General features: G+C 38.9%; 10 protein-coding genes and 1 pseudogene across 16 annotated transcripts; 6 read left to right on the forward strand and 5 right to left on the reverse strand.

Annotated features, from left to right (window-relative positions):
* The first annotated feature begins 3238 nt into the window (after window positions 1-3238).
* Window positions 3239-3855, forward strand: LOC143887336 (histone H3.2-like). The gene has a single exon (XM_077391435.1). The coding sequence runs from the start codon at window positions 3331-3333 to the stop codon at window positions 3739-3741; it is 411 nt and encodes a 136-aa protein (XP_077247550.1). The 5' UTR covers window positions 3239-3330; the 3' UTR covers window positions 3742-3855.
* Window positions 3856-5324: 1469 nt separating this feature from the next.
* Window positions 5325-31886, reverse strand: LOC143888188 (ubiquitin interaction motif-containing protein). Of its 2 annotated transcripts, XM_077392531.1 has the most exons (8): window positions 31653-31886; window positions 31123-31510; window positions 22946-23024; window positions 19737-19891; window positions 8294-8420; window positions 7816-8001; window positions 6970-7041; window positions 5325-6542 (listed from the first exon to the last, which is right to left on the reverse strand). In XM_077392531.1, exons 2-8 carry the CDS (start codon window positions 31494-31496, stop codon window positions 5724-5726), a joined length of 1812 nt encoding a protein of 603 aa, XP_077248646.1. In that variant the 5' UTR covers window positions 31497-31510; window positions 31653-31886; the 3' UTR covers window positions 5325-5723. The 2 variants fall into 2 exon arrangements, with proteins under 2 accessions (XP_077248646.1, XP_077248645.1); XM_077392530.1 differs by having other exon boundaries at window positions 31123-31886.
* Window positions 31887-33903: 2017 nt separating this feature from the next.
* On the reverse strand, window positions 33904-48138 carry LOC143887337 (putative jasmonic acid carboxyl methyltransferase 2). The gene is made up of 3 exons (XM_077391436.1): window positions 47713-48138; window positions 46661-46924; window positions 33904-34490 (listed from the first exon to the last, which is right to left on the reverse strand). Exons 1-3 carry the CDS (start codon window positions 48100-48102, stop codon window positions 34128-34130), a joined length of 1017 nt encoding a protein of 338 aa, XP_077247551.1. The 5' UTR covers window positions 48103-48138; the 3' UTR covers window positions 33904-34127.
* Window positions 48139-62091: 13953 nt separating this feature from the next.
* On the forward strand, window positions 62092-88329 carry ICS2 (isochorismate synthase 2). 4 transcript variants are annotated; one of them, XM_077392532.1, is made up of 16 exons: window positions 62096-62321; window positions 62428-62616; window positions 63671-63909; window positions 64465-64582; window positions 64737-64853; window positions 65043-65189; window positions 67644-67718; window positions 67814-67882; window positions 78755-78873; window positions 79566-79623; window positions 79821-79931; window positions 80204-80288; window positions 84567-84664; window positions 85439-85531; window positions 87766-87942; window positions 88041-88329. In XM_077392532.1, the coding sequence occupies exons 1-15, from the start codon at window positions 62211-62213 to the stop codon at window positions 87838-87840; spliced, it is 1704 nt and encodes a 567-aa protein (XP_077248647.1). In that variant the 5' UTR covers window positions 62096-62210; the 3' UTR covers window positions 87841-87942; window positions 88041-88329. The 4 variants fall into 4 exon arrangements, with proteins under 4 accessions (XP_077248651.1, XP_077248650.1, XP_077248648.1 ...); XM_077392533.1 differs by lacking the exon at window positions 88041-88329 and having other exon boundaries at window positions 62094-62321; window positions 85464-85531; window positions 87766-87922; XM_077392536.1 differs by lacking the exons at window positions 80204-80288; window positions 88041-88329 and having other exon boundaries at window positions 62092-62321; window positions 85464-85531; window positions 87766-87834.
* Window positions 88330-88843: 514 nt separating this feature from the next.
* LOC143888191 (fructose-1,6-bisphosphatase, cytosolic-like) lies at window positions 88844-96926 on the forward strand (annotated as a pseudogene). Its single transcript, XR_013254501.1, has 12 exons — window positions 88844-89782; window positions 91680-91727; window positions 92149-92225; window positions 92322-92383; window positions 92463-92529; window positions 92801-92914; window positions 93174-93260; window positions 93724-93794; window positions 94272-94337; window positions 95705-95791; window positions 95949-96024; window positions 96813-96926. The product of XR_013254501.1 is annotated as a fructose-1,6-bisphosphatase, cytosolic-like (transcript).
* A 1041-nt stretch (window positions 96927-97967) lies between these two features.
* On the reverse strand, window positions 97968-99743 carry LOC143888190 (3-O-acetylpapaveroxine carboxylesterase CXE2-like). The gene is made up of 2 exons (XM_077392537.1): window positions 99181-99743; window positions 97968-98673 (listed from the first exon to the last, which is right to left on the reverse strand). The coding sequence occupies exons 1-2, from the start codon at window positions 99682-99684 to the stop codon at window positions 98158-98160; spliced, it is 1020 nt and encodes a 339-aa protein (XP_077248652.1). The 5' UTR covers window positions 99685-99743; the 3' UTR covers window positions 97968-98157.
* A 234-nt stretch (window positions 99744-99977) lies between these two features.
* LOC143888796 (uncharacterized) lies at window positions 99978-107925 on the forward strand. Its single transcript, XM_077393198.1, has 3 exons — window positions 99978-100779; window positions 100947-101026; window positions 107824-107925. Exons 1-3 carry the CDS (start codon window positions 99978-99980, stop codon window positions 107923-107925), a joined length of 984 nt encoding a protein of 327 aa, XP_077249313.1.
* A 4380-nt stretch (window positions 107926-112305) lies between these two features.
* Window positions 112306-114356, reverse strand: LOC143887338 (3-O-acetylpapaveroxine carboxylesterase CXE2-like). Its single transcript, XM_077391437.1, has 2 exons — window positions 113787-114356; window positions 112306-112972 (listed from the first exon to the last, which is right to left on the reverse strand). The coding sequence occupies exons 1-2, from the start codon at window positions 114285-114287 to the stop codon at window positions 112457-112459; spliced, it is 1017 nt and encodes a 338-aa protein (XP_077247552.1). The 5' UTR covers window positions 114288-114356; the 3' UTR covers window positions 112306-112456.
* Window positions 114357-115414: 1058 nt separating this feature from the next.
* Window positions 115415-118002, forward strand: LOC143887495 (fructose-1,6-bisphosphatase, cytosolic-like). Its single transcript, XM_077391565.1, has 3 exons — window positions 115415-115517; window positions 115588-115663; window positions 117738-118002. Exons 1-3 carry the CDS (start codon window positions 115471-115473, stop codon window positions 117837-117839), a joined length of 225 nt encoding a protein of 74 aa, XP_077247680.1. The 5' UTR covers window positions 115415-115470; the 3' UTR covers window positions 117840-118002.
* A 2698-nt stretch (window positions 118003-120700) lies between these two features.
* Window positions 120701-122833, reverse strand: LOC143887340 (3-O-acetylpapaveroxine carboxylesterase CXE2-like). The gene is made up of 2 exons (XM_077391438.1): window positions 122229-122833; window positions 120701-121387 (listed from the first exon to the last, which is right to left on the reverse strand). Exons 1-2 carry the CDS (start codon window positions 122727-122729, stop codon window positions 120872-120874), a joined length of 1017 nt encoding a protein of 338 aa, XP_077247553.1. The 5' UTR covers window positions 122730-122833; the 3' UTR covers window positions 120701-120871.
* A 5548-nt stretch (window positions 122834-128381) lies between these two features.
* On the forward strand, window positions 128382-129894 carry LOC143887341 (pre-mRNA-splicing factor ISY1-like protein). Of its 2 annotated transcripts, none has more exons than XM_077391439.1 (2): window positions 128382-128569; window positions 128696-129894. In XM_077391439.1, exon 2 carries the CDS (start codon window positions 128781-128783, stop codon window positions 129669-129671), a length of 891 nt encoding a protein of 296 aa, XP_077247554.1. In that variant the 5' UTR covers window positions 128382-128569; window positions 128696-128780; the 3' UTR covers window positions 129672-129894. The 2 variants fall into 2 exon arrangements, with proteins under 2 accessions (XP_077247554.1, XP_077247555.1); XM_077391440.1 differs by having other exon boundaries at window positions 128713-129894.
* The last annotated feature ends 5379 nt before the right edge of the window (window positions 129895-135273 follow it).

A 135273-nucleotide genomic window follows, 5' to 3' on the forward strand; every position in this document is an offset into this window, starting at 1 on the left:
GTGACCCGGTTTTACATGAAGAAAAGTTCATGTAAAAAAAACACACACACACGAGCCATTGGTTTTTCCATTAACTTCTAAATAGTTTTTATTCTCGAAACATTTTATTAATTGCGCACATTAATATTTCCTACCGTTGTAAAATATTTCATCTTCGCCAACAATAATATTTTTTTTCTTTATAAAGGACCAGGGGGAGCCTCTCTTAAGCACTTAAACATGCGGTTGAGAAAAGTTTTTACAGAGTTCTCTCCTTAAGTTTTTCTTCCTCCATTTTGTTCCATGTTTGAGCACAGTTTCAAGGTGATTCGAAGTGGACCAATTAGCGAGTGCATGTGGATTGGACCCTTTTTGGCTTGTTTTTATCTTGGAGCATCGATTTGAGATCCCGGTTGCACTGTAGGGGGATACGATTCTTAAGGAGAGTGACCACGTGGCACAACTCAACCTAGGAAACCATCATTTATATATGCCAAGAGCTGAATTGTTCATATGGCTTGGATGGGACCATAGCCCAAAGGATGCTAATTGCATTTAAAACAAGGAAATGGTCAAAGGGGATAACGTCTCCTACAATAGTTCAGAAAATTCTTCTTCCAAAGGATACAACTCTTTCAAACATAGTTTTAGCTCCCACTCCCTACAATTACTCAACAAAAACAACTAAAAACATGTCACCTAATCAACATGTTAACTAATGATGGATCTCCTAAACCATGTAAACAACTTAGCCCCCGGTAATATTTGATTCTACTTGCTGGGTACATCGTGTAGGACATCTTGCTTGCTATTGGTAAAATTTATCACTTAAAAATGAAATCGCAAGCTTGGAACTGCTGTTTGTGCTCGGCTTTTCAGTTTCTTCATCGGATTTTCTGCCGAATGGAAGTTTTCCTTGAGCAATTGCAGAACAGTAATCTGCACACAAACCTGATCAGCATTCATCATCCCATGATTATAAGAATCGAATATAGGACTATATCTCAAATGGGTAACGTGGGTTAATGAATATGCTGCGGTGCTGTTCCACCACTCAGTACAAGGAAGCCAAAGAAGCCCCCATTTAGGTTGTTGACTAGCAAAATAATGGAGATATGTTTCTAGGCATTTGTTCATCACTTCAAATTGACTGTCGGTTTGTGGATGGTAGGATGAATTCATCTCTAACTCTATTCCCTTCAACTTAAACAATTCATGCCAAAATCGATTAGTAAAAACAATGTCATGATCGATGCCCGCCTAGAGTTTGTTGATATTTTCCACAAATAGTTGAGCCACAACAATATTGTATAAGGGGGTGTGAGAGAGACAAGATGTGCATACTTAGTTTACTGGCAAATACTATTAGTTGCCATTTTTGGCAATCATGGATTTTTTTACCCATGGAATATTAGTTTACCCATTGGTAAGGAAGGGAGGGTGAGTGTTGCGGCTAAATTCTGTTGGGTATATAGTATAACCCTAATTATGTTCTAATATAAGCCCAATAAGATAATGGACCGGTGTAGTGGGCCTACATGGGCTAGAGTCCATTAACCAGTCAATACCTAGCGTGTAGCTTCAAGCAATCCTTGCTTGACTTAATAGATTCCGCTCGAGCATGAGTGGGTCTCTCCTTTGCCTGATTCAGTGGGCCTATGGGTATGGGAAAAGTGATGGGAACGGGGATCTGGCCTGCGCCCAACAGAAAAAAGGTTAAGGTCACCTGGAGTTGTTGGACTCCAGGGAAACCTGAGACACTCAAGTCAGTTTCAAGGCAACAGATGGAGCAAAATACAGATAAGGGGAAACACTAATTGGGGGTCATAGGGAAGTACTCGTGGATAGATCTCCGTAACTTGAGGTTGAAGTGGAGGGTTACCCTTTATAGTCGTAGGTCCCATGATTAGAGAAGGGATGACGATCGTGTGCCATAGCATCAATATGCTAGTATTAGAGAGGATTTCGGTGGAACACAGGGTTCAGGAGCCTTGTAACATCTAGTGACGGGATGTCTCAAGGTGGCGTTATGATTGTCAATGGGAGTCATATGGGTCGTTAAGGAGGTGCGCAGCCTGCATCAGGTGGACCTGGCGTGAAGTGCGGACCAAGCTCACTGCATGTTGGATCGCTCCAGTTGCGACACGCGAGTGTCGCAAGGCGATGCATGCTCCAGATCCCATGCCATGGATCCGGACGTCGTGGGGATCCGATTTTATCCCCAACAGTGAAGAGGGTGATCTAGATAGAGGGTGAGGAAAGGCAAGTAAAAAGAGAACTAGGTTCAGTGACCAAGGAATAAGACGATTAGCCATTTTACATTTTGTTGTTTTGGGGGACAAGAATGGTAAGTAGTGTTTGGTAGTGCGACAACCATGAGAATGAGAAGATCAGTGGAAGATGTAGGTGTGTCATTACTAAAATAGAGGGTGGAAGAGAGAGAAAAGAGAATAAGACAAGAAATTTCTCCTCTTCTTCCAACTAAATTCCACCAAAATGATGAAAGATGGGGAGAAGATCAGAGAAGGGAATATTACCACCATGCAGGCCTCACTTAGGAAAAAGATTATGATGTCCGGAAGATGTTTAGGAGTCAAAGGAAGTTTCAATGCAAAATGGCAACCAAAAATGCGTTGGACAGATTAGTGGAAGATCAAACGCCGATGATCTCCTTGCTTTAAGCAACCAAACAGACTAGCAAATCCAAGAGCACTTTACGTTTTAGCAAAATACGTACAAATTGAAGTCCTGGTGCTCAAACAATCCTAGCCCTTCATCGAATCAAGATTAAGACAAAAGAAAATGGGTACATCTGTCACACTAACGGATCCGATCATGTCCACGTTGAAGTTATGGGGTCCAAAATTAGTTATTAGGAAAGAGCGTAAAAGCGGCCTTCTCAGCATTTTTCTTTATAATAAAACGCACAAGGGGAGATGATTGTTTTCGCTCCCCCTGTAGGATAATACCCACCAGTTTTAACGTTATTTGACTAAAAAAGGGTGTATTATCCTATAGTAGTGGCGAAAAAATCCTCTCCCAACGCACAAAGCTACAAAAACTGAATAACGACAGAAAAGAGGGCAAAGAAAAGCCAAAAAGGATATACAACAAAAAAAAACCCACGGATCGCGATCCGTGTGCAACGCTAACATATAATCCTACCCGTTCAATTTCATTTAAATCGGACGTTCCAAATTAACCCGCCAATCCAAAAAATTCAAATTTGCTCCCCCCTTCCTTTACAAATACCGCCCATCCCTCCCTCCAACTCTCTCACACCCACCTAAAAATCTTCTCCAAACCCTAATCTATCTCCTCTCCCCTCAAAACCGTAAACTTTTTTCTTCAATGGCGAGAACCAAACAAACCGCCCGAAAATCCACCGGCGGCAAGGCTCCGAGAAAACAACTGGCAACAAAAGCTGCCCGGAAATCTGCTCCGGCGACCGGAGGAGTGAAAAAACCTCATAGATTCCGACCAGGAACGGTGGCTTTAAGAGAAATAAGGAAATATCAGAAGAGTACGGAGCTTTTGATCAGGAAACTTCCTTTCCAGCGTTTGGTTCGTGAGATTGCGCAGGATTTTAAGACTGATTTGAGGTTTCAGAGCAGTGCTGTGGCTGCTTTACAGGAAGCTTCTGAGGCTTATTTGGTTGGACTATTTGAGGATACGAATCTGTGTGCGATTCATGCTAAGAGGGTTACGATTATGCCTAAGGATATTCAACTTGCTCGTCGTATTAGAGGAGAAAGGGCTTAAATCTGAAATTGGGGAGATGTTATTTCTTTTGGGTTCTGTTGATTTCTTCTCCTGAATATCTATGTACTATTTTGGGTTACTTTTTGGTGAAATGAATGGGATTATGCTAGAAAATGGGTTTCACTAGTTGTGATTTCTTATCAATTTCTGACTCTCTTCTCTTGAAATTTTTTGCGTGTATGGTTTAAGTCCCTTTAAAAAGTGGGTTTTTTTGCCATGTTTAGTAACTATGAATATTTTTTCATGATAGTTTTAGTTTGTCAAGTGGGGAGAGGAGTTAGGATTTGTGGGAGGAGCTATACGAATGAATATAGAGTGTGAAAGGCCTTGGATTCAAAGAAATGGGAATGTGATTACAAATTTAGGGTCTTTTTAATGTCTCTAGTCTTAAATTTGAGAACATTTTTAATGGATCCATTTTCTTTCAAATATGATTAGGGTTGTCAATGGATTCAATTCGGATTGAATCAACCCTTGTTTGTATTACGGTTCAGTTGAATCCTAACAGTGCTGGGTCTCCCTCGGTTTCTGATTATGTTTTGTGATTATCTTATGCAGTAGAAATTTTGTATAAAGTTAATTTTCTGTGTTTCTTGTTTGTTCAAACAGAATATATTGTGTAGTTTTATTGTTATTGTCATTGTCGTGGTCGCAATCACATATGGGTATGGCCAAATGGAGATGAAGTGCAGTCACTGCAACAGAGAATTCATTCATCGTCATCAATTTATTTTAACAAGATTTTTTTCAGTTTTGTTAGGTTAGATGTTAATTTGAGCCGGGTAGATCCTTGCACCTTCTTCATGAAAATTTTCTATTGGATTCATTAGCCGACCTTAGCTAGTTTGGGACAAAGGCTTATTTGATTTGAGTTGAGTTGTAGGTTTGATGTTATATTCTTAAATGTATATCTTGATGACTTTAATTTAGAGATTTTTGCTGTGAAGTTTTTTAATTTCTTTAAATTTTGAAATTACCCACCTTCCTAGGCTAAAAATTAAAAACCCAAGCAGAGTTGAGAATCTATTTCGAGTTGGGTTGGGCTATGAGTATCAGGTTTTCCCCGGAGAATCTATTCAGATTTGGGTTGGTTTATGAATCTCAGGTTTTCCATAAGAATCTCCACCTTAATTTTATAAGGACATACATTAGAATTGGGACAATGGAATTTTTTATGGGTCTCCTATCTAATTAATTAAGGATTATATCTATGTCCAACACAAGAAATTCTTAGACCCACTCCATTTGTACATGTTTCACCCATTTAGGGTCGGATCCAAATGATCCATAAAACCGTCTAGGTCAGTTGACAGGCCTAAATATGAGATTGATTTTGTTAACATTCACAAAACAGAAGTAATTCACGAATATTGAGCTGCCACATCATTTAAATAACGAAAATTGAAATTCAGAAACCAGTAATTTTTGCAAACATGGACACGACTACTCTGTGTGTGCAAAAACGTCTAAGATTGTTTTGTTCTCATTCCATCTTTTAACAACAAATTACAGAAGTGGAAATTAACAACTAATTACAGTAAATAAAGGAGTGCCATTATTAAAACAAGGGACTGGCAAAATCATTTCAGGGAATGCTACAACAGAAGCACATTTTAATGTTATTCACCTTAAAGTTTCAGCTCTAAGAGCTGTAGAGCCCTGAAAATGTCAAAGTACATGATTTATAGAATGAGATACAACAAATCCGGCTTCAAGCCAAAATTAAATAATAATCATACACTGTCCATTCTCCCTTTCAGTATTAACTTCAGAAATCAATCCGCGGCAGTTATAATAATACACATTACAAATGACAACATTTAAAACTTGATCACCAACAAGGTGAAATAAATTCTCTTACCAGTTGATGGTGCAACTTCAAACTCATGGGCTACTCTTTATCCTTGATTCTGATCAATGTCTAGAACAGAATTTCATAAATTGAACTCTGGGGGGTCCTTTTAATTTATTGGGAATTAATCTCAGACTATACTGGGCGGATCACCGACCCAGCTACAAATGGCTCGAGTCCAACGGGTTCTAATGCAGTCCACTAATGGTGCATGCTGAGAAGGCTCTGGCTTATTCACCTCAACAGCTCCATCTTTCCCAGACGGTTCACTACTTGGGCCGGGCCCTACATCTGCCATGAACTCCTCTGGGGTCCACTTTGGTGGAACCAAAACCCTTAATTTCGAAAGCCTTGGTCTCTGCACTGGACTTTCTCCTCCTGTCACTTGGTTGCTATTTGGTATTGACTTAGCAATCCCATTAAAATGGAAGAGATCGAACTGCTTTTTTCCCATCAGTCCAGTGGAATCCTTCATACCGCCAAAGCTTTTATCCAACTCTAGTAAGATCTGCCAAAACTCACTCCATACTATGAACCCTGTGCTACAGAGATGGTCGAGCTTTTCGGAAGGCAAATTGATGTTTGTTTCTCGGAGGACTTGTTGGATGCCTTCCACGCTTATAAAACCACCTCCTCCACTTTGGTCTTGGGCATCGAATGCTCTCCTGATTAGTGACTCGCGCTCTTCCAGTTCATTTTCATCTTGGACGCTGGTATCAAGAGCGAAAAGGACTGTATAATGGGACTCACTCCCAACCACCCATATTGGCCACTTTGGACATTTCAAATACTGGCCAACCTTGCAGAAATTGAGGGATTCCAGAAGAGTGAGGAATCCTATGTCAACTTCTGTGGGTACACCCTTGAGGAACATCCCACCGCCTAGATCCATCCTCTCGTCAAATACATTTGGGACGGCCTGCCCGCAAAGCAGCAGGTTCACAATTTCCTGTCAAATAACACGGTCACCTTCGTGATAAAACACTTCAATGGAATTATGTCATCAAATGGAATGAACCATTTTTTTTGTTTTTTTGAATGGTCAAATGCAATGAACCAGTTATGGCTGCTGGTACAGCATAAAATGCAAATTAAAGAAGTGATATTACTATAATGCCCTGAGCGGGAGCACTGCCAGGGCCATGTGCCTTAGGTGCCACACATGCCAATGATGTGCAGGTGGTATGACCGTGTCTGTAGGACAGGGTATCAGAAGTGGCCTTCCACCCCACTTATTACTGGGTCACTTGTACATGGCCCTAGCAATCATTCCAGACGGCATCAAACTCGAATACAGGATTTCATAAGATCTCCCAACCCTAACAGACTCCAGAAGAAAAAATCTAGACATAAATATTATTGCTATCTATGTGTACCTGTGACGCATGGCCAAATGGAGCAGTGACTAATGGTAGGCTAGGATCGTCCCTGTCTGCTTGGACAGATTCCTACATCATGACAAGATTTTAAATGTTTTAGCAACATGCAGCCTCGAGGAACAGATTATAAAAAAAACATTAATGTGTCATTGGAAGCTCAACTTTAACTAAAAGTAACTGATAACACATGCTCCTTATTGAGACAATTGTATATTGACGTAAGTTCATAAACGAGCCCATAATTCAGCAAAGATGATTGATTGACATATATCTAAAAGTATGTCCCAAGGACACTGAAAAATCATGCTAATTTAAAAATTTTCCAAGTTGAGAAAATGGTTTTGGTCAATTGAATCTTTCTAATTTGAAAAGTTCCCAAGTTGACAAAAGTGTGTTTTTGGTATGGGATTAGAACCTTGTAAAAGGAAAAAAAGGGAAAGGAGGACTTAATTGAACATAGCAAGTAGGGAATTTAATTTCAGAATTTTGATTGTTTTATAAGTTGACTTTCTAAGTTTTCGGTAACCATAGGTATTAAGCTTCTGTTTGGTTAGGTTGACCTACGGGCTGAGATTGATTATATAACCAGTGTTTAAAAACACGGATGTGACGCGGAACGCGGCCAAGAAAAATCCTTGTTGACTAGGCGCGAACATTGCTTTGGATAAGGAGTTTTTAAACACTGCATATAACAATGCTTAGGATAAACGGAGAAAAAGAAAAATTGTCAGCATGAATCAAAGAGGTAACAATATTACAATATTATTGCCAACAGAAAACAGGAAACAAAATTAGTAAGTTCATAGTGTGAAATGGAAAACTGTTACTAACTAGCGAGCATACCAGTCCTCGAGAAAGTAGAGCAGAAATGAGGAAAAGCATTGCCCCCATACGACTTTGGAAAACAGGAAGCATTGCTTTAAGCCGATGAAAAGCAGCTGTCTGCGAAGTATAGACGTTGACTCTTAAAACTTTCTGCAAGTGGGAATCCGATTCAATTGAAAGACCTTCCAATGCTCTCGCAATCATCTGTAGATGAACATTCCAAGACAAACATTATCAAACTTGAACACAACTGAGGCAATTTTTACCAAAGAACATTAAATAAAGGAAAATGATATCAGCACAACCATGTTTTGATATTTTCACTAATACATCTTGTCTTTTAGTACTTAAAGAGCTGTTAAAAAGGTTATTACAGTTCCCAAAAGTTCTCACAAGCCAATTAAAAAAGAAAAGACAAGCTTGGTCCGTGTAATTATTAAAACATAGTTGTGCTGATATCATTTCCCTAAATTAATTAGCAAAAAAAGATATTCACCTCGTCCTTTTGACCATCTTCAGAGCCATCCTCAGGGCGATGGCTAAGAACACTTAGTGTCGCAATCACAGCCCTTTTCTTGTTTCCACATAAAAATAAAATTTCTAACATACTGAGAACCAATGCTCTGAAAAGGAAAGAGATGAAAAAAATAAGATAAAGATTCAACATGCTTTTCTGACGAGGCAAAAGATTTAGGAAAACCAACTACAAAAAATGCCTTCCAAAGCCTCTAAAATGAATGAAAAAGAAGCCAGAGTAATAATAAAAGACAGAAGCGAATCAAGCTATTTGTAGACAATAGTCTCACTTCACACTAAGTAATAACAATGCTTTGTTAGTAAAGCAGATTATAAATATTACAGCATCATAATCAAAATCAAACGATTCCAACATAACATTTTAATTAGGAGGACCCACACCTGAATGTTACGAAAACTCCTCACTGCTGAATGTTCGACATAATTTCACATTGTCACCCAGACACTTAAAGATGGGTGTCATACTCATCTTGGATGACATTTTGGATAACGGTGTTTCTAGCACAGACCCTGCCTCATCCATAATACAAAGGCTTTATATAATTTACCTTAGCCATCACATTTTATTAAAAAAAAAAAACTGTTATTTTATGTATCGTTTGTGACTTTACAATCAAAATATGAAGTGGTCCAATTTGGATCACAATCCACTGATTCTAAAAATTTTTATACAGTGGTCTACTGGAATTCAGAAGGGAACTCCTTGACTCTTTGCTACTAATTTTGTAAGGCAATAGAAAAATTCCATTGCATGGCATATTGCTAAATTGTTCTCCGTCGCTTCACTTCTACCATAAAACCCTCCACATATCAATCACCTGTCAACAATTAGGAAGGTATTAAAACCTTGAAGAGAAATGAAAAGAAAAAACTTACTAGTATGCACGAAAAGTCAACTCTTCTCAACATTGGTCGCAACTTCTTTTACCTGCTTTTTAGTTCCTAACACTACATGAGCTAAATGTTTGCATCACGTTAATGTAGTTCCAACACTACACAAAAACAACATGAAAGCAACAAACACACCCTTCGTAGATGAAGTGGGTTCCTCTTGCTCCCACAACACAAGTACATTTAATATTCAATTAAACCCCAAAACCGAGGGTTCTCCTTTATTTCACTTGAACACAAACTGAGGGTTGTTCTTTTTGGTTGATAATAAGTTCTGTTCTTTCTACAATGAAAAGTTTGTTGATCAAGAGTCGGAGAGTCTCAAAGCCATGAGAGAAGATATCTCTCTCCTCACAAGGAAGTTCAAGAAGTTCACAAGAAATAAAAGAAGAGACTTCCAAAAGGAGAAGAGTTCTAGAAGAGAAAAGGAAGAAGAAAAAGAGGATGATGATGAACTAAGATGCTTTAGATGTCACAAACTCGGACACGTAAGATCCGATTGCCCACTCAAGAAGCTTGATGAGAAGTTCAACAAACGAAGAGGGAAAGACAAGAAGAAGAGCTTCAATGCAACCTATGATGGGCTTAGTTGCTCATCTGGAAGTGAAGAAAGTGATGGTGAAGTCTTCCACATATGTCTCATGGGAATTCAAGAAGATCATTCACCTAAAGAGGTAAATTCTCTATCTGCCCTTAATGTGGAAATTAATGATGAAGATGAAAACATTTCATTCACGTATGATGATTTGTATGACACTTGTGAGAAATTTCAAGAAGCACTCATTCTTGAGGCATCCAAAAACATCAAACTTACAAATTTAAAAAGGAATGCAATGCCCTTACGTGCAAAGTTAATGAAAATAAAACCTTGACAGATAAAGTAAAAAATCTTGAGTTGTTGAACCAAGAGTTTCTAAAAGAAAATCAAGAAATATATCTAAATATTTAAAGATTGTATTTGAAAAACAAAGAATTGAAATGGGAATATGAAAAACTTTCATTAAAGTTTAAGTATGGGAAGACTAAACTAGATGAGATACTTGATATGAAGATCTCTTATGAGAAGAGTGGTCTTGGTTACCTTCTCAAAAGAAACCCCCATACAAGAAAGATACCCACAAGTCATACATTTCATTTGTAAAAGCTAGCACATCACATTCCCATTCAAACTATCATGCTAGCTCAAGAGTTATTCCCATGTGTTATTATTGTGGGAAAATTGGGCATGTCATGTTTTTTGCAAAATTAGAACATCAAACAAATATATGTGGGTAGTAAAAGGTAACTCTTATGGAAGTAATCCTAAAGAAACCACAGAAATTTGGGTACCTAAGCCCAAGACTTGACTCTCTATTTTGTAGGTATGCTTGAGTAGCAATTCCACATTGGACAAATGGTACCTCAATAGTGGATGCTCAAGGCATATGACCTTTGACACCTCCAAATTTTCTACACTCAACATGGAAGATCAAGGAAATGTTACATTTGGGGACAATGCCAAAGGGAAGATAATCAGAGTAGGTAAAATTAAGTTTAAAGTTATTACCATTAAAAATATACTACTTGTTGATGGACTTAGACACAATTTATACTTAGTATAAGTCAATTATGTGATAATGGTAATAAAGTTTTATTCAAAAATGACAAATGCATTGTTAGGACTTCAAGTGATAATAAAACTGAATTTGTAGCCACTAGAGATGGAAATGTGTATACTTTTATGCTTGAAGAACTTACATGTCAAAATGTGACTTGTCTTGCATTCTTTGAAAACAATACATAGACTTGGCATAGAAGACTAGGACATTCTAACATGGAAATCATTGCTAGAATCTCTAGAAAGAACATTGTAGATGGTCTACCAAAAATCATATGTGTAGAGCATGTAAACTTGGTAAACAAGTAAAAGACTCATTTTGACCCAAGAACATCATCTCTACATCTAGACCATTGCAACTTCTTCACATGGGCCTACTTGGTCTCGTGAAAACATGTAGCTTTGGTGGAAAAAAGGTATGTATTTGTAGTAGTAGATGATTATTCTAGGTTCACCTGGGTTCTATTCCTTGCTTCCAAGGATGAAACATTTAGAGAATTCTACAAATTATGTAACAGGCTACAAAGAGATAGAGGATATCACATTAAGCAAATTAGAAGTGATCATGGAACAGAATTTGAAAATCATCAATTTGAAGAATATTACATTGAACTAGGTATAGAACACAATTTCTCAACCCCTAGGACTCCTCAACAAAATAGTGTAGTAGAAAGAAAGACCTTCTTACAAGAAATGGCAAGAACACTACTTCATAATAATAACATATCTAGACATTTTTGGGCAGAAGCTGTGAACACAGCTTGCCATGTGATAAATAGAGTATGATAATCCAGGAGCCTATGTCTGAAACCCAAAGCAAAAACATAAAAGATTGTATACAAACTCCAACATCTGACAAAACTTCAACATCTAAACTTTCTTGCTTATCAAGTTTTCCTGCAACCTTCAACTATGCCTTCGAAAAACGTCCAATCAGCAAAAAGAAACAAACCCAGATCTCTTTAGAAGTAACCATCAATTTAATTGCCCCTGCTTTCTTTTAGCTACCTATTGTATTACAAGAAATCGTTCGGCTGACCTTCTAAACATACTAAAAAACTGTGGTTCGTCGGAACCAATCTTCCCCCCAAAAACTTTAAGTCGCACACTTCTCAAGATTGTCCAAGACGTGCTGAATCATAAAATCCGGCATTTCTACAAGAAGTTCTTCTGGAACTTGCTCCAGACGACTGGGGAATGTCCTATCCGCGATTCTTCCTTTCACTTCCCGAATGCCAATAATCTTATTGGCTTCCCAGTTAAGCCTCATATCTTTTCTTCTGCTAGAAGAAATTTGAAGAACAGATGTGCAAAGGGAGGAGATTGGGTTTCCCTAATCTCCGTTGACCTTGTGAGCCGGTTTAGGGTGAATGGGCATTCCTGGGCCTCCTGTCTGAAAATATCCCATTGCTTTCGGAGTAGGTCATCAGCTACCTCCTTGGGTCAAGGATCCATTAAGGCAGCCTTTTCTTGATCATAAACTGCCTCCATCCTCCTTATGTGATAAATAGAGTATTAATAAGACCTCACACTAACAAAACACCATATGAGCTTTGGAAAGGTAGAAAACCAAATATTAGCTACTTTAGGATTTTTGGATGTAAATGCTATATTTTAAACATTAAAGATAATCTTTATAAATTTGATCCTAAAGCAGATGCAGAAACATTTTTAGGGTATTCAACTAGAAGTAAATCATATAGGGTGTTCAATCAAAGAACCTTAACAGTAGAAAAAGCTATACATGTCAAGTTTGATGAACAAAGTGAAGATAAGAGGGTGTCAGTAGATCTAGATGAGGAAGATGAAGTCCATCCTAACATAGTTTGTGAAAAGAACACCTCTACCTTGATTAATCTTTTGGAAAACTTTGATATTGAAGTTGGATAATTGAAGAGAGGGAATGATGAAGAAGATCCAAATGGAAAAAGAATCATTGCAAGCCACTCCTCTACTTAAATCATTGGTAAAGTGTCACAAGGAGTCAAGACTAGGTCTCATTTTAAAACTGTATGTGGTTATTTAGCTTTCATCTCACAAATTGTAAGTCCATCGTAGAAGCCGAGAAGGATGAATTTTGGATGATTGACATGCAATAGGAGTTAAATCAATTTGAAAGAAATAAGGTATGGTAATTAGTCCCTAGGCTAAAGGATCATTTTGTGATTGGAACTAGATGGGTCTACAGAAACAAGTTGGATAAAAATTGTGATATTCAAAGAAATAAGGCTCGTTTAGTTGCCCAAGGTTACAACCAGGAAGAGGGGCTTGACTATGATGAGACTTTTGCCCCAGTAGCCCGGTTGGAATCCATTAGAATGCTTCTTGCATATGCATATTATGGAGGTTTCAAGTTATACCAAATCGATGTCAAGAGTGCATTTCTAAATGGATATATTTTTTAGGAAGACTTCAAGCACCCGGATCATGTCTTTAGATTGGGCAAAGCCCTATATGGATTGAAGGAAGTTCCTAGAGCTTGGTATGAAAGGCTTAGTAGACAAAGAATTTGAGATGGGAAAAGTTATTTATCAAAAAAAAGGGTGAAGACATACTCATTGTCTAAAACTATGTAGATGACACCATCTTTGGGTCAACTAATGTGAGTATGTGAAGAATTCTCCAAATACATGCAAAATAAATTTGAAATGAGCATGATGGGAGAACTCAAATATTTTCTTGGTCTACAAATCCACCAATTAGAAAATGGAATCTTCATAAACCAAGAAAAGTATACAAAAAAACTGCTAAAGAAATTTGGAATGGAAAGCTCTCCTCCAAAGTCCACTTTTATTAGCACATCTTCAAAATTAACAGTAGATGTCATTGAACCAAAGGTTGATCAGAAATGTATACGGGAATGATAGGAGGTCTTCTCTATCTGACTGCTAGCAGACCGGATATCATGTTTAGTGTTTGCCTATATGCTAGATTTCAGTCAGATCCTACGGAATCTCATTTACTATCTGTAAAATGGATATTCAAATACCTGAGAGGGACCCCTAGTCTAGGTATATGGTATGGAAAGTCAAATTCTTTTGACCTAATATGATACTTAGATGCTGACTTTGCCGGATGTAGAATTGATAGAAAAAGTACTAGCGGCACTTGTCAGTTTCTAGGGAGATCCTTGGTGTCTTGGTTTAACAAGAAACAAAACTATGTTGCTTTATCTACCACGGAAGCAGAGTATATTATTGCAGGAGCATGTTGTGCACAAATTTTGTGGATGAAGAACACCTTATAAGATTATGACTTGAAGTTCAAATGTGTTCCAATCCATTGTGATAACACAAGTGCATTCAATCTAACCAAGAACCAAATTCAACATTCCCGAACTAAACAAGTAAACATATTGATATAAGACATCATTTCTTGAGAGATCACTCACAAAAAGAAGACATTACTATCTCATATACCAATACCAATGATCAACGTGCGGATATATTCACCAAACCACTGAGTGAAGAAAGATTTTGTGATATTAGAAGTGGTTTGAATATGTTGACAAAAGATCAAGTGAAAGAATGTTAATGAAATCTTATTTATCTATGTCTATTATGTACTTGATTGTGTGTTTGCGATTGGATCCATGACTAGATGTCAAAATTTAACTTAAAACTCACTCAATTGGTACTCATGCCCTTTTTGGGAACGGTACTATCATCTTTAACTTAAAACTCACTCAATTGGTACTCATGAACACGCCTATTTGAATGCTAATTGGATATATATATATATATATATATATATATATATATATATATATATATATATATATATATATATATATAGGCACATATGTAGTTAACTAGGGGGAGTTAAAAGTTGACTCCTAAAACAAACAAAAAATAAATTTTGAAGGAATTTTATGCTTTCTATGGCAATTTCTTTCCCAACTCTTTTTGATGTAACAAAAGGAGGAGAAATAGGATATATTGATTATGTGTTCATTACTAATCATTACTTTGATTATGATTCATAAACCATTTATGCAATTCCTCAAAATTTTGTGTATTGCACTACCTATGCTTATCTTGTGCTAAAACAAAGATACACGCAAATATAGTAAAATTTACTTTGAATCAAAGAATATGATAAGCATATAATAAGGGGGAGGCATAAAGCTACATATTTATCATATTTAGGGGGAGCCTCCACCCCATAATCAATTTGAGTTTGTCATCATAAAAAAGGGGGAGAATGTAAGCCAAAGGGTGCAACCCATTCAAGTTTTGATGATTAACAAACCCAAATTGATGGTAGAATGCTAATGGTTGCTTTAGTGTTATGATTTAGACAGGAGATATCAAAGTCAACACTTGAAGCAAAGAGAAGAAGGGCACAACTTGGAGAAAGTCAAGCCTTGGTGGTCACCCTACATCATTGAAGAATCAAGAAAACCACAAGCACAAGAGCAAGATAGAAGACTCTTCCAAGTCAAGAACGTTCCATGCAAGTACCCACAAGTTGAAGACTCAAGAAGACTCAAGGTCAGTTACACTCTAGATTGTATTAGAGTCCTCTTGACATTAAGTTATTTCTAATGAATTCATGTTTTCAAAACCTTTTCAAATGTATTTCAACCAACTCAAAAAGGTATTTGAAAACTTAGGACAAAAGCCCAAAGCCCATAGCCCTAAAGCCTTAATGTATAAAAACCAAATTTCAAAACAGGGCAGGTTAACCGGGGTCTCAAGGGTGACCGTGGGATGGATGCTCGAACGCCAGCATCTGCCCGTCAAAAGTGGGCCAGTCGACCGAGGCAACCCCGGTCGACACGCGGATGTGTTCTTGGAAATTTAGGAGTCATCTAGAAAGGTCTCGGCGGTCGACCGCCAATGGTTCGGCCGACCGCGGATAGGTTTTGGACAAAAAATATAAATGTCCAGAAGGCCCTCGGCGGGCAACCGCAACGGTTCAAAATTTCAAAATAAAAAAGGAGCGCCCAATGAGGGCGGGCGACAGCGCGACCCCGGTCGACCGCCCCCGTCTGGCAAAGTAGCCATTGGGGCTTGCACGACTTGATTTTTCTTGACCAATTAATTACCATATTGCCCCAAACGGTCATATTTTCACTTGGGCTATATATACCCTATCCAAGACCTTCTCAAGAACTCTTTGAACTATCATTTAAGAAACCCTTGAGCTTTACTCTTGAAAATCAAAAGGATCCATCTTCTACCTCTTGAGCATTTATTCTTGTCAAGAGGCACTCCATAGAAGATTGATTTTTAATCATTAGGAGTTTGTGTGAGCTTTGAGTGTATTGTATTTGCCTTTAAGAGGCTTGAGAGTTTTCTTCTTTTTATTCTTCATTGTATTTGCGAAGAGAGGTTGTTCCCTTTGAGGCGGCATGCGAAGAGGGTTGACTTCTTGGAGGCGGTTCTTGCAAATAGGGTTTGTTACCTTGGAGGCGGAGTTCGTTGTAAAGCTCGGAGATTCGGCGTGTGGAATCTCACAATAGTGAAGCAAAACCCCAAGGAAAGACTAAGTACTTGGGTAGTGGAGTAGGTCCATTTGTGACCGAACCACTATAAATCGTTGTGTGGTCTCCTCACTCTTCATCCCTCTCCTTGTGGTGTTTGGTAATCTCTTTCTTTTATTTGGAATATTAATTGAACAATGGTTAGTATAATCTAGAATTAATCTCACACTCCCTAGTTGCTTAAGAAAAATTTAAATTACCCAATTCAACCCCCTCTTAGGTTGCCCTTTGGGATTTCACAAAGGAAGCGAAGGGACAAGAAAGGTGACTATTCCTACCTTTGTGAATTTGGGTTACCACCTCACTGACCAAGGACCACTAGTCCTACCTTTGTGAATTTAGGTTACCGCCTCACTAGTCCAAACTCACACTCATTATTGCGTACAAAGATCTCATCCTGCAATAAACGGACATTTATGGCACCGTAGTACTCATTGCCATCCAACCCAAATCGAGGAGACCTCTTCGACTTCCCATGATACAAAAGACCGCAAAAATTGAGTACTTTAATCAAAAAATTTTAAGCTATATTAGGTCCTTGTCCCAAAACGGATCTCAATTCTTCCTTTCTTTAAATGAAAGTAATCATTTCTCCGGGTAGCACCATCTCTACAATACCACTGTCAGACTCATTAAATAATAGATGCAACCTTCCTCAATACTATCCCTAATCCTACACACCATCTAATTTCTCCCTAACTAGAGGCTTGGGAGACCCCAAATAACCTTCATCCGAAAGCGGCACATGCCTTGCGTAGCCGGGAGGGCCAACCAAAACTCATAGGGGTCCTGGCAGTATTACCCTTCTGAAGAAAACGTTTTGGATGTATCCAGCTTTTTCTAGAGTAATTTTCCACGCGAGTACCCCCTATGATGGTCGGACAGGTCCGCTTCAGATCTTTGCTCCCATGCTACGCCAGGATTAAGCTTTCGAGATCTAGGCTTTAATCCTGAAAATGATCCAGAAAAATAAAGGCTAGGAGTCCCAGGTTTAATGACTCCCAACACTTTCCTTGGCCTCGCAAACTTACCCTTCCGGGTCAAAATACGTGCAGATTTAGCACGCCTAGATAATTGTTTAGAGTAGAGACCCTCCATCCTGAAACCTTCTTTAGCGTGGCCAAATCCAATAGGTAAAGGGCATTCTTGTCCAGGTTGTTTGTTTGATGATCCCAAGGCCCGTCCGTCACTCAGAGAGCGAGACAGAGAGAGGGGGGGGGGGGGGGGGGGGACAGATCATCCTGCAGATTGACTGCCGCATCAGCTGAACAGTGAAATTTGAATTCAAAGAAGCGGGCCCCAAAGGATCAACAGGCCTCCTGCCCTGGATTTCCAAAATTGGATTACGATCCCTCACAGCTTCTTCCTCCGGGGAGAGGAGTAGCCCCGTACAGAGGGAGGGCTCACAATGGGCCGCAATGGAGCCCAACTGAGGTCCAATATTCTGGACTTCGATTTCGACTCTGTAACAATGACCTGAGATCCAAATCTGAACAAAGGAGGGGGATAACTTCCACCGAGGAGCGAGGATTTTAGCGGACACAAAGTCCATACACTGGTTATGGCTCGATTCCATTTTCACCTCCAGAACCAGGCCAAACATGTTTCATAAGGCTTCAACCGTTGAAGTAGCCCACACATGTAGTGGGATGCCATAGAAGTTAACCCAAAGTACTTCTGTAACTTGAACATATTCTCGGCTCTAGGTACACGGAGAATTCAAATGATTACCCCAGACCTCATTTCCCTTGCTAGGATCTCGGCAGCCTCCTCCTCCGATTCAAACATAAACAGGACTTCATCCTTTGACAGAGTACAAGGGCAAGGAAGGGAGGGGATATCCCAGGTTTCTTTTGCCCACATCTAAAGTTCTTTTAGGGTCCCAAATGTGTCCTTCCTCCTGCCTATCAAGCAAGCTTTTAGGGTATCCAACCTCGTTTCCACCTCCTTACCTGAAATAAATAGAGACGAGATCCCTCCCTCGAATGATGAAGAGATCACCCCAGAGTCAGGCCATCGGTCAACCTCCTTACCAGCATAAGCCGATGGGGCTTCCGGAGTGGTGGGATTCACACCAAAATGTGAAGCACCTTCTTTACTGTCTAAAATGGCACCACCGGCATCTACCCCGTCGTTTGAAATTAAGGTAGTCGCAAGATGGGCTGAGCCAGTCCCCAAGCCTCCAGTTCGACTCCTCCTTACTTCTTCCTTTCCAAATACTCCCCCGGGATGAGGTTATGACTCCAGTTGGGTGATCCCGTTTCTTCTGCTTGCACCATCGACAACGACTCCGCCATTTGAAATTACAATAACAATAAGCACAAGCTAGGCAAAACCAATCCCCCAAACGTCTTAGCATCCCTCCTCCTTCCTCCCTCCAAATCCTGCTGTAATTGAATCTCATGGGATGTTTAATCTGATTCCGTACCATGGGATTTTTAACGGGGTAAGGGCAATCGGCAGGAATTAGGACCTCCTCACCAAGGTTTTGAGTGAGACTTTATGGTACATTTGGTGCAGGGGGTGATGAAATCAGAGATGGTGATGGCGGTCGTAAGGATGCCATACTTCTTTTTTGCTTGGAGAAAGACTACCACGCGCAATTCAAAAAAAGGCTAGCAATGTGGGTAACATATAAGAAAGAAAAGTCATTACAAATTGTATTCACAGCCAAATTGTACTCAAAATCTTGCAAATTGTATTCAAAATCTTAAAAGAAATAAATCGCCTGCAAAAAATGGATAAAAGAGGCATGTAGTAACTTCAACTCAACTCAACTCAACTCAATTAAGCCTTTCTCCCAAACTAGTTGGGGTCGGCTAATGAATCCTTTAAAAAAATTTCATGAAGAAGGTGAAAAATTCTACCCGGCTCAAATTGACTAAGTCTAATCCTAAAACTAGTTGGGTTCGTCTACCATTTCATAGAAGAGTGGTAACTTGTAACTTATAAGAAAAAATTTCAAATCTAGCGTGGTAACTTATAAGAAAGAATATATCAAATCTGGTGTGGTCTGGCTGTTTTAGTTTCCTGCAATAGATCATTGTCAATCAGACCTTGCAAACACATCATTATATGTTAGAGGACATTCTTTTCAAAAGTAAAACACAGAAAATTAGATAGAAGCACAACAGAATGGGACAGGGCAACACAAAATATTAATTTTGGAGGCACACAAAAGGAACTGCTACTTTACAACAACCAGGTTTCAATATTTTTCAAGGCTTTGTAAGCTCACCCACTCAATATCATAGCAATGAAGATATAGAATATCAAGTGTAACACATTAAAACTGACAATTTATAATCGATGGATGTCAGAGTTTCTATCAAGATGGTAGAATCAAGAAATTATAATTTTTTTAAGATCAATCTTGTGCAGAATATGTTTTTTTTTTTGGAAAACAATCGTGGGCAGAATAATCACCTTGTCTTTCTATCTTCTGTTAGAGAAGTAAAATCACCACATGTAACATGTGCACTTTGAGAAGGTTTCTTTAAAACCAAATTTTGTGACAGCGTGTTGGGTGCATTTTTACCTAATTCATCTGGGAAAAACAGAAGGTATTTGAGGACAAATGCCTGCATAATAAAACAGGAAAATATTATAAGTTCATTTAGAGCAAATCAAGGCAAGGTGCTGCAATGGCGGAAGCCATAAATGTAAAGATGATATCAAACAATACTAACAAATCAGCACACAAAGATCAAGCTGTTATTAATACAAGTTTAAATAGCACCGATGAATAGGGCAATAATTTTATTATTCAACAGAACGAAAAAAAAACATTATATGTGGGAAACTTACGGTAATGGGCTCTGAAGTTTTTCTCATTCGAATGTTACAAAATAGCAGTTTCACAATCAAATTACAATTAGCAGAAAAATTAGGATGAAATAAAGTAAGGATCCGAAGAGGAATAAGAAAGCAAGAAGTGTGTATGGGCAGCAAAAATAGAATAATAATCACAAGTTTCAAACATGACACCCCCACGCTACGCCTGCCAACTAAAAAAAAAGAGGCATGTAGATGCCTCAATAAATGAAAAGGTGAGTAAGATATGTTGTTGCCTATGAGAAAAAAGGCAAAACTACTAGCATAAATTTCAATTTTCCATCTGTGACAGTTTGACCAAGGTCAAAACTTGTGAAAATCACAATTTTACCCAATATATATTCTCGGGTGTCCTAGTAGGTGTTTTGGGGACTTGTGGCCCCGCTTGACCATCATCCTTTCTGGAATGATTTCCTTGTTTTCATGGCTTCGTGGATGGTCCCCCATCCCCCATAAAATGTCTACTCTAAGCACTTCTTCAGCTACATCCATCATTAAGTTTTTTATTCAAATGGTAGGGTTAGTTGTATTGAGCTGATGGTGTGGGATAAGATGCTTGATCTGTAGCGTGTGCCTGTTCTTGTTTCTTTTTGCTGGGTTGTCCAGCCTTTTTGTATGTTCTTTCATTCATTTGATCTAATGAACTTGGTTTTATGGGGACAAGCTCCTTTTGCTTCTAAATCACGATTGTATATTATGTCATTTTTTTTTTAAATGGATATATTATGTCATTTTTGTTGATGACTTCGAATGAGACATGGATTTATTTAATAAATAAATAAATATTAGGATTTGTGAGTGTAATATTTTGACACTTTTTTTTTATTTTTTTTTATCCAATGTCAATCTCCTAGTAAAATTCTCCATTTAAATATTAGGGAAGAGTAAAAAAGTCTACAAATTAGGAGAATTCTTCGAACCTCAGATAGTAGACAAGGACTCTGTCCATCCATACCTTCAAGAATAATCTAGTAGCGAGGATACATCATAGTTCTTCCAGCATATTCTTATAGCCATTTATATGGATACCTAGTTGCATGAGCTCTACTATGGGAAATGCACTCACCACCTTGCTGGTGCGTCACTTAACCAAAGTCACCTGCATGCATGCCCTTGGTTATATAATGTTTTCTAAAGCATTTTTTCAGTTAAGAGAATTTTTCTCTTTCAAATAGGTGATCCTTTGTGGACTACAATAGGTAAGATCTAATAAAAGTGCAAAATTGAATCTACTTATCTGCTCTACGGTGAGTTAAACTTTCCAAGAATGTTAAATGGCAAAAATGCCAAAGTATGAATTGGAGTTGATAGAACACTGTTGCAAGAAGCTATGTCACACAGATTCTTCTAAATACGTAAAATCTCCATGTAGGGCGTGTATCAGATTCTAACAATACATCGGTTCGGGAATGACACTTGCAGATTCACTTTTAAAATTTACTTTGAATCACACATAATACAAATTTACATTACCATATGTTTTGCATTATACTACCACCTCGATAGAAAGCTTTTAACAGAAAACAATATAGTATTTATTAAAATAATAAGTTTCTATTATACATTGCACGATGACAAAGATACAAGCTGATTTTCTTTATTTTAAACTCATTCATTTTCAGTTACAATTCCCAATGGGCTATCATGAATCAATCAAAATATTTAAAATGAGGTGATGGGCCAAGAAAGGGGAAGGGAATATCCGCTCCCACTACAAATATTAAATTTTAGAAGTCATTAAAATATAATTTCAAATCCATGGATCCTAGTTTTTAGGATTTTCAATGATTGGTACTTTGTACCCATGCCAGTTTCCAACACATCTACTCTACCCATGGATTTGCAAAAGCATTTTGACTGTTTTTATTGATCTTGGGGCCAAGATGAGTTTTCATGCTTCTAAATAGGGCAAAATTACACGCTTAGGATTGTCAAATGTTATTTTCTTTTTATACTATCCAGCAGTGTCTGAATTAGTTGTTTGATACTCAGGAGTTTGGACCTTTGTTTCATTTGTGCAACTGGGAATTGTGTAAGGATAAAAAGCCTACCACTAGCATACACAACTTGACTCGCGTACAGGCACTTGATTAACAAATTCATAAGTGAGGGGGAGCTAGACTCCAACTTACTCTTTTCTCCTATCCTCTCCTCTCTTCTAACAAAATTTATACCGGTGACAAGCATTTCACTTTTGATCAGATGATTATAAAAAATGACATAACAGATAAATGTTCTGCAAGGAGTGTGATAAATCTTCAGATGTAACGGGAGTGCTGATGGTTATGAAGTATGGGAAGTTTCAAACTTGAATAAGAATGCTCACCATTTACCTAGGCATGGACAGAGGGCACCTCAAGTCAGGAACCATCAAAGGATGATAATAGAGCATGGCCATTATGGTATATTAATAACAAAGAGAGGTTTTAAGGCACCGACACAGTTATCATTTGCCTGGACACGGGCAGCGTGCAATGATATTCAGGAACCATCAAAAGAAGATAACTGTGCATGGCCATTACGGAATATTAAAAACAGAAAAGAGGTAGACAGAAATGCAGATTCGAAAATAGCATTCCTTCCCCAGTGATTGTGAACCTACAGGTAAGCACTTTACTCAGATTTGCAAGCTCTAGCAAAAGTCCATTCAAATTAACACTATAAAGAGTCATAGGAGCCAGGAATGTTAAAGAGTAGGATGAATACATATTTGAAACATTGCAACTCCACACATAGCACATTCTTAGAGAAATAACACAAATACTAAGTTATAATTAAATGAGTACGAGAAGGGACCATACTTGTATGGTTGCCAACACACCACAGGGCCCCCCTTCATGTTGAACAAGACCGATACACGTTTCTGGATCAGAGCTAAACCTGTAGACATAAATTTGTACATCAGCCACAGAAACATTTAGTTGATAACACAGAAAATACTCTTCAATCCATGGGCAGTTTAAAGGATGTCAAGAGAAGGCTCAAGAATGATCAGAAAGTCATGTTATAAATTATAACAGAAATGTAGTTTAACAAATAGTATAACCATGATGAAATCCAATGCATGCTATGACATATTTGATTTACTAAGAAACACTAATATGCTCTAGTGCCCCCCAACAAGATCTTCGATAATCTCAACAAATAAATTGTGGTAAAATAGTTATTAATGGAAGTTAATGATAATTGATGATTAGTCTTTAGAGTTGATGCTTTATTTATACAAAAAGAGAATGGCATTGACCACAACCATGCTCCATTCAGTGGAAGCGAGATGAGACCCATGAAATTACAACGAAGGAAAAATAATGTACGAAAACAGAACAAAAATGATGTGTATGAGGTGTAAAGAAAAACAAAAGATATGGAAGATAAAACCGAATAAAATATTACGTGCAGGCATAAGTCTACTTCTCAGATGGCATCAATTCGCCAACACATTTATAGGATATTTCTAAAATTCTAACCCTAATGAAATTATGGAAGTACACCAAATACAGAACTCATTACAATAAGCAGACTATGCTCTTTTCATTTTGTGTCACAAAATTGCAACTAGAAAAGTATTAAATAATATTAAAATTATTATTTACAAAGCTATACCTGGAGTCCCTACATACTAACATACCTAAATTACCAATTGGAAAACAAAAACACAAGGAAATTCAAAAAAAGTAAAAATAAAATAAAAAATTGATAATTCATCACAAAGTCAGATCAATGCGATGGAAGAGAAGTACAGACAAACAAGATGATACATCACACAGTAAACCCAAGCTTCAAAACTTAAAAATAAAAATCCATTTATATGATCCTTCGTAAAAGAAAAATCTTTAACTTCATATGCACACCTAAAATTAGTGTTTCGAAATGCGGATGCTAATCAAAACTCAGTCAAAGAATATCCAAGTCGGCTTGGCATGACGCGGTTGCGTACACGGTTGACTTGGCTGAGTACTTGGCTGATGCGGTCATAACTCAGGAGAGCCGGGAGGAGTTTTTATTGATTATGTAGCGCAAAACGCGGAACACGACCAAGAGAAAAGGGAGTCGACTCGGGGGAGTCCACGATGGCACAGGGGAGTTTTAAAACTATGCCTAAAATTCTAGCATGTTCCTCAAGGAACCCAAACTTCCTAATCAAGTCTACTACAAACTAACAAATATCCTAGATTCACTTTCTTAAACCTATTCAGATTATAAAACGAATAAAATAAAATAAAAAGATACAACACATAATCCAATATACGTGTTTTCCTAGGACGGTATTCACATAAGCAAAATATAAAATGATATAACTCAAAATAGAATATACATGTTTTCCTAGATGGGAATTCACATAAGCAAAATTTAAGAAATCTTGAAAATCATCAAAAATCAAAACATACTTTCGCTGTCAATTTTCACAATAAGTAAATATCTATGGCCCAGTTTGACATATTTTCCTACATTAATCTCCCCAAGTTGGAGAGAACTTTTTATTAGCTTAAGCAAATAAATTAAGAAATCATGAAAATCACCAAAAATCAAAACATACTTCGCTGTCAATTTTCACAAGTAGAGACCTCTATGGCCCACTTTGACACATTTTCGTGCATCAATCTTCCCAAGTTGGACCGGCGATTACTAGCGATTCCGGCTTCATGCAGGCGAGTTGCAGCCTGCAATCCGAACTGAGGACGGTTTTTCTCAAGCTCCTTCAATACGGTGTCATTGCCGACTCCAATTAACAACTTTTAGCTTTGACGAATTTCAGGGAGTAAAGTTCAGGGAGAGGACCCTCGGCCACCTAACTCTATCAAACTAAATGTAGACAGTGGCTCCATTGGCAACCCCAACTCAGTGGCGATAGTTGAAGTATCTGGGGATAGCAAATGACATATCTTGTTTTCATTCTCGGGTCTTATTGGTCATGTTGATTAATCTATGGCAGATATAAGAACTGTTAATTGTGGGTAGCACACTTTCTTCAACAACTTGGAAGAAAGAAAGGAAATCGAAGGTGACTTGGCAAATGTTATTTCCTGGGCTCAAAGTAATAGCACGGGTCCGTGCAGACTTGAAATTCATCAATGACATAGGTGATTTGATTAGAGGGCAGTAAGTTGTTTTTCTCATATTCCTAGAAGTACAAATGATTTAGCATAAGATTGACTAAGGCGGGCGTTGGAAGACCTTTTTATGTTGGGCCCGTGTTGCCCAACAAGGTTCTCTTGTAATTTCTCTTTCTTTTGTAAAATTGTTGTTATCATCACCAAAAAAAAAAGGTAATTGGAGTATAGAACCTTGTGAACTTTCACATGTTTCTCATCCATCATCTTTAAAATCTTATAATCATAAATTCTCTTGAGCAACATATCCACTTTGTGATAATATTCGTAGTACGAGTAAAATTCACATTTATGCCGGTAAAAAAAAATCACATTTATGAAGATCAGAATGTCTGGAGTTTGTAATGTGAAGGGAATTCATAGGAACATCAACAAGTCTTACCCTTGATACCTTTGTCTGGGATTTACTTTTATCTCCAATGTTGTTTCTTTCTCTGTGTGCTCTCTTCCTTTTTGTTCCATTTTATTTAACCATCTCAATCTTTCTTTTTTAATGTAATGGGCAGCTATTAAAAAAAAAACATATACACTTTGTGATAAGATTTCGTAGTACTCAAAAATCACAATCATGAAAGTATAACTTCAACAACTCAAATAAAAATGCGGGTTTATGAAGATCAGAATGTTTGAACTTCGTAAGGTGAAGAGAATTCATAGGAACATCAACAAGTCTTAGTCGTAACTGATTTTTCCATTTTCGGTTTATCATAAAGTTCACCATTTTCGGTTTTATCATAATGTTCTCCATCGACTGAATAATCAGAGTTCCTTTAGAATTCCTCTTTTTCTGATGAAATTCATAAAATTTTGGTCCGCTATCAATTTATTGATCATAGATAGGATCATCAAAATGTTGTTTTCCACCCTCTAGATTCTAATTGAGTATCTCCTCTAATCGTCCATGCTATGGTTCATTCTGGGTGTGATCATGGAAAGGGATCAATTCTTCCACTAATCAATTTCAATGAAGCCATCCACGACTTCCAATAAGTCATAAGGATCACAGATGCCACCGCTATTGGTTGTAAAATCATGTGACTCAGCCTTGAAATCACCATTGCACAATGTCCTGTTCGAGGTTATATCCACAAAAATACTTTCACCTAGTTTGGCAACTCGGCACTAGGTGCAAGAGTAATCAAAGCTTGTGGCATCTTTTTTTTTTCGAATGGAAACATTTTAATAAAAGGACAAGCCCAAGTAGGGGTGCAACTCGGGTCGGGTTCAACCCGAAAAAAAAAAGTAGGGTCGAGTTGGGTGTCTTTCAGGACGGTTTCGGGTTGGGTTTCTAACCCGGGTTGAGTTGTGGTCGGGTTCGGGTTGAGTGTTTGGGCAACCCGACATTATTTAGTAAGCTTAAAAACACAGGTAGGAACTCGGGTCGGGTTCGGGTTGAGTAAATTGTTCCTCGGGTTGGGTCGGGTTGAACCTCATCGGGTTGGAACTTGGGTCGGGTCGGGTTGAGTAAATTGTTCCTCGGGTCAGGTTCGGGTTGGCCTCAACCAGACCCAACCCGAGCCGAGTTGCACCCCTAAGCACAAGTGATCGAGATGGTCCGTCATACAAGCTAAACAAAAAAGACAGACAGAATGCTAAAGGAAAACTAAAAAAATACAAACAGCCAAAAACACAGAGGAAGAGGAAGAAAATCGAAGAGTTCCAATCCCATCATGTAACTGCTGCATCAGGCTAAACGGTCAACCTCTCTATTTGAATATCTCCACACATGCTGGAAAGTAATCGAATGACCATCAACTTGATCTAGCACTTCTTTGACTGGGTCAACAGTTCAACACATCCCCAGGGGTATGGGGCCTCCTTACTCGTATATCGAATCAGGTCAAGAGAAACCCTCTCGACTATAAGATTGTGTAGATCCCGATTCACCATTAATCGAATTCCAACAAGAAGAGCCAACACTTCCACGTTTATTGTGTCTGTTTGGCCTAATGGACCAGAATAGGCCCATCTGTTGGCTCCGCCCGACTTCTTGAGCTTGATCCATCAAAATTAAGCTTGACAAACCCTAGAAAGGGGAGGGAGGATTCCATACGAGAGTAAAAGTTGATTATGCCATCTAATTTACTCCCATTTAAAATGTTTTCAAATTCTAGTCCTACTATTTTCTCCCTACCTTACATTGATAAATAACATCCCTCTACACTACCTATCCATGCTATATCTTGTATAATGAAATCTCTCTTCTCCATAAGCTTCCAAGTCCCCTTGTTCTAGTCTTTTTACCTTCCTTCGAGAAATTTCAGCCTATTCATGAACTTTAAAACTCTCATCCTCTTAACAAAATAGGTGATTGATCACCTCCATAGACACCAAGAAACAAGTTAACACCTCCTCTCAATCCCTTATATGACTGCTTCAATTAAGAGGAAATTGATGAGATCATAGTGACAAATGAAATCTACAAATTCCCCATACTCAAATTGAGTGACACCCCCACATCCCCTACACATATGCACAAGGGGAGGAGGGGGTGTTGATCTTGATTTCACCTCATCTAGCTCCTTTCAAAGTCCTTCAAAAATATCTAGATTGTCCACACCATACATCAACATTAGAATCCACTCCAAGCGATCATCCTATCACCAAGAAGCAGATGGAAGTTGATATTCTCCTAGCTTCATGACGCAACAAAAGCAAAAGGGACGGATCTAAATGGAAGGATATCCAAAAGAAGGCATCAAGAGAGATCAAAATCACCAAGAGTAGTTTTGTTGTCATGATAAAAAAAAATGGGTGGTTCTGTTGTGAAGGGATTTTTTTGGGTACCAATCCTCGAAACCACAATCTAAAGGTCCAAAGTCAAGACCTTTTACCAACAAGGCAGCCATGAGGTTGGTCCAAGAGTGGTTTTGTTGCTGTTAGTGCAGCTTATTGGGGGAGAAAAGGCTACTTAACAAATTCCAATAATGTTAAAATTGTTTTGTTTACAAAATAATACCCCAACTATCCAGGCTTCCGCTTGATATCTACGCCCCAAAGTCTGCATCTCGTGCGTGAGCTGCTCAGTTATTCTTCGCATCTCCAACAACTCTCCTTGCTAGGCCTTGTTTTGCATTTGCACCCGTTGATGTCAAGCTACCAATGCAAATCTCAGATCCACTCAAGCTCTGATCCCAATTGACATAACGGGGAAGCAAAAGTGACAGATCTAAACAGATTTGGTCTAAGAGATAAATGGGAAAAAAACCAAAATTAAGACAGCAAGAGAGAAAAATCGAAATCACCAAGAGTGTTTTTGCCTTGGCACTCACAGACATCAGGCCATCGCAAATCTCAAATCTACTTCAGGTTTCGATACTAACTTGGTGTAGCAAAAGTAAAAGGGGTAGGTCTGTATAGATTTGGTCAATGAGATACATGGGAGAAAATAAAAAAGAAGATAGTAAGAGATACATCTTGAAATCACAAAGGGTGGAGTTTATGTTGTTCATGCAGATTCTTAGGGAGAAAAAGCTCCTTTATGAACTCCAGTAGTGTCAAATTTATTCTGTTTACAGCATAATGCCCCTTTTAGTGCTCAAGTAACCCTAGAAGTAATTTTAACCCCAGAACTTATTATCATCTCAACTCTACAATCCATATTAAGTGACAATCCATATTAAGTGACTAAAATAATGATAACTAGTTACAACAATGATCCCTGCTATATATCTTAAAAGATCACTTCAGTTATAAGGTGTTGACTTAAGTGGTGGTCCCCACCATCTTGTCACTTAAAATTCACGACTAAAACAAAAGCCCAATGAATAAAATAAAAAACCCATGAATTGAAACAGAACCCCACAGACAAAACATAAAACCAAAACAGGTTTTACACTTCTGCCGAAACATTTGTTTCGGCCAAAATATTTTGATTTCGGTTGCTACAGAAATGAAATCCATTTGGATACGGAAAATTATAAGATTTCGCCCAAATTTTTGGAATTTCGCCTGAAAATTTTGCTCGGAATTTTAGTATTTCATTAATGTTTCGGTCAAAATATGCAACTTTTCATATAAAAACAAAGTTTCTGTCGAAATGTCGACATTTCGACAGAAACCCATAAAAAATCAACTTTAAACGCAGAAAAGAGAAGAACATCTCGACAGAAAACCTGAAAAAAAAATCAAATTTACAAGCAAAAAAGAGAAGAAGGACGAGATTCCTTTAAGATATTTTTTTTAAAAAAAAAGAGAAAAAAATAAAAAAGAAAAACCAGTGTCAAAGAATCTTACTTATTTCGGCCGTGATTTCGTACCAAAATGTTTCCATGATTTTACAAGATTTCGACCTAAATTTAGTACCGAAACCAAAATGTTCCCGTTTTGGTGATGGCTAGAACCGAAATTTAAAACCCTGAATACAAACCCCTTTGAAAATAAGCCATGTTACACGGATTCTTTTGAATGGGCGAAGTACCTCTGTAAGATTCCAATACTTCAAGATTTTGTACGATACTTCTAGATCTCTTTTATCTGTTTTTTTCTAAATACCACTACCACAACTTTACAGCTACCAGATGTTTTGAGATATGGCCATCCTAAAAGTAAGATTTTGCATGGAAATAAAGCATTATCTTTACTTAATCTATTTAACTTTTCAATATATTTCTTATTATAGAATATTATTATGTAAATAAAGCATTATACTTAATCTATTTAACTTTTCAATATATTACTTATTATAGCATATAATTATGTAAAAAATTAAAATTTGAGAATTGATTAAAATATCTTGGAGAATCCGCGAATCTTTCTTTTTGAGGTTTGCCGAATCCAACGCTCAATATCCATGTCGGATTCCAAAACCCGTACCCATACTAACGCAACATAAAAAATAGGAAAAACACCCCTGAAAAGAAAATAAACTTAATCTTCTTTCAAGTGGGTGATCATTTCACTACCCCCCAAACTCCAAATTAATATCATATCGTTGATCCCTACAATGGAAGATCCACCAAAGAGGGAGCTACTTTATGCAAATAATGAGAAAGAAAGATACCCCGGTTAGAGTATGCCCATTGTCTACAACTAGTACCATTGCAAGCAATGCCTCACATGCTAGTCTTTGCTTACTAGTGTCCTATGATTTGTGGACCTGAACACGAGTGTTGCACGTCAACACAGACACGGAGTGTTGGACACGGCAAACCCCCAAACTTTACAAACGGGGACACGGCTAAAATAGAAAGTACATGTAATCATTATTTGTGGATATTGATTCATCTGTCCAGTTTCGATAAGAATACGAGTAGTCTAAATGAGGTAAACACAATATTCAATAAAAAAACAGAATCTCACACTTAACATGGTACAAAAACATGTCCACACACTCACATTAAGTCTAACACTTCCAGCAATACAAGTAAAAGTGTCCAAGGTCGAAACGCGTGTCATGTCGGACACGGCAGGACACGTGAGTTGGCAATAAATTCGAAGTGTCGGCCAAATCATAGCTAGTGTCTAAGTTATAGAAAATCCAGAATCGTTGTGTAGGTGTAGCAAGTAATTGCATCGGCAATGCCCGCTAATGAGGTCATGGATTCACTTCCAGCCAACCCACGAAGAATTATAAATAAAAAGGACAACAACATCAAACGTGTTAAGTGTACCTCTTAATTTGCATAAAAACAGTCAGACCATACATTCAATGTGTGGTTCGGTGAAACTTGAAAGTAATGTTATAGTATTTCATGGAATTTGCTATACAGATACCGGAAATTACATCTAAACCTTTTTCTAAGGGCAAACTTACGAGCGCTAGCATTTAAAACAAGGAGCTTCAACCAAATGAAAATTTTTAAAAAGAAAAAAAAAGGAAGCAATCGATACTACATGAAAATCTATTGTATACAATAACTGAATACCTGATACCCTGATTACTCCATTGCATAAGAATATCCCTCGAAACGCTGGCTCCAAACACCATGGTGAACAGCTGATTAGCGACTGCCGCGGATAATTCCTCCCCAAAATTCACATTTCTCCCCTCTTCCCCCGACGAAACCGCCTCCGTTTTTTGAATCACAGAGCTTGAAACACTCTTCTCCGCCTTGGCAACAACACTACCCACCATCTGCATCCTTTTCTCCGCAGCCGCGGCCATAAGCTCTCTCCTCAACCTCCGATTCTTCACCTCTGGGGATTCCTCGGGATTTTCCATCGAAATCCCCGCATTTTCCCGGGGCTTGCTCCGTTTCGCGTCCGGCGGTGAGGGTTGCAGACTCATGCGTAGTGCCATTTGCAAATCCTCATCTTGATCCACCATCAGAACAACTAGTTTAGATCAGAAATAAAAACCCTAGCGGATCGAATTTTAGGGTTTTGGTATGAGAATAAAGGAGAGGGAGATCAGAGGACATAAAAATAATGCCTAGTAAGGATCGGGATTTCTTACTTTGTTTGAATCAGATCTGGAAGAGAAAATCGAAACCCTAGAAAGGGGCGGATTTTCTGGAGCGAGAGTTATGAGAAATTCATCAACTTTCCTTTTTCTTCCCTCAAAACGGAGACAAAACGGGACGAAGGTCGGAAAGGCCTGGACGGAAAAACGCCGTCTTTGGATTTTACACTTTCATTATGCGCGATGAAATCTCTTCCTCTCTCCCCACTCCACCTCTTTTAAACGAAATCGTGAGGAGCATCTTAAAAGGAAAGTGATAAATTCTCCCCCATTTCTTCCCCAGGCCAACCCTTACTAGTGTATTTAACTATTTATGATACATCTTTTACACTATAATGGGGTGGTCTGGGAATAAAATGGGGAGAGGGGTCTGTATGTACTCCAATTTGTTTGCGAAACTGATATTATCTATGCTCATTTTGATATAGACACCCTTTCCAATATAGTAGCCGTGCGTGTAGCTAAGAGAGCAGCCCAAAAGTATGCTTGGGCCCATATAATTAGAGGATCCAAACCATTCGTTTGTAGGTCCATGACATGGTCATGCTACAAATTAATGGCTTAGATCATCCAAGTATGTGAGCCCCACTATTCTTTTACATCATCTCATCTAGCATCTTGTCTTTAAGAGTATGTCAGTTGAGCACCTTTGATGTTTACTCCTGTCCAGGCATGTAGGTTGTTCCCTCATTTAGCCTTAGAGTGGTGTTTGCTAGTGCATATCCAACACACGGTTGTTTCTCAACCTTGAGGTCGCAGGTTTGATCCCAGGGTTACCTGCTAAAACAACATGTACTAATATGGCCACCGTACAACAACTCTTTTATTTTTCTTAAAAGCTTATCTTTACTTTGTTGGCAGTTACCGACTCCTGTGAACAATATTTTTTTGGTAGGTAAGCTTGGATTTGACGGGGACTCCTACCAGCTTATTAGATAAAGAGAAAGATGTTATATTCATAGGTACAATACGTCATTCCTAACTTGGAAAACATGAGAGGGAGGTCAAAAACTAGGGTTAGATAAAGACAGAACACTAAACCTTAGAGTCCAAACTGCTCAATGCTCTTGAGTTACATAATCGGCTAGTTTGATGGGACCATGTCGGGAACTTTGAGAGCGTCTTAGGTAAATCTACTGCAAATGGTTCATGCGAGGAAGGCGCCGCTTCTTCTATCCTTTCCTTTCCTTTTCCTGTAATTCTATGTGCGATACATTTGATTTCTCTAGTTCCTGGTCTTCTCCCTCTCGGTCCTCTTGCTCAACTGGGATCAAATTGACTAGATAACGGTCATCCACCTATGATACTTTCTTATTTGAAGCTTCTTGCCTAGGCTCTTTGTCTCTCAAGTGAACAATGATATCAAGATAAAATGCTAACATGTTCGTAACAACAAATTTTGGACCCCAAGTGTGCCGTGATTTGCTCCAACAATGCAATTGGAGGGGCACAATTTCAGGACACTATGGTATAATGAGATTTGTTAATCTTGAAGATATTACAATTAGCCCAAATGAGTGTTTACATAAAACACTCAAAGAACTAGATAAACATGGACAGATATAAATATAATCATAGAGTGAAATCCTAATCTAACCCAACTACTAAATCTAGCATAGTTGCCTAATTTGATACCCTGATCTCACCATGATGGCCAGATCTCACCAAATCTAATATATACTAACAGGAACCTCATCCTAGCCGGGCGGGCCGGGGGACAAGAGTTGAGGAATACTGAGGGCATAGTGTGATTTGTTCACCTTAGGCTTATTTGTGATAATATAAAAAGCACTATAATCTCAACAAAAAACTGAGAGTCAAAATAACAAGACTTGAGCATGTACAGATTGATACATGCAACGGACATTCATGGACATATTAACATCCTGTCCAAATTTTGTAGACGAAAATAACCTTGGATCATTAAGAGTTTGTAAGGTCGGTAATTTTGTTAATTTATCTGTCATCTTCTTCCTCCACCTCCCTCGTCCTCCCTCGATTACCCATTTAGTCTCATTCTGAACCATCTCTTTGACTTCTGTTCTTGTTTTTCATATGTTGATGCCATCAGATCATGTTATAGAAATCAGAAAATTCTTCCGTTTTTTTTTTTTCGTTTTAACTTGGGTTGAATGAATGACCTTTTTGCTCTTTTTATTTCACCAGATCCAATAAAGCAACTTGTTCTTTTTTTGGAGGCAAAAAAAAAGATGGGGTTTTAGGTAAAATGAGAGAGAGAGAGAGAGAGTAAAATGCCCATAAAAACACACATACCACATAAAAAGACACATACCATTCAAAAGGTAAAGACACACTGACAATTTCGAGAAGAAAAGCTGGACTTCATGCTAATATCATATGCCCGTGAAGGCAGACAAATTAGCATTCCCCGTCACTTATTATTACATTAGGAGACTAAATCCCCTGTATTTAGTGATACATCTCACGTAATTTCCCCAGGTATTATTATTAGTTGGCCTCGATGCTCTTTTTGGTCATGGAAAGGGTGAGATAAATCAACTTGACTGGTACTTTGGGATTGTACTTGGCAATAATATCTGCAAGCCTCTGAAATAACTCCTCAACTATTCCCTCCCCAAAGTGGCTTGCAAGCATAGATTCTATCACCGCTCTAAGGCTCTTTGCTACCATTTGCGCCATCACTAACCCATTTTCATCAACGATGCCTTCAACATCAGCAGTTACTTCCAAGATTTCCAGTAGATTAACCACGAAGGATCCTTCAGTTTGGATCACAGCCTTTAGTTCTTCTGTTGAAGGCATATATACAGGCAGTTTGAATGAATCCACCTTCTCCTCTTCAACGAGTCCCTGCATCAAATATCAGTTGGTTATTAATGTGATGTCTTCCATTATACCAAGTTTAGAACTAGCATCTGTGGTAATGCTGTGCATGGTGTAAAAATAATAGGCCCCATACCAGCAAAACACGAGGTGTTAAATGGTGGGCCCCACCCTATGCATGAATTTGGGTGGACATGGTATGCCCATTCATGGGTGTAAAATGATGTGCCCCATCATATGCATGGGTTTGGGAAGAGATGGTGGGCCCTACCATATCAAAACATGAGGTGTAAAATGGTGGGCACCACGCACGTGTAAAATAATGGGCCTCACCGATGCAATTTTGAAACTTGCCCAAGAGTTCGAACATGCGTATTATGGGAAAATTCACAAGTGGAAAACAGAAACCTATCTGTCCCCGTGAATAAGGAAACTGATTTTTGTTTCAGTGAATAATGGGGTATTTTTGGTGGAATATACAATCCTAAAAATAGCCGCAAACTCCATATTTATTGGTTAGTTGGAAACTTGCAAGCTTACACGTTTTTGAGGTATTGAAGATATTGGAAATCGGTTTGAGATATTAGGAAACGTTGAAGATTTGGGAAAATTCAATTTCCTAATATTATGCAAGTTGAATTGTTTTAGTCATTATTTGCTTTTCCTACTTTGAGGTCGATCTTTCCTAGTTTGTACGCTAATTGTTAGTCTTTTTCTATTTTGTAGGAATTTTTTCTTTTAGAGTTTATCTTAGGAGAATGTAGTGGACGTTTTGGGGTTTTTAGAGATTGAATACAAATTCTACCTTCATGCGAAGCTTCTGATCGTTTGTGTTTGGGTTGCACCAGATTGGTATCAGAGCACATCGTTAATGTGGTTGGTGGCAGATCGATCATGCCCCCCGAAAAGAAGAGATGCTCTCACCATTCCAATGGTGGAGATTGAAGCATGGGACGAATTGGCCACGCTTCGAAGACAAGTCGAAGATCTAACGGCCCGGATTCTCCTCTTGGAAACGTCCCCCCAAGAGGAGACTAAGGAAGAAGATGAAACCCAAGTGAACCCTTTCCATGACAGGGTGCAAATTAAAGATCTAGTAAACTCGTGTGAAAGACACAACTGTAGTTGGGAATTTGGACTAAGAATAGAGATATCAGAATTCCGTGGCGGGTTGTCTGTGAAAGAGTTCTTGGATTGGTTATACACGATGGAAAGAGTTTTTGAGTTCAAAGGGGTTTCAACTACAAGCAAGTGCAACTTGTGGCTTTGAAGCTGAGGGATGAGCTTCAGCAAGGTGGTCGCAATTGGAGTTGACAAGATCCCATTGAGGAAAGTCCAAAATCAACACTTGGGAGAAGATGAAGAAGAAAATGAGACAAACATTCCTCCATTTTAACTACCTCCAAACTCTTTACCAGCAGCTACAAAATAAGAGGCAAGGCAACAGATCAATCAATGAATGCACTAATGAATTCTATGAGCATGTCACTCGTAACGAATTGGCAGAAAGCAAAGAGTAAATGGTAGCGAAATCTATTGGTAGCTTGACACCCCAAATGCAAGATGTTCTAAATCGGCATAACTTTTGGTTGGTTTATAAAGTACACTAGAAGGCATTGGTTCTCGAGCAGCAATAAGGATGAGACACTATGAGGACTACTCCCGATACACGTCCATCCTAGTCCTATTGCATCTGTTCCTATGGATTGAATCCATCCCAGTTGGAAGCCAGGCGATGGGATTGATTATGCCAAGATTCGACCAGGCCCTCAGATTGTTGGAAGGGAAATCAAGAGGGCAAGCAGTGCTTATCAATGCAGACAAGGAAGGTTAGTATGAAAATGAGGAGGAAGTAGTGCAATTGCAAGGTGGCGTTGGGGAAGCCTTAGTTATTTGGAGGGCGATGATTTCGCCTCAAGACAATTCTGATGATTGGCTCAGAAAAAATTTCCATACATGTATGGGCCAGAAAAATTTGCTCTTTGGTTATCGACAGCGGAAGTTGTGAGAACATCTTATCATAGTCTGCCGCAACCACATATTGACATCTCAAACCATCCAAACCCTACAAGCTTTTATGGTTGAAATGAAGAAGTAGGTAAATATTTCAAAGTGATGCCTTGTGAATTTTTCAATTGGTAAACATTATTCTGGTGTATGGTGTGACGTGGTACTTATGGATGTATGCCATATTCTATTGGGTCGTCCATGGCAATACGATTGGAGTGTCGTGTACAATGAACGCAAGATACTCATACCCTTTGGAAGGATAATTTAAAGATTGTTCTTATTCTATCGAGTGAAGTTAACCCCAAAACTACATTAGAGGGAGTTCTAGTCTCCTCTCAAGTCATCAGTTCACAGATGAGATGAAGGAGTCAAAAGTCATATATGTTGGGGAGAAAAATCCATGGGGTACGCTTACTCTCGATCAACTAAGATTGTACATGAGCAAGTTCACAGAAAATGTTCAAATCTACCATCGCCGACTATGGGTTAGTTGACAAACATGGACAACAAATTATTCTCAAAGTGAGTGATCGATTTCATGTGAGCCATGATTACCAATGATCACATTCCTCCAAGTGACTATAACAAACACCGCCCTGAGACAATAGAACCATATGAACGATGCTTATTGCCTCAAATTATCTATTCATCTTCGCATCCCTGATCATTAGAGCCCATATCATGAGAATTCGTTGAAAAATGATGTGGAGAATTCCAGGATGAATTCTTCTCAACAGGGCCTGACTGATGCAATCTAGAAACTTGCCCAAGATTTCGAACATGATATTACGGGAAAATTCACAAGTGAAAAATATGGAAACTTGTTCGTTTCCATGGATAAGGAAACTAATTTGTTTCTGTGAAAAATGAGGTATTTTTGGTGGAATCTGCAGTCCCAAAAATAGCCACAAACTAGCTACAAACAACGCCAAGAATCGAAGGTGGTATAAAGGCATTGCTAGGAATGGTACGATGTGGGCATCCTGACGTTCTTACCAAAGTCGTACATGGCATTGTAAACTTCGCAAAATGCGAGTCTAGATCATCGTCTCAACCAAAAAGGGTTAGAGGTAGGGAGAAGATACAAGCAGTATTTCCATCAGGAAATCTTGAAGTTGTCAAACTAAGGTGATCTGATCTAGATACAAGGAAGGCGTCGATGGTGGATGGGAGGTGGAAAACGAAAAATCAGAGGCAAGGGGATTGGTATAGCTCATCCTGTGCTTATTATAATTTCAAATGGAGGAATAGGTATCGATGGTGCCTTCAGAGGAAGAAGGTTTCATCATCCTCAGTTTATCGCCCGGTGGCTGTGGTTCAGGATGAAACTAGAAAGTTTGATCAGTGGTGGAGACATGGGGATTGGTCTTGCTCGTCATGTAATTATTTCAATTTTAAACAACGGACTAAATGTCGTTGTTGTCACCAGGATCGAAAATAAAACCCTGCATATCCATTCCTCACCACATCAGGGGCTGGAGGCCTGATAGTTCCGGAATCTGATCCATGGCCTGATTCTGGGGTAATTTCGCCCTCTTTGGTCGAAGATGGCTATCCGTCGATCTCTATTTCTGGAAAGGAGGTAAAAACAAGAATGGATTCTTTAAAGGCATGTCTGGTGGGTAGAAGGAATGATTCGCCTAGATCCCTTCAGGACCTTTGGGAGTGAGCCAAAACGTCCTGGTATTCTCCCCCCCTCCCTTGCCCTTCTTTGCTCTCCAATGAAGAGATCCTTTGTGTTTTTTATTCCGAAGAGGTGGCCTTAAGAATTCTAGATTTGGGAGTCGAAAACTAGGGAGTATTCCTATCGTCTCTTTCCCCTTGGTCCTAGATTACACTCTGGCCTCTGAGACATTATGGGTAGACCTGGCAAAACCGACCCGTGCCCGCGGGTCGACCCGACCCACCCGCAAATTTGCAGGCACGGGTCCGGGTTTTAGTGACCGGCCAAAATTGACCCGCGGGCCACCCAACGCGCAAAAACATGGGTTGGGCCGCGTCAACCCGTGGGTATCCGCGGGTTTTATGCTTTTTTTAGTTTTTATTTTTTAAAAAAAAACCTAAAAAAGATTGAAACTTTTTTTGTCTTTTATTATGCCCTAAGTCCCTAACTTAGCTAGGGTTTCTTTCTTCCTTTGTTATTTCATTTTTCCCAAACTCAAAGAGACAAAGACAGAGAAGGGGACGCCACCCCATTCCCAAACTCACTCCCTCACGAGTTACACTCGGCTGAGTCATCGCCCTCTCTTAGCCTCTCTGCCGAAGCACAGTACTCTCTCTCTCTGTCTTCGATATTTTTGCTTCTTTTTTTTTTTGAAAATGAAAATGAAAATTTGAAACTTTGAGCCTGGTGGATTGGAATCTACTCTAAATCAATTGGTTTGTGTGGATTAGATCATTGTGGTTACCATTTTTTTTATTTTTTTGGGGTTTTGATTCATTTGTCTTGGTTTTCTTAAAGTGGTATTTTATTGAAATTATGCATACTATTTTTTCTGTTCTGTTTGGTGTTGACTTGAGGAACTGAAGATTGTAAATTGGTTACAAGGGTTTGATGAATTTTGCCTTGTATAAGACTTGTGGTTTATTGGTTTTGAATGATACTCTTTGATTGATTATTTATCTATTCTCTATCAGTTGAAGAATTAGTTGCCTTATTTAATTTTCATTTACTGTCCGAATCAAATGAAGAACTGATGTTTGAGCTTTTCATTTCTTTCTTTTGTCATATTCATGATTCAATTGAATTGTTTGTCCATTCATGTTGCGATTTTATGCACCATAAATCCAGAAATCCCTACATTAGTATGTGTACACATAGCTAAATTGTGTGAACAAATCCACAATGAAGATGAAGGAGAATAAAGAGAAAATAACACTTCGATTAAGCTAAAGGGATTAACAGCTATGAAGCTTCTAGAGCTAGGGTTTCTACAGCAGAGCTGAACACAAAGGCCATTCATAATTAAGAGATTCTCTGATTCAATATAAGTTTCAGCAGAAAATCCTATTACTTTCATTAAGGTTTTTAGAAATCATCTGCTTGCTTTCTACTGAATTTTTTCAGAATAACCTTTCCCACTGAAAGATCCATCAAAATCTTATTCCAAATTTCATCATTGATTTTCCTCTAGGTATCTATCATCTGACCCCCACATTGTTGGAGGAATTCTTGATAGCTGGGAGATGTTTATTTTCCTATGATATCCACATGGAGATGTTTATTTTCTATGTTTTACTTTTAATAGACTTTTTAATGTTATTTTGAAGGTCTTATGGAGTCTACGAACAACAATATTCCTACGAATGCAGACAGCGGTGACGAAAGTCCTTCTGAAGATATAAGTATTGCTACTATCGGTAACACTTCTAAACACAAATCTCGTATTTGGGATGAGTTTGTAACACATAAGGATGAGAATGGAAAAGATAGAGCAAAGTGAAAGAAATGCCCAAAAAGTTTTGCCATAGGTAGTAATACTCATGGGACATCAAATTTGAAAAAGCATGTTGAAACTGTTGGAAAATGTATTGGACGCTCCCATAAGGATGCAAATCAAATGCATATAGGTTATGATGCATCCTTGCGTGGCAAAAGAATAAGAGACTTATCGTGAGAAAGTGGCAATATCCATTATGAAACATAATTATCCATTTTCCATGGCAGAATATGAAGGCACTAGGGATCTTCACATCTATCTGAATCAAGATGTAAAACCCTATTGTAGGAACACCACTAAATCCGACTGTTTGAGAATATACAAGGGAGAGAAAGAGAAGCTTATGGTTGCTTTGGGGAAAGTTTCAAGTAGGATATGTCTCACTTCGGATGTATGGTCATCAATCACAACTGAGGGGTATATTTGTCTTACGGCACATTACGTGGATGACAATTGGAGGTTGCATAGTAAAATTATTAATTTTTGTCACTTTCCTCCCCCACACAACGGTGTTCTTATGGCAGATAAAGTATTTCAATTTCTTAAGGATTGGGGAATTGAGAAGAAATTTTTTTCTCTTACTTTAGACAACGCATCTAGCAATGATAGCATGTAAGAAATTTTAAAAAATCAACTTATTGTGCAAGATGCCTTGTTATGTAAGGGTGATTTTTTTTCATGTTCGATGTTCTGCTCATATCTTAAACCTAATTGTCCAAGATGGTTTGAAGATTGCTAATGTAGCCATAAAGAAGATTAGAGAAAGTGTGAAATATGTTAAGGGATCTGAGCGTAGAATAATAAAATTTGCCGAGTGTTGTGAACAAGTTGGAGTGAGACACTCCATGGGTTTGCAGATGGATGTACCGACTAGATGGAATGCCACATTTTTAATGCTTGAAAGTGCCATCATGTATCATCTTGCATTTCAACGTTATGCTATGATAGAACCAGGGTACAACTATTGTCCATCAATTGATGAATGAAAAAGGGGGGAGGAAATTTGCAAAATGCTAAAGCCGTTTTATGACATTACAATGCTTTTATCGGGTTCCGATTACCCAATGGCAAACTTATATTTCCAATGTGTGTGGAAAATTCAAATCCGTTTACTTGAAGAGAAGGAAAGCAAAGATGTTGTAATTAGTAGCATGTCAGATGAAATGATCCCAAAGTTTGAAAAATATTGGGAGTCTTACAGTGTTATGCTCGCTATGGCTGCTGTTCTCGACCCTCGGTACAAGATGAATGTTGTAGAATTTTGCTATAAGAAGATTAATGACAACACATACAAGGAAAATGTGGCATGTGTCCTAACGGCTTTGAATTTACTCTTTGAAGAATATGTTTCCCAATTTTCTGTGGACACTTCGAATCACGCTTCAGCTATGACTAGTGGCGACATTTGCATTGATGATGACTTTAGTGTAAGTTACACTTTTTTTTTATTATTCTTATTGTATTTAATTTTTTAAGAAGTATATCTAATATAGTTGATGTTTAAATGATTTAGGAATTCGATTACTATGAGAGTGAATTTTGTACCTCCAAGAAATCCGAATTAGACCTCTACTTGGAGGAGACAAAGTTTGATCATAAACAAAAGTTGAATGTTTTATAGTATTGGAAAGACAACGCCAGTAGATATCCTATTCTCTCTAAGATGGCACGTGATCTCATGAGTGTGCCAATAACTACCGTTGCTTCGTAATCGGCCTTTAGCATTGGAGCTAAAGTTCTCACCAAATATAGAAGTTCGCTAAGACCGGAAAATGCCGAAGCCGTAATTTGCACTCACAATTGGTTATTTGGTTATCAAGATCAATGTAAGTTTTAATATTTAGTTTACCTACCATAGTCTATGGAACTACTAATATTTTTTGAAACATTTACGACTACTAATAATTACTAGATGAAGATCCTATGATATTTAATTACTTACATTTGCTAAATGTAGGTGAAGATCCTACGGATGAACAACTCGTAGTACCATTATCCAAGGTTTCTCCTTTGGAATCAAGAGGATCAACTAACACGAATGTCATTTGATTTGGGATAGTTTCTATTAATTGATTTGGTAAAGTTTTTATTCATTGTTTCTATTCATTGATTTGTTATAGTTTCTATTCAATATTTTCCAATAGTTGACTTTTCATTGATTTGGTATAGTTTATATTCATTGATTTCATATAGTTTCTATTCATTGCAGGAGCCTTCTTCACCGGAGTTGGGAGACAACTGTCACAACTCTAAAGCATAGAAGCAAGCAAATGCAAGACGTTTTTGTTATTAATATTTCTTGGACTATTCTATGATGTTTTAGATTTAATGGGGATTATGTTTCTATGATGTTTCTTTTGGGAAAAGTTTCTATGATGTTTTACTTATGGATTTAATGGCAATTATGTTTCTATGATGTTTGGATGGTTAAGTATAAAAAGGTTAGTTCCCAAAGCATTTTTCTAATTTATGTTGTAAAATGAGATTCTTTGGTTCATTTCTTGACATTGGATTGCTCTTGTATTCCTTTGAGGGGAAATACTGTATATCTCCAAGTGATTGTTAAGAGCTTTGCATAAACTCTATGGGCATGATATGAGGATCATTTCTGTAGGTTGGTATCAATGTATCTCCAGGATCCCATTAGAGCATGCTCCCCAACGGGCTGACATGGTTGGTGCAATCAGTGGACCACTTCTGACTTCATGACATGCCAGAAGCCCCATTGATTGCAACAACCATTTCAGCATATCAGAGCACATCAAAATGGCTGGTACATTGGTATATCATTTCTCATTCTTTTTTTTTTGAATGGCTATATCATTTCTCATCCTCTATTATCTTGCATCTTATTATTGATTATTGATTCTTTAAAGAATATGAAAAATACCACCAGGATACTTTTGAACATTAAAGCTCTGCAGTGTGTTGAGAGATTCTAGATAAAATTAAAGGATCATCTTTCATTTTATGCACATTAGGAGATCAACGAATAGTGTGGCTGACCGCCTGTCTAGGCTAAGAGTAGAAAAGGAAGGCTTGGAGTTTTTTTATTTTTTGCCTCAATGAGTTTAGGCCTTTGTTGTTCAGTTTTTGTATTTTCCTTTCTTTTTCTTACTTCCTTGTAATGTTGGTGTTGAAGTTTTAATGACAATGGTTCTCAATTTCTTGTTCTTTTGTTTCAGGTGAGCGAGGATGAGCCTGTTTTGCAGGCATTTAAACTGTTGAGAGAAAAGGGTATTGGTGGGCTTCCAGTGGTGGAATGCGGTGGAATGAAGTCAGTTGGCAATATAAGCATCAGAGATGTTCAGTTCCTTCTAACCACACCTGAAATATATAATGACTACAGGTCTGTGCTTTTATTTTATCCGTTCTTTCAATGCTGTAGTTTTTCTCAACACACAAAATTGCATTAGTGGTAGACCTAAGTGGCTGTTTTCCCCATAGTTTCAGCACTCCCCCATGTCATCGTTCACTTGACGAAGTTGACGCTCTTTTACCTTAGCCGCATAATTGTCTAAGTCCGTGTTTTGCCCTACACAGTCATATCAATGTATCTCCAGGATCCCATTAGAGCATGCTCCCCATACTTTTGAATTTTTATTTTTAGGTATCTAAGTTTGGGAAATGATAGACTAAATACTGTATATATGTTTTACTAGAGCACTCTATGGGCATGATGTGTGGATGAGGAACATTTGTGAGTGATAAGTTTGGTCAAGAGGCTGAACTCCCTTCTAAGAAGATCAATATGCAAATCGATCTATGTATAGAGGGTAGTCAATGATATATGGTTTTGGACAAAATCGTGAAACGAGGATCAGTTGTAATTAGCAAGGGAGCTGTCAAGTGATGGCGTAACAAGGTCTAAATTGCACCTAAATTGCATTTTGGGTTTACTTGAACTAATTTAAACATAATCTCCAACATGTTTGATCAGACATAAAATGCAAATCTGTCAGTATAGAGGTTTCATAAAGAGCTGTCGAAAGATGGCCCAAATTAAAATTAAAAGGGCATTTTGGGCCCACATCCAGATGCTTATGAAATAATTCAAAATAGTCTCAACCAACATAAAATGCAAATCCATCCAAGTAATAGAGGGTACTCAACTATCTACAGTCTTGGTTCAAAGAACTATGTGAGGATCAGTTGTAACTTGTAACTAGTAATGGAGCTGTAAAAAAGATGACCTATATCATGCTACTCCAAATGTGAGGAGTGGAGTGGGATTGTGGGAATCACTTCTAAAGAAATGATCATTTTTTTTTTACTATTTCTCAATGAAACATGAATGTAGAAGCAATACTCTGAAATTGAACGTCAATTCTATTCTTGAAGAACTTTTGATAACACTTTCCATGTAACACATGGATTGAATTCATTTAACATTACTCACTTTTGCCTTTGATTAAGCCATTATGGTTTATTGTGTTCTTGAAAGACCTGGATGTGTATCCGTCTTCATGGAACCTACGAGCCATATACTTTACTAGAAAGTAGAAACTGATGGATACCAAATCCGAGGACTCTCCATTTGAATGCCCTTGAGAGGGGCTAGAAAACTTCTAACTTTTGATCTTAAGTGCGTGTTTGAAAGACTTGTATTTAATATCAACCCTCCGATCTGAATGTTAGAGGGTTGATCACTTGATCCTAACCCTCTATAGATCGGAGGGTTGGGATCAACCTATTGAAATGATTTTTGGGGCACAATCTATTTAGGCTGTGGGCCATCTAATGGACGGTTTGGATCATCGCATGGTGCCGGCCATACCCTACTTTTAAGTTTTAACATTTTCCTAAATTAAAAAAATCGTTTAAATTTAACCACTGTTTGAATTTGCGGGTGACCCGCGGGTTGACCCGGCCCACCGGTGGGCCGCGCGGGTCAAGTAAATTCTGACCCGCAAAAATGCGGGTCCCGTGTGACCCGCACCCGCATCACCCGCGGGTTGACCCGGCCCGGCCCACCCGTTTGCCAGGTCTAATTATGGGTTAACTTTTAGGGGATTCCATTACATGTGTGGGCCTCATCGACGGTTGAAGCCCTGGGAAATCTTTTTGGGCAGGTGAAGGAAGTTAAAATGGAGGGTCTCCATAATCAGTGTATGTGCTTTGTATCAGCCAAAATCTATGCTCCACGTTGGAAGTTTTCTCCCTCTGTGAAGCTTCGGATTTCCAACCATTGCTACATAGTTGGAGTCTCCATTCAAGGTTCCAAAGGCCCCCATTTGGCCCCTGGAGTTGGTCAGAGAGTACCTTCGTTGAATGCCTCACCAGAGAATAGGTTGCTAGTGCCCCCCTTGAGATTCAGACTATGCGGTCAGTTGGCACACTGGACCCCCATCGTCAGGATTCAAAATTCAAAATTCCAAGGGTTAGATTCGGAAATTTGCAAGGCTCGTTTCCCAAGCCTGCTGAATGGACATCTGAGTTTCAAATCAGGGTCGCGAGAGCAAGGTCCTGGATTAGCTTGGAATAATAGATTGAGTGGTGAGCTATCTATGCCCAGGTTTAATCGAGATCTCGAAAATTTTTGTCAGTCCTTAGAAGAGGGTGGGCCCTCATACGTGACATGTTCGGTATAAGAACAAGCTTCTGGGGCTGTCTTTCTTCCTGACAATTGGATTTGTTTGATGATTCTAGCGTCTTTCTTTTGTGCAGCTGTCAAAAAGAGGTTGTATATTGGTGTAAAAAGTGTAAAAGGATATCTTGGAAGATTGAGTAGACTTGTCAGACCCAGGAGTTTAAAATTGTCTTTTTTCCTGGGGAAGTCAAATGGCCTTATGGAATTTTGCTTACGGGGGCTATGTTAATGTGCAGCTCCTGTAGGGTAATGATGGACGTGATTGAGAAGTGTAAAAGACATTTGTTTTTTTCGGAGTTGGGCGGCGGCTCTTATATTGAAGGAAGAAAAAATGGGGTTTATTTTACCACAAAAGAAAATCTCTGTGGGGGATGCTATATATTTGGGTTACTAGCTGGAGGAGGATTTGTGTTTAGGTAGGCCATAGGAATTTTTGGGACTATATAGGGTAGATAGGTAATGGTATGGTGGAATATAATCTCGCATTTGTCTTGAATCGGTCCGGTAAAGTGTCCTTCCGGTTCTGGGTATGCCTAGTCCAATTTACTGGTATTTTGTAATGCAGGGCGGGACCCCTGGTCCCTAATGCCTTTCTAATATCAATAAAAATTGTCATCTTTCAAAAAATAAAAAATAGCCACAAACTTCATATTATTGGTTAGTTGGAAACTTGTAAACTTACACGAATTTAAGGTACTGTAGATATTGGAAACCGGTTTGAGATATTAGGAAACATTAAGATTTGAGAAAATACAATTTTGTAATATTGTGCAAGTTGAATCGTTTTAGTCATTTTCTATTTGGTTGCTTTTCCTATTTTGTAAGCTAATTGTTAACCTTTTTTTTTTTCCTCTGTTTTGTAGGAAATTTCCCATTTTGCAGGAATTTTTCCTTTCAGAATTTATCTTTTATCTTTTGAGAATGTACACGTGAGAGTCCCTACTTTTTCTTCTGATTTGTCTATTCGTTCACCCACCTTATCGAAACACGTGTTTTAAAATAATAGGTGGCCCTATCCAATCTACTCATGCATGATGTGTAAAAGAAAATTACCTTTTGAAGAATCCCCTGTAAAAATTTTCCATAGAAAAAGTTTTCTAAAACAAAATTTTCATGAAAAGGATAATGACCCATGAAACATCTAACAACGTACGTACCTGCGAGACCATGCCATAGAGTATCCTTGCTAGCAATTCCAATACATACAAATACTCTATGTCATAAGCATCAACACACTTCCTACCCAGAAGTGTCACGAACATCCGTCCTCCAGGAATTATTTCTTCTGAGCGTGCCATGAGAAACCTCGAGAAATCCTTCTGGAACTGCTCCAAGTAAGATTTATACACGATAGGAGGGCTCGTCTTTGAAATGTAGAAGTTCCGTTTGTGTAATGGGTTATTAGTAATCCCTGGAGGAACCTGGAATTTCAGTAATTTTAGGCTTCTAATTCTGGTTTCTTCCAAGCCGCTGCTGGAAAAGAAGTTTTGTCTAAAACCAAAAAACTATAGCCATGAAAGGTGGAGATTTTATATGGTGTAAGCCTGTATAGTCCAGTATTTTTCAAAAAAGTACTGTAAGCCTTCTGCCATAGGATCCAAAACATCCATTTGATGGGCACAACGTAAATAGGTTGTGCCCCAAAAATAATCATTTCAATAAGATGATACTAGTCTTCAGATCTATAGAGTACGTAACTGCATATTAACGAAGCCTCTATAGATTAGAGGGTTGGGATTAGATTCCTGGGGCACAACCTATTTACGTTGTGGCCCATCAAATGGACGGTTTGCATCATCCTATGGTGTAAGGTGTACAGAACTTTTTGAAAAATACTGGGCTAGCTATACACAGTTTAAATCATCCTATATACGGCGTACAACAGTTTTTTGACAAATATTGGATTATATGGGCTTACACCATATAAAAACTCATGAAAGGTGATAATTGTTAAAATATAAATGATTAAATAACACCAACTCTAACAGCTTAAGCTTTAAAGTAATTGGTTGTTTCGCATACTATCCAAAATTAAAATTGGCCAACCCAAAAATATAAGGGCCACACGTGAGGCCGAGTGTTGAAGTATCACTGTTTGAATAACACCAACTCTAACAGCTTAAGCTTATAGAGTAATTAATTCGTTGTTTCACAATGATTTTTAAGCAAAAAAGTCATGTAACTATGTTAGGAAGGAGAGGGTGCATACCTGAGACAGCCAATGGAGACAGGAAGAAGAATGAACAAAGTGAAGGCTTCTCCTTGGGAAAAGCCAACCATGAAATGAACCCGGAACAGGCGTAATTAAGCATGGCCCAAAGTCATCTCCTTTCTCTAGCTTAAGCGTTTCATAGAAAGAAGGGAACGACCTAAACACAGTGTTAAAATCGTTCAATGGAAGATCGTTCAAGAACACAAGGAATTCGGGCAATGGACGGTTTAACTTGCGGCATCGTTCATCGATGGCTTCCAGAATCTCAGATATAACCATCAAGGTGTTGGGTCCTGAAGAACACCCCAAGTCCGCTATGACCAAGCTCTCAGGGAATGTGGTGCAATAGAGATCAAGTATGGCTTCCTTTCTTATGCCCATTGTCATGGACAAAAGTTTCTTCTATTGAAATAAACGGATGAAAGGGTGATAATGAGTATAAAAGAAATAAAAGAAACTGAGTATAAGCAGATGAGGAGATAAATGAAATCAGACGAGAGAGAGAGAGAGAGAGAGAGAGAGAGAGAGAGAGAGAGACCTGAAACTGAGTATAAACTAATGGATCTTAACAGGTCATGGCCTCAATGAGGTCAGATGACACTCAAGCCCCGATGGGCGAGTTTTCACAGACCAATTTTGGATATTGATCTTTCTGAAAAGAGGTCATTATAGACCAATGCCGGAATGAGCCTCGATGGGCGAGAATGGGCTTCGATGGGCAAGACAATATGGGTCGACTTTTGATACCAATCCTCATGGAATTAGAAACTAATCTTGGCATGCCACTCGTACCAAAAAACATCATCGTGCCCATATCCGTATTATTGAATTACCATTTCCAAGATGAAAATTGTCGTACATTTTCACAACACATCAGACTAAACCACTTCAAAAGTGAGAAAATGAGAAGCGTTGATGACTTGGATGTGGGCTGCTGCACCGGCCACTTGTTGTCTGATGACGAAAAAGTCATGCGAGAGTTTTGGAAGGCCGATGCATGTGAGGTGAGGTGAGGTGAGGAGGCACAGAGATGCCAGAGGGCGCCTTATCATAATAGTGGCACCTGGGAAGAAAAGGGGTGGCCCATTTACAGCAGCGAGCGCTGGGGATCGAAAATTGACGATCGCTCGGCAGGCGGCTAGATCAGGGGTGGCCCATTTACAGCAGCGAGCGCTGGGGATCGAAAATTGACGATCGCTCGGCAGGCGGCTAGATCGGTCGCCTTCCGCAGTTCGTTGAAGATCGAAACTGCGTGTGTTGTGCTTAGTGCTAGGTTGGATCGACCCGCTCTGGTACCAAGATAAATTAGAAATTTCCACTAAACTTGCTTGATTACAAAAAGCCTAATGAGTGTTTATATAGACCACTCAAAGGATGAACATAGAAAGATTAGCATCAATTTGTGGAATGAGATAAAGATAGAAACATTCTAATATAACCTAATGATCACATCTAGCTTAGTTGTTTAATCACCATACATCCCTAATCTATCACCAAGTAATCCAACTGTGTGATTTCTCACACTCTAACAATTTGAAACAACCAATCACTACAAATACTTAAACTTTTGGAGTAATTAGTTCTTTCACAATATATATATATATATATATATATATATATATATACTAGTAAAAAACCCCGTGCGATGGACAGGCCAACAAAAAACTGTACGGACCACATCATAGGTTGACCCAAACCGTCCATGTGATGGAACACATCATAAATAGGTTGTGCCCCAAAAATTATTTCCATAGGCTGATCCTAGCCCTCCAATCTATAGAGGTTTCCATAATATGTTGTTCCTCTTAAATCGGATGGTTAAGATCACCCTATAGATTTTTTATTAAAAAAGCATAAAGGAAGGGAGTAAGATTGAAATTATGTGGCTTTATAGGTTGATCCAAACCGTCCATGTGATAGAACACAACATCAATCGGTTGTGCCCATAAAATCATTTCCATAGGTTGATCCTAGCCCTCCAATCGATATAGGCTGATCCTAGCCCTCCAATCGATAGAGGTTTCCATAATTGTTGTTCCTCTTTAGGTGCCCGGAATCCGTCAATATTTTGCAAGTATCCTGGATGAGTAATATATAGTAGTTATTTCGTCATTGTCATATGTCTTTACCGCTTCTTGGTAGTTTTTTTCCGTAATTGTCATAGACAGGTACCCTGTGTCGGTACTTTGCGGATGTAGATTACGATTTTACCCTCACATAGATAGCATGTACAGATATGTGGGGAGGGGCAAAAACGTAAAAATCATCCACATTGACGTGTTAAATGGACAATAATTCTCCCTTTTCTCCTCTGCTATATATATATATATATATATATGAGAAAACGGTTCCTACACATATGTGTAGAGAGTTCTCTACACACTAGCTTAAAATACAGTGGGGGCCCACATTGTTTGGGTGATCCAAGCCATCCATTTTAAAGGCCCTCACATAGATAGGGTGTCTATAAAAAATCAGATCCATAGGATCATCCCAACCCTACGATTTGTGGAGGTAAAATGGATGTCTTTAAACCTTTACAAATTAGTCCATTTTTTGCCTCCACAGTTCGAATGGTTAGGATGATCCTATATATATCGTTCCTACACATATGTGTAGAGAGTTCTCTACACACTAGCTTAAAATACAGTGGAGGCCCACATTGTTTGAGTGATCCAAGCCATCCATTTTAAAGGCCCTCACATAGATAGGGTGTCTACAAAAAATCAGATCCATAGGATCATCCCAACCCTACGATTTGTGGAGGTAAAATGGATGTCTTTAAACCTTCACAAATTAGTCCATTTTTTGCCTCCACAGTTCGAATGGTTAGGATGATCCTATGGATCTGATTTTTTGTGGACACCCTATCTATGTGAGGGCCTTAAAAATGAATGGTTTGGATCACTCAAAGAATGTGGCCCCCACTGTATTTTAAGCTAATGTGTAGATAACTTATCTACACATATGTGTAGGAACCGTTTTCTCTCTCTCTCTCTCTCTCTCTCTCTCTATATATATATATATATATGAGGAAAGTGTTTCTAGTCCGGCCGACTAGAGATCATTCTCTAGTCTGCCACCTAAAAACACATGGGTCCCACATATTTTGTGGTGATCTAAAGCATTCATTTGATAGACCTCATCATAGATAGGATGTCCACAAAAATTCAGCTTCATAGGATCTTCTTAACTTTTCGATTTGTGGAGTTAAAAAATGGACAGATTTGTGGCGGTTTATAGCCGTCCATTTTAAGCTCCACAAATCATAGGGTTGGGATGATCCTATGAAGCTAATTTCTTGTGGACACCGTCTCTATGTCAGGGCCCATCAAATGAATGCTTTGCATCACTAAAATATGTGGGACCCATGTGTGGACCCCGATCCCGAGGACGAATGGGCGAGGGACACGAGGTCCCCCGTCGATCCTCTAAGATCTCCACAATGTGAAGGAGAGCTCTACCAAGGAACTCTCGAAATGGTGCCACTCACAGCATGGGTGGCGATATAAGTGAGATACCTCTCGATTCCAGGACTAGCCCGGAACCCAGATGTACCTATAACAAAGAAGAGTCGCCATCCAGGGAAGTAGGCCCTGGATCCCATGAAATGCTCTGTTGCAACGGATAACCAGAGATACAAAAGTCCGTGCCTGATGACGAATGGGGAAGGTGTTAAGCGCCCCCAATTCGCCCAAGTGCAAACACATGGTCTCTTATGCCATTTCTAATTAATTTTGAAGAGTTTTGGGCTAAAATCATGTGAAATGGGAACGAGTATCCCCGAGAAAACGTCTATCTAAGCAGGCATGACCCGGGAATGGGCAAAAGAAAATAAACATCCAAATCCTAACTCACCGCATCTACTCCTAACCCATCACATCTAGGAAAGCAATAACATCCGCATGCACAGCTACAGTTAAGCAAGTAATAGCAGATATGATAAGCAGAAAAGCAGTAAATATCTACAGCTAAGCATGTGAAACTAAACGCACAAAGAATAAGCAAGCTGAAAGTAAACACACAAGGAACCAATGACAAACACACGATAAGCTAAAAGATGCGAGGAAAGAAATGAATCAGTAAATAGATGGTATGCGCAAACCCGAAATGCCAGGGAAAAGAAAATGGGATATACGATAGACTCAGGGAGCGATTCTAAAGGAATCGAGCTCAGCGATCCTGATCCGCTAAAGATCGGACAAGTCTCGCGATCGTCATAGCCTATCGTTGGGCTCAGCGAGGACAATCCCTGTAAAGGGGTCACGCTACGTCGTCGCCCATCCCAAAACCCGATAAAACATCGAAAAACCGATAAAACCGGCAAACCACGATCACAATCGGAAATGAAATGAAAATGAGGCTCCGAGTGACGTGGGAATCACCATCCTTGCCCATTTTGGTTTTCGCATTTTTGGGAAAAGCTTGAAAGATATTTTTGGATGCTGAAATGATTTTTTTCAAAGATTTAAATGATTTTATTGAAAAGTTTGACTGAACTTGGGACGACGATCCCAAGCTGCCTACGTATCCTGTAGAAAGGGATCAAGCCAACGTAGTTCGAAACAGCTTTTCGAAATACGCTTTGAGTGTTTTTTATATTTTTTGGATTTTTGTTATTTGATTTTTATGTATTTTTATCCCTTTTGATCGAAAGGGGGTTTTGGCTCAAGAGGTTGCCGTCCGTCATCGCCTAAACCCGATGGAAACTCCGAAAATCGATGAAAATCTCAAAAACCGAATGAAATCCCGAAACGCAGGAACTCGAAGGAGAAAACGGAACGGAAGGAGCCCCAAAATGAAAGAAAATCCCAAACTCTAAGGAAAGTCGAAAGCGAGGCAAAGGAAGAGTATTACCTGTTTGGAGGGAAATTGCCAATGCAGAGGATTCCTTGGAACTTTAGTGTCGGCACCGGAAATGGTGGCCGAGCATCTCCCGGATCGTGACGGTGCCGGATCTAAGTGGGAATTGTCGAAGTTTCTGATCCGATGGCAAGGTTGATGAATCGATTGCTGGAATTTTCAAGGATTGTTGGAATGAATGGCGAGGCAACTTCGATGGTACAGTTGAAATAGAGAGTTAAATCTGATGGGGAGATGGGGCCTCGGTGGATGAAACGGGGTTGATCGAAGAGTGTCCAGAAAGTGGAGCTCGAGCTCCCCTTCGGAAAATGCTTTTTTTTTTTAATTATATATATATATATATATATATATATTTTTTTTTAATATATAAAAACAACGAGCCCCTCTTCTCTCCCTTTCTCTCTTTCTCTGTTTTTCCTTTTTTTTTTTTTGAAAATGGGAGGTAGCTGTGGTGAAGGGGAAGATCGGCCGGCCGGAGGTGGCACGGCGGTTGGTGGTGGCGCGGTGAAGCTCGAGTTCCCTCCCTCTCTCTCCCTCTCTCTCCCTCTCTCTCTCTCTCTCTCTCTTCTTTTCTTTTTAGATGAAATGGAAAAGGGCTTTAAGGGTGGCTGCTACTGGGACAAAATCCAAGTGGGTTTGGTGGGGGAGACGAAGGTAGAAGATGAAGAAAAGGGTAGATGAGGTGGCGGATGGTGGTGGTTATGACGGTGTTAATGGTTGAAATGGAAGAGGGTTTGAAGGTTATAGACTTGGGTTTTCGAAGTGGGTTTGGGGTGGAGGTGGGTTGCGATTTTGGAGGTGGGGATTGGAGGAGATGAAGGTAAGAGAGGGTTTTCGAATGGGTGGTGGTGGTGGTGGTTCGGTGGAGGTGAGTGAGGGTGTGGGTTTTCGGATCTGCAGAGGTGATGGAACGGGGAAGGTGGATTTGGGTTTCGGTTTTTTGAGGTATAGACAAAGGGGTTTCGGTTTTGGGGTTGAGGGTGGTGGAGGTGAAGAATGGGAGGGGATTTTCGAAGGGTGGTGTTAGGGTGAAAATGGGTTTTGGGTTTCGGGTTGGAGGTTGAGGGTGGTGGCTGGTGGTGGTGCGGCGGCTATGGAGGTGGAAGATGGGTTTTGGGTTTCGGGTTTGAGGTTGAGGATGGTGGCTGGAGGTGGTGGATGTCTGTGGTGGAGAAGGGTGATGGTGGGTTTGATGGGTTTTGGGTAGGGAAATGGTGTTGGATGAGGTGGTGGATGTCGGTGGTTAGTGGAGGTGGGTGTAAGAGAGGGTGGAGATGGGTTCGGCTGGCAGTGGTGGTGAAGAGGAGGGGTTTTAATGGAGGTGGCGGCTCGGTGGTGGTGAGGATGGTGGTGGTGCCGACGGGGAGGGATGGTGGAGGCAGTGGTGGTGGCCGGAATCCGGTTGGGTGGCCGGGAAATGGATTTGGGAGTGGGTTTGGTGGCGGCTGCCGGGGAGTCGTCTTGCCGGAGGTGGTGGCCGGGATCCGGTTGGGTGGCCAGCGACTCCCTCCCTTCCCTCTTTTTTTTTTTTTTTTCTGCTGTTCCCTCCTCTCCCCTCGTTCTCCTTGCAAATGAATCCTCCGTTTTAGAGGTTGGGGATGGTGATGATGAAGAGGGGAGTCATGAGTTGCTGTCCCCCCTTGTCCCCCCAAATTTCATCATGTCATCATTGCCTTCAAATAAAAAAAACGAATTAAGAATTCATTTCTCAAGAGAGAAGGCTACCGAATATGAGGAAGTAGGCCACCCCAAAATGCCACTTGCTTCCCCACTTGCTTCCCCATAATGATGGTACTCCTCACTCTCTTCAATAATCAACCAACCGGAATTATTACTTTTGACTATCATCATACACAGAGAAAAGGAATTAGACCCCACCAAATTGAGTGCCATCCTAATGACCGAATGCATGGTGGGCCCAACCCAATTTAGAACAATTCTCAAATCCTTTCTTCAAATTTTTGCCCGAATTAATTATAATTTTGCAAGGGCGCTCTTGGGAATGGGAACAACCTCCCGGGAATTTCGCACCCAAGAATGGGCACAATGGGTAAGTAATCATTCGGATTTTCTTCGCATTTGGTTCTTGGACTTTTCGGGAATCGGTTTCAGACACTTCGGGAACTTGAGACTGACTTTGATTCTTAGGGACTTCGAATTTGGCTCCGAGACTCAGATTTCGGGATTTATTCAATTTTTGGGAAATTTGGGTCAGGTCAAAATGGGGTGTCTACACCATGTGTTTTGGGTGGCGGACTAGAGAATGATCTCTAGTCGGCCGGACTAGAAACACTTTCCTCTCTCTCTCTCTCTCTCTCTCTCTCTCTATATATATATATATATATATATATATATATATATATATATATATATATATATAAGACATGATTGAAATACCCTAAAATACCCCTTGTGTAAATTCGTCCCTTCTCTAGTGAGGAGGGTAATTTCGTTCAACCCTAATTAAGTAGGACTTCTCTTAAACTAATATAAATAGTGAACAACAAAACCTAAGAAGGGAGGTTGTTAGTGAACAACAAAATCATCTGGGAGGCTTAGGAGGATAGGATTTTGAAGTCGGAGATCATTATCAAGGTAATAAATCCTTCTAAACTTAGAAAGTATGTTCTTGGCATTGTGAAATTCGTTAGTTTCTTCTGTTTAATGATTGGATCTCATTGTATCTTCTTTTCTGAATCATCTTTATCTGTCAAACATTGTTCTTAGGTTCTGTTCCTCACAGAGACTTCGTAGAACCTGAGTTTGATCGTTTATAATGCCGAGGAAGAAGATGCAGTGATTTAGTACCCTACACGATAGTCTTCTTCTAATCGCTGTCAGATGGGTTTCTAGTGGCCGGATTGGATTTGATGGAACCTTCTCACCATGAGGAGTCCAACGTTCCAACTGCGATCAATTTTGATGATCGGAGCGCAAGTCATAGCCATTCATAGTTGTAAAAATCAGAATAAATTGGAAAAGTTATGAAAAACCCGAACAAAGTGTGCACAGTCGATCGTGGAAGACTTTGTTCGTAGGGTTCCCTGGACGGTCGACCATGGGGGGCTCTGTCCGCGCCACTTTGTTTTGTGGATTTTCTAGTTTTGGTTGGATTTTTCGATATTTTTCTTATGTGTTCTCTACCCCCAAACCCCTTTAATAATGAGGCAGTGTGTGATGACATGTGATCAACCCTTGGATTCGGACGGTTGAGGAAACTCTTGTCGAGGTACGTTTTATGTTGGATTTGTGAGAATTTGTACCCTAGAAAAGAATCGTCGTTAGTTCAATTAGTAGTTGATTGGATATATGTATATGTTGGTATTCCTAATGATAATATGATTTTTGAGAACGCGTTAACCTTGTTGGTGGTTTGACTTTGAATTTCACAAAATTTAGGACCCGATGTGCCAGTTGATATTCCTCATGCTCCGTTAATGTGTAATCCATGTTTCGTATATGTTATACCTGATTTATCATGCCATGTCACGCTATGCATATTTCTGTTGCATATTTATATACATGGATTTCATGCTATGGTGTGTGATGCATGGGTTGTATTACAGTCATGTATTCGATACACAGGTTGCTTCGGTAGGGCTCTAGTGACTTGTGCGGTATACCTGACACGTGGGTTGCTTTGGGCTCTAGTGGTTTGTGCAGTATACCGGAGTATCTAGATATTCCGATACGTGGGATGCTTTGGTTGGGCTCTAGTGGCTTGTGCGGTATACCCCGCATCTGGATGGAAGTAATCACAGGTTGCTTTGATCGGGATCTAGTGGCTTGTGCGGTATATCTGAAATGTGGGTTGCTTTGGTTGGGCTCTAGTGGCTTGTGTGGTATACCCTATGTATTGAATAGTGAGGACTGCGAGTCTGTGACTTGGGTACCTAGATGGTGTTAGTTAATGTTATGTGCTTGTTTCACTCGGCTTGAGGAAGCAAAGGTCTCATGAGCATTGGACACATGCATTATTATTATTCCATCGTGATTATTATATCACTGGATTCGTTGACTCATGTTATACTATTGTTATTTTGGCATGCCCGGATCTGTCATGGATCTTCATATAAACGTACAAGGCATAAGTTGACCGTCAAGAAAATAATGTGAAGATTGTTGGAGTGTAGAGAAGAAGACAAGAAGATGCTTCAAGGCGCGTAAACGCTTTCCTTAAGACGATATTCGCCTCCACCAGTAGTGTGCAAAGGGGACCACGAATTCGCCTCCAAGATACAATGAAGTCCGGTTCCAAACCGAGCTTTTCTTTTTCCGAGCCGAGCTCGAGCGAGCTTCCGAGCCCGAGCCAAAATTGACACCCTTAGTGACACGTGCTCAAGACAACAAGAAGTGAGTTATAATCCTAAGAAATGTCAAAAAAACACTGAAAATGACCAAGTCATTGGTCGTTTTTGTCTCTCTTTTTCTGAACGGGATTCAGTTGTAGAAGTGTTTTCCAATATTACAGAGGGTTGCTAGGAAAACATGAATCTGTGTTGTAAAAAAACGTTACCTCTTCTTTTCTGAACAGGATCCGGTGATAGAAGTGTTTTCCTGTGTTAAAGAGGGGAGAAATTATATGGTGAAAGGGGGTACAAGCACCTCAAAAAGCGAGCTGCTGTTGGATCAAATATCGAGGATGGGATGGTGGGTACGACCTTGTACGCCATTTCATCATATAATTTCTCAAACGAGGTGTTGGCTTTTCCTTCGTGTGAGAAGGAGAAAGTCCCCCATATCCCTAAACAAGGGTCCTAAGAAAACATGAATCTGTTGTGTAAAAAAAAAAATACAAAAAGAAAACCTTCCATCGTGACATGGGGGCAAGACAATAAAGGAGAGAGTTCACTTTTGTCCCGTTTTAGAAGTGTTTTCCTTTGTTAAATGAGGGTTGCTAGGAAAACTGGAATCCATGTCGTAAAAAAACGATATCTTTTATCCTCACACGTGCGCAAGACAGCAAAGAAGAGAGTGCAATCCCTCGAAAGGCCAAAAAACACTATGTTTGAAGTGGGATTGTTAAGAAAACGGGAACCACTTCTGTCGAAAAAAAAGACCATCTTCTATCCTAACATACAGGGGCAGAGCTACATGTGGCATGAGGGAGGCAGTGAGTTGGGCCAAACTCCTTAATAGGCCCAACTCAATTGAGCCCAGCCTTATGTATAACCTGCCCCCCTTATGTATAACCTGGCCCCCTTATGTAAAAATCCTGGCTCCGCCACTGCTAACATATGTCAAGACAACAAAGATGAAACTTTGAATCCCACGAAGTGCCAAAAAAAAAAAAAAAAAACACTGAAAATGACTAAATCATCCTGTCGTCCTTTCTTTTCCCTGAATGGATCCCCTCTTAGAAGTGTTTTCCTATTTAAAAGAGGATTTCCAGGAGGACGGAGATCCGTGTTGTAAAAAAAAAGGTGATATCTTCTAAGGTGTCACGGGCCATAAAGTTTGAATCTTAAGAAATGCAATAAATAAATAAATAATAGAGGAAAGTGCCCCCGAGCTTGAGCTCAGATAAGCTTATCTGAGCTCGAGCTCAAAAACACATGTGGCCCCACATTTTTTGGGCGATCCAAAGCATTCATTTGGAAAGCCCTTTCCATGGATAGGGTGTGTAGCAAAAAATCAGCCTTATAGGATCATCCTAACCCTGTCAGATGCAAAAGGCCATCTGCGAAATTCCTTTTGCTATGGATGCTAGCAGTTCCTTTCTAATATTTTGGGAGCAAATTTAATTAATGACATATATATATATATATATATATATATATATATATATATATATATATATATATATATATATATATGAGGAAACTGTTGGTGAGCTTAAGCTCACCAAACTTATGGTGAGCTAGCTTGCCCAATCACATGGGTCCCACATTTTGGGGAGTGATCCAAACCATTCATTTGCAAGGCCTTATCATAGATAGGGAGTGTACCAAAAATCAGCTCCGTAGGATCATCCTAACCCCTCCATTTGTGGAGGACAAAAATGGGGCAGATTTGTGTCTGTCCATTTTTGTCCTCCACAAATGGAGGGGTTAGGATGATCCTATGGAGCTGATTTTTGGTACACCCCCCATCTATGTAAGGGACTTTCAAATGAATGGTTTGGATCATCCTAACAAAGTGGGCCCCCATGTGATTGGGCAAGCTAGCTCACCATAAGTTTGGTGAGCTTAAGCTCACCAACAGTTTCCTCATATATATATATATATATATGTGAATATATTTATTTTCTGAAGAAAAAATTTGATTGATGATATGTATATCAAATGATGATTAACAGAAGAAGTAAAACAATGGTTTGATGGGATGTCAGGAAAAAAATATGGTCTCTTAAGACAGTGAGGATCATTGTCGATGTCATGGTTATGGAGAAGCTGTAATCCATCTATTCAAAGCGATGCAATTTGGAAAGATTGCTAAGGTTGTGCAAAAATTATTAGATCAAAGCGATGCAATTTGCATACTCTGATTAAATGCCCGGTGACTGAATCTATTTGGGCGGCCCTTCAATTTTGGTTTGGAATAAATCTCGCTAATGTTGATTCTTGAATGGAAGTTTATCATGTTTGGTTTGCTAAGTCTTCCTTTAATGGTCTGAGGAAATTATTTATGTTTGCAGTTATGGGTTTTATGTTATGGGGTATCTGGGAGGTAAGGACTGCAGCTCAATCCCATAGAGTAAAGATCTAAACATATAAGATGGGAGAAATTCGTTTTTTAAAAAAAAAAATCAATTCCAGGATTTCTGGGTAAAGCTTGACATGACTAAGGCCTATGATCATATGGACTAGACTTTTTGTATTAGGTTCTTGGAAAGTTCAGGTTTTGCTCTAATTAGAGGTCGCTGATCCATGGTCTTTCAGCATGTCCGGAGATCGGCCAATGTGGCAGCCGACTCTCTGGCTAAAAATGGTGTTTCTCGGGCCGAAATGAAGTGTTTTGACTATCTCCCCCCTTGAGTCATTGTCTTGCTATTTTATTTGCTCATTGTTCCGACAGGACCATCTCGGTTCTGCTTATTCATATATATAAATATATATTCTGTTGCCTTCTTCAAAAAAAAGAGGTCGCTGATCATGAAAACTATTCATAATTGTTGGTTTTCAATCCTTATCAACTGAGTACAAGGAGGCTATTTAAGTCGTTGATAGACCTTCGCCAAGGTGATCCTCTCTCCCTCATTTCTCTTAATTTTTAGCTCAAGAGGATCTAAGCATAGGCCCTAATGTATCCCATTACATGTTTTTTTAATTTTAATTTTTTGAAAAAGTAACTTTATTGATTAAGATCAGCAGTACAATAGGATTCAAGAGGGACAAGTTGCCCCCCCCCCCCCCCCCCCCATCACTATATGAACTATAGATGCTCCAAAAGATAAAACAATGCCACCCCATACCACAAGTACCGAGGGCGCTTGAACAAGAGTGGGTTGAACCTCTTCCATACGATACCACTCCACTCCAGCTTTTACTAGCTTGTCGACTTTTTCGTTTGCTGACCTGTAGGCTGTAGCACAAAGTGATATTGAAAAGCCATGCAACAGCCCCGAATTTCAGAAATGATATTTGCGAGTTTCCAAGGGCTCTGGCTACTCCACTAGCCCAAGCTATAACGTTGGAAGAGTCTCCCTCCACACTATCAAGGGCTGGGTTGATTTGTCACAAACCACTTGAGACCGTGCAATAGGCCTTTTGCTTCCGCCTCATTGGACTCGCATATCATAGCCAAAATGGAATATGAGAATAAGATGTTACCCTCTCCATCTCGGATGAGCCTTCCAATTCCTGTCGAGCCCCAGTGTATCCCATTAGACTCCATTATATTTTTTCTCACCAGCTGCTACACAATATCAAGAATTCTTAGCTCCTGCCTACATTACATCCGCTTGTATGAGATACTAAACTCAACTCAACTCAACTAAGCCTTTGTCCCAAACTAGTTGGGGTCGGCCACTGATGATTCCTTGCATCTTTCTAGTGAAATGCTGGGCTTTTGATGATTTCATTTACCATCAATTCTTATGAAAATGAGTGGGATGGTAGAAGTATTTTCTGTGAGTTCCAATCCAGCTTATTTATCCAAAAGAGATTGGTAATTTGGTCAAGAAGTGATTGTGAATAGGATTAAGAAGTCAACATTTGATGTTGATTCCAAAAACTTGCAATATTTTGGCATCATTTGCCAAGGACTTTAGTTTCAGTCTGATTCTCATTTTCAAGTTCTTCAAATAGAGCTGAGGGTAATTGCAATGCTCCACCGTTTGAAATTACCATTGTTCAAGGTTTTAAATTTCGACCGAAATCTGAAATTTCGGGTTTCGGTCCAGACCGATAGCGAAATAGGGTATACTAGAAACGGTATAAAATTCCGACCGAAGTTTCATTTCCCCTGGCCAAAATTTAAGGAATTTCATTTTTTTTTTTAAAAAGGATTTTTCCTGTTATTTATGAAATAATATTTTATTTTATTTCATAGAAAATTTCGACCGGAATTTCATAATTTTGGCTGAAAATTTTGGTTTCCATGATGACCGAAACGCTTTCCTAAATCGAAATTTGAAACCTTGCCATTGTTAGTTACAAAAGGGAGCCGGATTCGGGCCGTCAACAGCAGGGCCTAACTACATTGAGGGCCCGGCCGTGAGAAGTTTTTGAACCATACCAACATGTTCTTCCCTCTTCTTATTAAAACGAAGGCAAGGGGTGTATCTATCAAAACAGGAGGGTATATATGGTAAATCGACACCGTTAATTTAGGGAAATGATTTGTTTTGATACATGCGCTCATGTATTTTGTCTTTTAGCAATTAATTGTCACATTGGTGCTTATTGGGAACCGTAAAAACCCATTTACAGCTCTTTAAATACTAAAAGACAAGAAACATGAGCATCTTGTATCAAAACATGGTTGTGTTGAAATCATTTCCCTTAATTTATCTTGGTAAGTGATTTATTGGCTCCCTTTTCTTCCTTGGGTCATCCCTCTCTAGTGTATTTCACTATTTTGATTTTTGACTGTCCTTTCATACACCAAACGGGTGTCTGTGGTTTCAATTTGTGTAAGGTAGACCCCTTCAGTTGACGGTTCGTCCATTGATTGAAAGGTTAGGATGATCCGATGAAGCTGATATTTTATGCACACCCTATTTATGTTAGGGCCCATCAAATGAACGCTTTAGATCATCCAAACAATTGGGCCCATACCCGAATCCAAACACTATAAAAAACACAGTGGGCCCTTACATTATTTGGATGATCCAAAGCGTTAATTTGATGGGCCCTGACATATCGGATCATCCTAACCCTTCAATTTGTGGACGAGGTCAACTGTGAGGTATACCTTGCACAAATTGAAACCACACGGAGGCATAGTTGTGGCGTTTTAAACCGTAGGGTAGAAGTGGATGTGTCAGAGGGGGGTTTTATTTTATTTTTTATTTTTTTCTTGTGGGACCCTCTGCAACGCAATCAAATGGTGAATGGTCAATGGCGACAGAGGCGTTCATCCTTCAGAAAAAACAAACAGGAAAAATCACTCCATTCTCCTCTCTACTATTTCTTCAAGCTTTATCTCTCTCACAAAGCTCTCTCTCTCTCTCTCTCTCTCTCTCTCTCATGGAGGTGGCGCCACGCTGCATTGCAAGGCTAGTGGCTCCGGAATCCATGAAGGGCTGGTTCTTAGCGGCGCCAATTTCGACTTCTCAAGCTGTTTCTTTGGCGCCAAATGTAAGCATATAATTTTACATATATCTTCTTTGTTAAAAAAATCTAATCTCTTTTCGTTTTTTTTTTTTTTTTTTCTTAATTATTACTGTTGAATTTAATGTGATAGAGATACCGATTTTTTGCACTATCCATGAATGGTTGTGGAGGAGACCCTGAAATTCCGGTGGGAATCTGTGAGACTCGTACTTTCCCAGGAGTTTCAACTCTGGGGACAGCAATGAATCAGCTTAATTTGGCCATTTCAGCCATGAAATCTGATCCTCCTGGTTTTAGTTCTGGGATTATCCGTCTCGAGGTAACACAAGAACTATTCTTATTCCTTTTTTTTTTTAGTGAAGAAAGAAGTTGTGATGATGAAAAGATATTGGGATTTAGGAGTATTAGTAATCTCGGTTAGTTTAGCATACATGTGGCATAGATATCGGTGGGAAATCTAGATCACCAATTGAAGGCTTCTGCCATTGATTAGCCATTGCACGGCTTGCAAATGGGCAGCTAAGGCCCTGTTTGTTTTAGATTATGACAATCGATCGTGGATTCCCCAACCGATTATTGGACCAAAAATTGCACTAATCAGTTGGGGACTCCACAATCGGTTGTCAGAATTTAAACAAACAGGACCTAATTGGATCGTTTGACTAGTGCGATTTTCAGGCAATGGATTTTTTTTTTTTTTTGGTTTTGAGAATCGGCGAGAATTTTGTACCCCATTCTTCAGGCTACGGGTGATCCATTGGGTCGCTTACAATTTTGATGTCACCGCTGCGTAGACATGCCCAATGAGTAAGACATGTTATTCAAAAGCTCTTTAAGTTTGGTGCTTTTGTAAGCACTAGACACTTGCCCATTAATGTTTACTAATGGGCGTGGATTGCAGCATTATCCCAATATTATGCACTCGGGACATTTCATATAGGGGATGGTGATGTTTCTTGGGAATTGATCAGAAATTACTATATGAAATGTCCCGAGTGCATCCCATTGCTTTTGCCAATTGCAGCAGGCAGACCACAATTTCGAAGTTCCTCGGCAGACCACGAAACTGGTCCTTGGTAGGAAAATGCTTTTTTCCCCCTTACCGCCAAAGAATCACATCCGAAGCATCTCTTAGACACGAGACTTTGTAAAAGAATTTGAGTTCAGGTGCATTTCAACATTGATTTCATGTCCTTTTTATTCATACCCCTCATATAAATTTTGCTCTAATTTTTCTTTAGTAGGGAAGAGCTCTGTACCACGTGGTAAGACAAAAGAAAATGGCATATTGCATCGTCAATGGTATATTGTTACTCCAATGTGTTGAATCTCCTGACATTTTGATGCAAGCATTCAATAACATTCATATGTAGGTTCCTATCCAGCAACAGATAGAGGCTATTGGTTGGCTCCATTCGCAAAGTCAGCTTCCTCGTTGTTTCTTTTCTGGCAGAGATCAGAGCAATGAATTGAATCTCTTCTTCGGCACGACTAATGGAGAATACCAGAATGCAACAATACCCAACTCAGTTAGCGTTGCTGGTGTGGGATCTGCAGTTTTCTTTCAACGGTTTCATCCATTTACTCTGGATGATTGGAGGTGTATAAAGAGGTTGGTATGATTAACTAATGAATATGTATCATTACAAAAAGCTGTTTCCACATGATAATATATTTTCTCCTAACTACAAATCCCTTGCTGTTTATTTCTTATAATGCATATATCAATAATTCTTCCATCAAGATTCAGTATCCAGTTACTTTTGATCTTATTGGGGCACCCTGAAATTTTGTTAGTTTTAATATAAAGAAGGGCTCCTCCCAAAAACTCCATATTGGCATTTAATTGCTACACAAACCCTTGCAAAATACAAGAAAATAATACTAACATGACACTAAAAGTCTAAAACAGTAGATGAGAGAAAAAAGTGAAAGATATTTATCTTTCCAGCACTGTATCTAGTAGTTACACATAAATTCACAATTAAATATTTATCACATGGGAACTGTATCTAGTAGTTACAGATAAATGCATAAGTTCATATTTAACACATGGGAACTACAAGAAAACACTTCAATCATATATTATAACAATACTAGGGAGTAGGAAAGACAATTAACTGGTTGATTCAACCCTGAAACTGTTACTATTTTTTTTATTATGAAGGTTCCTGTCAAAGGATTGCCCTTTAATTCGTGCGTATGGAGCTATGCGATTTGATGCAAGGACGAAAATTTCTTCTGAATGGGAGGGTTTTGGTTCATTTTACTTTATTATTCCCCAGGTAGATCCATTTTTTCCTTTTGTCAAAAAAGTTTCTGCAAATTAGGCTTCAAATCTGTGGTGATATACCTATGTTCTCTTCTTGTATCTCAAATTTCTCTTAAACACCTATTCCTGAGTATTTAAATAGCACAATCCTAGAAACTGAATGACAGGTTGAGTTTGATGAGCTTGAGGGAAGTTCCATCCTTGCTGCTACCATTGCATGGGATGACACCCTTCTATGGACATGGGAAATGGCGGTAGATGTGCTCCAAGCTACAATGTGCCAGGTCTAGAGTTGAATGTTGTATCATATTTTTCCTTGTATTTCTATTGTTAGTCATGCCGACCCCAACTAGTTTGGGACAAAGGCTTTGTTGAGTTGAGTTGAGAATTTCTATTGTTAGTCATGATCCATAATTTAAAAAATAAAAATTTGTTTTTTTAATGGTAATTTTAAAATCTTTCTAATGATGCAGATTTCCTCCATTTCTGTGAAGTTAAAGAAGGAAGTTCTAAGAACAACAATTATTAGTAAGAATCATGTTCCCAGCAAGTCATCTTGGGATATTGCTGTCAAGAAAGCTTTACAGATGATAAATAGAAATAGCTCGGGTCTAGTCAAGGTAATTTACTGCTCTATTCATCAAATAAAACAACTAAATAAAGCTTTTCCATTTTCACTTTTCTTCTCACTTTTCCCTATGGTTCCAAAAGGCCGACTACTGTTATCACTTAATTGGGGTGTTTCCCGAACAATGATTGTCTTCTTCGATTGTAAGGGCAGACTTTTAATGTCTATTTCTTTTTTAAGTGGAAGGTGCTAGTTTCACCCTGATATCATAGCTAACATCTTTATTTTTTGAAAATAGTTAATTTCTTTTTTTTTTCAAGATCGATATAAAGATTGAAGCTAGGAATGGAGATGTGATCAAATCTTCACTAGTTGCTAACTAACTCATTGTTACAGTGAAAAGACTGCTGTTCTAGTGTGGTTCACTTGCTTCAATTTGAGTTTACAGTAACTATGTGCTATTATTTTGGTCCCCTTGACTAGAACTATTAGCAGAAGGTGAATACTAAGACATCAATTGTGGACTAAGGCCTTTTAACGGTGTATTTTTTGACCCATAAGTGAGCCTAGCTAGTGTATTTTTTGAGTAATGTTGCTTTGGGCTCTAGGAGAACTATATTAGATGGTGTATGACATAGGGTTAGTTTTGTCATTTGTTATTTTTAAAAATTGTAGGTCAGTTTATGTATGTGTTTGGATTGACTAAAAAATTGGAAGGGAAAAATAAACTAAAACAATTGCTTAAAAAATCCAATAATTTTTTTATTCCAACCGTGATGGAATCAAAATACCACCTTTGGGGCAGGAAACATATTCCACCCTTTTTTCTTCCTTTATTTCTGCCTTGGTGTCCTTTCTGTCTCCCTGATTCCGCTCATTTTTTGAACCAAATGTTGGAATTGGGAGGATTCATATTAGGATGTTCCAGAGCCTGATTCCACCTTTGGCTTCTTCTTCCTTCTATTCCCACCACCACCACCACTCCTTCCATGCCAACGCAAGGGAAAAAATCTACTCGAAACCCATCCATTCCTCATGAACATCTAGAAATCCCTATAGCACAACTCACACATACATGCTGTCAGATTCATTGAGAGCACCGAGGGAAACAGGGTCATGGTTCAGAAGCTTTGTGAACTGGGGTGGCTGTTTAGGAAGGTCAAAAGCTATACTGATAGATTTCCAAGGGAAGATGTGGGAACATTTGAGCAAGCCTTTTATGCCGTGTTGCAAGATGAGCTTTCTGATTATTCAAATTGTTGGCCATGCTTGAAGTGCAGTAGTGAAACCCAATTCCCTTTGTTTCAGAGACAACAAAGTCAGGGAATTATCTTTCGCTGATGAGATTAGCAGTTCGATTTTCTATACTACTGATGAGGATGAGATTGATGGCTGTTCTGGTTGACAATTGCAAGGTTTTGGGGGGCTGAAAATATAGAAGCATAGAAAATTGTAAAACAATCAAATACTCAATCTAAAAAAAAAGGAGAAACATCTTACTCAATGAAATTCCATGTGTACACACCAAAACCAATTCTCAAATGATCACACCATCAAAACAACCAAAAACAAATTAAGATCATTGAAAGCTACTTCCTGAATTGTCCCCTAAACTACGACCAAAGAGCTATACCTCATCCGACCAACTAAGACACTCCTTAATAATGCAGTGGGAGCAATGTCATCTTTGAACGAAGTAGCGTCTAATGGATATTGTGAACAAGCAGGAGCGATGCCCATGGAAGTGACAACAAGAGGATAGATAGGCATTTGATGGTTGTTATGAACAAGTGGTACGAGTTCAAGGGTCATTGTCTTGCAAGAAGTCGTTATTTGCTTCATGGTCAAGGGTATTTCGTTGAGTTGTAGGTGACAACGAGCTTTAGCCAGTGAGGAGCGCATATACAACCGATTCTAGGAAAGTGTGAGTTAACCATGAGGAACACTTAAATCAGGATCTTGGGGGTGGACATTGAGAAAAACAATGATTTACAATGGTTTCACGGTAACAACAAAAACACATACCCGCCCCGATTGCTTGTGTTCCAGTCGTGTCTGATTGCTTGCTTGTCGTTCCAGTAAGATTAGGCTTCAGTGATACTCGGCTTATCTCCTTTCCTCAGTTCTCTCTTCTCTACACGAGTGAGGCAATGGGCACCAAATGCTCTTCTCGCTGGTTCGCCTTGTATTGCAACCATGAGAAGAGCTTTGTTGTGTGTGTATGAGCAGGGACCCGAGGGGCTTCTTTTTTATAGATCTAGAGATGATAGAGGGACCCCCATAATGTCTCTCTCTTTCTCAAGATGCCCATCATGGTACATTTCATGCAAGTAAGATGAACACTGTTTTTTCTCAAAAAAGAAAAGAAAAGATGAACACTGCTTGTATTTATCATAAACTATAGCCGTCAGCATTATGACACTAAAATAGGGCCTTTCTCGGTCCATTGGCATTCTTCTGCCTCATCCGTTCAACCTTTTACTTACCTATTTTCATAATGATTCAGGTTGTACTTGCACGAAGTAGTAGAGTTGTTACTAGTGCTGATCTCGATCCTATAGCATTGGTAGCTTGTTTACAGGCATGCTTCTCTCCTTATTGTTCATGTTTCAAATTTTCCTCTACATAATTTGGTTTTTGGTCAATAACTATTCTATTTTAATGTAATGTAAGCAGGCTGAAGGCCAAAATTCTTATCAGTTTTGTATCCAGCCGCCCAATGCAGCAGCATTTGTTGGGAATACTGTACGTTGATATGGAAGCTTCTGATTTTTAATTTACGTTTACTTACAGGCTTATATGAAGGTGTCATGAACATTTATTATGTTTTATATTCCAGTAATCTTTTTTTTTTGAAAAGGGCAACAGAATATATATATATATATATATATATATATATATATATATATATATATATATATCTATATGTAAAAACAGAACCGAGGTGGTCCTGAAGGAACAAAGATAATACAAAGATAGCAGTACAATAATTCAAGGAGGTAGATAGTCAAAGCACTCAAACGCGGCCCGAAAGACTCCTTTCTTGGCAAGGGTGTCTGCTTCCGCATTGGCTGATCTCCTGACATGGCGAAAAACTATTGAGGAGCCCTTAGCTCTGTCCTCTATTTCCTCTAAGAGAGGCAAAAATCGCCAAGGGGGAGAAGCGTTACCCGAAAGCCAGCGAATAACATTTAAGGAATCCCCTTCGACGATAATTTTGTCGCACTCTAGACGAGGCATCGAGAGAAGCCCGCTATGAACGGCTCGGACCTCTGCCTCGTTTGAGTCTGCCACTCCGATAGGCCCCGAGTAGGCCCAGAGGACTTCCCCTTTGTGGTTTCTACATAACCCCCATACTCCTGCCATTCCTGGATTGCCGATAGACGATCCGTCAAAGTTAAGTTTCAGGGACCCCGGAGGAGGAGGAATCCAGGAGGGGAGGATTTTCACTTTGGTAGCCGATTCCAAGCATATGATTGACCATCCTTCCCAGAGGTCGAAAGCTGAAACAAAACGAAACAGAGGAAGGCTTCGAGCCCAGGATATGACCGCAGCTATCAACTGAATATAAATCCAATAGGGAGATCTAGCCTTCCCTTCAAAGATACGAGCATTCCTCTCTTTCCACAAGAACCACCATGAGGCCAGGAGACACATCTTCCACAGCGTTCTGCCTTTCCTTTTCCAAGGAGTCCAGGCCCAACTCTGAATGAATTCAGCCATAGAGTTGGAGGGGACCCAACTGATTCCAAAACGAGAAAAAATAAGACCCCAAATATGGCGAGCAACCTTACAGTGTATGAAAAGGTGGTCAATGGATTCCCCAGCGGATAAACATAGAGGACAGTGATCTACCAACCACATTCCTCGTTTCCTCAAAAAATCCATAGTTTGAATGCGGCCCCAGCTAACCGACCACCCAAAGAAAGCAACTCTCGGAGGGCAAGATTGTCTCCAAACCGAGGAGGACACATGCTCCACTGAAGAAGGGATCAGATGGTTATAAAAAGATTTGACTGAAAATATCCCCGAAGGATTCCAAATCCAAATCCGACGATCTACGCCCGAAGACTTGATGAAGCAAGAATCCAATAAGGAGAGGGCGGCGCTGTAAGAGTTTAACTCCCTAACAAAGAAGTCTCTGCGAAACTTAGGAGACCAAGCCACCTTCCCATGTTCCCTTACAAAACATTCCGATACCCAGGCCTCTTTCTGAGATGAAACGATGAATAAGTCAGGAAACATCACTTGAAGAGGATCGTCCGAACACCAAGGATCCTGCCAGAACCGAATTCGATCCCCCCTATATACTCTGAATCGGACGCCAGGAGCAAATAACGACTTCAACTTCAAGATGTCCCTCCAAGCCGTGAGACCTTTGAGTTTAAAATTATCAACAGAGTCCCAATGCCCATGATCTGAACCATACTTACTTCCAATGACCCGGACCCACAAAGAGGATTGTTCTTCGCCAAATCTCCACAGCCACTTGCCCATAAGGGCCTGGTTAAAAATCTGAACCCTCCTGATACCCAAACCTCCATTTTTAGTAGGCAAGCAGACCATACTCCATTTAATCAGGGAGACCCCCTTGGAAGACCCTGATCCGCCCCACAGGAAGCGTCTCTGAATTTGTTCGATGCGTTTAGCAACCGAGGCGGGACATTGAAAAAGAGAGAGAAAATATATCGGCATATTGGATAGAACGACCTTTATAAGCACCAATCTACCTCCTTTGGAAACCAACCGGCGCTTCCAGGTGGCCAAACGTCGCTCAATCATTTGAATAATAGGAGCCCATAGGTTGTGTTTCGGTCGACCCACACCAAGAGGAAGACCCAGATAGGTTGCTGGAAAGACATCTAAACCACACCCCATAATTCCGGCGAAAAAGGATGCATCGCTCTCAGAAACGTTGATCGCGAACAACCGAGATTTTGCGAAATTAGATCTTTGACCCGAAACCATCTCATAACAACGAAGCATAGCTTTAAGGTTAAGAATCTGGGATATGACCGGAGAACAGAACAGAAGAGTGTCATCCGCAAACTGAAGAAGCGATACTTCCACCTTACTCTCGCCAATAAGGAACCCTTGATATAGCCCCAACTCACTTCCTTTTTTCAGCAGTCTGCACAGTGATTCGGCCACAATCAGGAAAAGAAAAGGAGAGAGAGGATCGCCCTGCCGCAATCCTCTAGAAGATTTGAAGAATCCTTTTGCTGATCCGTTGATGAGGACAGAAAACCAAGCGGACGATAAGCAGTTCCGGATCCACCCTCTCCACCTACCCCCAAAGCCCATACGACCCATGAGAAAATCTAATGCTGCCCAATCCACTCGGTCATATGCCTTCTCCATGTCAAGCTTGCATAGAATGCCACCTTCCCCCTTCCTCCGATAATAGTCAATGGCTTCATTGGCTGTTAAAGAACAATCAAGAATTTGCCGGTTGCTTATAAAGGCACTTTGACAGACCGATATAATTGAAGGAAGAACCACTTTGATACGATCCGCCAGAACCTTTGCGAGGACTTTGTAAAGGCTGCCCACCAAGCTAATCGGGCGAAAATCCGAGCTTTTTGTTGCTCCTTCAATTTTTGGAATGAGGACGAGAAAAGTTGCACCTGTCCCTTTGTCAAGGATGGCTCCCTCAAAAAATTCTATGAAGAATCGAAGAATGTCCGATTTTACTGTTTCCCAGCAAGTTTGAAAGAAAGCCAAACAAAAACCATCGGGTCCAGGGGCTTTATCTTTTGCCAGAGAAAATAGTGCTGATCGGATTTCCACCTCAGAGAAAGGGATTTCCAATCCGGCTGAAGCTTCCAGGCTTAAGCTAGCAAAACAAATGTCTTGAGGAATTGGGCGTAACATCTCATCAGCTGAGTATAAAGATCTGTAGAATTCAATAATTTCTTCAATAATTCGCTCCTTGTCAGATACAATCTCCCCCTCCACTTCTAAGGATTCAATTCTGTTCCTTCTTCTGCGAGCACTAGCCATGGCATGGAAGAAGGCTGTGTTTTTATCTCCCTCCAACAACCACTTGACTCGAGATCTTTGGCGCCAAGAGATTTCTTTAAGCATCAACAACTCTTTATGCTCTTGAATTAATCTTCCTTGTTGCTCATAATCCTCCGCCGAGGCCAAACCACTCTCTGCCAATGTATTTATCTCCATCAATCTGTCCTCAAGAATCCTCTTCCTGCCTTGGTCCACTTCTTTCTGCTCCTTATCCCACTCTTTTAATTTCCCCTTAATGAAGCGTAATTTTTTGCCTATAACTACGTCCCCTGGACCTTCAAAGACACTTTCAGACCACCATCGGACTAAGAGAGCCTCCATTTGGGGATTTTCCAGCCAAGCTAATTCAAATCTGAAGGGGGGCGGGCCCCAGAACTCCATTTTAGGAGACAAAAGGAGAGGGCAATGGTCTGAAACTGAATGGGGTAAAGCCTGCTGATAGACTTCAGAAAGAATTGCCAACCAGTCACCCGAGAGAAGAAATCGGTCAAGCCGACTCCGGTTCGAACCTCTGGCCCAGGTGAAAGAGGAGCCACCCAAAGGTAAATCTGCGAGCTCGTTGATTGCGATGAAATCAGCGAAAGATCTCATGCCCGCAGTGACTCGCTGACCCCCCAAGTCGATCTCTTGATCCTAGAACTTCATTGAAATCCCCCCCGATACACCAAGGAGCGGAACATAGGCGTCGCGTCTGATTTAATTCTTCCCAAAAAAGACACTTCTCAGAGGATGACAAAGGACCATAGACGCCTGAGAAGAACCAGACTGAATTATCATTGCATTTTCGGAAAGCAACGGAGAGAGAGAAAACTCCACGCCAAACATCCGTGCTGTCCCACAAGACTGAATCCCAAGCCACCAAGATGCCCCCTGAAGCTCCTTTGGATGCTAAGAAAGCAAAATTCCAGTCAGTATTGAACCCCATGCTTCTCATATCTATGTTACGGATTTGCTCCATCTTTGTTTCCTGAAGACAAACAACCTCAGGGCGCCGATGTTTAACTAATGCTTTGATTTGAATTCTTTTCTCCCGAGAGCCCAAGCCGTTTATATTCCAGGATAAAATCTTCATTAACAACTGTATTCCGATGAATTCCTCCCCGCCCTGATACCAGACTTTCTTCCTTTTTTCTGGGATGTGAGACCTTTGCTATGCGATCCAGAATCATAATTGATATCCGATTGAAGTCTCACCAATTCGCGCTCCGTGCGTTTCAGGTTTACTTGGAGACTGGAGATGACACTCCAGCGACCTCCCGTAGTTCTGCCGCCTTTATGCTAGACCTATATTCCTCAACGGGACCCGGAAATATTAGACCCAGATGAGAACTAATGTGCATGGTATGATCCACCATCAATTCAAGCACCTGTTGGGAAGAAACCAAGCCTGAGTCATTCCGTGGAGGGACATAAGAGAGTTCTGAGTCACAAGGCAGGAGCTGAAAATCCGCCTTGCTACACCATCTCAGTGGACAAAGATGGGAGAAACTTCTAAGCGATACCCTGACGAGCGAGCGAAAAGACCACTCCCTAACTTCACCAGAGAATAAATGCTTCATACCTCCCAAACCACTATAATCAATGATCACCTTCCTTTGCCCCACCCGGCACTGAATGAAGAAACGGTCATCACGAGAGATAAGGATACACCTACTCTTGTGACGTTGCAGACTATACCCCCACACCCGGTTGTCACCGAGCTCCTCCTCAGTCTCAGAATACGTGCGAGTAGCGCCCATTGTGCTTGAGTCGTGGAGGAGGCTCTCCTCCTGGTTCCCAGGACTCACCAGTGGAGAAGCCCAAAGGTCCTCTGAAGCAACTTCTCTTTCAGAAAATTCCATTGGACCCGAATCGGGCACGTAGATTACATCTACTCGAGGAGAGTTGCTGTGGTGCGGAGGGGATAAGGCTGAGATAATATCTTCAAAGCTGTTGACCTTAGAGTAAGGAGTAGCTGTTGCTGATGAGTCTTGAATAGGACCAGCTACACTGGACCACCTGTATGCATGTGGGGGACCCCCTTTTTGAAATTCAACATTTTTGCCAGGTGAGATGCTGCTAACCGGTGCCGCTTTCTGCGCACAATAGGCTGAATGTGAAGGAATCTCCGACTCCACCAACCCGACGACCCCAGCATTTATCTCCGGCACCGACAGCAATGCTGAGGCTTCATTGATGGCATTGAAGACATCATGGATTGCAGTTATGGGATGGTGAACTACTTCAGCTTCACTTACCCCTTCAGTAGGAGTATTTAAAGGAAGACCCAACTCTTCTTCGGAAACCATCTGCCCAGCCGGAGAAGGAGAGGAGATTTTTGCAGAGTTCGGGTCGTCGTCAGCTCTTTCCCGGGAGGCTAGAATCCAACGAATTGTGCCATCGATAGAGCTTTGGAGAGATAGTTCACTTCCGGGGTGTCCTTCAGACATGATCAGCATCCTACCCACTTCATATCCGAAACCCGCATAACACGACAAATCTACCTCCACCACCTGGCCTATTTTCCTCCCTATAAGCTGAAAATTATCGGCGCACCATGCTTCAGGCGGAACTCCTTCTATTTTCCACCAGGAAGGCTTCCCCGCCTTAGGAAATTTTGTATCCCACTTCTGTAGATCTTCCAGATGAGAATGGGATGGAGAGCACCAATCTCTGATTAAGTGAGATCGATTAGCGCCCCCTGGGATGGAAATTTGGATTTCTAAAGGAGCAATTTTATACACCACAGCTTCAGTCCTGCTATTGCGAGAGAGCCAGTCTTCCAGCGCATCCAGATCACCATCCCACCCTTCCTTCATCTTCCCCCATAAGCCTAAGTCTGCATTACTAATAGACTTAAGGGGGACTACTTCAAGGTTGAAAGCTACACCTTCCGAAGTTGCAGGAAGCAACGGCTCCATTCTAACATTCTCTGCTTGAGGCGCTGTTGGTTTAGGAACAAGCCGCCTCCTCGCCATCGGATCCGCTGACTGTTCTTGGTGCCCTGGAAAATTGAAGTCCGAACTGGACCAGACTTTATGACACTTCCAACATCTAACCCTCCTTCGAAAATTCCTGAAAGCACATCTGCAACATCTCCAATCTCCCAGTTCTCTATTCTTTCTTTTGTGGAAGGCACTCTCCATTCGTCTTCCCTTCTTGCTTCGGACGGGTAGCCACTCCTCTTCAGATCGGTGAGGCCAATTTCTCTGCCCAACTGCCGGCTCAGAGCCAAACTTCTTCCAACCTCCTACAGAATCGCCCAAAACGCCTGCTTCGGGGTTGATCCGCCGGACCCCAAGAGGGATCAAATTCGCCCCACTGGCCCATCTAGGGCGATCTCCCCCAACACCTCTCACCCCGACGGAGGTCATAATTGTCACGGAATCCTCCTCCACTCTGCAAAATGTGCCGACCACCGAGCCGTGAGAATCCACCGGATTCTGGATCGGAAACCCACGCGGAGACCGAGATGGAGGAAGACACCGAATCTGAAGGAGCTGAAGAAGAAGAGGTAGAGGATACAGATGAGAAGAAGATCCCTCTCCCTGCAAAATTATCCTTGTACGAGAATCCTTCTGTAGATGGCGACCAGATTTAATGTCGTGAGGTCCACCTGGCCGGGTGCATAGTTACTTGTATGCTGTGACTATCGCCCAGCATACGAACTATGTCCGTTTTACACACAAGGTGTCCAGGTGTTGAGATACTAATGGTGCGGTGGCACTAGAAGGCGGGTATAACCCTCACGGCTCCTACTTATAGTATCTCTCCGAGAGTAACTTGTATTGAGTGATTCCTGAATGACCGTCGGCAATCCGTGGTGCAATCGGCTGAGATTGGTGATGATGAATGGGCTATATAAAGACCGAAAATGGAAGAGATTATATGGGTTTACGATATGCCCCTTCGCAATATGGTTCGCATAGACGTTTCTTCAAACACCTGGTGGGCATCACTGCTGGAATGTCCCTGCAAACAATAGTTGGCAAGTCTCTTTGAGGCATTTCATCAAACATCAAGGAGGCGTAATTGCAAGAGTATTTCTGCAACTTTAAACTGCCTAGAACCGTGCCCTTCACGAATGGTCTCTGCAAATATGATGGGAGCAAGAGGAGTGTTCACTGCACCTTCACGAATGGTCTCTGTATGCTCATTTTCCTATCCAATAACCTGAGTGTGACCATTGGTATCTTGATTCAAAAATCAAACGAAGGCTTCTATCTTCCGGGGCAATCCGGACTAAGCCCACCCGGTGGGGTCTGGCAGGGTGAATCCGACAGCAAATCGGCAAATCCCAACTGGACGCTTATCAGTTTATAAACCTATCCTTCCTTTGCTGTTAAGTCCCAAAATTTTTTTTCCGGGGTGAGAGGTGTGGTTTTAGGGATGAACCATGATTTAGTAAATATCTAAATATCTTATCAAATGCAATCTATTCTGTTTTTTTTTTTGGTCGTTAAACTGGGCTCGAACCTTCAACCTCTCGAACCTTCAACCTCTAGGTTGAAATGCAAAGCCATTACCATTGAGCTAGAGGCTCAAACCCAATCTATTCCATTATTATCTCTATGGTATTGAAGTTGGTTGTATTGTATTATATATTAGAGAAATTTTTCACCACATATACTAAGCTTGCTTATCATTTTATTGCTAGGTAATTGGTGTTTCTTTAGTGATATTTCTGTTAATATCACCCCAATTTCATGGTATTTACAGCATTGAGTGAATAGTCAATTATATTCTCTGAAAAATGATTTAGTGGGAGGTGGGGTTTTATTTCTATATTCACAATTGGTGGAGAGATGGATGCTATGGTCAATAGATCACATCAAGCTAAAAGTTTATGGATCAAATATCGGCAATCTAAGTCCAAAAGTCTGGGTGTATTGTATGAGATCATCTGAGCAAGGTGAGACTGTGGTTTTAAATTTTGGCCGAAATGAAACGAAATAACCGAAATATTTCGGTTTTGGCTATGGCCGAAACAAAATTTACATGAAGTCGTTTCTCTACAAGACTGAAATTTCACCGAAATTGACAAAATTTCGGTTGAAATTTTGTTTTTAGCAATTTTTACAAAATTTCCACTGAAATTTTAAAAAATGTCCACCTAAATTTATGAAATTTCCACTGAATCACTAAAATTTTAGACATTTCGGTCGAATTTATTTTTTTTATTTTTAAAAGAAATCATTATCATAATTTTTACATGATTTCGGCCGAAACTGAAATATAAAACCTTGGGTGGGACAGGCATAATGGGGGCTGTTGGGGATCAAGAATTTGAAGAAGTGGAGGTATATGCATTAAGACAAGAATTAATGCTTCTCTCTTCTAATTTTGAAGGTCCCTTAATTGTGAAGGCGACTTATGAAATGTTATTGTTAGAAACTAACCGACTTCTCCAAAAGCCTAAGCTGTTGGAGAAAGGCATTATTTGTCTTTTATACTTTAACACTCCCCCGCACGGGTGGCCCACTTGGCAAACACGTGGCACAGGTGGTCCCACTTTGGGCCAACCATCGCATGTGGACATGTGGATTTTTGCTATCCAGGAGGTTTGAACTCGAGACCTTTGGCTTTGATACCATGTTAGAAACTTACCGACTTCCCCAAAAGCTTAAGCTGTAGGAGAAAGGCGTTATTTATCTTTTATACTTTAACAATTATAAATTGGGCAAAGAGATTAGGTTTTCCTTGCTGCCTTGCAGATCCAATTGAAGAATAGATTTGGCTATCAAATTCAAATGTCATTTCTCCACATTTTCCAAGAAGACGATTTGGAAGTGGACTCTGCTAGAGGTGGTGTTTTTAGGGACGAGCTTTCTATAGAGTCGTTCTTTCCTATTCCTCTGTAGATTATGTTTCTTGTTTATCTTGTTGCTTTTGTAATTGACCACCTTGGTCAATTTTTATTGTTGTTTATCTCTCTCTCTCTACACACACACTATCTTGGTTTTTTTAAATAAAAAAGAAAAAAAGGTAAAAAAAGGACTTTTCAAGATGTTAGCGCCACACTTTAGGTTTGTGGCTAGTAATAGAATCTTCTACCCTACGTATCACTTCAGGTCTAGAATTTTATCCCTGGTTTTGAACTTTCTCTTGCATTTTCCACCAAATACTGCTGCTCCTGTTTCTTCATGATCACCTTTCCACCAACTAGTGCTGCTACTATTTCCTCATGATCACCTTTAACTCAATCAATTTTGTACTCATGCAGTTTTTGTCATTTTTAATCTTGATTTAGTAAGTCTTTAGTACCCCACTACATAGGTTCTCTTTAGTTTATCAAATATAATGCATCTGTTATATTTTTTCCAAGATTACTTAATATAAATGCTTCTTAGGTTCTTTTGGTTCTTGAGTTTTTGAGCTTGCATCTATACTTGGTCTGCTCCCACTTAGTGCAACACTGCAACTCAGGTACTGTGTTGCGAAATTCGACCTTCCCTTCTTAAGAAATCTACTCACCTAGAGCCACATTCAATAGTTTGATGTCTTCAAGAGAAATGCACATTGCATATAGTATCACTAGGAATACTAAAAATAAACGAAAGAAAATAGAATAAAAGAATGAAAATATTGATTTGATAAACAAAAGAATATAGAATAAAAGAACGAAAAAATTGATTTGATTTAAAGTTTTTTTCTTTCACATCTCGATTATGTACAATGTTGAAGAAAGAATAAGTCACACTGATTGGTATGGTGCCTTCAGACCTCATTCAGATCTATATCTTTGGTAACTACTTTCTAGTTCTCACTTGTGCCAAGTGCATATGATCGGATCCGTTGATTTGGATGGAGACCAAAGTCTGGCCAAATGCCGTTGAGAACACCTTGATCAGATGATCCTAGGACCTTGAGCCATCAATCCTCATTCAGTGTTCTGCCAAGAAACGATAAACTGTTGATTTTTCTAGTCCTGTATCTTATGCAAGGGATGTCCATGGGACCAAGACCATGCGGATTTCCTCATGATGTTCTACAACATCAACAATCTCAATTGCACTTACATGTCCCTATGTGGAACCCAAAAAATGATCATTAGCATTGATCCTGACAATGATTGTCTGCCTAGTCATTCTCTAAAAATTATCCTCCATTCGCGTTAGGTTGTCTCCATTTTTATCATCCTGCTAGTTAAGTCAAATATTACTAAGTTTTAGTATTTTCCTTTATGTCATTTTATTTTTTATTCCTTTTGAGTTTACCTTACACTATTGTAATCACTGTAACTTCCTTTTATAACAGTCTCAGTCAACATATAAGGTGATTAGCTTGCAGCTGTTGTATAAATATTTTCTCTGAATGCTCCGATCTTCTTATGTTTCTGTAGTGAAGTTTCACTTGGCATAAATTTCTTCTCTACATACATGGCATGGCTTTTGTGAAATGTTTGAACTACATCTTGTTTGTTCCAATGTCTTTTGATGAATACCAGACCTGTGGAGAATTATATTCAGCATTGGATAAGTATTTGCATTGTGCGTGTCTAGTTTATGAAAACGATAACTTCAACCTTATGCATGAGTAATCATAATCACAACTTATATTTTGATTGTCTATGTTCTAAATAATTGATTGATATTATGAAAATTTTGTGAATAGCCAGAGCAACTGTTTCATCGAAAATACCTTAATGTTTCAAGTGAGGCTTTAGCTGGAACCCGTGCTAGAGGGGGATCTAAGGGTTTAGATCTTCAAATTGAACGCGATTTACTTATCAGGTGTGTTTGTAAATTCAAGTTATTTACTGTTTATGTTCTGTAATTCAACCCAACATCATGCTGTTTGTCTAGATAAGTTGGATAATTTAGTCCATTTTACAATTTTTATATATTTCAATTTATTAATTTGATGGATTTGATAGTTTTGTGCATCATTTTCCATTTTAACAAGTAGTCTTTCTAAGTTTCTAACTTAGCCATTCTCTCCATCTCTCTCCACTCTTACCTGTGCATTGTTTTCCATTTTAACTAGTAGTCTTCTCTCTCTCTCTCTCTTTCTCTCTCTCTCTCTCTCTCTCTCTCTCTCTCTCTCTCTTCCCCCCAAATAGTAAAATGTAGTCCTCACTATATATGGTGTTGAAAATAATTTTATTTTGCTTTATATTCTTAATTTGAGTGACTCTCTCATGCGTTAATAGTCAGGAAAGAGAGGTAGATAGTTCTTCAGACGCACATCTCCTTTGCTTGGGTCCTATAAATAGTCTTTAGTCTCTGGGCATCCTCTTCATGACCTGCTTGGTATGCATGCATTCAATATCCATGTTGATATAGTAATACATCCCTCTAAACAATGGGAACTGATTGACTACTATGAGCTTTTCTACTTAAACAAGTCAAATAATGCTTTCTTGCATTGATTTCTGAATTAAAGAGTTTATAAGATGGGATGGTGGTTTTTTGTTCATTTGCAGCCCCAAAGACCACCTTGAGTTTACAATAGTACGAGAGAGCATTAGAAGAAAACTAGAGGCAAGTTAAATTCAAATACCATTTTACAGATGCTTCTATTTCTTTTTAGTTTTACATTGATACCGGATGTGTAGTTTATTAATTTTTTTTGTCCAACTTCTCGATGCCTTTCTGTCAGTTCATTTTCTACTTGAAATTTTCTTGTGATTTTTATGTTTTTCATGCTATCCAAATCTCTGAAATATTTTTTTGTGTAGAATGTATGCAACCAGGTATCAATAGAACCGAAGAAAGCAATTCGGAAACTTCCTAGAGTGCAGCATCTTTATGCTCAATTATTTGGCAGGTTAAGAAGTGAAGATGATGAGGTAAACCCTAAATGAAATGTGGTCAGTTTCATTCTCTCAAGGGCTTAATTGCTGGATTCTTTTTCTTAGTTAGAAATTTTTATTTTCTTAGCTTGTTTTTGCTCGCACATTCATGTACCTGTTTGTAAATTTAATATGCTCTAATTATCTACAAAGTTTGCAACTGTTGCACGCATGAATTCTGACTCTATTCTTAGCATAGCTGATATGTTTATCCATCTGAATCCTTTTTTGAAGACAGGGTATTGTTGTTTGTCTCGCTTCTTTTGCAGTTTGACATCTTGTCATCTCTTCACCCAAGTCCAGCGGTTTGTGGATTGCCTGCAGAAGAAGCACGCAAATTTATTGCAGAAACTGGTATATGACATCCCATTGCATCCAGTTCAATAATCGGTTGGGGATTCCACAATCGGTTGTCATAATCTAAAACAAACAGGGCCTTAGTCTTCCTAAACTTCAATTACTGACTTTGAACAATACATGAAATTAACCTCACAACAAACTACTGAACTTTTTGCTGATGATATTGCATGTGTATAACTTATGTAGTTGTTAGTCTCATGATATTGCATGAGTGTATACCTTATGTAGTTGTTAGTCTCTAGATGAATATTTACAGAAGACTGTTCAATATCATATAGTAATGCAAAATGTGCAAAATGTGCATATATGACCAATCTTATAAAATACTACACACTTGGTGTGATGCATAGTAAGATATGGTTCTATAGTAAGTTGTTTTTTGTTTACTTTGTTTAAATTTGAGAAGGAGACAACATGAGCAAGTGTTTAAGTTTTGGTAATACTGATTTCAAGCACCCCATTTTGATGCAGGACAAATAAGAGAAGGATTAATACTTCGCTCTGATACCAAACTAAAGTACGATGACCAACTAGAACAATCTCTCTAAGATCTAGAGGTAGGGTTTAAGGGAAAAGGCTTGGAAAAAGGTTAGAAAAAAAAATACTGTGGGCTGTTATAGCAGGTTCAAATGTGTAATAGATCTGGGCAGATCTGTTAAAGTGGTATGGAAATGGTGGATCTGGGGTATAATGTTGAATCTGGGTTTGATTCAAGGTCTGGAAAACGAGGTAGGTAATTATGATGGCTGGTATGGAAGGGTTTTACAGGTTGAACAATCCAAAAAGATGGACTGCAGGGTCAAGTTTTGCTGGGGTTGAGAGATTTAGGGACTTTGATTAATTATATTATGTGTAGAGGATTTTATGGTAAGATTTCAGTTCTGTAACAGGTTTCTAAAAGGGTTTTAGTGGATCCGACCCTGGATATAAGATTGCAGATCAGATCTAGGATCCAATGATGTTCAGTAGGTTAGGAGGTGGATTTAGTGATGGTGCAAATGAAGAAAAGGAAAGGCAAAGGGGTGGCAATGATGTCTAATAATAAACTGGATTACAGTTCTGGTTTTGTGGTTTAAGGAGGAAGGGGGATAGGTGGTTGAAACGGCTGATGGGCTAAGTTAAAGGGGTTGTGGGATTAGGGGTAATGTAAGGAGGCTAGGGTTAAGGGTTTAAATATGGTAAGCTATGGTGGTGGTGGCAGGTTGAAGGCTATAGGAATCAATGGCTTTTGTTGCAAGAAAAGGCTATGTGTTGTTATGAATTTGGGGATTGTGATCGTAATTGCAGGCGTACAGAAATAAAGAAACTAAAAGAATAATGGCGGAGAGAAGATTGTTAGGAATGGAGTTAGGGTTAGAAGGGAGGAAGAAGACGAGGAATGGAGAGATGGAGAGTCTCCAAGCTTCACATGTATACGATGTATATATAGGCCCCAAATAAGGCAACAATGGACAATGACTGTAATACCTCTAAGACTATAAGTAATGACTAAACTACCCTAATACATGTTATTCAACACTCCCCCTCAAGCTTGAGTGTATATACTATATACTATGGAACTTCAGCTTGCTACAAAGGAGACTACAACAACCAACTAAAAATAACAAAAAGTACAATAAGCTCATACGCAAATCCGGCTTGGTATAACACTCATCAAGCTGGTGTGGTGAATACATAATGAAAAGCATAATAAAAAGTAGTGACGGCCATATTGAACACTATCGAGATCAACGGCCATAAAAAAAGGAGCAGCTCCCCCTGAAATGGCACAAGACGAGAGCGATCAAACAGGGCCTCCCCTTGAATGAGAGCACGTCAAACAAATCCGCATATCAACGAGCAATGGAAGCACCATGGCAGGAACCGACAACTGTCCAACGCATAGTTGCCGGAAAGTCCTTGGGCAGGTGGGAAACCCGTTTCCCCTAAAACGCATTTCTAGCGGGTGGGAAACTCGTTTCCCATAAACGCGAGAAACGCGTTTCGGAAACGTTTTAGAAACATGTTAAAAAAAAAATTGGAGAAATGTTTTTCGTGTTTAAACCAACAAAACCACATATTTCGTGTTTTCCTTGTATTTCATGTGTATTGTTTCTATCACTGAAACGCTTCTAATGCGTTTCCTAAGACATTTCTCATACGATTTTCTATCATTTTCTTGTTTCTCGTTTCCCCTATATTTTTTCCCATGCGTTTCCCGTTTCCGTTTCACGGTTCATTTCCCGAATTTGTTTCCCACCCTGGTAACTATGATCCAATGAGCAAAATAGGCATACCAAAGGCGCGCACAACGAACAACGACAAAGTAGCACTGGATGACAGAGATATCAGCTGAGTAGCATAACACTAAGAGAAGATAACCACCAATGGGGAAGCCATCAGAGACAAAGTTGACGGGGAGACCTTCGCCTGGAGAGGTGACAAGGTCAACGGCATGAATATCGTTACCTGAATATAAGAAGAAAAGAAAAAGAAAATAACTGATCAACGATGGGGAAACCATCGCCCAGTGAGACTAGGTAGACAGGGACACCGTCACCTATGAACCAACCAACAATGGGAAAACCATCGCCCGATGAGCCGACCAACGATTGGGATACCATCGACCAGAGACCCGACCACCGATGGGAAACCATCGCCCGGTGAGACTAGGTCGACAGGGACACCGTCGCTTATGAACCGACTAACGATGGGAAACTATCGGCAACAAAGGAAAAGACAACACCAACAACTACATGATAACACTCCCCCTCAAGTTGAAGGCCAAATAGCTTCAACTTGCAACAAAAAGAAGACTATCAAGGCACCAAACCCCTCTTATAAATTTTATCGAACATGTGGGGGGCACCTTGAAGATGAAGAAAAAGGCCATACAAGCAAAAACAAAATATAGAAAAGAGAAAATAAAGAGATTTAGAGTTAAGATTTGGGAATGGAAAAGGATGTTGGGGAGTAGAACTATACAAACACAAGCCATAAAGGCCAAAAAATATATAAAAGAGCAGAATAAAGGAATTTGGAGTTGAGATTTGGGGTTTTGGGAGTAGATATGAGGTTTTGGAGGATGCCAAAAGGGATCTGGGAAGAAGATTTCTTCCCAACTGAATTCAAAAGAGAAAGTTAGGGGGCACTGAAATGATTTTTTTTTTTTTAGTTTACGGCAAACCCAAACCCAAGAATGGTTGTCGTAAACAACAAAGAGAGAAAGATTGAGAAAGAGAGAAAAAAGATTGAGATCTAATATCGAAAATGGTGAAATACAACAAATGAAAATGTTTTTTTTTCTTTTTGGGTTTTTTGTTTGTTTTCCGTAAACAGTGAGTTATGGGGTTTCAGATTTGCGCAAAAGAGAAAATAGAAAAGATTTGCGCGAGAGATAATGAGAGAGAAATATGGAAAGATATTGTAGGGATTCTGTGTAGAGAAAATCAAGATGAGGAAATATTTTAGGCTTGTGGCTAGATCTGAGAGAAAGAGATGTGAGGGATTTAGGGAGAGATTTTAGGGATTTTCGAAGTCAAAACAGCAGGAAGAAAAGAGAAAAAAGCACGCAAAACAGCGTGAGTTAGAGAGAGAGAGATACACTCTCGAGATTGAGAGAGATTACAGAGATTGAGAGAGAGGGATTTGGTGCAACAACATTGTTGGGAGAGAGAGAGAGAGAGAGAGAGAGAGAGAGAGAGAGAGAGAGAGAGAAGAGTGGCGTGGATTGAGGTGATATAGACTCTTCTTCTTTCCTTGTTTTCCTTCCCTAGGATCTTTCTCTGATATCAAGTTAGGAATGGGGTTAGGGTTAGAAGATAGAGGAAGAAGAAGAGGAATGGAGAGATGGAGAGTCTCCACTAGGGAGCTCCACATGTATACGATGTATATATACCCCTAAGGGCAAAAATGTACAATGACTGTAATACCCCTAAGACTACAAGTAATGACTAAACTACCCTAATATATGTTATTCAACAAAGACGAAGAAGAAAGAAAGGAAAATGTTTAGGGATAGAAAATGACCTGGAATCAGCCTTAATTTGAGCCAAATAAACCTTTTAAGGAGAATTAAACAGAATAAAAAACTAAACAAGGCTTCCCAAGTCAATTCATGCTTTTTTTTGTATGAATTTATTCTTCAAGTTTTAGATTTGCAACGGCACTCCTTTGATTCATGTATGCACCTAGAGTTTACTTTTCACAACCAACCCCTGGAAGTATTTTTAGATGTATGGCACACAAATCTTTTTTATCATTTTAATCTTTTTCATCTTACGGTTGTCCCAGAGATGTTTGACAGAGGAATGTATGCGGGGCCTGTTGGTTGGTTTGGAGGAAGAGAGACCGAATTTGCGGTTGGAATTAGATCAGCTCTAGTGCAAAAGGTATTTTAGTAAATTTCTGATTGCAATAAGTCGTTTATCTGTTGATTTTTTTTATTTTTTATTTAAAAAAAAAGAGCTTTTATCTGTAAAATCAAGTATTGGCTTGCTCTGCACTAAATGCTCAGTGTCATTCTGCATTTGCTTTTGTCATTTTCGCTGCTAATATTACGATTAGTAAAAGCTCTCATAGGCTTAGCTTTCCCAAACATCATGTATTTGTAAAAGCTGAAGTCCTGCCTCATGTTCATGTAATCTCTTAGGGACTATAATGGCACCAAAAGCAATTTTTATACTTCAAATCTAAATGGGAAGAAATAGGTTTGTGAGGATACTTTGTAGGAAACAACTGAAACACCTTTATTTTTCTGGAGTCACTTGAAAATCCATCCTTTTCTAAATGATCAAATTATCTCTATGTTGTCTGGAAAGGTACACCTGATCTTCTAATGACACAAGTTTGCATGCCATTTAAAAATAACTGGGGTTATTTGGTGGACAAAATCCTCCATTTTTTCCCAAAGGACCCTAAGTTCTTCACTCCCAAGTCCCAAATCCCTCAAAGATCATGTTGTTTTGCTCACTTACGAAGTGATGAATTTATGCTATTTATTTTCTGCAGGGCAATATGGTTCTTTCGTCTTTGAACCTACACAGTTTTTCAAAAAAGTCTCAAGAATTGTTAACAGCACTTTACTGCTATTCACTTTATGTTTATACGTGCACCGAATCATTTCATTTTTCAAAATGCTTTGTGCCCTATATTTTGAATTCTAGGGCCTTGGCATGTTAATTTATGCAGGAGCTGGGATAGTCGAAGGAGCTAATCCGTCCTCAGAGTGGGAGGAACTGGAATTGAAGGCATCCCAGGTATATATTTATTTATGCATTTTTAATCTGATTTTACATTACATGGATACTCCAATTGGAGTGGAATTTTATTGGTATTTAATGCATATCCTACATGGGTCCTTCTCTTCCATGTTTTGCATATATAGTTTTTTCATGGCCATTTTTGCACATTAATCTGTAATTTTGAAAGGATATTATGAGAAATTCTTTTGTTGAAAATACGCATGTACATTTGGGAGATTATTTTATTGAAAATACACGTGTACATTTGCATACATGTTGAAGAAAAAGAAATAACAGAATCATATTTTCGTCAACTATAGTTAATTGTTCCTCATATCTAGAATTTTGGACTGCCGAAGAACTACTGACCTATAGTCTTATAACTCAAACTATACATTATGAGGATTTTATGTCACCTTTTGAAAAAAGAAGAAACGAGAAATAATCCCAATGGCCCAACATCTATGTGTACACATGATTTTAAGAATGTGTGAGCATTTTGCTACCTTTAAAGCTTAATTGGCTTCAGCGACTAGTGTATGCATGACATTCTCAGAAAAGAAGGGCTGTCTCATCTTATTCATGTCAAATAAGGAAATGGCCCAACCTTTGCCCAAAATTCTGAGCATAACCAAGAGTTGTGCAACAGTCTTTCACCAAAACTAAGGATAATCCGTGTATACAAAAGATGTAAGACATTTAATTACCCTCACCTTGTTAAATAGATTGTGAGGGTTTAGCTCATTGTTTAGGAACTCAGACTGACAAGAACTTGACCATGATAAAAATGAGTCGACTTGAGAGTCAAATGATTGATGCAGTCAATTTTAAGTCAAACGAGTCTTTGGTGACTTGCTAGTGAAAAACTTAAACACGGACAAGAAATCAGCCAATGGAAAACCATGTTAACTCGAGGAGTTTTCAAACAATGGTTTAGCTTGTCTTGATGGGTCAAATGATTGACGCGGTCAATTTTTAGTCAAACGAGTCTTTCTGACTTGCTAGTGGAAAACTCGAACACGGACAAGAAATCAGCCAATGTAAAACTAAGCCAACTCTAGGAATTTTTAAACAATGGTTTAGCTTGTCTAAATGGGTACAAGTCCAAGCATGCATGCATGATATAAATGTACATTATGTATGAAAACCTAACATTGGTACGTTAAGTGACTATTCACATTGATGATACACATAAGAAAAGCTGTTCTGATATATATATATATATATATATATATATGAGAAAACGGTTTCTACACACAAGTGTAGATAAGTTATCTACACACTAGCTTAAAATACAGTGGAGGGCATATTGTTTGGGTGATCCAAACCATTCATTTGATTGGCCCTCACATAGATAGGGTGTCCACAAAAAATCAGCTCCATAGGATCATCCCAACCCTAGATTTGTGGAGGTAAAATGGACGTGTATAAACCTCCACAAATCTGTCCATTTTTTGCCTTCACGGTTCGAAGGGTTAGGATGATCCTATGGAGCTGATTTTTTGTGGACACCCTATCTATGTGAGGGCCAATCAGATGAATGGTTTGGATCACCCAAACAATGTGGGCCCCCACTGTATTTTAAGCTAGTGTGTAGATAACTTATCTACACTTGTGTGTAGAAACCGTTCTCTCTCTCTCTCTCTCTCTCTCTCTATATATATATATATATATATATATATATATATATGTGAGGAATGTGTTGGTGCGCTTGAGCGCTGTAATCAAATGGTGCGCTTGAGTGCACCAATCACATGGGTCCCACAATTTCTGTGAGGATCCAAACCATTCATTTGCAAGGCCCTATCATAGATAGGGTGTGTACCAAAAATCAGCTCCATTGAATCATCCTAACCCCTCCAAAAGTGGAGGGCAAAAATGGGCAGATTTGTGGTCTGTCCATTTTGACCTCCACAAATGGATGGGCTAGGATGATCCTATGGAGCTGATTTTTTGTACACACCCTATCTATGTAAGGGCCTTTCAAATGAATGCTTTGGATCATCCTAACAATGTGGGCCACATGGGTTTGAGAGCTCAAGCGCACCATAAGGATCCAACGCTCAAGCTCACAATCCTTTTCCTCTCTATATATATATAACGAAATCCCGTGTAGAAAATAAAGGGGTGAAAATGATCATTCGATTTGGCTACTTTTCATGTTTTTTATTGCATTTGTGGGGATAAGCGCTACCTTTTTTGTTTGTTTGCACACATGTCACAATAATATTATTTCTTTGTTGGTGCAGTTCATCAAGTTGATAGAACATGAGATGCCTCTACCTTGCTATCAAGAAATGGATCACATGGAGACCATCAACTGAAATTGGTAGAGATGATGAAACACACTATCTGAATGTTGGAGCTACCTTGTTACTTTGAGGGATTTATCGATTCTTTCAAAAGAAGTGATTGATTCTGGACGGGTCAGTTGGATTTCCCACGTTAGTCTAGTGTGTTGAGCTGTTGTTGTTTTGCCCTTCTGTGCATTCAAGTTTTTCTTTTTCTTTTCTTCTGTTCCCAGGCAAGCATTGAGATTGGATCTCCTCGCCTCAATGTTATAAGCTCGAGGACAACAACACTTGGGCAAAGGCTCAAATTCACATTAAGCAATTAAAAATGTTGTAAAAAAGTTTTTCAGGATTCTTAGCCTTCTTCCACTAATGCAGAACACCTTTTTTTTTTCTCTTGAAAAAGCTGTAGCAGATACTTTCATTATTTATTCTTTTTTCTGCTCAGTTGTGTGTGAAATAGAATTCAAATGTTAATCATTACAACTATGAAGATATTGGTTTGTGGTTATGATTGCTTTATGTGAAAATCATCCTGTAAGCTTGCCGCATTAATGAACTATTGTGAACTCCGTAGAACGCATAAGAAGAAGAAAAGAAGATGGGAAAATGAAGATGTGGAATGAGTCATGTCATTACAAAATAGAAAACAAAGTAATAGTAGTGCTCTTGTTTTCACTTGATAAAGTCCCCTTTATAAAAAATAATAGGCCGAACTCACCTTTGTCTTTTGTTATTTAACAAGGTGTCAAACGCTATTACAATTCCCAAAAAAATCTCAGCAGCCGATTAAAAAAGAAATGACAAGGTGAGTTCGGCTCATTATCAAAACATTTGAGTGCAAATATCGGTGTCTCTGAGGAATGCTAAAATGAAGGACCCCAAGGTTGCTCCTTTGGATTTACTACGTGAATCAAATTGGGCTCCTTGCGTCTGGTTTTGCAAGGGTGTCCTTCATTCTAGCACTCCTTGTGTGCAGTATAGAGTTTATAGATACATATATAAAGCCTTAAAAGTTGGAAAGGGATTATGTCTAGTTGGAATTAGATACCTGTACACCTTACAAGCCCTATCCATCCAATTGAAAACAGATATTCTATGCCATCCAACATGTAAAATATCCACTAGAAAGATGCTAATCTTCCAAGCAGAGCCAAGGTGATGATGTTGGAGGAACTCCATGCTTTAGAACAAGTTGTTGTGGGCTCGACTCCAGCGAAATACATTCAGATGCTAATCCCAAGTTTGATCATCCCATTCCACCATTGGGAATAGCAAATCCGTGTTTATGTTATTCTTTGATAGACTAGACTTGCCAATTGCCATCCTCCTTTCACGTCTACAAGTCTACAACTATACTAGCAGGATAGCCTATTCGGACAGGGCCCACATTTTAAGTAAACGATAAAAAAAAAGGAAATTACCAAAATACCATACTCTTATTCCCGGCAGTATCAATTTTGGAACATTCCCTCTCAAATTGAGTAGTTGGTTGGGTCGAGGTTTGGAGACTAATAACAGAAAGACAAAAACCAGTAGAGAGAAGAGAAAGGAGACGACGAGACGTTATCTTCAGCGAGACCAGGAGCGTTCATTCATGGCAGAACTGACACGTGTCTCTCGACACTTCTATTGACACCAGACAGCCCTATCCTTTTCCATCTCTCTCTATGTATACCTTCACAAGATTTTCCCTCTGCTCTCCATTAGTACTAGATTCTTTTCCTCAAAACCCTAATTTCTTTAGAAAACAGCTGCTTCGAAACCCTAACCCTAGCCCTAGCTTTGCTTCATCTCCTTTTGAGATTTTCCAGCCATGGATCATGCAGCGGAAGCTCATAGAACGGATTTAATGACGATTACTCGTCATGTTCTGAACGAGCAATCAAAGTATCCTGAATCGCGAGGAGATTTCAGTATTCTCCTCAGTCACATCGTTCTTGGATGCAAATTCGTTTGCACGGCCGTTAACAAGGTCTCTTCTTCTTTCATTTCTTATCTGTTTTGGCCTTTCTGTCTGTTTATTAGGGATAGTTTCATTGGATTCAGTTGCTAGCAGGAATGTAGTGGTTTTTCTTTAATTCCTATTTCTTCTGTTTAGACTGATAAATTTAGGATTTCTATTAATCTTCATTAGCAATAATCAATAATCAGTGCTTATATAAGCACTTACAGATGAACATGATAGAAAATAAGGATAAGCATAAGAATGGTAATTCTAATCTAAACAACCTACCACAATCAAACTTTAGATCCAACGGTCAGATCTACTTATTTCGGTCAGTCAATTGGAGAATCTAAACCTAACATGGAGTTGTTTGTTTTCTGTTGAAGGATTGAGATTTCGGTGAGTCCATTGGAGAATCTGATCAGTAGTCATCTAGGTTTTGAAAAATACAATTTTACAGACTTGTAGAATTGGTTGATTTTAGAATAAGGAGAATCCTATCAGTAGGAAGTGAATGAAGGTCTGTTAATTTATTTATTAAATTTTTTTTTTTTTTCAAATGGTTGGGAATAAGGATTTTAGTGCAGAACACTACTAAATTTTGATGACATTGTGTAGCATAGATTGGATAAAGAAAGAACTCGATAAATGATTTTAATTGCAAAATTGTCTTAAATATAAGAAAAATTGTTGTGAGGGGCTGAGAACAGAAGCATTAATTGATAGTTAGTCATCATCCAAGCATATATTCATGAAAGATCTTGAGATATTGCTTGATTTTCTCAGAGCGGTTTACAATCATATATTGTTTTAGGAATGGAAGTTGGATAATTGATTATACAACGGATATTATTGTGTAGTTTACACATTTTTTTTTTATCGGTAAGCTGGGATTAGGCAGACCCCTACCAGAATATTAATATAAGAAAGATGATACAGTGAAGGAACAAGACCACATCCCAATCCTTAAAACATGTTTAAGGAAGGGGCAGAACAACCAAGGAGACAATACCCTTGATAACGAAACTCCAAACTAGTAAGAGAAGAGAGAATACATGTGACCTCTAGAGACAGTCCCCATACTCAATTGAATTTTAGACCCTATTGAAAGGTGTCTTTCATCTTCTAGCTAAACTTTCTTGCTCTCTGACTCTTCCTCAACTTCTGAACCTTTGGAGATTTTGATTTTCTTTGATGGGGGGGGGGGGGGGGGGGGCTTAATTTTCTTCTGTTGGGGGAGTTCTTCATTCGCTTCCTGATCTGACTCTTCCTGGGAGGAGGAGTACTCTATTTGAGTCCCAATCATAATGCTATTGGGCTGATTTGTATTACTTGTGGCTGCCTTGGTGGTGTCAATGGGAGGACAATTTTGAATGCCTTCCACCTGACTCCTACGAACATCTTCTTCTTGAATTTTTTTTGCCAAGACATTGTCTTCCTCATGATTTAGAGATTCTAAGATACTGAACATGTTTGCCTGAGCGAGATTTTGGTGTGAATGCTGATGCTCACCAGTGTAGTTTACACATGATGGTCCCTCTAATGAAATTCATGAAACACCACATGATGTTAGCTCTTTTCAAGGCCTATTGAAGGTGCTTCCAAAGAAAATTTTCAATGGCTGATAAGACATGTGCTAGTTTAAGATAGAAATCCAAATGCAGAAGTTATGGAGAAACTTCTATTGCTGGTCGGGTTCATATGATGTTTTCAAAATCCATTTTGTAAGGCTGTTATATCAGAACTTGCATTCTTTACTTTTCTTTTTCTTGCGCATCTGCTTTCTAATGCCTCCCCACACCCCGCAATGGCAGGAGCCTCGTGCACTGGGCCGCCCTTTTTTATCTGCTTTCTAATCTGTCTAATTTTTTATTTTTTATTTTTTCTATGCTTTGGCTTATCTTTGTTATATTTACTTAAACAGGCAGGTCTCGCAAAACTCATCGGTCTTGCTGGAGAGACTAATGTTCAGGCAAGTCTTCTATGGATTTTGAACAGGGGATTTTCTTTTACACTAATGTCTCTCTCTCTCTCTCTCTCTCTCTCTCTCTCTCTCACACACACACACACACACACACACACACACATACTTATTGCCCAGCTGCTTATTTCTTATTATGTCAAAGCACTGTTTATTTCTCAATGAAATGCAAGCCCATTAGACATGATGGACTGAAATTTTGGACAAATTGTAGATTCGGATTGAATGGGTTTTCAGGATACCTGCTATTTTCTAATCATATTTCATTTTTGAAATAACAAATCCTTAAGACAGTTTAAACATTCTTCACATCGAGCTTTTCTTCTTTTCTAATGATCGCCTCTTTGTGTGGATGAGAATCATACTGGATTTGATAATCTGTACTTATGGATGTTTTCCACGTCAAATGTAGGGTGAAGAGCAAAAGAAACTGGATGTTCTTTCGAATGATGTTTTCGTCAAGGCCCTCTGATAAGCAGTGGCCGAACAGTAAGTTTTGCAATCTGTGAATTATGTTACTAAAAAAATATGTGCATTTGGTGAAGTATTCATTTAATGTTTTAAGGTTATCAACTATTTATGCAGAGCATTCTTGTTTCAGAAGAGGATGAGGAGGCAACATTTGTGGAGCCATCCAAGCGTGGGAGGCTAGTTTTCAAAAAGTCCTGTTAAATCTTAAACCTGACACAGTTACAAATTCGGTTTGAGCTCTTGCTAATTGTGCAGGTATTGCGTTGTTTTTGATCCATTGGATGGATCCTCTAACATTGACTGTGGTGTTTCCATTGGAACTGTATGACCTTCATCCCATTGTCTTTCTTTCATACGGTGCATGGTTGATATTTTCTTCTACTTTTATAGGTAAAAATCATCCTTGTTCAAATTGTGCTTCCTTCTTTCTCCAGTGTATAAGTATGAAATAAAGAAATCACCAGAGAGTGGTACTTCCCTGATATTGTTGTCTTGAATGCTACTAACTGTAAACTATCATTACAATGTATCTCTTGAAAAAGCTCACTTTGATGGTGATGATTATAATGGTCAAATCTTCTTTTTGCCTCTAGATCTTTGGGATATATATGATGAGACATGATAATGAGCCAAATCTGGATGATGTGTTGCAACCTGGGAAGAATATGCTAGCGGCTGGCTATTGCATGTATGGAAGCTCTTGCACGGTACATATTAAACACCATCCTCCTTTTTTCCCTCATCCGTCTTCATATGGTAGTATGTTACTATGTTGTCATGAAGGCGTGAACCACAAAAGACATGCACCATCAACTTTAATTTCTTAACTTCTAAAGTTGGTTCCATAAACTGGGTGTATCTGGTCATATCCTAGCATGCACAACCCCATTGTCTCTATGGAACCAATGGTCATGCCTTGTGCTTCAGTTTTGATGCAATCATCATTTCAGAAGTTCTATGTTCCAGTTTGTGCTGAGCACTGGAAGCGGCGTCAATGGTTTCACTCTTGATCCATCTCTTGGGGAGTTCATACTGACTCATCCGGACATAAAGGTGCGTATGGTGGTGGAATGTTGGATATTCTCACTTAAAACCAGTATCCATCTTCAATGCACTTTTATCCTTTCATTTTTTGAGATATGCTCTGAATGTCTACTCTTCCTAGCTAGTTTTCAGATAAATCATACATGCAGCTCCATATCAAGTTGGGTCTGAGTTTTGGGAATGATATGGATTGTCTTTCTGAGTTTCTGTGCTATTAAGCCATACATTCGGTTCTCTTCCTAGATAGTTTTCGGATTAATATAATTAATATGCATACAGTTTACTATCAAGTAGCGTCTGATTTACCCATCAAAAAAAAAAGAAAAAAGTAGAGTCTGATTTTTCAAAATGACATGGATTGTATTTTATATTAGTTTGTGTGTTATTGGATGGTTTATTGCAACTTTTCATTGGTCCCTATGGTAATTTAGCGGTTGTCATTGTTTATTTGTTTTATTTCCGTACCATGTAGATTCCAAAGAAAGGAAAAATCTATTCAGTGAATGAAGGAAATGCAAAGAACTGGGACGAACCGACAGCAATGTACATACAAATCAATTTTCAGATTTTTACAGTTTTATTAGTTACTAAGGGGGTTCTTGCTTAACATTACAGGTAAGTGGAGAAATGCAAGTTTCCCAAGGACGGTTCACCTTCAAACTCTCTGAGATACATTGGAAGGTATTTGGATACTCTATCCTGCCATATGTATGAGCTGGAATTTGTGCTTTTTCTGAGATGGAGATCAAAACGACTATCCAGATGAATTAATTATCCATGCATCTCCACTAGGAAAAGATGACACCATAATGATTGAGGAAAGTGTAAGGTTCATATATTTTGACAATTTTTGCATGAGATGTACAATATCTCATCTTTTCTGAGTTCCAGAAAAATCTATTCAGTGAATGAAGGAAATGCAAAGAACTGGGACGAACCGACAGCAATGTACATACAAATCAATTTTCAGATTTTTACAGTTTTATTAGTTACTTAGGGGGTTCTTGCATAACATTACAGGTATGTGGAGAAATGCAAGTTTCCCAAGGACGGTTCACCTTCAAAGTCTCTGAGATACATTGGAAGGTATTTGGATACTCTATCCTGCCATATGTATGAGCTGGAATTCTTGCTCTTTCTGAGATGGAGATCAAAACGACTATCCAGATGAATTAATTATCCATGCATCTCCACTAGGAAAAGATGACACCATAATGATTGAGGAAAGTGTAAGGTTCATATATTTTGACAATTTTTGCATGAGATGTACAATATCTCATCTTTTCTGAGTTCCATCACTAAACGGATAAGCTTTAAATTTTTTACTCTTTATTTAGTTGATACTAAATCTGATCTGATTCTCCCAGACATTGAAATACATGTAACAAAATGAATCCTAGCTATTTGGTGCTATCTGTTGACTTGTCCTGCTTTTAGTTCTCTGATGGTGAGGTTTAGAATCAGATTCACATCAGCTTGGTTGCCATGAGACTTGGTCCGGTTCTAAAATCCTTGTTTCTCATAGATAATTCTTATACGTCATGGGAAATAAGGTATACTCTTCTTTCTTGATGTATACTTTTTATATTATAAATTATCTCAACAAAGAAGAGAAAGTGCAAAGGGGTTTGACAATTACCTCTCTACAAAAACAGAGGCATTCCCTTTCAGCAGAATATGACAACCCACCCAAAGATTGGACATTCGGTTCGTAGCAATTAGCATTGGTAACAGATCCTAATTTCCTAGAAGTTGGCACACATCCTTAAATGGTAGAGGTTTACTTGGTATGCACGGTAACTGGCATTTAAAGGATTGAGATCTCTTCAATCCTCAAATTTGGAACCATATCATACATATTAGTAGAAAATATGAGGGCCTTGCCTCAAAAGTTCCGTTTCCCATTGCTTGAATGTGATGAATGTGTCTCCGAAACCTGAGATCTTTGTTTTGAAATTGCCACTTAGGTGAGCTGCTGTCACATAATTATTTGAAGGGAAAATACAGATACACCCCCTCAACTATGGCCAAATAGACCCCCCTAACTTTTCACGCTATAGTTCAAAATTCATCAGACACCCTTGACAACTTCTTCGTTCCCGTCCACCCCGTCACATAACAAGCATTATTGAAAACTAGGGGGGTGTCTTTGGTACCTTGATACCACGGGGTTAGAAGTGGAATTTGGCCATAGTTGAGGGGGTGTATCTATAATTTTTCCTTATTTGAAAATTCATTCATGATTTGAGAAAATTTTGAATTTTCAACTTTTTAGACTTGTGGTAGCTGTAGATTAAACCATAATGTTGTGAGTATGGTGTAATCTTCTCTTTTTTATAACCCGTGAATGGACACTACAAACAAGTGAGGCAGGAACAGGAAAATTTGCATTCAGCCTTCCTTTTTTCTATGCAAATAGATTTTTAGTCTAATATTACTATTATTGTATGCAGCATGGTAGCTGATGTCCACCGTACATTGCTTTATGGAGGAATATTTTTGTATCCTGCAGATAAAAAGAGTCCAAACGGGAAGCTACGGTATGTTGGAATATTTTCATTCTTTTTCCACTCACGAAGTTCAAGCATGTTGCTGCTATATAATTATAGATAGGATAATGATAATCAGTGGCATGCCCTTATATAATAAAGCTATTCAGAATAGTTTCGTGAGTTTGATATGCATCTTATGATGCAGTGTTCTATATGAAGTATTTCCAATGTCTTTCTTGATGGAACAAGCAGGCGGTCAAGCTTTCACGGGCAAACAACGGGTATGGGAAATCATATTCTCTAAAAACCTATTAATATTATCCATGTGTTACACTCCATTCCACACTTCAAAATGTAAGTATCCTTTAGACCTGTTTGGAGAAAAATGCTTGGAAAGAAAAATATTTCTAACATGCCTACTTTTTTACTCAGAAAAAGATGAACTTAAATCTACGCTGTTCAATTTTTATGTAGAGCGACCTTCAATTTATGATAATATCCCTCTAAATTAAATATAATCATAACATTTACCTCTAAATTGTGGAAAGAAAAAAAATTTCAGAAAAAGAGTTTCCGTCGTAAATGTGTTTTTCTCGTAATCCAAACATGGCCTTAAGAGGAACATCCTTTTCGTTAAGGAAAACGACCATGAACAGCAAGGACCCATCTAACATGTGGACATCAATCGGGTTTATAATTTCTGTTGACCATCACAAGTTTGGCCTATTACCCTTGATCCCACCCTTAGCTGATGATTCCAGACCTTTGATCAAGCATGAAGGAAAAATTGTCCGATTGGTATCTTTAAGCCATTGATTTTTGCACACTTAGATCTTGCAAATGAGATCTCCGTTTGGCATCAGACCTGGACCCACTGGATTTCCCTGTGATGGCCCATCATATCAACATTCCCAATCACTAAGCCCATATGCCACGTGTGGATTAGTTCATGGTTGTTTCTGTTCATCAAGCCAAGATCATCTTCCTAGTATATCGCCTTCAAGTTTTGGTTATATCTTAATTTGACTAACAACAGATAATGAACTAATGGTATCCTCCATTTTTGCAGGCAATTGACTTGGTTCCTACAAAGATCCACGAGCGGTCTCCCATATTCCTTGGCAGCTATGATGACATCCAAGAAATAAAAGCACTCTATGGTGCTGAATAGAAACAAGCGTAATCTGTAAACCCCATGTTTCTCTGTATCCTTCTCAGTACCCTCCACTATTGTACATTCCTCATAAATACTTGTCATTAATTTTAAAGCTCAAAACTTCAACAACGTCTCTTATGTAAAGAGAAAAACTCTAATTCATGTGTGAATTACATTCCCATGTGGTAACTCACAAGATTTATGGGTGAATCACATTCCTAACAAGCATGATTTTTGCACACTTAAATCTTTTTGTTTCTGTCAATCCAGGTTTATCGTAGAGAAATCAGAGTTTGCTACTATCATTTTGGAGCAAATGAAAAACTCTATTCCTTAATAGTAATTGTGTTGGAAAAAACCATTGCTATAAAATTTTGTTTGCAGAAACAGAAAGACCTAAATGCAAGAAGAATCAGTTCCATTGATATTTTAGTTTATCAATGTTCACAGATACATCCATGTAGGTACATGGTGAGTTCTGGAACTTCACTATCAAAAGAAAACACACAATTAGAAAAAGAGAAGACAAGCTCGAGTTTGTGTAATTATTAAAACATGGTGGTGTCAATATCAGAATTCTTATTATATTATTATATTGTAAAAAGTAAATTATAATGACAGTATTGCGCTTGATTTTCTACTTTAATAATCAATTTTATTAGCCAAATGTAATTCTATTTCAAAAAAAAAAAATCATTTTTTTTTTAATGCCAGTAACCAGACATGATTCTAAGTCTTTAGAATCGGTATCAAAATAAAAACAAAATCAAGAATAAGAACTAAAAATAAAATAAAAATAGAATCAGAATAGTTGTCGAACGCACCTTGCACACAAGCCACGACCTGGGATTTGAGGAATTGGGATCTTGGAAACCTAAAAACAATAGTTGAACAACCAATTACTCCAAAAGCTTAAACTGATAGAGATGGCATTATTTAATCTTTTGTACTTTGGGTTAGCATACACGTAGCACATGTGATCCCTCTTTTCGGTTGTAATGGTTGGCTATTACAAGTGAATATTTAAAATAAAGGAGTTCTGAGCCCAGAATTTGGTCTGATACCATGTTAAACAACTAATTACTCCAAAAACTTAAGTTGATGGAGCCGGTGCTATTTAATCTTTTATGAAGAGACTAGTCGGCACCATGATATTATCAAAGGAAGAAAATGCATGAATACAATACTATTAAAGCCAAATGCCAATGTAAAGAAGTGAAAAGTATTAAACCAAAACATCTAAACATCATCATTGTCATCAAGAGGAGAAGTAGATGAATTCCTGAACGTTCACCAACATAGCCTGGGCCTTTTGGGCATCATGGAACTCGGCGCCATGGCAACCATCCTCGTCGAATCGGGCCACCACGTTGACCCCAAGCCTTTCCAGCATCTTCACAAATTCACAGTCACGATCAAACAGTGGGTCTCCTCCACAAGCAATCACCAAGCATTTTGGTAGCATCACCTCTCTTCCATCACCTTCCTTGTTAGCCATAGGGTTGCAATATTCGTGGTCCCTGTTTGCCCCATCCGGCAGAGCCATACGCCACATCAGATCAGAAGCATAGAGTGGCAAGTTCCGGTTATTTTCCAATCTTAGCTCCGATTCAGTCCTCTCAACCCCACCAAAATAAGGCTGGTTCAAGATCAGCCCCACTATCTTCAACGGTTGAAGGTCGTCCAAGCCCACTGCGCACAAGCCAGCACGGTAGGCTATGTTGCCGCCCGCACTTACACCCATAAGAAAACAACGAGAGAAATCACCAAAAGCCTGTTCAAGTAAAAAAGATCAAATAATGCCATAGCTTAAGCTTTCGGAGTAATTGGTTGTTGCACATGTTATCAGAGCAGCCACCACATCATGTGTTCGAGTGTAACGTTAGGGGAAAAGATCTCAATAGCATATTCGCCTAGAAGAAAAACAAAAATTATGTTTCCATTATGGTGTGACAGAGCGGCAATTACTTAGATATGTTGGTATCGCTGGAAAAGCCAAAGGGTCAATAGGTCAGGTTTTACTACAACTACTTGAGATGCGTTCGGATAACATTTCGATTGAGTATGGCTTCCACCATTCCGGAAGCCAAGGTCTTGGGTTCAAAACTCCTTGATATTAAAATTCCATATTTAATGGCGAACTCGAAAGAGAAGCCACATGTGCCACATATTGATCAACCCTAAAAAGAGTGGCCACACATGAGGAGGAGTGTTAAAGTATAAAAAAGTTAAATAACGCCATCTACAACAGCTTAAGGAGTAATTAGTTGTTTCACAAAACCTTCAACCATGGCTCGCCCGAATGTTGGTGTTGGACCCACCGGATTGCATCGAGTGCGTCGTCATAAGCAGCGGGAAGTGGATTCTCTGGCGCGAGTCGGTACTGCACCGAAACGATAAGAGCGGGTAATTCCTTCGCCATCCGCTCGCAGGAGTCATGGAATAATGTAGCTGCTGCGCTAGAAAGGACGAATCCACTTCCATAAAAATAGATTATGATGGGGAGCTTTTCATGAGAATTTGCAGGTCGAAAGAGACGAACCCAGGTTTTGTTAGCATGATTAAGGGGTACGTCTTTGGAGAAGACGGGTCGGGAATGGGAAGCATCAGAGTCTTCTTCTCCGATTGGAAAAGAAGTAGGGAGGAAAGTGGAGGGTCGGGTATTCGAGACATATAGATTGTGGAGGATCTTCAAGGAGTCCAACGAATCTTCGGGCTTTTCGGGAGATGAAACTCCCTCCCCTGCTTTCATGATGCTCTCTCTTTCTCCCTCGCCTTCTTTCATGGTGCTCTCTCTTTTTCTGGTTTGAACAGTTGAAAGTTAGAAGAGGACTGAAAGTTTAATGAAAGAGATAAGTTCTGACAAGCCATCGTCGTTGACTAATTTGTTGGTGGTTCGGGACAATTTGTGGGTCCCACGATCGTGGAATATTTGGGTACGTGTATTAAAATATGGGAAATGAAGGCACCCATCTACTACTATATAGCAGGAAGAAAATTCCGTGCAGGTCATATTCCCCGACCCCATCTTGGAAAGCCCTGAAATACAAACTGAGCACTAAAAACAAAATCCAAGAAATGGGAATAGTCATCGACCCCATCTGCACCCTCTGCAAATCTGAGCGTGAATCTATCGATCATTTGTTCTTTAAATGTAGCTACTCTGCTTGGATATGGAAGATGATTCTTTGGAGAAGCGGGTATCATAGAAACCTCCTGCGATCTCTTGTAGATGAAGAAGAATGGATCTATCTCCACTCAAAAGGTAAAGGTCAAGCCTCCACAGCCTTAAAGCTCTGTTTTAGTTCCTTAATTCACAACCTGTGGCTGGAAAGAAACCAGAGAACATTTGAGAACAAATTAAGACACAAGCGTATTTTGCTGAAAGCCATTCTATCAGATATCAGTATCAGGTTAAATGCCCTGATGATCAAAGACAAAGCTTCTCCATGGAACATTGCGTCGGTAATTAATTTTAAATATAAGTTCAATCCAGAAACCTGCACCAACAAATTTTGCTCATGGATTCCTCCGGAAGAGTCGGAGCTCAAACTTAATACTGATGCTTCTTTGGAAGCAGAGGGAGGAGGGTTGGGAGGACTCATTAGGGACTCAAAAGGAATGATTCACTCCATGTTCTCAGAAAATGTTGACAAGGAAGAAATATTTGAACTTGAAATTCTGGCTATCGAAAGAGGAATTCGCCTTGCTATGTGCCTGGACCACACCAACATCTGGATAGAATCTGATTCAAAATACGCTGTGGATGTTGTTCAAGGATCCATACCTCCGCCCTGGAAGAAGATAAATGTGATTATTCATATCCGGGACCTCCTGTCGCATTTCAATAAATGGCGCATCACCCATATATGGCGAGAAGGTAACTCTGTTGCTGACCTCCTCTCCAAAAGATCATTCCCATGGAAAGGTTGCCCCACCCAAGTGCTGTTTGCTCCCCCCCCTTCTTCTCTCGGTCGTTGACGACGACCGAAATGGAACTCTGTTTTTGAGATTGTAGGCACTGGTTGACTTTTTCATTTGTTCTAGTTCTAGTTTTGGGATTTTCATCCCTTTGCTTTGGCTCTGAAGGCCCTTTTGATGTGCTTGCTTATTCATCAATGAACCTGGTAGGGGTCTTGCCTAACCCCAGCTTACCCATCCAAAACAAACAAAAAAAAAAAAGGAAGAAAATTCCAAATTTTTTCTTTTTTTTTTCTCATAATTACACGTACGCATTACCCTCTTACCATCAAACCCTTTAATGCTATGCTAAATCTATTTCCATGAGAACTGATGGGAGCGTAAAATCGTCAATTTAATGACCTTATCTCTTTTTAGACCTCCCCTCAAGGCTCTCTGTTTGATGCATCTCACTGGCAGAAGAGAAAATGTGCCACTTCCTTGTATGCCCCTGGGTTGCTATCCCTCTCTATGCCTATATGGAAGGGTAAAATCGTACCTCCACTTTCTTTAATATATTTCCTCTCTCTCTCTCACTCTCTCTCTCTCTCTGTCTCTCATGTGTCATGTAAGAGATATTTCAGTTGTGTTTTGAGTATAGACATTTTAATTTCACCTCCGTGGATTTATCTGTGCTGCTTTTATCTTTGTGCTGTGTATAACAAAGAGATCCATGGATTATGAACCACTTATACAAAGTCCATTTATGGTTTTGCAAAGTCCATTTATGGTTTTGCTTGCATTTTATAAATTTGTTGGGTCGTTGATGCTTCTTGAATATCAAGAAAAAAGCTCAGGCTTTAGCATCTACTTCTTTGAGAAAAAAAGCGCAGATTGGTCATTGTACAATTTAGTATGGATTTATTAGATGCATACCACCTGTTTGATAGAATGCCTCAAAAAATTATATTGTTACATGGAATTCGATTATTGTAGCAAATTTATTTCTGCTTTCATCCATTGCTTTCTTTCCTTTTTCTTTGTCATTTTTTTACAAATTAATTGTTTTATTTGTTTGCTTAAATTTAGCCCCTTTTAGGGACAAATTGATTTTACAAATTACTTTTTCTTTGTTTTCTTTTGTTTAATGTAGTCCATTTTAGGAACTGTTGAGGATAATTACTTTCAAGAAAGGGATCATCTTATGGAAATGATTTTTGGGGCACAACCTATTTACGTTGTGGCCCATCAAATGGATGGTTTGGATCATCCTATGGTTTGCCGTATAGTACCTTTTGAAAAATACTGAACTATGCAAGGTTACACGAGATAAAAGCTCTAAAAATAAGGGGGTTTGGGAGTATCATTATCCCACCCCTAAAATTCTTGGGGCATAACCTATTTACATCCTAATTTGCGGAACTACCCTAACCTTTAAAATCAAATGTTTGAATTCGGTCTAGAGACCGTCAACTTACCCAATTTGCTAAAAATGGCCAAATGCCATTTCTATTGCAAATTAGCGAACTATGTTACTCTTTTTGCAAATAGTGCATAGCAAGTTACTTTTTTTTTTTGTGCAAAAACTCCTACTTTTTTTAATTTCTTTGGTTAAATTAGGCCCATTTTAGGGTCATTGATTTTATAATTTACTTTTTCCGTTATTTTCTTTGGTTGAATTTAGTCCATTTTAGGGAGGATGATTACTTTTCAAGAAAGGGTCATCACCTCATTTATTGTTTCCATGTAAAAATTTAATTTTTAAGAAAATTTTAATTATGATTGTTTTTTCACAATCCTCAATATCCAATATCTGTTTATTTTAACACATATATACCATCCTCAATATCCAATATCTGTTTATTTTAACACATAATTTCAGTTGCGGTTTTTCAAAAATAAAAATAAAAAAATTACATGCACTCAAAACTGTCACACATGAACTTCAGTAAAGTGAAAGGAACCTCTTTATGTTTGGACACACAGGACCGTTATATGATTTACTGTGAAGAATGTAATGTGTTATTCCATCTTTTACTATGTATGTTTAAATGGAATAAAACTTTGATCCCTGTCTCTGCAAGGTTCAGCAGCTACGGTTCATGCATAGATACTTCTCTTTATTTTTTACGCATATATTCAATAGGTATTGATCTTTGTTTTTTTTTTCCGGGTTTCTCTCCAAAAGGCAGCACCTGTGAAGAAAGAACTTAACACACATTGGTGGGTTGTAAGTAGAGTGTTGTGTTATTAACTGAATATTCAAAATTAGCGGTTGCTTTACATGTGGGTGTATCCAAAATACAACATTTTGCATTAATATCTTTAGATATTCATTCAAAGCTGGTCAGTTATCTATTTCTGTTTTTACAGTTCCAGGACTAAAATTTCAGATTCACTCTTTAGGTTTTCAGATGAGAGTTTTGATTGCACGGGTAATATACAAGCATGCTCTTTCCATCTGAATGTTTACTTTCCGTTTTGTGTTAGCTTTTTAATAATTGTATCTTTCATAGTTTTGTTTCAACATCGTCTGCTTTCTTTCTCTCTGATTTTTGAAGTTTGGGTTTATGTGTTTTTGGCAATTTGTATTTTTCTCATGTTTTCGGAATTGGGTTTTTATTTACTTGATCAATGTTTTTTGCTCTGACCAATTGGACTCACCCCAATCCGTTTTCAGTTGTCACAATCTTAAATGAACACAGCCTTAGGGTTATTGAATATTTTTTAAGATTAGGCTCTTGATTTTGCTGTTACCCTTTTGGAATCGAGTTTTGCCCCTCCCCTTGCTCTATTTACGTTCTTGGTCTTCCAAAACTTGGTTTTTTCTTAATTATTATTCGCAGCTTCACATGGTTATTACAGTATTCACAAAAAGGGAAGATATATGTCTATCTTATCCTTCAATTTCTGAATCTCTATCCGGTATTTTCGTTTCTCTAATCACTAGTAAAATTATTTCATGGAAAGAGGAGTTAGAGGAACAGAATAGAGGGTCGGTTTTGGACAGATTCAAGGAGCCCCAAATACAATGACAAGGATTTTCGGATGAAGGTTGAAGACTAAGTGAAAACATTAAATTTTTTTTGTTTGGTATTTGTGTCTTTTGTGGTTTGCATTTTTTTGGCGGATCAATTCAGTCAATTTTCCATTTCACTAATTCACCAATTCAATTTTTAACTCTTTTTTAGATTCTCTTAGCAATGGTTAATTCATGGAGAGTAATAAAAAGTGGAGGCTTCTATACACTTATTTCATCTCAGAATCAGTTATTGGAGGCAAATATTGTTTCAGAATTTGAATGCTCTTTTCCAAGCTTAACTATTCTTTCTATGAGTTTGAAAGAATTAATGGATTTTTATAAAAAAAACTCTTAAAAATAAAATAAAATAAAGTTTCCCTTTATGGACCTGTGTTCTGGCTTTATTTTATTGGATTTTAATTTCTGAGTACCTACTCGATCTAATTAACTTCCAGCCTTTTCATTGCACAGGTTTTCTGCCATTGCTTCAACTTTGGAATTTTTTGCTGTTTCTTCCCATTTCTTTTTGCTTTTCTCTTATATGAATCTCAATGACGAATGATGTTTTCCTCAATTCAGTGAAAGGTTCCATTAATCCTTCAATTTTGTTTGTTACTTTTTGGGGTCTTCATTTTATTAGTTTTTGCTTTTATGACTTAACCTTTAATATTCGCTACTGTCTCTACACGTGGATGCATATTTCTTTCGTCATAATTAGGAACCACGACGGCCAAATGAATATCATGCTCCACACGAATATCAAAAGTTAATGACATTGAAAATCCACTACTTGATCGTACTTCATCTAATCTATGTTTTGGTGCCTGGAGATGTTCAAGGTATATGATTGAGCCTGTCAATGATTGTAAGTTTGATTTATATTTTTCTGAGGACCCAAGCACATGTCATTTACACTCACATGTCAAACTATGTAAATATAACTGTGAAACTATCGTGCTTAGATACCAATCACCAATCCATGAAGGGAAGCGCCAGTGTAATTCTCATAATTCTTATGGGTTCGGTACTCCTAGATAATATAAATCTTTAATAACAATTTCTCTGATTAGTAGTTTTTTTTGGGGTTCAGATTTTGTGCCCAACATTCCAATGTTAAATATGTTTACTGTATGATTAAACTTAATGTGATGAATTGAATACTATGAATTGTATACAATCACATCAGCATTATTATGGATCTTTCAAATGGAAGAAAATATGTTTGGATTTTGTGATGGCCATTACCTGTCTGTGCCTAAATAGCGTCATTTTAATATTTGGTTTGTTGTTCCCACGTAGATTTTGAAGCTTTTAGTTAGGAATGTCTGTTAGTTAAATCGTCTGTCTTTTTAAATTTGATTTGTTGTTCCCATGTGGATTTTGAAATGAATAAGTTTCTAGGAATTTTCTAGAATAAGTTTCTAGGAATTTTTTCTCTTCTCTTCGGGTGGTTTGTTGCCATTAAAGAAATCAAGTACTGAGTATTAGTTGTTGGCTACCTTCTTCTACAATAAAAGCCTCTGGGTTGATCTTCTACAATCTAAACCTCTTTAGAGATTTCTAGATTAAAATTTCTTATTTGATGATATGATATGATTCATTTATTTTATTGGTCGGCCCGTGCATTTTTTTACTAGTGTATTAAATATGGGAAACGATATCATCACTACTGTATTTTGAGGAAGGCACTTTTGACTTTATTAAAAAAGTAGAGTATCGTCAGCACTATGATCCAAACCGCTCATTAGATGGGCCACATTTTTGGCGGTGATAAATTCACCCCTCACCCCCTAATTTTCAAAATGGACGGTACAACCCACACCATAGGATGATCCAAACCGTCCATTTGATGGGCCACAATGTAAATAAGTCATGCCCAAAAATTCATTACCATAGGATGATTCTAACCCTCCGATCTAAAGAAGTTTCCCCAGTTTTGAATGTAGGTGCCAGAGAAAGGAACCAAGGTTATGAGAGTAAGTGGAGTTGGGCGGGCTGCTCTCCAGGGCCTCATTCATAGATAGAGTAGTGTGTTTGTGTTACGACTGATGAGCAAGTGCACTTTAAGAAGCATGACAAAGCAATGACCCTAAGTTCTGTCGCTACCATCGAGTGGTCAGTCACCCGATCGAGAAATGCTTTGTCTTAAAGGAAAAGATTATTGAGTTGGCTTGCAATGGCACTACAAGAAAAGTGACATTCACCGACGGTCATGACCATCGGTGCATATGCCAATGAATGTCCGTGTAACTTACACCGACGCTTTCAGTGATCGTTGATGATACTACCGTGCCTAAAGGTATTTACCGACGTTTCCTTCAAAGCGTTGGTGTTATCAATTATACCAGCATTTATGAACGTCGTTAAAAATAAAAAAACAAACGTTGGTGTTATGGTTATCACCGACGTTTTAAGTAAACCGTTGGTGTATGTAATATTACACCGACGGTCATGACCGTCATTAAAAGATCCATATGGGCTTTTGATATGTGTATTTACCGACGTTTTGTGACCATCGGTAAATACAACGATGCTAAAGACCATCGGTGAATATATCATTTAACGACATTTTGTGAGTTATTCACCGGCGTTTAAGGACCATCAGTGAAAATGTATGGCCATACTATGAATGATAGAATCACCAACGGTCCTGACCGTCGGTAAATATAGATTTTTTTTTAAAAAAAAAATGCCATTATTCTAAATGAGTCCATCATATTGGGATACAACTGTAATCTGACTTTCATTCAATTTTCATTTGTATCCCATTCAAACCATAACATCTTGTTACAACAATTAATAACATCCAAACCATACATCACCTTACTCAAACTACATTCTACACACTAAAAATCCCAAGTCTACTGTCAAGATGCAAAATATCCAAGTCTATAAATGAAAATATGATGGTAAATAATGCAGCAACCATCCCTTCCTCGCTCTTGCAGCCACCATAACTTGTCTTATGAATTCCAATCTGGACTATCATCACCTGCAATACATCTCCTACCATTCCGAAAAAAGCATCACCTACAATACATCAAAAAACCATAAATTAAATGAGAACATATTATTACCAGCTTGTACAGAAATAGTGACAGAATAGGCATGTAAGAAAAATAATCATCATGGGAATAAAAGAAAACAATCAAAGCTATTACCGGCTCGTACAGAAATAGTGACAATCAAATACCTTTTTTTTCTCCCCAAATTTGGGTACATTTACACTACAACGCACATGTTTACATTTGAATACAAACAACCACATAAATATATCCACATCCACAACCTGTTTGGATACACAACCATTACATTATGCACAACCTGGGCTTCGATGATGTGGCCGCCACCAAAACCTGTTTTTACGTTCATTTTTACGTCGAAAGAAATGGAGCCTTAACTTAAAGGGATCTCTTCAATCCTCAAATTTGGAACCATATCATACATATTAGTAGAAAATATGAAGGCCTTGCCTCAAAAGTTCCATATCCCATTGTTTGAATGTGATGAATGTGTCTCCGAAACCTGAGATCTTTGTTTTTGAAATTGCCGCTTAGGTGAGTTGCTGTCACATAATTATTTGAAAATTCATTCATGATTCAGGAAAATTTTGAATCTTTAACCTTTTAGACTTGTGGTAGCTGTGGATTAAACCATAATGTTGTATGGTATAAATCTTCTCTTTTTTATAACCTGTGAACAGACACTACAAACAAGTGAGACAGGAACAGGAAAAGTTACCTTGCAACCTTCCATTTTTCTATGCAAATAGATTTTTATTCCAATTGTACTACTATTGTATGGAGCATGGTAGCTGATGTCCACCGCACATTGCTTTATGGGGGAATATTTTTGTATCCTGCAGATAAAAAGAGTCCAAACGGGAAGCTACGGTATGTTGGAATATTTTCATTCTTTTTCCGCTCACGGAGTTAAAGCATGTTGCTGCTATATAGTTATAGATATGATAATGATAATCGGTGGTATTCTCCATTTTTTCAGGCACTTGACTTGGTTCCTACAAATATCAATGAGCGGTCTCCCATATACCTTGGCAGCTATGACGACATCCAAGAAATAAAAGCACTCTATGTTGCTGAATAGAAACAAGTGTAATCTGTGAGCCCCATGTTTCTCTGTATGCTTCTCAGTATCCTCCACTCTATTGTCCATTCCTCATAAATACTCTTTCATTAATTTTAAAGATCGAAACTTCAACAAGGTCTCTTATGTAATGGGAAAAACTCAAATTTATTTGTGAATTTACATTTCCATGTTGCAACTCCTCGCAAGATTTACCATTTAAAAAAAAAAAAAAAACTCGGAATATTTATGGGTGAATTAACAAGCATGATTTTTTGCGCACTTAAATCTCTCTGCTTATGTCGATCCGGGTTTATCTTAGAGAAATCAGAGTGTGCTATTGTTATTTTGGAGCAAATGAAAACTCCGCTCTGTTCACTTGTTTTCCCGAGAAAGGAAAGGAAAAGGTTTCCCAAGAATCTAACGTGGCATTAGGAAAAGAAGTCTAGGGAAACTGTGTAGGAAAAGGTTTCCCGCACCTGTTCACTTGCGCAGGAACTGTGCAGGAAAAGGTTTCCCGAGAAACTGCTTGCCCACTTTTTTCACTAGTTTTCCTGGAAAAGCAAATCTGACCAAAATAAGGCTCTGTTCACTTGTTTTCCCGGGAAAGGAAAAGAAAATGTTTCCTGGGAATCTGACGTGGCATTAGGAAAAGAAATCCAGGGAATCTGTGCAGGAAAAAGTTTCCATAGACTGTTCACTTGCGTTGAAAAAGGTTTCCAGGGAAACTGTTTGCCCTTCTTTTTGCACTAGTTTTCCAGGGAAACGAAATCCGTGTGTTTTTGGTCGGAAATGAAATCCCTAAAGAGTGGGAAAATGGGCTTTCCAAGTCATTTTTTGCTTTTTTGCAAATATTCCACATGTGTAATTCTATTTTCCCTGGAAAGCAAGTGAACACCAGAATTCTATCTTATCAAGGTCTTGTTAGGGAAAAAATAAGTTGTTTTCCAGGGATTTGCTTTCCAGGGAACGCAAGTGAACAGAGCCTAAAGGAAAAAGGAATCTCAAACTTGTGAGAAAAGACTTATTTCCACATCAATTTTTCTAATTTCCATGTCAGATGTGACAATTTCCACATAGGCTTCTTCAAAATCCCGTGAAGACAAGTGAACATGCGAATTTTAGCTTTCTAGGGAAAAAAGGGGGTGTTTTCCTGGGATTTGGTCTCCCGGGAACGCGAGTGAACAGAGCCAAATAGTAATTGTTTTGGAAATAACCATTGCTATATAATTTTGTTTGCAGAAACAGAAAAACCCAAATGCAAGAAGAATCAGTTCCATTGCTATTGTAGTTATCAATGTTCACAAATGCATCCACGTAGGTACATGGTGAGTTCTGGAACGTCACTATGAAAAGAAAACACACAATTAGATTTGGATTTACTCTCAACATTGTCGATCAAATGTAATTTATTTTGCACTGCTCGAAAAGGCTATTTTGGTCTTTTTCATCTTAATCTAGGTATCGTAAAGCTCGCCAACTTTGCCATCAATAATTTCCTTCTTTCTCTTTCTTGAGGCTAATATCTGCTTAACCGTACTCAAGGCTTTCTAAGTTGTAAGTATACTACTTTTGAAGTTGGCTCTAGTACCATGTGAAAAACAGAGTGTGCGGGATAAATCTCATTGAATCACATTACATGTAAACTATTTATCTATATGATAAAGGGAAAGCATCCTCTGAAAAGAGGCATAGTAAAAACAGATTTCATAAGTTTGGTGTGGAGGGAGTAGACCAGCGGACGTCTCTAACCCTTGGTGAGGTCCTACAATTGAATTGTTTAGATATTTGAACAAGGTAGGCCCCACCCATACTTACTATCACAACCGGTACTCTTTCTCTTCTCTTTGAGCTTGAATTCTTATTGGGGATGCAAGGATAATGATAAGAGCACAACCATGTTTTGTTAATTGCACTAACTCATCTTGTCTTTTATTATTTAAAGAGCTGTCAAAGGTTATTATAGTTCCCAAAACGCTCTCACAAGCCAATTATAAAAGAAAAGACAAGCTCGAGTTTGTGTAATTATTAAAACATGGTAGTGCCAATATCAGTAGTCTTATTTTATTGTAAAAAATAACTTATTATGAAAGTACCACACTTGATTTTCTACTACTTGTTAATAATCAATTTTATTAGCCAAATGCGATATTCTATTTCAAAAACAAAAAAAAGAATAATTTTTTTAATGCCATTTACCAAACATAATTTTAATTCTTTAGAATCAGTATTAAAATAAAAACAAAATTGAGAGTAAGAATCGAAAATAAAAAATAAAAAATAGAATCAGAATAGTTGCCAAGCACACCCTAAGCTTATATGGATGTGGTTAAATCGACATAAGTTTACTTAATTTTCATAGATTCACTTTCCTAACTTGCGATTTATGCGTGTGGGCTGTCAATAAGACGAATTCTTGTGTTATCATGACTAGGAGTTGTAAAATGATCGATCTTGATCCTCAACTAAAAGCATGTGATGGTAAACCCATCCTGCCTCCATGTTCCTTGCTCTGTAAGTGAAATGGATGGCGTTGACAAGTGATGTCTTTAACATTTTCTCTTTTGGTAAGCAAGCTGGGATTGAACCTCGGACATCTTCTGGGTTTGCCATTACATGTGAATTTTTAATATCAAGGAGTCTTGAACCCAGGATCTTTGCTCTTTGCTCTGATACCATGTGAAACAATCAATTACTCCCAAAACTAAACATGATGGAGATGGCATTATTTAATCTTTTATTATAAAGAGACTACTCGATACCATGATATTATCAAAGCAAGAAAATGCATGATCAAATACAATACTGTTAAAGCCAAATCCCAGGTAGGGAAGTGAAAAGTATTATACCAAAACATCTAAACATCATCAATGTCATCAAGAAGAGAGGTAGATTAAATCCTGAACGTTCATCAACGTAGTCTGGGCCTTCTGGCCATCATAGAACTCGGCGTTGACATGTGATGTCTTTAACATTTTCTCTTTTGGTAAGCAAGCTGGGATTGAACCTCGGACATCTTCTGGGTTTGCCATTACATGTGAATTTTTAATATCAAGGAGTCTTGAACCCAGGATCTTTGCTCTTTGCTCTGATACCATGTGAAACAATCAATTACTCCCAAAACTAAACATGATGGAGATGGCATTATTTAATCTTTTATTATAAAGAGACTACTCGATACCATGATATTATCAAAGCAAGAAAATGCATGATCAAATACAATACTGTTAAAGCCAAATCCCAGGTAGGGAAGTGAAAAGTATTATACCAAAACATCTAAACATCATCAATGTCATCAAGAAGAGAGGTAGATTAAATCCTGAACGTTCATCAACGTAGTCTGGGCCTTCTGGCCATCATAGAACTCGGCGTTGACATGTGATGTCTTTAACATTTTCTCTTTTGGTAAGCAAGCTGGGATTGAACCTCGGACCTCTTCTGGGTTTGCCATTACATGTGAATTTTTAATATCAAGGAGTCTTGAACCCAGGATCTTTGCTCTTTGCTCTGATACCATGTGAAACAATCAATTACTCCCAAAACTAAACCTGATGGAGATGGCATTATTTAATCTTTTATTATAAAGAGACTACTCGGTACCATGATATTATCAAAGCAAGAAAATGCATGATCGAATACAATACTGTTAAAACCAAATCCCATGTAGGGAAGTGAAAAGTATTATACCAAAACATCTAAACATCATCAATGTCATCAAGAAGAGAGGTAGATGAAATCCTGAACGTTCATCAACGTAGTCTGGGCCTTCTGGCCATCATAGAACTCGGCCTTGACAAGTGATGTCTTTAACATTTTCTCTTTTGGTAAGCAAGCCGGGATTGAACCTCGGACCTCTTCTCAGTTTGCCATTACATGTGAATTTTTAATATCAAGGAGTCTTGAACCCAGGATCTTTGCTCTTTGCTCTGATACCATGTGAAATAACCAATTACTCCCAAAACTAAACCTGATGGAGATGGCATTATTTAATCTTTTATTATAAAGAGACTACTCGGTACCATGATATTATCAAAGCAAGAAAATGCATGATCGAATACAATACTGTTAAACCCAAATCCCAGGTAGGGAAGTGAAAAGTATTATACCAAAACATCTAAACATCATCAATGTCATCAAGAAGAGAGGTAGATGAAATCCTGAACGTTCATCAATGTAGTCTGGGCCTTCTGGCCATCATAGAACTCGGTGTTGACAAGTGATGTCTTTAACATTTTCTCTTTTGGTAAGCAAGCTGGGATTGAACCTCGGACCTCTTCTGGGTTTGCCATTACATGTGAATTTTTAATATCAAGGAGTCTTGAACCCATGATCTTTGCTCTTTGCTCTGATAGCATGTGAAACAACCAATTACTCCCAAAACTAAACTTGATGGAGATGGCATTATTTAATCTTTTATTATAAAGAGACTACTCGGTACCATGATATTATCAAAGCAAGAAAATGCCTGATCGAATACAATACTGTTAAAGCCAAATCCCAGGTAGGGAAGTGAAAAGTATTATACCAAAACATCTAAACATCATCAATGTCATCAAGAAGAGAGGTAGATGAAATCCTGAACGTTCATCAACGTAGTCTGGGCCTTCTGGCCATCATAGAACTCGGCGCCATGGTAACCATCCTCGTCGAATCGGGCGACCACGTCGACCCCAAGCGTTTCCAGCATCTTCACGAATTCACAGTTACGATCAAACAGTGGGTCTCCTCCACTAGCAATCACCAAGCATTTTGGTAGCATCACCTCTCTTCCATCACCTTCCTTGTTAGCCATAGGGTTGCAATATTCATGGTCCCTGTTTGCCCCATCCGGCAGAGCCATACGCCACATCAGATCAGAAGCAGAGAGTGGCAAGCTCCGGTTATTTTCCAATCTTAGCTCCGATTCAGTCCTCTCAACCCCACCAAAATAAGGCTGGTTGAAGATAAGCCCCACTATCTTCAATGGTTGAAGGTCGTCCAGGCCCACTGCACGCAAGCCAGCATGGTAGACTATGTTGCCGCCCGCACTTACACCCATAAGAAAACAACGAGAGAAATCACCAAAAACCTGTTAAAGTATAAAAGATTAGATAATGCGATAGCTTAAGCTTTTGGAGTAATTGGTTGTTGCACATGTTATTAGAGCAGCCACCACATCATGTATTCGAGTGTAACGTTCGGGGAAAAGATCTCAATATCGTATTCGTCTAGAAGAAAGACAAAAATTGTGTTTTCATTATTGTGTGACAGACCGGCAATCACTTAGATATATTAGTATCGCCAGAAAAGCCAAAGGGTCAATACGTCAGGTTTTACTACCAAGGTTTCAAATTTCGGTTTTGAAATGCGTTTCGGTCCCCGCCGAAACTGAAATTTTGGCCGAAATCCGACGAAATCTATTCAACTGCTATTTTTTCTCCCAATTTATTTCGACCGAAATTTCTAAAGTTTCGGTAATTTTGGCTGAAATTTCAAGATATTATTAAACAATTATCAAAAATCCTGATTTTTGGGAGAAATCCCTTAAATTCCAGACGAAATTTTGGGTATAACTGATTTCGGTTTCGTAATCGACTGAAACCCAAAATTTCGGACTGAAATTTAAAACTTTAAGATTACTACAACTACTTGAGATGCGTTTGGATAACATTTTGATTGAGTATGGCTTCGACCATTCCAAGAGCCAGTATCAGAGCAAGTTCCTAGGTTCAAAACTCCTTGATATTAAAAATCCATATTTAATGGCAAACTCAAAAGAGAAGCCACATGTGCAACGTGTAGATCAACCCTAAAAAGAGAGGCCACACATCAGGAGGAGTGTTAAAGTATAAAAAGGTTAAATAACGCCATCTACAAAGGAGTAATTAGTTGTTTCAAAAAACCTTCAACCATGGCTCGCCCAAATGTTGGTCTTGGACCCACCGGATCGCATCAAGTGCGTCGTCATAAGCAGCAGGAAGTGGGTTCTCTGGTGCGAGTCGGTACCCCACCGAAACGATTAGAGCAGGTAATTCCTTCGCCATTCGCTCGCAGGAGTCATGGAATAATGTAGTTGCTGCGCTACAGAGGACGAATCCACTGGCATGAAAATAGATTATGATGGGGAGCTTTTCGTGGGAATTCGCAGGTCGAAAGAGACGAACCCATGTTTTGTTGGCATGATTAAGGGGTACGTCTTTGGAGAATACGGGTCGGGAATGGGAAGCATCAGAGTCTTCTTCTCCGATTGGAAAAGAAGAAGGGAAAGTGTAGAGACGGGTATTCGAGACATGTAGATTGTGGAGCATCTTGAAGAAGTCGAACGAGTCTTCGGACTTTTCGGGAGAAGAAACTCCCTCGCCTGCTTTCATGATGCTCTCGCTTTCTCCCTCCCCTTCTTTCATGGTGCTCTCTCTTTCTCTGGTTTGAACAGTTGAAAGTTAGGAAACGACTGAGAGTTTGATGAAAAAGAAAAGTTCTTACAAGCCGTCGTCGTTGAATAAGGAAAAATTGCTAATTGGGAATATCAAAATATGAGAATTGCGAACGGGGGACACACTTTTAAAAAATTGTTAGAGCGGGAAGAAATGGGGGTTATCAAGTCTCTAAAAGTTGGTTATCAACCCTCTAAATGGGGTTATCAAACTCTAAAAGGTGGTTATTAACCCACTTTAACACTTTTTCGAAAGTGTGCACCCAGTTGGCAATTATCGTATTTTGATGTCACCTGTTGGCAATTTTTCCGTTGAATAATATGTTGGTGGTTCGGGATAATCTGTGGGTACCACGATCGTGGAATATTTGGGCCCATGTATTAAACTTGGGAAATGATATCATCACTACTGTATTTTGATGAAGGCACTTTTGACTTTATCAAAAAAGTACAGTATGGTCAGCACCATAGGATAATCCAAACCGCTCATTAGATGGGCCACATTTTGGGCGGTGATAAATTCACCCCCTTCTATAGTTCTATGTATGACTTCACCCCCTAATTTTCAAAATGGACGGTACAGCCCACACCATAGGATGATCCAAACCGTCCATTTGATGGGCCACAATGTAAATAGGTCGTGCGCAAGAATTCATTAGCATAGAATGATTCTAACCCTCCGATCTAAAGAAGTTTCGTCAGTTTTGAATGTAGGTGCCAGAGAAAGGAACCAAGGTTATGGGAGTAAGTGGAGTTGGGCGGGCTGCTCTCCGGGGCCTCATTCATAGATAGAGTAATGGGGGCCTCATTCATAGATAGAGTAGTGTTTGTGTTACGACTGATGAGCAAGTGCACTTTAAGAAGCATGACAAAGCAATGACCCTACGTTCTGTCGCTACCATCGAGTGGTCAGTCATCCGATCGAGAAATGCTTTTTGTCTTAAAGGAAAAGATTATGGAGCTGGCTTGCAATGGGAAGAATTACCTTAGCTTGGATCACGTGGCCGCCACCAAAGCCTGTTTTTACGTCGAAAGAAACAAAGCCTTAAAGGGATCTCTTCAATCCTCAAATTTGGAACCATATCATACATATTAGTAGAAAAAATGAAGGCCTTGCCTCAAAAGTTCCGTTTCCCATTGTTTGAATGTGATGAATGTGTCTCCGAAACCTGAGATCTTTGTTTTTGAAATTGCCGCTTAGGTGAGTTGCTGTCACATAATAAAGCTATTCAGAATAGTTTCATGAGATTGATATGCATTTTATAATGCAGTGTTCTATACGAAGTATTTCCGATGTCTTTCTTGATGGAACAAGCAGGCGGTCAAGCTTTCACGGGCAAACAACTGGTATGGGAAATCATATTCTCTAAAAACCTATTAATATTATCCATGTGTTACACTCCATTCCACACTTCAAGATGTAAATATCCTCTAGGCCTGTTTGGAGAAAAAAGCTTGGAAAGAAAAACATTTCTTACATTCCTACTTTTTTACGTGGAAAAAAAAGAAAAAAAGAAAAAACGATAAACTTAAATCTTCAATTTTTATGTAGAGATATATTCAATTTATGATAATATCCCTCTAAATTAAATATAATCATAACATTTACCTCTAAATTGGAGAAAGAAAAAAAAATCCAGAAAAATGAGTTTCCGTCGTAAATGTTTTTTCTTGTAATCTAAACATGGCCTTAAGAGGAACATCCTTTTCGTTAAGGAAAACGAGCATGAACAGCATGGACCCATCTAACAAGTTTATAAATATTGTTGGCCATCACAAGTTTGGCCTATTACCCTTGATCCCACCCTTATCTGATTTTTCCAGACCTCTGATGAAGCATGACGAGAAAATTGTCCTATCGGTATCTTTAAGCCGTTGATTTTTGCACACCTAAATGTTGCAAATGAGATCCTCGTTTGGCACCCACTGGGTTGGCCTGTTATGACCCATCAGATCAACATTCCCAATCACGAAGCACATATGCTACGTGTGGATTAGTTCATGGTTGTTTCTGATCATCAAGCCAAGATCGTCTTGCTAGTATTAGGGGTGCAACTTGGGTCGGGTTTATAGGTCACCATTTGTCACTTCATGTTTGGATGGGTGCATTGGGCCACCATTTTACACTAATGGTTGGAGCCCCGACATTTCCACACATACCCATTCATAAGGTGGGGGCCACCATTTTACATCTCATGTTTTTTACGGATGGGCTCCACCATCTCCATCCAAATCCATTCATAAGGTGGGGCCTACTATTTTACACTTCATGTTTTGATAGAGCGGGCCCATTACTTTACTCCATGCATAGAGAGCTATATCCGTTTCATTGTAAAATCTATTATTACATAGCTAATTACTATCTTCATTTATTGATAAATTTTGGCTTAACATACACAGAATATGAATTTACCATTCTCATCAAGGAATATGAATGTGGGTTTCTTAAATATAGTGATTAGCTATCAACTTGAAACTGAATGAAATACTTTTTATTGGAAATTCCTATCTGGATAGTTTGAATTTTTTGTCCATTTTTTTAATTTTTACTTTATAAGAACCATTACTCTTTTTTTATTTAAAATTATTTTAAAGCCTACTTTTTTGTCGCACGTCGTTTTTATTAAAATAGAGGAACTAAATACCAATTGTGATCCCTGAATATTATTTTATTTTAGTTTCCAGTTGTTTTCCTATTTTCCAAATTATCCAGTTAGGCCCTGTTCATCTTAGACTGTGATCAAAATTGAAGGGCTCAAATTGAAGGGCTGGGATCTTTTGATGAATGTTTAGTTGTTTTTGTTGATCTCCATCCCCATTACTCAAATTCGCCATTAATAGTCAATACCTTCAGCCACTTCACTGTTAAAACTCCCAACTACTAAACTATTCCAGCAAGTGATATTATCGCCTTTGATTTTGCACAGCATTTCCTAATAATTTTGTGTATTGGAGATTAGAAATCTGCCAGTCTTTGATTGAAAAAATGAGAGACTAAGGCAAATGCTTGAACGATTGGGTTGTAGAATGTATGTGAGATTTTGCTAATGTGGTTCTCTAGGAGTGGTAATATCCCATTAAGTTAGGATGTCCCAATTTAGTGATACAATAGTACAACTTCTACCCACCAAAAAGAAAGTAAAAGACCGTGGAGATATTTTATAAGTTATCAATCACAGTTGTACTCTTTGTACCTGCACTCAAATTAGAGTTTTGTTGTTTTTATATGCATATTTTGAGTTTATTTGTCATCTAGATAATCCTTGCAAATTCTAATATTTACATTGAAGTTTCCACTTACTATTGTTCTCTCTCTGTGTGTTCAATTAATTTTCTTAGTTGCCCCCATGCATCGCATGGGTTTCTTACTAGTAAGAACTATTGTTAGCTCTTAATTTGCTAGTATTCTCCATTTTTGCAGGCACTTGACTTGGTTCGTACAAAGATCCATGAGCGGTCTCCCATATTCCTTGGCAGCTATGACGACATCCAAGAAATAAAAGCACTCTATGTTGCTGAATAGAAACAAGTGTAATCTGTGAGCCCCATGTTTCTCTGTATGCTTCTCAGTATCCTCCACTCTATCGTCCATTCCTCATAAATACTCTTTCATTAAATTTAAAGCTCAAAACTTCAACAAGGTCTCTTATGTAATGGGAAAAACTCAAATTTATGTGTGAATTACATTTCCATGTTGCAACTCCTCTCAAGATTTACCATTTAAAAAAAACTCGCAATATTTATGGGTGAATTAACAAGCATGATTTTTTGCACTAAAGCTCTCTGCTTAAGTCGATCCGGGTTTTTCTTAGAGAAATCAGAGTGTGCTATTGTTATTTTGGAGCAAATGAAAAACTCTATTACTTAAGGCTCTGTTCACTTGTTTTCCCGGGAAAGGAAAAGAAAAGGTTTCCCGGGAATATGACGTGGCATTAGGAAAAGAAATCCAGGGAAACTGTGCAGGAAAAGATTTTCCACGCCTGTTCACTTACGCAGGAACTGTGCAGGAAAAGGTTTCCTGAGACACTGCTTGCCCACTTTTTTCACTAGTTTTCCTCGGAAAGCAAATCCGGCCAAAATAAAGGAAAAAGGAATCTCACACTTGTGAGAAAAGACTCATTTCCACATCATTTTTCCTAATTTCCACTTCAGATGTGACATTTTCCACATAGGCTCCTTCAAAATCCCGTGAAGACAAGTGAACATGCAAATTTTAGCTTTCTCGGAAAAAAAAGGGAGTGTTCTTGGGATTTGGTCTCCCGGGAACGCGAGTGAACAGAGCCAAATAGTAATTGTTTTGGAAAATACCATTGCTATATAATTTTGTTTGCAGAAACAGAAAGACCCAAATGCAGGAAGAATCAATTCCATTGCTATTGTAAGTATCAATGTTCACAAATCCATCCATGTAGGTACGTGGTTAGTTCTGGAACTTCACTATGAAAAGAAAACACACTATTAGATTTGGATTTACTCTCAACATTGTCGATCAAATGTAATTTCTTTCCACTGCTCAAAAAGGCTATTTTGGTCTTTTTATTTTTAATCTAGGTATCATAAAGCTCGCCAACTTTTATAGAGAAAGACGGATTTCACAACACCGAAAAATCCTCTTCTCAAATAGTGAAACCAAAGTTTACACTAGCCCAAGATGAACAACCAAGTAGAAGAAGAACAATGCCCAAAAGAGATGTGCTTCAATATATGATAGAAAGAACAACACTACAAGATAAACAACAATAAAAAGAAGAAAGCTTCAAGAGGAATGCTTGCACACAAGAGAGCTTCAATGAAGCTTCAATGGATGTCTAGGTAGTGGAGAATCTCTACAAAAGTAAAGTAATGAGAATTAGGCTTAGTGAAGGAAAGTAAAGAGAAGATAGCTTAGGTAAGTGGTAGTGGGTATGGGAAAGTGGTGTCTTAAATGCTTAGGGGAGTAGTGGGTTTGGAGTTCCAAGTAAAGGTTTGAATTTGAAATAGGTAGGTAGTGGGAAAAGATGGAGTAAACATGTGTGGCTCACACATGTGCAAGCTAGGCAAAAAGACCAACATGCCCATGAACACAAAAGTACATATTTGCCCTCACTACAACACTCAAAATAAAAATAAAATAAAGCTACCCAAAAAATACACTTTAAAATTAAACAACTTTGCCATCAATAATTTCCTTCTTTCTCTTTCTTGAAGTGAAGTCAAACTCCATTATAGCTAATATCTGCTTAACCGTGCTCAAGGCTTTCTAAGTTGTAAGTATAGTACTTTTGAAGTTGGCTCTAGTACCATGTGAAAAACAGAGTGTGTGGGACAAATCTCATTGAATCACATTACATGTAAACTATTTATCTATATGATAAAGGGAAAGCATCCTCTAAAAAGAGGCATAGTAAAAACAGATTTCATAAGTTTCGTGTGGAGGGAGTAGACCAGCGGACGTCTCTGAACCCTTGGTGGGGTCCTACAATTGAATTGTTTAGATATTTGAACAAGGTAGGCCCCACCCATACTTACTCTCACAACCAGTACTCTTTCTCTTCTCTTTGAGCATGAATTCTTAATGGGATGTAAGGGAAATGATGAGAGCACAACCATGTTTTGTTAATTGCACTAACTCATCTTGTCTTTTATTCTTTATAGAGCTGTCAAAGGTTATTATAGTTCCCAAAAAGCTCTCACAAGCCAATTATAAAAGAAAAGACAAGCTCGAGTTTGTGTAATTATTAAAACATGGTAGTGCTAATATCAGTAGTCTTATTTTATTGTAAAAAATAACTTATTATGAAAGTATCACACTTGATTTTCTACTACTTGTTAATAATCAATTTTATTAGCCAAATGCGATATTCTATTTCAAAAACCAAAAAAGAATAATTTTTTTATGCCATTTACCAAACATAATTTTAATTCTTTAGAATCAGTATTAAAATAAAAAACAAAATTAAGAGTAAGAATCGAAAAAAATAAAATAAAAATAGAATCAGAATAGTTGCCAAACACACCCTAAGCTTATATGGATGTGGTTAAATCGACATAATTTTACTTAATTTTCAGAGATTCACTTTCCTAACTTGCGATTTGTGCGTGTGGGCTCTCAAAAAAACCGAATTCTTGTGTTATCATGAGTAGGAGTAGTAAATAGATACTCAACTAAAAGCATGTGATGGTAAACCCATCCTGCTTCCATGTTCCTTGCTCTGTAAGTGAAATGGATGGCGTTGACAAGTGATGTCTTTAGCATTTTCTCTTTTGATAGGCAAGCTGGGATTGAACCTCGGACCTCTTTTGGGTTTGCCATTACATGTGAATTTTTAATATCAAGGAGTCTTGAACTCAGGATCTTTGCTCTTTGCTCTGATACCATGTGAAACAACCAATTACTCCCAAAACTAAACCTGATGGAGATGGCGTTATTTAATCTTTTATTATAAAGAGACTGCTTGGTACCATGATATTATCAAAGCAAGAAAATACATGATCGAATACAATACTATTAAAGCCAAATCCCAGGTAGGGAAGTGAAAAGTATTAAACCAAAACATCTAAGCGTCATCAATGTCATCAAGAAGAGAAGTAGATGAAATCCTGAACATTCATCAACGTAGTCTGGGCCTTTTGGCCATCATAGAACTCGGCGCCATGGTAACCATCCTCGTCGAATCGGGCCACCACGTCGACCCCAAGCCTTTCCAGCATCTTCACGAATTCATGGTTACGATCAAACAGTGGGTCTCCTCCACTAGCAATCACCAAGCATTTTGGTAGCATCACCTCTCTTACATCACGTTCCTTGTTAGCCATAGGGTTGCTATATTCATGGTCCCTGTTTGCCCCATCCGGCAGAGCCATACGCCACATCAGATCAGAAGCATAGAGTGGCAAGCTCCGGTTATTTTCAAATCTTAGCTCCGATTCAGTCCTCTCAACGCCACCAAAATAAGGCTGGTTGAAGATAAGCCCCACTATCTTCAATGGTTGAAGGTCGTCCAGGCCCACTGCGCACAAGCCAGCATGGTAGACTATGTTGCCGCCCGCACTTACACCCATAAGAAAACAACGAGAGAAATCACCAAAAACCTGTTAAAGTATAAAAGATTAGATAATGCCATAGCTTAAGCTTTTGGAGTAATTGGTTGTTGCACAGGTTATTAGAGCAGCCACCACATCATGGGTTCGAGTGTAACGTTCGGGGAAAAGATCTCAATAGCGTATTCGTCTGGAAGAAAGACAAAAATTGTGTTTCATTATAGTCTGATAGACCGGCAATTATTTAGATATATTAGTATCGCTAGAAAAGCCAAAGGGTAAATACGTCAGGTTTTACTACCAAGGTTTCAAATTTCGGTTTCAGAATGCGTTTATGTCCTCACCGAAACTGAAATTTTGGCCAAAATCTGACGAAATCTATTCAACTGCTATTTTATCTCCTAATTTATTTTGACCGAAATTTCTAAAGTCTTGAAATTTCGAGATATTACTAAATAATTATCAAAAATCCTGATTTTTGGGTGAAATCCCTTAAATTCAAGATGAAATTTTGGTCGAAATTTCAAAATTTTGACCGAAATAAAATAAAGTTTTGGGTATAACTGATTTCGGTTTCGTAATCGACCAAACCCAAAATTTCGGACTGAAATTTAAAGCTTTAAGTTTACTACAACTACTTGAGATGCGTTTGGATAATATTTCGATTGAGTATGGCTTCGACCATTCCGAGAGCCAGTATAAGAGCAAGTTCCTAGGTTCAAAACTCCTTGATATTAAAAATCCATATTTAATGGCAAACTCAAAAGGGAAGCCACATGTGCCACGTGTAGATCAACCCTAAAAAGAGAGGCCACACGTGAGGAGGAGTGTTAAAGTATAAAAAAGTTAAATAACGCCATGTACAAAGGAGTAATTAGTTGTTTCACAAAACCTTCAACCATGGCTCGCCCGAATGTTGGTCTTGGACCCACCGGATTGCATCGAGTGCATCGTCATAAGCAGCGGGAAGTGGGTTCTCTGGTGCGAGTCGGTACTCCACCGAAACGATTAGAGCAGGTAATTCCTTCGCCATTCGCTCGCAGGAGTCATGGAATAATGTAGTTGCTGCGCTATAGAGGGCGAATCCACTGCCATGAAAATAGATTATGATGGGGAGCTTTTCGTGGGAATTCGCAGGTCGAAAGAGACGAACCCAGGTTTTGTTGGCATGATTAAAGGGTACGTCTTTGGAGAATACGGGTCGGGAATGGGAAGCATCAGAGTCTTCTTCTCCGATTGGAAAAGAAGAAGGGAAAGTGTAGGGTCGGGTATTCGACACATATAGATTGTGGAGGATCTTCAAGTAGTCGAACGGGTCTTCGGACTTTTCAGGAGAAGAAACTCCCTCGCCTGCTTTCATGATGCTCTCTCTTTCTCCCTCCCCTGCTTTCATGGTGCTCTCTCTTTTTCTGGTTTGAACAGTTGAAAGTTAGAATACGACTGAAAGTTTGATGAAAGAGATAAGTTCTTACAAGCCGTCGTCGTCGTTGAATAATATGTTTGTGGTTCGGGACAATTTGTGGGTACCATGATCGTGGAATATTTGGGCCTATGTATTTAAATATGGAAAATGATATCATCACTACTGTATTTTGATGAAGGCACTTTTGACTTTATTCAAAAAGTACCGTATGGTCAGCACCTTAGGATGATCCAAACCGTTCTTTAGATGGGCCACATTTTGAGCGGTGATAGATTCACCCCCTAATTTTCAAAATGGACGGTAGAGCCCACACCATTGGATGATCCAAACCGTCCATTTGATGGGCCACAATGTAAATAGGTCGTGTCCAAAAAATCATTACTATAGGATGATTCTAACCGTCCGATCTAAGGAAGTTTTCCCAGTTTTGAATGTAGGTGCCAGAGAAAGGAACCAAGGTTATGGGAGTAAGAGGAGTTGGGTGGGCTGCTCTCGAGGGCCTCATTCATAAATAGAGTAGTGTGTTTGTGTTACGACTGATGAGCAAGTGCACTTTAAGAAGCATGACAAAGCAATGACCCTAAGTTTTGTCGCTACCATCTAGTGGTCTGTCACCCGATCGAAAAATGCTTTGCCTTAAAGGAAAAGATTATGGAACTGGCTTGCAATGGGAAGATTGACCTTGGCTTGGATGACGTGGCTGCCACCAACATGACATCAGTCGTTTTTGGATCCTTTGATCCTACCCATCTTCTAACACTACCTCCGAAACTTCTATAGATCGGACGGTTGATATCATCCTATGGTAATGATTTTTTAGGCACGACCTATTTACGTTGTGGCCCATCAAATGGACGGTTTGGATCATCCTATGGTGTGGGTTGTACCGTTCATTTTGAAAAATAGGGGGTGTATTCATGCATAGAAGAGATTTAGAAAAAACAAAAAACAAAAAAACATAAGTAGGGGTATAAACGAGCCGAGCTGAGCCGAGCTCGGCCCAGCTCGTTAAGCTCAAGAGCTCGGCTCGGGCTCGAACCAGGCTTGAGCTTAGCTCTCCAGGCTCACGAGCCTTACCGAGCTCTGGTTATATATAGGGCAATGATATATTCACAGCCGTAATCTTCCCTGGACAACCCTATCTAGTGTAATTTGACTACTCTCTTTACACCACGGGGTGTGGTCCAAGTAACAAATGGGGTTCCAAAAAAGAAGTGATATATTTTGCCTCCCCCTTTCACTCCCTAGACAACCCTTTTAGTGTATATATTAACGAGCCGAGCCTAGCCTAGCTCGGGCTCGGCTCGGCTCGGCTCAGCTCGACTCGTTAAGGATTCGAGCCCAAGCCCAAACTGACACACCTAAACATAAGAACGCTGGAGCCTTACATTGTTGATAGTAACAGAATCTGAGCTAGAGCCCTTACTATATGCAGAGCAAACTGAACAGGCTATTGCCATTAAATCTTTATACAATTATACTATATACTTAGGGTTTTCCCAATGATCCAATCTCAATCATTGGTTCTTTTCTAATTTTAATTCCGCTATTCCAGCCACTCCATGACATGAACAGTTGAACCCAAAAAAAAAAGGAAAAAACGAATTGCAGGTACCCGCGGGTTGACCCGACCCAACCGCTCTTTTTGCGGGTTGGTGACTCATGGGTCATTTTTTACGGGTCACTCAAATGTCGACTTGTACCCGCAAATTTGCAGGTGGGTTGGGTCAACCTGCGGGCACGGATTGGATTTGCGAGGTCTAATCCAAACTAGTCTGGTCATATAGTCTTAGTAGTCCAATTTTATAGATAGAACCCAATTTTTAAAAGATTAGTCCCAATATTTAACCTGAATTATTGATCTGGCACATGTTTTGCTATAATGAGGCCTATTATTTTACTCCCATATATAGCATGGGTGGGCCCACTATTTTTGTTTTGAAATGATAGGTGCGACATCTCTACCCAAACACATGCTTATTGTAGGGTCCACCATTTTACACGCATCAGTCACCATTTCTACTAGTTTACACCCATGAGTGCACCCACTGTCTCCAACCAAATCCATGAATAGGGTGGACCCCACCCTTTACACCATATTTTGATAGGGTGGGTCGCACCACCTCCGGTCAAACTCATGCATCAGGTGGGTCCCAAAATTTTACCTCATGTTTTGATGGAGTGGGCCCAAAATCTGTTGAAGGGCAGAAAAGTAAAATTCCCCAAATTAAATCAAGATTTTTACTTGAGGCAATTTTTATCTTTTCGCATTTAAGGATATTTTGGTTATCTTATGCGTAAAAAAAACAATTTGGTCACAAATCGATTAACAAGACAATTTGCCAAAAGGGGAGTGATAAAAGGACCCCCATATATCTTAAATCGACCCTTGGTCAATTTAAGATACATGGGGGTCGATTTATTACTGCCCTTTGCAAAATCCGCTCAAACGTGATGACTCTATTTGTAAATTTCAAACTAGAAAGCTTGGCATACAAGAAGGCTTTGGAAAATCCGCTCAAACATGATGACTCTATTTGTAAATTTCAAACTAGAAGGCTTGGTATACTAGGATAGTTCTTTTGGAAAATCCCCGAACTATAAAACTCTAAAAACTATCAAAACATCGAGTAGGCCCTGTTTGGATTGAAGGAATTTTCTAGAAAAGTTTGGAAAAGAAACACTTTCCCAAACTTCATGCTTTTCCATTCTTAGATTACATGTGAAAAGGTTGACTTGAACCACCAGAGGTCAAGGTTTACTTACACGGATCTTTATGCTCCGTTTGATTGCTCAGAGTGGCTCAGAAAATAGTGGAATATGAAGTCAAAAGAAGTCAAACGGGATGAGACAAGCATTTTGATTTGTCTAGAATTACTTCGAAAAATAGTGAATGTACAGTGATATCTCTAAAATTTATTATTTCCGTCTAAATTTTGGAAACAAAAGATCCTCCTAAGAAATTTCTTGTGAGCCAAACAAGACCTTAGAATATCTTTTTGTTTCATGATTAAGAGAAAAATGATATGGTTATGACTTATATAGAGAGATCACTATATATTAATGTGAATGTAAATAAAACTTGAGCGGGGCTTCAAGTTATTTCTTGGGAGGGGATAAATTCGCTCCCTGGTACCAGGTTGTGACTTGTGAGTAGGGGTGCAAATCGGGTCGGGTCGGGTTGTCCTCAACCCGAACCCAACCGTAAGATGCTTAGGTTCAACCCTAACCCGACCTGAGACTCAACCCGAGGACTGCCAACTCAAACCCAACCCGACCGGCACTCTTTCCACCCTAACCCGACCTGACCAACCCGGTTTCCAACCACAGAAATTCAAAAATAGGAAAAAAAAAACAGAGGAAAATTTTGTCAAAAATTAAAATTAAAAATGAAAAAGAAAAAGCATCGTCCAAACTGACTTGCAGAGAGAGAGAATAAAAAACAAAAAAGGGGAGGGAAATAGGGAAAAACTCAAAAAAAAAAAAAAACCTTGATCTCAAAACTTACAGCGAAAATCAAAGTCAGTTGCAGGAAATAAAAGTGTAAATCCATTACATTCTCATCAATAAATTTTGCCTAGAAGCAAGCCATGGCTTTCGGCAAGATTCTTCAGGTGCAAAGGGATTTTTTGTGCAAAACTTCTTTGGCATAGAATCGTTCTTCAAAAGTGAGTGTTATCTTCAATGTATTCACATATATTGGGTCCATTGAATCCTATTGAAAATGAAAACGAGGAAATGGAATATCCATAAAAAATGGAAGGGTTAGGATATCATTGCCCTTTAAAAAATGGAAGGGTAAGAGGTAGACACGCCAGATACGGTGAGAAGAGAAGAGACGTGATGGCATTCGGTTGTCAAAAGGACAATTATTATTATCATCGAATTAAAAATAAGAGAAAAGAGACCTAGCTGTCACGTTTTGAGTGAGAAATACACTGCGCCATTACAAATTTCAAATTTCGAACTTTTTTACAGTGAGACTTCGGGTTACGGGTTGGGTCGGGTTGTCCAACACCTCAACCCGAACCCAACCCGGAAGCACCTCGGGTTAAAGTTTATCAACCCGAACCCGACCCGACTGGAATCCAACCCAACCCGGCATTTTTTTTCGGGTTGAACCCGTCAAGTTCGGCCCAAGTTGCACCCCTAGTTGTGAGGTTTCTCTCTCTCTCTCTCTCTCTCTCCCTCTCCAAACCGTAGACACCCTCACAACTTTCTTACTCTCTCTTCAACACAACTTCTCAATGGAGCCCAACAAATTGATTGTTTTAGATTTGTTTATGCCCCACTGTATTTTTTTTATATGTGGATCTATATGAAGAGAAATATAACAAGTAATTTTTTTAAAAAAAAACTTGGGCCCACCTTGTTCAAAGATCCAAATTGTTCATTTGTTGGCCCTGATCTAAAATTAATAATTGAATCCAGACACCTAGGGCTGTTTCGATACGCGGATTTTAGAAATCCAGTTTTTTAGCTTGAAAACAGTGTAAAAGAGGGTTCATGACCAAGCTGCTGTATTCTGTCCTGACAGCGTTTATTAGATTTAAGTGAGAAATTCAGGTTTTAAAAATTTCTCCTGCATCCTGAGATTTCTAAAACCTGGAAATATGGGAGGATCTGCTACTCTCTTGCTGACGGAAAGAAGGGTGAGAAGTAAAAAATGAGTTAAAAACTACGGCTGGTCTGCTTCTTCTCTTGTCTCTTAGCTATAATTTTGAAGAAATCCCGAATTCTAAAATCCACGTATCCAAACAGCCCCCTAACAAAAGCCCGTGGGACAGTCCTAAATCCAATTTTATTATATTATTTTACAAAATACCCTCTATTTATATAAAATTGAGTATTATTTCAAGGGTATTTTAGTAAAAATAAGTTATCCATTTTTCCAAACGATTTTTATTTTTAAGTATTGTCATTTATCTGTCTCAAGTCTTTGATTTGCCCTCTTCTTTTCCTTCTACAGCCATTGACTTTCTTAACCCACTAGGTGAATGCTGTTGCAGCTCACCCTTACCCATGCCCCTGCCTCTTTTTAGAATTTTAACCGTAAAATGTAAGTGTGACCTACTAGGATACTCCGATGGGCGATCCAATTTAAAATGGATCGTGACCATGACACAGGAAGTAGGATCTGAAGAACACTCCAAATCCCATCCAACCTATTTGGTATTTGAATGGATTGTGACTGAGGCATAAGTGGGTCTAACCCGAAGTGGATCTGGTTGAGACTAGGGGTGCAACTCGGGTCGGGTTGGCTTGAGGCCGACCCGACCTGGGAACCCTTTTTTCCAACCTGAACCCGACCCAACTGAATTTTTTAAGCTTAGAAAAATAAATTTTCATAAAAAATGTCGGGTTGAACTCAGGTCAGGTTGCCCAAGCCCTCGATCTGAACCCGACCCGAACTGAACCCAGGTTGGGAAGACCCGACCCGACCTGACTTTTTTTTTTGGGGGTTGAACCCGACCGAGTTGCACCTCTAGTTGAGACCCCTAGTTGTAGGCTTGTAGCTTCACAACCCGGTTAAAACGGGGGGCGTAAGTTGTTTTGATTTTCGCGGAAACTTGTTTCTAGGGAAACTTTTTCCCTTAACACACTCCCTCTTATATTTCCGGATGGATACGCGGGACACCATATAATTGCTTTTCCAAAAAAAAGAAGAAGAAGAAGAGATATTAGGGTTTTGAGGGAAGTAGGTTTCAGAAGAAGGGTTTCAACCTGGTATTTTAGGCCATACAGTCGTTTTTCCTTGCAATTTTCTGAGGACTGACATTCTCTGTTTACGCTGACCGATTTCTATCAAGGTATGCGAACCCACCACATCTCTAGGATCAGATTTTTTTTTCTCTCCCTCTCTATTTTTTTTTTCCCTATCTCTATTAGGGTTTCCACTGCAAATCTCCAAGCTCTCATTCCCTCCAATAAATTAGGGTTTTCTAATTGCTAGAGACAAATCGCGCTTCAAGAGGAGAAATTAGGGTTTTGATTTTCTGTTCCCGAACAATCTCATCAAAGATGGCTCGAAACGAAGAGAAAGCTCAATCTATGCTCAACAGATTCATCACATTAAAGAACGAAGAGAAGAAAAAACCCAAAGAGAGACGCCCGTTCTTAGCCTCCGAATGCCGAGATCTCGCTGAGGCCGATAGATGGCGCCAACAGATCATGAGAGAGATCGGGCGAAAAGTCGCAGACATCCAAAACGAGGGTTTGGGGGAGCACCGTCTTCGTGACCTAAACGATGAGATTAACAAATTGATTAGAGAGAAAGTTCATTGGGAGCGTAGAATTGTTGAATTAGGAGGTCCAAATTACACCAAACATGGTGCTAAAATGACTGATTTAGAAGGAAATATTGTTGATGTACCAAACCCTAGTGGAAGAGGCCCTGGGTACCGTTATTTTGGGGCTGCGAAGAAATTACCAGGGGTTAGAGAGTTATTTGAGAAGCCACCTGAGCCGAAGAAGAGGAGGTCTAGGTATGAGATTTTTAAGAGGATTGACGCGAGTTATTATGGGTATAGGGATGATGAGGATGGGATTTTGGAGAAAGTTGAGGGACCCGCGGAGGTGGAAATGAGAGCTAGGGCTTTGAAGGAATGGCAGAGGATGGAGGATATTAAGAGGGAGGCGAGGAGGAGTGTGAAGAGTGGGGAGGTTGCGAGCACGGTGCCGGTACTTTTTGAAGAGGAGGAGGATGTGGTTGAGGAGGAGAGGAGGAGAGATGAGGAGAAGGAGATGAAGAAAGAGCAGGAGTTTGTTGTACATGTGCCGCTACCGGATGAGAAGGAGATTGAGAGGTTGATTGTTGAGAAGAAGAAGATGGAGCTGTTGAGCAAGTACATGAGTGAGAATTTGTTGGAAGAGCAGATTGAAGCGAAGGCCATGCTTAATGTTCAACGTTAGACTATGTTTGAGGTTGTATATGTTTTCCATATTTTAACATGGGGTTTTTTTTTTTTTTTTGAATGGTTTTAACTTGGATTATACACTAAATCTGAAGGGAAGTTTTTGAGCTTTCATCTTTTGTTTGTTAGTCATATGTTTATTTTATAGCGTTATCTGATTTTAATGTCACCGATGCATATTGAAGAGGACACTTTGATAGTTTATGTTGTGGGGTGTACAAGTCTTTGCCATATGCTTGCTTGGTTTTTGGCATGTTTTTTATTATTGGGCTGTGAAGAAATGTTTGGATGATAGTTATCTCAGTACCCCTTTGATGTTTTTTTCTAGTCTTGATCCACGTTCTTTTCATGATTTTTGATAGGAAAACTCACATTGCTTGTTGGAATCCAGTTGCCTTTTAGGATTTTCTTTAGGTAAAACTTTTGCAAGTTAGTTATCTATATATTTAGTTCCTTTTTAAATTGGCCGTTTATCATTCGAAAGGTGAGTTTCTTTGATTCTTTCATGAGTATGCAGTGGAATTCCTGAAGAAACCATATTTGACCAATAGCAGGCTGATGTGATTTTCCTGCTAGTGTAATATCATGAGAAAACAGTCATATCTGGTCTAAGTGATGTTAGTTTAGTGTTGATGACAATCTATTTTAGAAAGTAGTTATCACAACAATAGATGAGCAGAACTTGAAGGGATTTGTGACTTTTTTTTTAGGTTTGCATTCTTTAGGTCTTTCAAGTGCGTAGGGACACTTATTCTGTTGCATATCTTATGGCCAATTATGGAAGCTTTTGGACTACTGTGCTCTAGTTAGTTTTTCATAAAGAAATGGCCCATACAATGATCCGTGACTCATGCACTTTCATGCGTATTACAATGATAAGTCTCTGTCAATCGAAATGAATTTCTCTGTGTGGATGTGATCCATTATACCAAACATCTTTCTCCCCCACCATGGTGTTTTGGTGCATTTGTTAGTTTTTCATAAAGAAATGGCTCATCTATTGCTCCGTGACTTTTTCATTTCATGTCTATTACAATTATAACTCTTTGTGTATGTGATCCATTGTACCATACATCTTTCTCCACCCAATGGTGCTTAGGTGCCATATTGCAGTGATTGTGGTATTCATTTAGTTTTGGTTTATTAAGGTTTCTCATGTCCTGTACATAGGAATAGTTAGATCTATTGCATATCAAATGTCCAATTGGGGTTGTGTTCGTCAATGTATGGAGGGGCTTACGTGCCCTACAAAAGTTTTATGTGAAGAGACCTAGGCATTTTTTTGACGACGGTAACAGATTTTGTTAATAAACAAAAGAGATTACATGAGGATTTCATTGGGCAGAGATAACGATAACAAGATTGATGCATTCATTCCTTATGCATTTTCATGCGATCATTATTATAGGCCTTTGTTGTTTGAAGTGGATTTTTTTAGCATGATGCAGAGGACCAAACATCATTTCTCCATCATTTATCAACGTTGAGAGTCGAGTCAGGTTAGGGTTGGGCAATTGCTACTTCAGGTTGGGCTTGGGTTGGCCTCAACCCAACCTGAGTTTCATCCCTACTGCAGCCTTTGCTCTAAGTTTCTTGATACCCTTGAGTAAGTCAAGGGCTTCATCTATGAAATAAATATGCCCATCCTTGACCTAGCTACCTCAATTCCAATGAAGTATTTCAGTTCTCCTAAGTATTTGATTTCAAATTCCTTAGCTAGAAACTCCCTTAGCTATAAATTTCACTAGAACACTTCCAAGTCAGCACCATATTATCCAGATAAACGATCAAGAATGTAACCAAGGTTTTGGGTTTTGTATTTGGTATTCTTTTTTGTCGTGATGAAAATGGAAACATGTCAGTTTCTGATGGAAATTTCGGTAGAAAACGTGTAAAACTACAAAAATGAATGAAAACAAATGTAAATGGTGGACATTTAAGATGAAACTTTAGGAAGTGCTAGAATAAGCACAAATACGTACTCAAACCGTCACATAAGCAAAAAATCATAGTTGGTAGAGTATGAAGCGAGTGCGAGAAACGATGTGTGGACCGGAAGCGGGAAGCGAGGGGTCTAGAAAATGAAAAATGTGGGAAGCAAAAAAGCTCCAAGAAAAATAGAGAGAAAACATGTATGAAACATCACCAAAAGTCAACATGAAATATAAATAATAAGCCTCATTGGAAGCGAACAAGAAGCATATAGAAAGAAATAGGGTTATAGTAGGTTAGGGAGGAAGGGTTAATCGTTAATGCAAGTTAGAGGTTGCAAGTAGTAAAGAAGTCTTTGCGGTTAATTATAATTACAATTTTTGGAGATTTTTTTTTGAATAGTTTGGAGATTTATAATTTTACATGTATTATTCATGTAGATTTATTGTTAAATTTTTGGAAAAAATATCAACACAAGTTTTATTTGAAACTTAAGGTGGCTTTTAAAGTTTTGAATATACTTTTTTGGAATCCTAAATATACTCTTTTTTTTTATAAATACACTCTGCCATTATCAAAAGAAGAAAACACTCTTAGGAAAAAATAATCACCCAAATAGGAAGCGTGATTCCCCTAAATTTAGGAAACGAGAAGAATTTAGCTTCCAGAACTAGTTTCCGATCAAATTAGGAAGCTTCAGGTAACTATGCAAAAAAATCACCCATAATGGTTTCACAACATTGAACGCTTAGTGACATGCGCGTTGCATGTTTGATAATTCTGTACTTGCCACTTTTTACTTTTTTGAAATGATCAGTACTTACCACATTTTGCATGTAATTAATATAAATATTTATATGTAATACATACAGCACATCTAACATGTAATTCGTATAAATATTTGTACATAATTATGTGCACCACATTTCTTAGGCTTTCCTTGGGCTCTTTGTTTCATCTCCATTTCATGAATCTCAGCAAATTATGTTCTTTAAAGCACCTGGTTGCTAGAAACATTGGGTTCTTTATACTGTTTTCCAATTGCTATCAAAGCAATCTCCCCATAGCCTTTTACTTCTCAGTTCATAAGCAACACCTGGGCCCAACCTTACTCTTTTTCTACAAACACCTTACCCTCTTTTTCTACAAACACCTTACCCCATCTAAACTCCATGTTTTCTGCATGCAAACCTAGTCTTCATCCACCCAACACTTAATTTACATACAGTAGGACCCCTGCTACTCCGCCTGTCTAAGCGTTCCCTACTAGTCCTCTCTGCTATGAATCAGTACTAAATTAATAACATGTTTCAAGGAGTAAAAATAACCAGAACTAAATTAATATTATCTTAAGCTTCAGTCTACTGCATATCCATAGGGTTGGTATCAGCACCCTTAAAATTTGCCGATTCCACCAAGTTTCTTCGTCTTCTTTGGCTGTGGGTGGGATTTCTCTGTCTCTTCAATGTTTGTTTGCAACTATTCTCTGTCTCCTTTGGCTGTGGGTGGGATTTCTAAATCCCATTGAGGTTGGCTATTTTGGCGTCTCTTTGCTTGATTCTGTTGTGTATGGTATATACTGTTTATTTCCAATCATGCTTATTTGAGTCTTAGGAAAAGGATTTGCTGCTTTTTTTCATTCATCTTATCTACTGATACTACGAAACCAGAAGTAGTAAAGCCTTCAGTTTGTAGGTTCTATTACTGAGAAAGTTTAGTTTTCCATTGACATACAGGTTTGCATGTTTTTTGATGTTATGTGTGCATGTTCAAGACAAACCGTATAAACTAAGTAATTTTGATGTTGTGGAAATGGAAATAAGGGACAAATGTATAAAACGTATATAGGTGCTAGAGTGGGTGGTGGTGTTTAACGGATGTTTGAAGGCTCTGATGTGGGATTATTGGGTCTAAAATTTTGTCCATAAAATTTTAAGATGAATATTACCTGTTATAGAATTACTCTGTAGATCAGTCCACTAAAACCTAGGCTGTAGCTTAATTGTGAATTCAGCAATTTTGTAGTTTCTACTTTTTGTTTATGGTTATCATAAGTATGGGCACATGTAATGGAAAATAATTTATTCGCATCTATCTCGCTTCTTTTAGACCTGCATATTTGAGTAAAGACTAGTTTGGGACAAAGGCTTTGTTGAGTTGAGTTGAGAGATTTGAGTAAAGACTATTAAATAGGGGCAGTGGTGATGAGTCAACCAAGCATACGTGAGTCAACCAAGCATATGATTATACACGAAGCAGCTAAAATAACTGCATTCACATCGGCTTTACTACTGATGAGGGGAGAGTATAATGAATGATACTTGGCGATAGCTGCTTATGAGAACAATAATTTCACTCCTCATACATTTGCAACTTGTGTGGTGCACTCAGCCGAGAATTGTCCTAGTCTTCTTAGGATGAAGTCCGAATGCGTTCAATGCTTTGTTCATATGTTTATAGGTACAAGTTGGCTTGAAGATACCATTAATTGCACTGTTGAAGAGCAAGTTACAGTCTTCTTGAACAGTATAGCACACAATCAGAAGGTGCGTAGGATTAAAGCATTTAGTAAGCAATCAAAAGAAACTGTAGGTCGTTATTTCAACAAGATTTTCAACAAGATTTAGATTCCATTAGTAATATGCAAGACTAGTTTATAAAGCCTCCATCAACTGCTACACAACTACAAATTCTCAAGAATCATTCAGAATATCCTTAAATTGTGAAGATCGGGGTGTCGATGATTCGAATGTGCAAAGGGGAGAATGTGAGAGTTATGATGATGGTCCTCCAATGGAAACTCTTTGTTCTCACATACGGGGATGGATTTGTAGTTTTTTAACAACACAAATTGGTTGGCTTTGATGTCGTGGATATACACTCCCTTGGTGGCATCTTGCTTATGTACTACAACTCCACAACTCCAAGGAGTGATTTTTTCGCCTCCAACTGGGAGAGACTTTCCATCTCCAACAAAGCCTATCTTTTAGGTCCATTAATTATCAGATCAAGGGCCAAGATCAAGGCTCCTTGTCTCCACCAATTACACCCACCAACCAAAGATACCTACCCTCTCATACTAGGTGAGATATTTGTCAGCCTCTTGATGAGTCACGCACACCAAGCTGATTCACGAATTGATATGATAGTCATCTTCTCCTCATCTTCTCCCAAAGTCTCCAATGCACATGGCATGGAATTGATCATTTAGAAATTGATTTTTGTTCAAAAAATATTTATTATGAGTATAATTTTGAAATCAGTGCATGTGGGCGTGTGCAATATGTATTTGGGGTTTGTCAACATGATGATCTTCACTAATGGTCACAATCATATCATCATGGATCTCCGATCGAGGGCTGATGGCCACACGATCCAACAAATTGGAACAACAAAGAAGTTAAGTATAAGTTTTAAGTTGATGATTGACACTTCAATGCTTATATTTTAGAATCACATCCGAGCAATAGACGGCACACATCCCTGTTAAAGTTGCACCCCAATATGAAGCGAATTTTTAGGGTTGTAATAAATGATTGTCCCAAAATGTGTCGGTGACATGTGATTTTGATTTAAAATTCACATACGTCCAATATGGATGGGAGGGATAAACATCGACTGTAGGATATTGGGAGAATCACAAGGGATTGTGGGGCCATCTGCCCTCC

The sequence above is a fragment of the Tasmannia lanceolata genome, unplaced genomic scaffold (assembly GCF_043159265.1).
Source record: "Tasmannia lanceolata isolate RefF3 unplaced genomic scaffold, GAP_Taslan_0.1 ptg000012l, whole genome shotgun sequence".
In the NCBI taxonomy this organism is placed as follows: domain Eukaryota; kingdom Viridiplantae; phylum Streptophyta; class Magnoliopsida; order Canellales; family Winteraceae; genus Tasmannia; species Tasmannia lanceolata.

Excerpts from the sequence above, each read along its gene's own strand:
- LOC143887336 (XM_077391435.1), top strand. The coding sequence starts at position 3,331 with ATGGCGAGAACCAAACAAACCGCCCGAAAATCCACCGGCGGCAAGGCT.
- LOC143888188 (XM_077392530.1), bottom strand. The coding sequence starts at position 31,523 with ATGGTGGATCAAGATGAGGATTTGCAAATGGCACTACGCATGAGTCTG. Across the intron at positions 8,421-19,736 it reads ACAGAAGATAGAAAGACAAG|AGCATTGGTTCTCAGTATGT; the intron begins GTGATTATTCTG and ends TTTCCTTTTCAG. Across the intron at positions 7,042-7,815 it reads CTCTACTTTCTCGAGGACTG|GAATCTGTCCAAGCAGACAG; the intron begins GTATGCTCGCTA and ends GTCATGATGTAG.
- LOC143887337 (XM_077391436.1), bottom strand. The coding sequence starts at position 48,102 with ATGACAATGGGCATAAGAAAGGAAGCCATACTTGATCTCTATTGCACC. Across the intron at positions 46,925-47,712 it reads GTCTCCATTGGCTGTCTCAG|GTTCCTCCAGGGATTACTAA; the intron begins GTATGCACCCTC and ends CTGAAATTCCAG. Across the intron at positions 34,491-46,660 it reads TCTATGGCATGGTCTCGCAG|GGACTCGTTGAAGAGGAGAA; the intron begins GTACGTACGTTG and ends TATTTGATGCAG.
- ICS2 (XM_077392532.1), top strand. The coding sequence starts at position 62,211 with ATGGAGGTGGCGCCACGCTGCATTGCAAGGCTAGTGGCTCCGGAATCC. Across the intron at positions 64,854-65,042 it reads TCCAAGCTACAATGTGCCAG|ATTTCCTCCATTTCTGTGAA; the intron begins GTCTAGAGTTGA and ends CTAATGATGCAG. Across the intron at positions 85,532-87,765 it reads TGGAATTGAAGGCATCCCAG|TTCATCAAGTTGATAGAACA; the intron begins GTATATATTTAT and ends TTGTTGGTGCAG.
- LOC143888190 (XM_077392537.1), bottom strand. The coding sequence starts at position 99,684 with ATGAAAGAAGGCGAGGGAGAAAGAGAGAGCATCATGAAAGCAGGGGAG. Across the intron at positions 98,674-99,180 it reads CGGGCGAGCCATGGTTGAAG|GCTTTTGGTGATTTCTCTCG; the intron begins GTTTTGTGAAAC and ends TTACTTGAACAG.
- LOC143888796 (XM_077393198.1), top strand. The coding sequence starts at position 99,978 with ATGGGAATAGTCATCGACCCCATCTGCACCCTCTGCAAATCTGAGCGT. Across the intron at positions 100,780-100,946 it reads CACCCATATATGGCGAGAAG|TTCTAGTTTTGGGATTTTCA; the intron begins GTAACTCTGTTG and ends CATTTGTTCTAG. Across the intron at positions 101,027-107,823 it reads CTTATTCATCAATGAACCTG|GCACTTGACTTGGTTCCTAC; the intron begins GTAGGGGTCTTG and ends CCATTTTTTCAG.
- LOC143887338 (XM_077391437.1), bottom strand. The coding sequence starts at position 114,287 with ATGAAAGAAGGGGAGGGAGAAAGCGAGAGCATCATGAAAGCAGGCGAG. Across the intron at positions 112,973-113,786 it reads TGGGCGAGCCATGGTTGAAG|GTTTTTGGTGATTTCTCTCG; the intron begins GTTTTTTGAAAC and ends ATACTTTAACAG.
- LOC143887495 (XM_077391565.1), top strand. The coding sequence starts at position 115,471 with ATGTGTCTCCGAAACCTGAGATCTTTGTTTTTGAAATTGCCGCTTAG. Across the intron at positions 115,518-115,587 it reads TTTTTGAAATTGCCGCTTAG|TGTTCTATACGAAGTATTTC; the intron begins GTGAGTTGCTGT and ends TTTATAATGCAG. Across the intron at positions 115,664-117,737 it reads CTTTCACGGGCAAACAACTG|GCACTTGACTTGGTTCGTAC; the intron begins GTATGGGAAATC and ends CCATTTTTGCAG.
- LOC143887340 (XM_077391438.1), bottom strand. The coding sequence starts at position 122,729 with ATGAAAGCAGGGGAGGGAGAAAGAGAGAGCATCATGAAAGCAGGCGAG. Across the intron at positions 121,388-122,228 it reads CGGGCGAGCCATGGTTGAAG|GTTTTTGGTGATTTCTCTCG; the intron begins GTTTTGTGAAAC and ends ATACTTTAACAG.
- LOC143887341 (XM_077391439.1), top strand. The coding sequence starts at position 128,781 with ATGGCTCGAAACGAAGAGAAAGCTCAATCTATGCTCAACAGATTCATC.